The sequence below is a fragment of the Onychomys torridus genome, chromosome 11, assembly GCF_903995425.1.
Source record: "Onychomys torridus chromosome 11, mOncTor1.1, whole genome shotgun sequence".
NCBI lineage: Eukaryota > Metazoa > Chordata > Mammalia > Rodentia > Cricetidae > Onychomys > Onychomys torridus.
This window is the reverse complement of record NC_050453.1, coordinates 14,443,073-14,585,936: the sequence shown is the minus strand read 5'-3', so window position 1 is coordinate 14,585,936 and position 142,864 is coordinate 14,443,073. Positions and strand designations below refer to the sequence as shown.

Here is a 142,864-nt window from a genome sequence, read left to right as displayed (position 1 = left end):
GTTTCAACCACAGCACTGACAAGATGTCAGGTACACCACTGTGGGGGCCTAGTGGGGCCTGCTGGGGGTTCAAGTTTATCACCCTGCACACATTTGGGGGTAGATTTCTTAATTTTCACCTCTCACCCTTGGCTCCAGCCTTCTGTGCTGCTCACCAGGGCCCAAGCCGTCTTCATTCTAATTGAGGGGCAGTCTCTAATGAACATATTCAACTTATGCCCACTTCCGTGGAACCCTGGATAGTATGCTGTCAATCTTCTACCCAAATATGGAATTTCCTGGTGCTTCAGCTCAACAATCTCCCTCACACAACATACCCTCTCGCACACCTGCGGTCCTCCTCCGAAGGGTGCAGTCCAGGAAAGTTCCCTAGCCTCCTTCTAAATTGCTCCCATGGGAGCTCTGTCTCCTGCCGTTCACCAAAGCAGGCAAATCTATTATTCCTAACACAGTGAGGATGGAAACATTCTAACTCACTGGGCAGTAGTGGAACACAGCTTTAATCCCAGCACTCAGGAGGCAGGGGGCCAGCCTGGTCTACAGAGTGAGATCCAGGACAGCCAGGGCTACATACAGAGAGACCCTGTCTCGAAAAACCAAAAAGTGAAAGATTCCAGCAGAAGTTGCAGGTGATGGATGTCCCACTTGTCTTAGGGTTCCTATTACTATGATACAACACCATGACCAAAGGCAGCTGCAGAGAAAGGGCTGATTTCAGCTCGCAACTCTTTGGTCACACTCCATTGCCGAAGGCTGTCATGGCAAGAACTCAAGGCAAGAACCTGGAGGCAGGAACTGAAACAGAGGCCACTGTTGATGGCGTGCTCAGCCTGCTTTCTTAAGGACCCTGTGCCCAGAGGCAGCGTCACTCCTGGTGGGCTGGGCCCTCCCACCTCAGTAACTCATTAATAAAATGTTCCACAGGCTTGCCTACAGGCCAATCTTTATGGAGGCATTTTCTCAACTGTGGCTCCCTCCTCCAAGGTAACTCTAGCTTGTGTCAATTTGACAAAGCAAAGCAAAACAAAACCCAACCAGGACATCACTGAACCCGCAGTGTTGGATAGGCTTGGGGCTGGGTGTAGCTCTGCAGTAGAACACTTGGCAAGCAGAAGGGCCTAGATCAGATCCTCAGCATGGTCAAAATGAATGAATGAATGAAGACAGAGAGTATGTGTTATGATATGTGGACTACGTCTGAATAAAGCTACTGTTGAAAACAAGTAAGACCTTGACTCCCCCCTTGTCTGTTACATGTCTGTCATGAGCTCTAACATGATGCAAGAGTTTCAAAGTTTAGTTTACGTGAAGGCGATCAATAAACACGTGAGACAGAGTTCATCAGAGCAAGGAGAAATTCAGTCAGATTTTTCTGTGCTTTCATTCAAAAACCATCACAAAGTTCAGTGAGTGAAAGAATTGATACAGTGTCTTAGCTACAATTATTATATTATATTAAAAAGGGAAGGAAGGAAGGAAGGAAGAAAGGAAGGAAGGAAGGAAGGAAGAAAGAAAGAAAAGAAAGGAAGAAAGAAAGAAAAAGGCTGTTTCTTGGCATGTGCTTTAGAGTACCCAGGTCCCTCAGCCTTGATCTTCAACACCCTCCCTTTCATGTGGTGGATGGAGGCTTGGTTGCTGTGCAGGTGGTGTTGGGAGGCATGAAGCCTGGGTAAGAGGTGGGGCCTAGTGAGAGGTTGGCAGGTCATGCCTCTGAAGGGAATCATGGGACCCCAAACTCCTTCCACTCCCAGCACCCCAATTCCCTGGCTATGAGTTGAGCATTCTTTTCTCCAGTGTGTGCTCCTGACGTGATGTGTTGCCATAGGCCCCATGCAGGGCCAACAAATCTGAGACTTCTAAAATTCCAAGTCAGAACAAACCTGGTTTCCTTATAAGCTGATTATTTCAAGACCTTGTGAGTGGAAGGGAGAGCTGACTCACCCACAGTCAGGTCCAGAAGAAACTTGGGACAGAGGGCTGTCTCTGGTGTCCATTAGCAGTCTGAAGTGCATGCTGGCCTCAGGGCTCCCTCAGTATCACAAGTACCTGTTACAGAGTCCATGCAGACACCCTGGCTCTTCTCAGTTCCTCTCACCCAACCCCTACCCTAAACTTCTCCAGGTCATGGGCTTCCCTCCTCCAGCCACTCATTCCCTTATAACTCTATTTTGGTTGTGTGCCTTCCTGATCCTCTTTCTCCTGGTCCTCTCTCTCTCCTGGTCCTCTCTCTCCTGGTCCTCTCTCTCTCTCTCTCCTGGTCCTCTCTCTCTCCTGGTCCTCTCTTTCCTGGTCCTCTCTCTCTCCTGGTCCTCTCTCTCTCTCTCCTGGTCCTCTCTCTCTCCTGGTCCTCTCTCTCTCTCCTGGTCCTCTCTCTCTCTCCTGGTCCTCTCTCTCTCTCTCCTGGTCCTCTCTCTCTCCTGGTCCTCCCTCTCTCCTGGTCCTGGTCCTCTCCTCTCTCCTGGTCTCTCCTCTCTCCTGGTCCTTCTCTGCTCCCTCTCTCCTGGTCCTCTCTCTTTACCTGGTCCTCTCTCTCTCTCCTGGTCCCCTTCCTGGTCCTCTCTCTCTCCTGGTCCCTCTCCTGGTCCTCTCCTCCCTGGTCCTCTCTCTCTCCTGGTCCCTCCTGCTTTCCTGGATCCTCCTCTCTCTCCTGGTCATCTCTCTCTCTCTCCTGGTCCCTCTCTCTCTCTCTCCTTGTTTCTCTCTCTCTCTCTCTCTCTCTCTCTCTCTCTCTCTCTCTCTCTCTCTCTCTCTCCTGGTCCCCTCTCTCTTGTTAGGTTCTTCCTTGCCTCCCTCTCTTCTCAAGGCCAAGTCCAGTCTGCTGGCCATGTTTGGTTTACCGCTTTCTCTCTTTATTCTGGACTCTTACAGATGCCTCTGGTTGTACTGTCCCCCATATCTACAACAAAAACCTTCTGCTTAACCATGCCATGCCTTGGAGTAGCCATGTTGTCAGTTCATACATGTGGTGCCGAAACACAGAGATTTGAAAAATGTGTGAGTGACAATTTGGATAAAAATTGCAGAACCTCTCCTGATTCTTCCCACCCCCAAAAGAAAACCAAGCCTAGTATGGCTCAGAGGTGTTGGCTAGAATTCCAGATGCTTCGGAAGTTAAGGCAGGGAGATCACAAGTTCAAGGCTGGCCTGAGTAAAATAAGATCCCATCGAGAGAGAAAGAGAGAGAGAGAGAGAGAGAGAGAGAGAGAGAGAGAGAGGATTTGTATGTCAAAATGTGCAATCACATTCTGGAGCTAGGCATGTGGCATGTCCTGCAATCCCAGCATGTGGGAGGCTCAGGTCTCAGGGGACAGTGAGCTTGGGACCAGCATGGGCTGTTTAGCTACACCCTGTCTCAAAACGCAAAGCCAAGCACACAGATTGAAAATTTTCATTTAAAAATTTGTGTCCGTGTTTCACCTGCATGCTTCCCAGTGCACGATGTGCGAACGGTGACCACAGGGGCCAGGAGAGGGGTTGGGTCTTCCAGAACCGGAGTTACAGATGTTTATGAATCACCCCGCTGGTAGTGGGAACCGAAGACTGGTCCTCTGTAACAGCAGCCAGTGCCCTTCCCTGCAGAGCCATCTCTTTGAACAAACACATTCTGAAAACCACATCCAAGCTGCTGTGCTGTTTCCATGTTTCCAGTAACTGATGGAAGAGTCTATCACCCATAAAGCCAAAGAAGTATAAAATGCACTTCATACATGAAACAGCCATGAAAGGATTTCCCAATTGCATAGTGGACAAAACAAGACTTTACTCCATATTCTGCCCATGGTAGTGTTTCATGACCGATTAGAAACACTGATAAGTACAGAATGCATCGTTCTCCCCTTAAGCCAGACACTAAAAGACCGACAAGACTGTGAATTAATGCCACCCTCTCCCTATAAGTTAATATAATAATCTTCATCATATGCTAATCAGAAAAGTGCTTTAGGCAGTGTATGGAATCCCTACAATGGAATCCCAGCACTTGGGAGGCAGAGGCAGGTGGATTTCTGTGAGTTCAAGGCCAGCCTGTTCTACACAGTGAGTTCCAGGACAGCCAGAGCTACAAAGAAAGATCCTGTCTCAAAAATACAAAAAGAAAAGGAAAATATTGTCTTAGTGGTCTTAATTAGTTTTAAATATGTAAAGGGACCCAGACTAGAACCTCTCTATGGAGTGTGGTATGCTAACTAAACATTAGACAAATGAAGCAGAGCAAAACCTTTCCTGTTGTGTTTCCTTGTATCTATTTCTTTCTTTTCCTTTCTCTTTTAAAGAGAGTCTTAAGATCAGGTTGGCCTCTGAGTTGCAACACTCTTGACTTAGTCTCCTGAGTACTGGGATCCCAGGCAGGTGGCATCATGCATGGCTTTCTGTACGTTTCTATCAATGTGTGTTAATTTTGCATTACAATGAGTTCACTGTGACATTTTCAATCATATATAAAAAGGACTTTGATTATAATTATCCCATAAATAATGGCTCCCCTTCCATTGGTCCCCTTCTTGGCCCCTAACAGTAACAATAACCCTTCCTTCCAGTCTCTTTCTCTCTCAGCCCACATATGAGAGCACACACGCCATACTTGTTCATCTTAACTTGTTTAACATGATGATCTCCGTTTCTTCTTCTTTTTTTTTTTTTTTCCTGCAAATGACACAGTTTCATTCTTCATGGCTACACAATTCTTCCCATATCAGCTGAAAGGGAACTACCTTCAGCTAAAGGATCAAACCATCAGACCACACCAGGTGAGAGAGAGCCACCTCCATCTGGGGACCAGACCCTGCATTCATTTTGGAGGTGAACCTGAAGTAGAAGTAGTCAAGAGAGACCGTATTTCCTGTGTGGCTAAGGATGGAGATTGCTTGCCCACCCTGGCCCTTTAAATAGCCAGGAGTGGCCAATGGGAAGGCAAAGGCCATGATGCTGGTGCAGAAAGCTGTTAGAATCAAAGAACCAGATCCAGCAGCAGGGGAGAATGTGGTCTTTCTCTTCCTTTGGCCTGGCTGGGTTAAGCAGCCTGAGCCATTCCCACCATGATGGTCGAGATGCACATCAGCACCCAAGGATGAGAAGGCTGGGTGGCTCACTGAGAACAACTGCGGGTTGTACAGAGAGGGTAGTGACTCACATCCGTGCTGTGCACACAGCATTCCTATCTTGAGAAGACAGCAGTTAAAGCGGTAAACTGGAATTGACTTGGAACAGATGATGGCGGACCTTCCCACCCTCTGGAAAAGGGTTTCATGGCAGAATGCTGAAACTCAAGTGTCTTGTAGACTTATGAAAGCACCTGGAAGAGTGGTAAAAATAATAGTTAAGGAGTTTAAATGAAGACACCCCGAGTAAGTGGGAAAAGGTGCTGCCAGGAGCTGTAAGGCTGGTGAATGAAAATCCAAGGGCCCAAACAACCTTCTCAAGAGTTACTGGCCAGGGGAGGATCATGAAACCCCCAAACACAAAGGCTTCTGCCCTGCAGTTGATTGCCCAAAGCAGAGTTAAGAACTTTGCTGAAGACACCTCACACTTTCGCTGCAGAACAAGGAGAAATTCTAAAACTGACCTGGAAGCCTCCTCCCTCCCGGCAAGCACTGTGCAGGCTCCTGGAAAGACTTGTCACTGATGGTCCTGCTCCATTTGGACCCTGGGTGCCGCAGTATCCATATTCCAGGCAAAGTGTGTCTAAGGAGTAGAACAAGAGCTCTGACACTGTTACAGCTGCAAGGGCTACCTTCTGAGTGGATTAAGGTCCACTCCACAGGAAGGAATTTACATCTGATGCTGCAAGTCCCGGCAAAGGCCTTGTTGGGAAGGTCATAGGCCCGGATACGGAGGCCACTATTACTGCTTTGCTAAATAAGTAGATGTGATGTGGCTGTTTAATTCCCTTTTAGGCATTTGCATTCAATCAGCAATGGAGAGAAACTTCTTTTTATTTTATTTTTTGTAGTGGGAAGTATATTATAGACACCCATATCCAGTCAAGCTCTTAAGAACAAATTTGGCACAGTAGCTGAATATTTAGCCATGGATGGAAGAAAATAATCAGACATCTATATCATTCCTTCTAGCTCAGGAAACCTTATGGAAGGAGGCATGGTAAGTGTGTAAGAGACAGAGGGAGGGAAGGTTGTGAAGCTATTTCCTCTGAAAGATTCCACCACGCAGGGAGGCTCATTAAAACTCAGAAGTCAACAGAGCTCATCAAGCTTGGGAAATAACTCAAGTCTCAGGAAGTTCCTAAAACCTACAGCATTTACAAAGCTCCACTACAAGTTTGGATAAGCAATAGCAACTGCTCTGGAGAGAGACTTTCTGATGTGCTAAGCTGTCTGTAAATTGTGCAGGGAGGTACAAGGATTCAGTTTTCACAGGACATGCTGGGGTAGGTTTTCTGTGAGGCAACTGCTGTTGATTCACCCACACTCCTGCTAGTAACCCCAACACAGCTGCTGGCTCAGGGAGCTAAGCTTGGGTGGAATTGTTTTCTTGTTCCATTATTAGTGCTCTTTCTTGTTGCACAGAGATATTTGTTCATGTCTCCCGGGGAAAAGTCATACAACATTTGCATTTCTTGAGTAAGTCCCCTATCATTAAGCCTAATAGGTTCTTGAGATACCAGCATATGGATGTTTGTTATTGTATTAATATTCAATCATATGGAGAAACTATGTAAGAATCTGTTAATCCTGTCACTTACTGATCTATATTATAAGATTTAGGTGTGGATGAATAAATCTGCCACCCAGTCATGAGCAAATCTTTACCTGATTATGCATTCATTTTTTCTGGGGAAAGTACTTGGGAGAAGGATTCACTTAAATAGCAAACATCAAACTGTTTCCCATGGTTATAACAGTTTACGCTCTCATCAAGAATGTCTGAGCCAGGACTGGAGAGACGGCTCAGCAGTTAAGAGCACTGGTTGCTTTTCTAGAAGACTCAGGTTTGATTCCCAGCACTGACATGGTGGCTCACCATTGTAACTCCAGGTCCAGGAAACCCAATGCCCTGGATGTCTCTGTGGGTGCCATGCTCACAAGTGGTGCACATACATACTTGCAGGCTGAACACCCAGCACATTTAAAAAGTGTCTGAGCAGTTCCCTGGTATTCTCAACTAACACTATGGTGAAGCTTTGTCTCCCTCTAGAAGGAGCTCTAGAAACTCAGCATGTTTGGTTGAGGTGTTTGGATTCTTGATGCCTCCAGTAGTCACCTTCTGGTTAAATCTCTGCCTCCCTGGGGTGTTGGTTTGTGGCCCATTTTCAGCTAGCTGCCCCAGGGCTTGGAGAACCTGTCATACTTTAGTCTCCCAGCATCGGCAGCTGAGACTCAACCCGTAGACAGCCTGGGAGGTAGGCGTGCAGAAGCGGCTCGTAGACAGAACCCATGTTCACGCTCTTGATGCTGGGCCGGCCAGCCATGTTGGCCACAGGCCGCCTTCAGCTTTGCTGGTATGGTTGTTGCTGGAGCTGGAACCTAGGGTCTCCCAAGAACATGTTGCTATTACTGGGCTACCCTTGGAGCTCTTGGGGGTAGGTTCTGAGGCAGTCGTAGAAGTTATTTCTGACCCCCAAGAATCTCTCCGTGCTGCGGCTTCCCTTGGTTGTCTCTGGTAACCCGACAGCGCATGGTTTGGCCTGTTGCTTTCAAGGAGCTACCAGCCTCCTTGTAGCTGCTAACCACAGGCGCTCGGAGCGGTGAACTACCCTACAATCTGTTCTACAGAGAGTCCATTCTTCTGGGAGTTCTGGGACTTTCTATCTGCCTTTCTCCATTAGAAAAATTCCAAGCCACTGTCCATCTCCAAGAAGTTTGCTTCCCTTTTAAGAACACCTGTGCTTCCCATGCTGGGTATGAGACAGGCTTGGATGCTCTGGTCTGCTCATTTCTCCTTTCCATTGTAGAACAAACATTCTACAATCAAAGAGGGTGAAATCGGCAGCCTACCCAACCGCTACAGAGCCTTCGCCAAGTCCGGCATGGGAAGGTGAACCGGAGCCCTTGGCTGCTTGCCTCCGCTCTCCTGGAATCTGGCCACTTCAATATGGAGCAGGTGAAAGGGGATGAGAGAAACCGGTGACCTGTCCCTCCAGGGAGATGCTGTAGCCCTAGGCTGGGAACTGGGACATAGAAAGCCGTGTGCTCTGGCACATCTGCGTGATGATGTATCCGTGGTCCTGAGCTGGGCCTGAAGGAAGAGCGGGCCGTGGCTCAGGTGCCAGAGGCGTCGCTGCCTTTGTGTGGTTCATGTTTTCCTGGGTAAAGTATCTGTGTACTTTGTGTCCCTACCTCTGGAAATACTAGACAGTTGTCACATTTTGTAAGATTTGTAGTAGTCCTTATTGCTTCATTGGAGTCGGACCTGCCACGACTCATACCTCCACTCTGGAAGCCAGTTTCTGAAAGTGCATCTTCTTGTGCCTTGTTTCACAAGTACAAAAGGGGAACTTTTTTTCCACGCCATCCAGGCCGTTTATACCAGCCCATGCCTGGTGGTCCTCAGAACCATTCCTCTGGGTTTTCTGTGCTACAGAACTGTGGGCCCTGCCCCTCCCCCGCCAGCTGGAATCTGAGTTTGGATAGTGGAGACATGACAGGGGCCTGGGAAAGCCGGCCTCTTCTCCCCTTTTTTCTCCACCTCAGGCCTGCTGCAGTTTGGGCCCCAGGTCCTGCCGGACAGGCCCTGTATGGCACCGTTGTCACTGGGTGATGAGGTCCTACTGTCTCCTGCTGGAGGAGGGGGCCTCCCAACCGAGGGACAGTGTCCTCCCTGTCCCCTACCTGTCTCTCACCTCCTGTGGTCTGATGTATTTGTCTCAGTGGTTCTTGATATTTTTACTTCCCCACATATATTTAAGAATCACCTTGTCAGATTACACAAACCCTATTGGAAGTTTGGTAAGAATGCACTCAGTACACAGGTCAGCTGTGTGAGCAGGGACAACTGACTGGCATTTCAGTCAATGAACACTGTCTATTAAATGATTTTTCGAGTCTCTCGTGTCATTAATAAAATATTCATGTGGGTGCTGGAGAGATGGCTCAGCTGTGAGGAGCACTGGCTGTTCTTCCAGAGGACCACATGGTAGCCTACCACTGTCTGCAACTCCAGTTCCAGGTGACGACACCCTCTTCTGGCCTTCCCAGGCACCAGACACACAGATGTTGCGCTTCTTCTTCTTCTTCTTCTTCTTCTTCTTCTTCTTCTTCTTCTTCTTCTTCTTCTTCTCCTCCTCCTCCTCCTCCTCCTCCTCCTCCTCCTCCTCTTCCTCCTCCTTCTTCTGCTTCTTCTTTTCTTTTTCCCTTACTTCTATTAAAATGTATCACTGGGGGCTGGAGTTAAGAGCACTGGTTGCTCTTCTACAGGACCTAGGTTCATTTTCCAGAGCCCATGAGGCAGCTCACTGTACATAACTCCAGTCCCAGGGACCTGATGCCCTCTTGGACACTGTATATGTGTGGTGCACTGACATACATTCAAGCAAACACTCATACACATAAGATAAAAATAAATAAATCCCCAAATTTAAAAATCATCATTGCCAGGCTGGAGAGATGGCTCAGAGGTTAAAAGCACCAACTGTTCTTCCGGAGGTCCTGAGTTCAATTCCCAGCAACCACATGGGGCTCACAACCATCTGTAATGAGATCTGGTGCCCTCTTCTGAATACATAATAAATAAATAAATCTTAAAAAAATAATCATTGTCTTAGAAAATTAACATATGTGAATTGCCCATACATATATACAGGAAAACCCCTTATATACGTAAGAGATAGTGATGTGTTGTATCATGTATAATCCCCTTCAGATAAATTGTTGATATTTGATATTGAAGATCTTACACTTCTTTGTTAGATAAATATTAATGTTTTTCTAAATGTTATTTTTCTATTTATATATTTCTATTTTCTATCTTTCATATTTGTTGTTGAGAGTATATAAAAATACCAAAAAGCTTTGTGCAATAGTTTTCAACACAGCAATCCTGCAAAAATATTTCATTTTTGTCATGATTCTGAAAAATCAGTTCTGTTGGTATCTGTAAACAGATGCTTCCAAGGTAATGGGTCTTATCACACACACACACACACACACACACACACACACACACACACACACACACTGTCCCCACACACCCTGTTTCTTTTGAGGCTATCGTGTGCTTTTCTCTTTTAGTCTGCTTTTTTTTTTTTTTTTTTTTTTTTTAATACTGAATTCCAGAAGGCTCGATTCGTTAGTTCCTTGGCTTTCTTGGGATAATCACGGAGCCCAGTTCTTGCACAGAGACCCTTGATTGCAGCAAGCCGCTAGCACAGTAGATTTGCAATGGATATGGAAGGTGTGGAAAGCCCTTGACATGCGGGCAAATCAGTCTTTCATAACGCTCTTTGCAGTAAGCAGCTCAGCTCCAAACCAGAGAGGCCCAGCATCTGGGGAAGGCTGTGCACTAGAGAAGACAGGGCAGGAGGGGGTAGTCTGGTGTACAGACTCTGGGAATAGAGAACATGTGGAATTAAAGATGCCAGCAAAGCTGGGTGGTGGTGGTGGCGGCGGTGGCACAGGCCTTGAATCCCAGTACTCGGGAGGCAGAGCCAGGCGGATCTCTGTGAGTTCGCGGCCAGCATGGGCTACAGAGTGAGTTCCAGGACAGGCGCAAAGCTACACAGAGAAACCTTGTCTCGAAAAACCATAATAATAATAATAATAATAATAATAATAATAATAATAATAATAATAAAAAAGATGCCAGCAGTAAATGACACATGATCCCTCCAGGACTGGGCAGGAGCAGCTATATTGAGGGATGCTAGAAGAGCAAGGGCCACAGACAAGGTGGGGTTTCCAGAACACTCCTGAGCCTTCTTCAGCTGCAGTAAATTTTGGAAGTGTCTGAAAATTCATATATGCTAATTTTCTGAGGCAGTGCTAAACTATAAAAAATGGAGATTTCATTTATTTTTATTTTATGTGTATGAGTGTTTGCCTGAATGTATGTCTGTGTACCATGTGCATGCAGTGACCAAAGAGACATCAGATCTCCTGGGACTAGAGTTATGGATAGTTAGCCACCAGATGGGTGCCGGGAAATAAAGCCAGGTCCTCTGGAAGAGCAGCCAGTGCTCTTAACTGCTCAGCCATCTCTCCAGTCCCCAGTGATCCAGTCTAAAAGAAGTAAGAGAAGCTGTTTATTGGGAAATAATTATTGAATGGATGGTATACCCAGAAATATAGAACAAAAATTATTGTGGTTAGTTAGCAAATAAGGAATGTTTATAGGAATTTCTTCCCTACAAGCACATTTTTTTTAGAATTATTTATTATGTATACAGTGTTCTGCATGCATGTACACCTACACGCCAGAAGAGGGAGCCAGCTCTCATTACAGATGGCTGTGAGCCACCCTGTGGTTGCTGGGAATTGAACTCAGGACCCCTGGAAGAGCAGTCGGTGCTCTTAACCGCTGAGCCATCTCTCTACAAGTAAATTTCAACAAAGCTTCCTATAGGCCAGTCCTTCTCAATACCAGTATTAGTTTCAGTTGAATCATTTGTAAATGATCATTGAAAAAAAGAAAGATTGATGATCTGTTGTGTGACTTTTCCTGGAGATCACCCCAGATAGGGCATCAATGGCAGAACAAAGGAACAACTCCACATATCCAGCTTAGTGGACCAGTGTGTGTATTGGGAGTCCTTACAGGAAAAGGGGTACGGGTTATTTACAAGAACATGAACGACTACATCACTTCGGCCTGCCCCAGCATGGGGGATGACACATAGAAGTTGCATGTCCTGGGCTCTCTGCAGAGCTTGGAGGCAGCGCAGCATGTGAGAGAGTTCTACCCTGGTCCACACAACCTTGACTCTGAGATTCAAGGAATGATCTGAGCTGTCTGTCTGGGAGGGCAGAGGCCAGGTGGAGTGCTGGGCACACAGCCATGGTGCAGGCTCCAGGTCCTGTGGCTCAGGTATGTCAAAGAACTGTGGGCGGCTGCCCCAGACAGCAGTGTATAGCAAGAGCCCTGAGTTCAGGTGCCCGGGCAGCCGAGTCATGTACCAGTGGATGCTGTGCCAGTGAGGCAGGGTGTTTGGGGTGTGATGAATTCTCTGATGAATTCTCACACAGCAAATGAAGGAAATGGAGTTTTGTTGAGAGAGTATGAAGAAGAGTTTTTGGTGAGGGCTCCAGAAGAAGCCAAAGAAAAAAATACTTCTGGAAAGTGCTTGAGAACTGCTAGAGTGACGGGGAGTACTGTGAACTACCAGAGTGACGGGGAGTACTGTGAACTACCAGAGTGACTGACAGGGAGTACTGTGAACTACCAGAGTGACTGACAGGGAGTACTGTGAACTACTAGAGTGACTGACAGGGAGTACTGTGAACTACTAGAGTGACTGACAGGGAGTACTGTGAACTACCAGAGTGACGGGGAGTACTGTGAACTACCAGAGTGACTGACAGGGAGTACTGTGAACTGCCAGAGTGACGGGGAGTACTGTGAACTACCAGAGTGACTGACAGGGAGTACTGTGAACTACCAGAGTGACTGACAGGGAGTACTGTGAACTACCAGAGTGACGGGGAGTACTGTGAACTACCAGAGTGACTGACAGGGAGTACTGTGAACTACCAGAGTGACTGACAGGGAGTACTGTGAACTACTAGAGTGACTGACAGGGAGTACTGTGAACTACTAGAGTGACTGACAGGGAGTACTGTGAACTACTAGAGTGACGGGGAGTACTGTGAACTACCAGAGTGACTGACAGGGAGTACTGTGAACTGCTAGAATGACAGGGAGTACTGTGAACTACCAGAGTGACGGGGAGTACTGTGAACTACCAGAGTGACTGACAGGGAGTACTGTGAACTACCAGAGTGACTGACAGGGAGTACTGTGAACTACCAGAGTGACTGACAGGGAGTACTGTGAACTACCAGAGTGACTGACAGGGAGTACTGTGAACTACCAGAGTAACTGACAGGGAGTACTGTGAAGTACCAGAGTGACTGATGGGAGTACTGTGAACTACCAGAGTAACTGACAGGGAGTACTGTGAACTACCAGAGTGACTGACAGGGAGTACTGTGAACTGCTAGAGTGACTGACAGGGAGTACTGTGAACTACCAGAGTGTCTGACAGGGAGTACTGTGAACTACCAGAGTGACTGACAGGGAGTACTGTGAACTACCAGAGTGACTGACAGGGAGTACTGTGAACTACCAGAGTGACTGACAGGGAGTACTGTGAACTACCAGAGTGACTGACAGGGAGTACTGTGAACTACCAGAGTGACTGACAGGGAGTACTGGTGCAGTCCTGTAATCCTGGTACTTGGGATGCAGAAGCAGAATGCTGCCTCCTTCATAATACACACACACACACACACACACACACACACACATTGATTCAGTGGGAAAAATTCACTTTCAACTCTCACCTGCTTGCTTACTCTGCCACAATGTACCTCTGTCAAAGGTGTTTTACAATGCCAGTTTGATAACAAGGGAACACATGCATTTAGAATTAGCATGCACTTAGTTCATATTAATACTTCCAAAACTGTGTTTTTAGCAGATTCATAGCATAAAGATATGTTAACTGGATGTCCCGTAATTTTATTATGTTAGTTTAGGGTGATTTTTTTTATTGTTAACATGGTACTTATCTCTAAAAGATAAGAACTCATAAATCTATTACACTATTATCACACTTAATATTTTAACAATAACTTTCTTCTGTGTATCCAGTTGATCTTGGAATTAACTTTTGCCATGTTGATTTTTTTTTTAAAAAACCATGAATCAGAGTCTTTAAAAAGTCAACACACTGAAGTTGTTTGGTGTATGTCCTTCAAACACAGTTAGTTCACGGGTGACAGCTTTCTTTGGGTTTCTCGCAGTTTCTGTGTTAAGGCCCCAGGTCATTGTATAATGGAGTTCCCAAGGCTGCCTTGGCTTGAACGTCTGTTCTTCCTAATTCCAAACAGTGGGAGTCTGAGCCAGGACCTGACTGGCTGTGGTGACCGGTGTATGTGACTGGATGTGCTTCTCTGCATGTATGCATGTGGTGAGGTGTGTGAAGTGTATGGTCCTTTCATTAGCTGGTGTCCCACACCTGGATGTCTCTCTGTCATCTTAGATTTTCTTTTTGGATGCAGAAATGGTCATTCATGTCAAAACAACACTCCCTTTCTTTGAGAAGTGCTGCTTGATGGCTTCTGTGACTGATGAGAAGTTGGACAACTGTCAGGCATGGGACGACAAATTCCGTGTCGTGTTCTGTTTTCACAAGGACATTTTGTTCTTACAGTAGATTTTAGGTAGCACACAGTCTTCACTTTCCCCTGGCCTATCAGTTTTAGAAGGCAGCCCCAAATGGCTCAGTGACTAACTTGCCACATGCCAAGTCTCCCAACAGCAGACTTGCAGCCACCTCCCGCCTCTACTCCACTTGGCGACCTTCCCATCCTCTTCTACTTTTTCCGGGGGCGTTGGCACAGGCATGGCACACCTAAAGACAGTCAGGACCCACAAGTGTCCTCAGAACCCAGTGGCCCCCTCTGTGAGTCACACCAACCACCCTCTCTAAGGGAGAACTTGGACGGAGACAGGTGGGACTTCAGAGCTCTGCCTTCCAGACTTTTTCCCAGCAGCCCAGGCACCTGCAGCCCAGACCTTGGAGCGGCTGCCAACACCATCTCCTTCAAGGCCTTGGACCCAGACCGAGGGACCAGAGCCATGGGGAGTGGCATGTCCCAGGGAGATTTTGAGTGGGTCCACACGGATGGGCGGCAGGGGAGCAGGAGTTCTTGGGCGATGTCCTATGCTATGGTGCCAGCAGTCCTGGATGTGGCTGCTTCCGGCAGAGGCTGAGGGGTAGGGCGTGGCACACTTTCCCTGAGCCACATTATGGGCTTGAGAAGGAGCACACACCTGTCCCTGGACATGGGCATTCCCGGCAGGACCTGCTGCTAGTTAGGGACAAGGGTACCCAGGGTTGGACCTCCCTCTACCATATCCTCCAGCTAGAAGAGTCTATGGGATTACCCAGCACTGGAGTGTGTTGTCATACCCACCCTTGACGCAGTTGACTCCAAAATACTGCTATTTATTTTTCTGTCCAATAGTTTAAAAAATCAAGGAAGCAAGAAGGTGCTAATTGATACTTATCCCAACACCGAGCTTTCTCCACAGACTTACCATCACAGAACCCCCTCACTTCAGCTAGAAGGAGCTCATGTTTCTTTATGGAAGCACGACGCTTTCCAAGCAGCTGTCAAGGCTGCTGTGTCTTTGGGGGCTGGCGATGGACTGACCTTAGGGACGATAAGAATCTGGAGATGCATTGACATTATCTTTACATCTCCAGGCTTCTTGGAGGAAAGACATGATAGATGAGTTTAAAGGCCACCACCTATATAATTTATTATATTATGTAAATTATTACATTATTATATATCAAATCACAAGTTCATTTAAGGCTTTATCCACAGTCCTATTCCTGAGTGTCTCTGGACAAAGGGAGAGAGAGGAACTTCCTCCAGTTTCAGCCAGCCATCGTGCCGCTCCTGTGTGCTGCACACTTCTGCTGAGGGCGTCCATCTGTACGAGGGGAAGCTGAGACACAGAAGCCACTCTGCTCCTGAGTGTGTACTGCCATGGAAGCCAAAGAGCAACACCATGCCCAGCCGACTGTGTCTCACCAGCACCTCCCTATTCCACACCTCGTCTGCTGACTCGCTGTCGAGAGTGGGTGCTGGGTCCCAGAGGAGTTGCTGTCCTTCGCATCACTGCCTCTTGAGGAAGCATCTGGGTGTACACCTGCAGCTGAACAGTAGATAAATATTTTAGTTCTCCTACCACGGGGGCAACCAGTGCCACAGGCTCTGGATACTACATCCACAGTACTCACGGAACCCCTGACCTGTCCCATCGGGGCCTCCCATCATATTGCAGAATTAGTTACATAGTGAGAAACGCTCCCTGTCCCCCTCCTCCACTGCTCCAGTCTTCCTACTCTTTCTTGGCCCCTAGAGAGTGGGTCTCTCTGACTCCACCATCATATGCATTGTGACCAAAGTCATCCATCTCAGCCAAAAAAGTTGTACCATGTTCTTTAGCTAAATAAAGACAGTGTTGAATAACAATGCACACTTCAGCTCACCTTTAAGATAATGCTGCTTACCAAGAAGGCTACTTTGCAAAGATGGTACAAGGGACTCAATTTAGGAGCATCAGAAAACTGAAAACCAAGTAACATGATGGCTTCAAAAGAATAAGTTGTCTTTCTATAATATAACCCATGGACACTGATATGGGTGTAATGCCTGATAAAGAGCTTAGGAGAATTGGCCAGCGGATACAGCTCAGTGGCAGAGCCACATGTAAGGCCTTCTGTTTAGTTTCAGTAACACACACACACCAAACACACACACACATACACACTACACAAATACCACACACACACACATACACAGTACACACATACCACACACACACACACACACACCACACATACACACCACACACACACTACAAACTCACCACATACACACCACACACACCAAATACACACACATACACCAAATATACACACACACACACACACACACCATTCACACAAACACACATAAACCGCACACACACACACCACATACACAGACAGACAGAGACAAAGAGATATACTGATAGAGAGACTTTTACAGATTTATTAAGTTTTTAAATTTGTACATATGGGCATTTTTGCCTGCATGTATGTCTGTGTACCATGTGAGTGCCTGAGGGGCTAGAAGGTGTTGGATTCCTTGGAACTGGAGTTTCAGATGGTTGTGAGTCATCATGTGGTACTGGGAATTGAACTGGGTCCTCTGGAGGAATCAGTGCTCTTAACCATCTCTCCAGCCCCAAGCCAGATTTTTCAAAAATGATTATGAAAAGCTCAGTGAGTTCTGAGAGAGTGAGCAAGATCATGATAGCGGGAAGAAAATACCCAATGTAAATGAGAAAAAGAAAGACAGGAAACCTTGGGGTGAGAAGAGCTCAGTAAGAGGCTGGGCAGATGACGGCTCTGTGGTTCAGTAAGGGGCTGGGAGCCGGCTCTGTGGTTCAGTAAGGGGCTGGGAGCCGGCTCTGTGGTTCAGTAAGGGGCTGGGAGCCGGCTCTGTGGTTCCGTAAGGGGATGGGAGCCGGCTCTGTGGTTCCGTAAGGGGCTGGGCAGACGGCTCTGTGGTTGTATAAGGGGCTGGGAGCCGGCTCTGTGGTTCTATAAGGGGCTGGGAGCCGGCTCTGTGGTTCCATAAGGGGCTGGGCAGACGGCTCTGTGGTTCCGTAAGGGGATGGGAGCCGGCTCTGTGGTTCCAAAGTTGTAAATCATGCACACAGTGGGGTACATGAACCTGCGTAAAGAAGAACAGAATTCTGAAATACGTAGATAAATGGATGGAACTGGAGCGAACTGTGTTAGGTGAAGTAAGATAGGTAAGTGCTGTGTGCTCTCTGATATGTAGATGCTAATAGTTAACCTGAAAGCTGAAGCTAGAGAACGGGATTGGGATGGGACAAGGGTTAGAAAATGGGAATCTGGATTTGAAATGGGCAGGCTATGTGCATGGTGGAAACATTATGGTGAACCCCATTCATATGTACAACTAACACTGTTTATAACATGGAGGATAATTTTTTTATCATTGTCTTTTCTTAAATTTGAATTTTTATTTGATGAGTATGAGGGTTTTGGCTGTACTTACGTCTGTACATGAAAAGAGGGCGTTGGGTCCCCTGGAACTCGAGTTGCAGATGATTGTGAGCTGTCATGTGGGTGCTGGGAATTGTCCAGGTCCTCTGAGGGAGCAGCCAGTGTTCTTAACCACTGAGCCATCTCTTTAGCTCTTTCCATAGTATTTTTCAGTGAATTATTGACATTACCTTTCAAAGTCTATCAAAGTGCTATTCTCAGAATCTTGCTCTAATTTGAGAACACATGACTAATCTTTAGGTTCTGAAAATTTTTAGACATACTTTGCAATGCTTTGGCCTTTGGTTTCCTTCAATATATTTCTCAATCTATACTTAAGGTAATAATTATTTTTATGTTAAAATTTACATTCTATCATCTAGAATGTGGGCAATTATTCCTTTGTATTTTTCTACAGTTGTTGCATCCAATTTCATCTATGTTCTGTCTTTTGTCTAAGAACAAGATCAGGCAATAAAAATATTTAGAAAATGAATAAGTTAATGATGCATCTTTACTATGATTTAGAGAAGGAAAATATAATTAATGTGTTAATTCAATTGTAATTTCTTAATATACTTACTCATAATCACAATTATAGTTTTCTTTATTTCTGATTTCTGTCCCCCCCCCCCCCATAGCAAAGTAGCCAGAGGTAAAATCCTCGATGAAACCTGACCCGCACCTAATCTGGAGCACAGTTGGGATGGTTCCTCAGTTTTGTAACAGCAATTTGATAATTGATAATAAAGAGGAGAGAAGCATCAGATCGAGGCTGAATGACAGGTTCAGTCAGTCCTCAAATGCTGTGCCTCAGGTTGCTGTCCCAGCTGTATAGTCTCTCCCATCTTCTGTGTGCATGGCTGCATTTTCACTCAGAGTACACACCCCTCCTGGCTCAGATGCCCCAGGCCATTTACATGTCTTTGGCTGGCATATGGCAGTTTGCAAAGCTTTGCTTCCACTGGGAGTGCGGCACTGGCTGGAAGAAGGAAACCCCAGAATCTCAGGCCTTGGTGTGTGAGCTGGTTCTTAGCTCACTGTCCTGGAGTCCTGATGCTCTGACTGCCAGTGCTGGGGGTGGGGGCTACATGAGGGCTGCCATGTCTAAGCACTTAGCTACTTAGCTCCTCGGGTTGATCGTGTGGATACCGTACCTACACACTCCATTTCCTGCATGGCTTTCTTCCAGAGAACTGTGTGGTTATTGATCATGAGTTAGGAAAACTCCAGTCCCACTTGAGTATCACATCATCTCCCTGAAATGCACACAATGTGTGTAATGTTTGATACTTTCTTAGTCTTCTTAGTCTTCATTTAGTTTTCCATCTATTCTGACACAATTCCTTCTATCCTGTGACCTCAGCGGTGTTAGAAAATCAGACACTGGTCCAAGTACTGGCAGCTGAAGGGATCTATGGCAGCACACAGGTTACCCACATGACAGGAGCTGGGAGCCAAATAGGAGACAGGGAGAAAACTGTCCCTCAATTACCTTAGCACCAGCATTGCCCAGTGGAAGCAGAGCCACAGAGGGCCTGGTTGCCTGGAGCTGACACTCATACTTCAGCAGGTAAGGCTTGAGACAGAGAAAGGAAGGGAGTAATCCCTGGCTTCTCCCTTCCCTCTAACTTCTTGGGTCCCCTGTTAGCCAAACTTAGCTGGAATCCAGGTGATACAGAAGCCTGGGGGACAGCCTGCAGGGCCTGCCTCTTTGCCATTTGGAACAGGAAAGCTCTAGTAGGGAGTGGTCAGAGGGCAAACTGGCATGGTGTGGTGCATATGCTCCAGGGTGATCTGAAAAAAAAATTTTCCCCATTCTACTTATTAGGGACATGTAAAACAAAGCCACAATAAAATAGAGTTTCAGGCACTTTACTTCCAGAATGGAGGTGTGCTAGCTCTGTGCATCCATAACCGAAAAAATTTTACAAAACTATTAAAATAGCCACTTACAGCCTCTAGAGCAGTACTTCTCAACTTTCCTAATGCTACAACCCTTTAATATATTCCCCCATGTTTTGGTGACCCCCAAACATAAAATTATTTTTGTTGCTACTTCATAACATAATTTTTGCTACTTTAATAAGTTGTAATATGAACGTCTGATTTGCAACCCCTAGGTTAAGAATCAGTCCTCTAGAGATTGTCCCAGGGACATACAGTGCATAAAAAATATTTACTCAAGAGAATCTGAATTTTGGTAAGGACAGCAAGCACCCATAGACCATTCTTTCTTTCTTCTAGCTCAGCATGACAGCCACTGCATCCAAGGCAGGTAAACCCAGTAAGAGGCTCCCACCCCCAGTTCTCAGTCTAGGGCTCTGGTATTACCTTGCAGAGGCAGATTGCCAGCATTTCTTACCCCCTTCCACCTCCTCTGAACTGCAAAGGCTAAATTACTAGAGGGTGAAGCCAGGCACTCAAAGAGTTGCTCATCGTCCTGTCTCTGGCAAAGCAGAGGCTTTTTAGTTATGCTGCTTGTGGGAGGCTGAGAATGACCAGACCCAGCTCTTTCACTCCTTGCCCTTGGGATGTTTCACAATGGGGAAGGCAACTGAGGAGGCCAGATTAGGGAGCTGATTTCAGAACACTGTTCACGAACAGGTTCCTTCAAAGGAAAGCAAGCCACTGTGCTTGCCCTTAACTGGAGAATAGTGTACTAGAATCTTTTCTCATGGGAAAAGGAAGTCACAAGAGAATATCTCCAAAGCCCTTCCCTTAGAATGGACTCTCTGAAACACATTGCAGAGAAACCTCAATACAAAGAGTCCACAAAGAACAATAGACATTGGGCTCATTCACTCCCAGTCAGATCAGAGGATGACTTCTGCTGTCTATTCCATTTTTCCTCAATTTATATCTTAATAAATTGTTATCCATTTAATAGACCCAATGTGGGGCACAAACCCACAACCCTGAGATTGAGTTTCATGCTCTAGCAGCTCTTTGAAAGCAGAAAGCTAAATGGCATACCACTAGGCTACCAGAGAGAGTCAAGGAAAGTGACAGCAAAGAAGAGCCACCCAGAGTCAGAGGAAATCAACATGATAGACCTCAAGACCTACCCCAGAATTTATGGGTGTACCCAGTGACAGTGGCATGCTTATGGGAAGCCCTGGGTTCTGCCCCCAGCAACAATAACAACATAGCATCCAGGAAACAGCAGGCCAGCTTGGAAAGGTACAAGAGCTGCTTCTGCATATGAGCTCTTTCCATAGTTCAACACTTTTATGTTCTGGGCAATTTTGAAGTTGGCTCCATAGCCAAAATCCAAGGACAGTAGACTGATTGCATGATTCCAAGGCACATCCTCTGTGGTAGAAATATTTGGCTTGATAGGTCCTCCAGGCCCTGGAGATGGTGAAACCATTGTAAAAGGACCAAGATGGGGCCACAGACCAACAGATTTAAGCACTGTGGTATGGATAGAATCTCCATAAAGATGAGCGGCCAACAAGCTTTAGAACAAATGATGCTGAATTCATAAACAAAACCTGACCATATTAATTAAATGTTGGTGAGGAAATGGGAGAACCAAGCTGTATACATTCTTGATAATGTTACAATGTTACAATCAGTTGTTTGTTATAAAGTTAAAACTTGTGACTGCCTGGCCATTCCCCTTCTAGGTACTTCTAGAGAAATGAAAATATACTCAAGCAAAGACCTGCCCATGACTATTTGTGTTAGAGGCAGACATAGTATAGATATTTATCAGGAGATGGGAGGGTCAACAAGGCTTCACAGAATGGAATCTTACCACAGCAACAAGTGCATACCTGTGGCAGTCTCAAAAATTAGGTTAAAGTAAATGAGCCTTGCTCAACAGAACATAGGCCATCTGGCCCTGTTCACATGAAAGTGTTCAAAGGCAAGTTGACCATGGCACTAGAAAGTGGGTCATCAGTTGTCTTGGTCCCAGCTGTGTCTGGGACTAAGTGAACATTTTGAGTGATGAAAACACTCTTTATCCTGACTGTGGGGAAGATGTGGTATATAGACTAGTCACAAATGAAGAACTGCACACTAAATATATACATTTCATTTCTAATATAGTCTTCAATTATATTAGGAAGATGTTGAAAACATACTCATCAATTTCCTGAAAGTCCATATTTTTCTCTCTGACTCATATTCATCATTGTTGAAATCCAAGGTTCAGCTATTGCAAGTGCATACTGTTTTGTATAATTTATAAGTTTTTTTCTTTTGTTAATGTCTTAACTCATTTGAATAACTCTAAAAAATATTATATAAATTCATCTCCCTCAGTTTTGGTCCAAGGCCCAGGTGGCTGCAGACTCAGTGTCTGGTGAGGACTGGATCCTGCTACAGATGTGCCTGCTCAGTACAGTTTTTCAGCCTAACATGCAAATGATCCCCCTCTGACCTGGTGAAAATACAGACTTTGTAGATTTTTGGCTCCAAATGTGGCCTGGTGGGGAGGCAGACTTCTGAGTTCCCTTCTTTCATCAAACTCTTCAAGTGTCCCATTTCAGGGACTAAGTCCTATGAGGTTTAGTAGATACAAATAGTCAGACTCCAGTGTTAGGGTTCTGGAGAAGTCCCACAGAAGACCACCATCCATGTATGCAATCAGGAGTCTACAGTGTTAGAGTCCTGGAGAAGTCCCACAAAAGACCACCATCCACATATGCAATCAACAAGAGCATTTATTATCTCGAGAATAAAGGTACTAGCACGCTGGGGCCACACATCCTATGCAAAGGCAAAATGGTGGCCTTGACAGAGGCTGGCAGGCTCCTTTTATGCACAGTTAAGGGAAGTTTTAGGGACAGTTAGGTCATCTCAGATATGACTGGCTTACACTAGTGGCAATCATATTTGCACATTCCTGATTGGCTAGGCCTGGTGGGTGCTGAGGCTATAGCTTTTCCATTTTGGGGCAGGCCTGGACAAGTCCTAGGCTTTGTCCTTATTTGGTTATTACCTTGAGCTGCTGCGGAGACTGACTACGTGCAGTTCTCCCTGTTCTTATTGTCCATGACACCAGTGATTGTCCTTTGTTCCCGGTTCCTTCAGAAACTGCCTGTTCAGTTTCAAGAAGCAGGAATTGAAGCCTCATCCTTAACTGAGTTATTTGGAGTCTGTCATGATATTTGTCTGGCCTCCTCATACAGTAGTTCAATATTTGAATAGATAAAAATTTTCATCACTCAAAAATAGAAAATAATGAAGGGGGTAGGAGTGTAGCTTAGTTAGACAGGGTTGGCTAGCACATAGGCAGCACGGCACTCAACCTATAGCACTGGGGCCTATATGTACTTGTGCAGCTGCTTCTCCCCTTGCTACTTTTCCTAGAGAAATGAAAACACATTCCTGCCAAGGTTGTGTGTGACTGCTCATGTTATATTTATTTGCAATCCTGCTAAAACCTAGAAATGCAACAAATATCTGTCAATAGCTAACAAGATAAACAGCCTGCAGTGTATTACCTCATGACAGACTACTACTTGGTGACTGTATGCACACTGCTATTATGTGTAGGGGTGTGTGTTTCCTATAATCAAATCTTGCCACATTGGATGAGCATAATGACAACAAAGAGAAAATAAAGGACTTTATAGGAATGGATGGCTAAGTAGTTACAATCTTTTAAAGACAATGTTGATGTGTACCTGTGATGGCTTTTCTTGTCAGCCTGACTCTACCTGGAATTAACTGAATCCCGAGCTGCAGGTACACTTGTGAGGGATTTTTCTTTTCTTTTTTCGGGTGGTGGGGGAGGGGAGTTGTTTGTTTGTTTGTTTTGAGATAAGCTCTCACTATGTAGCTCTGGCTGTTCTGGAACTTACTACATAGACCAGGCTGTACTTGGACTCACAGAGATCTGCCTGACTCTGCCTTCCCAGGGCTGGGACTAGAAGGTTGGGGTTTTTTTTTTTTTTTCTTAATTAAATCATTTGAAGTGGGAAGGCCGACTTTTGATATGGATCTTTTGAGGTGGGAAGATTCACCTCTAATATGGGCCACACCTTCTGCTGGCAGCCTATATAAAAGACATGGAAGAAGGAAGCTCTTGCTCTTTGTCTGCTGGCCCTTGCCCTTGATAGCAAGTCCATTCCTTCACTGGCATTAGAGCTTACTTCTTTGGGATTCTGGTGTATAATGAAGACCAGATGAGACATCTAGTCTCATGGACTGAACAACTACTGGATTCTTGAACCTTCTGTTGGTAGACAGCCATTGTTGGATTAGCTGTACCACAGCCTGTAAGCCATTCCAATAGAATCTCTTTCTATACTATATGTACACACCCTCTCTCTCCCTCTCTCATTATATAGGTTTTGTTTCTCTAGAGAACTCTGAATATTATAGTTCCCATTTTCAGTGTACAGAATTTGTTTGTATATTTATTTTGGTCTTGAGTATTGGCCCTGACACTAGTGTACCCCAGCCATGTTCCTGCCCTACTTTACTTATGTCTGACCACATTAGCACTGTCACCCCCACAACCAAGGTTAAAGATACAAGAACATATCCCTCTGTGGAGGTGTGAAGGAAAATGGCCCGCACAGGCTCACAGGGAGTGGCAGTTTTAGGAGGTGTGACTTGTTGGAGGAAGTGTGTCACTGGGGGCAGGTTTTAAGATCTCAGATGCTCAAGGTAGGCCAGTGTAGCATTTTCTTCCTACTGCCTGCTAATCCAGACATAAAACTCTCAGCTCCTTCTCCAGCACCATGTCTGCTTGCATGCGGCCATGCTACCAGCCATGATGAAAATGGACTCAACCTCTGAGCTGTAAGCAAGCCCCAGTTAAATGTTTTCCTTTATAAGAGTTGCCATGGTCACAGTGTCTCTTCACAGCAATAGGACCCTGACTAAGACATGTAATAAAATGGGGGAGGGGCTTCAAGGATAGAGAGGGGTGAGGAGCTATGCTGGAACAGTTTGTTTCTGAGTCTCTGAGAATTGGAAACCAATTTCATGCTTGGAAGTGGGGAGGATCTGTTGAGCTTGTGGACTCTTGTTGTTCCTATAGTTTGTGTGGTGGCTGAGTCTGTCTGGTAATCCAAACAGGAACAAGAACAACACACCTTGCAAGTTAATGGGAGACCAAATGGGAAAAATATACCTTGCAGGTTAAGAGTTCTGTTTGTGATTAAGACAGTTAAGGTAAGTTCCTGTTTGTCCTATGTTTGACCCATCTGCACTGGATGTGCTTGATCACATGTGAACAGGAAGTATGTGTGGTGATGTATTATGTCCCCCAATAAAATTTACCTGAGGATCAGAGGAAAAAGCCAGCCACTATATTAACATAGAAGTCAGGCAATGGTAGCACATTCCTTTAATCCTATCACTTTGGGAAGCAGAAATCTGTCTGGATCTCTATGTGTTCAAGGCCACACTGGGAACAGAGCCAGGCATGGTGGCACATGCCTTTAATCCCAGAACTAACCATAGAGATCTGGAGGTCTGTACAGAGACAAACAGGAAGAGGAAGTGATGTAGCTGGGCTGAGAGAGCAAATGAGAGAACAGAACAGAAAGGCATATAGGTGTGGATATACAGGAAGTAGCTCACTTTGGAAGCTGCAGAGTTGGTGAGGTGAGGTTAGCTGTGGCTTTTCCTACTCCTCTGATCTCTCTCAGGCCTTAACCCCAGTTTCTGGCTCCAAATTTTTTTTATTAATAAGACCATTTAGCAATTTGTCTACAGGTATGTGGGCAGAGAATACATCAGGATGTACACTTGCCCCTGATTGGATGTAGTTGGGAGGTAAGCAGGCAGGAAGCACATCAGGATATTTGCTTGCCTTTGATCAGACCTAATGGGAAAGACAGTGGCCCTATGGTTTTTGCATTTTTAAGCCTCTGCAAAATGTGACTCATGGCCATTTCTGGGAACCCTGGAATGGCCCTGGCCAGAGCCCATCCTTCTAGCTAGTATTTAAATAAAGTTTGCTTCAAATTTGGCTCAAAATTGTGATAGTGGTTTTAATTCTTGACCAATGGGATTAACAGTAATTTTCCTTCTTTGCACACCAGGAGCTCTGCTGGCCACACTTAGCTTTGTCATCTGTGATCCAGCTGAGTTCTCTCACTCATCTGTGACTCCTCAAATCAAACTTCCTGGGTGCCTAATATTTCTGCTTCCCTTCCCTTAGCTGAGAACTATACAGCTGAGGCTCTCTGAATTACACATCTTTCTCTGTTTTGTTGGCCAGGTATCCATTCTCATCCTGTCTGGGTTCTGTAGATCTTCCTTCTCCCTGGGCATAGTTTCCTGTTTCTCTTCTGACTCTCCCCTATACTGGTTCACGCAGAGGTAACCTGTAGCATGGCATCTACTAAATGAAGAAACTACTTTACTTCTAAAAATAATAAACCACCAGTTAACTTTTTTTTTTGTAAACTTGGGAAAGACAATATTTCTTAGGACAGAAACCCACTATAAGAGATTAAAAAATAAATTGTACTTGATTTAAATGAAGACCTCCTGTTCTTTAAAGGGTGCTTGAAAAGCACTGAAGACAAACATGGATTAAGAGGAAGTATACTTTCTGTGTGTAGCTTCAAAGACTTCAACACAGAATAAACCCAGGCTTTGGATTCCAATTCAATAGGAGGGTGAGAAGGACTCATCATTTTCATGAGTAAATGATGAGGAATCAGAATAAAATAATTCAGTTTCCCAATAAGTGTAGGAAAACCAAAACAGAGGCCAGAGAGATTCTCAGGGGTTAAGAACACTTGCACTTGCAGAGGATCTGTGTTAAGTTCTCAGAACCCACACGTTGGCTCACAACTATCCAGAATTCCACTGGGATCAAATTCCCTTTTCTGAACTCTTTGGACACCAGCCATACCTGTGGCCCATAACATACATGCAGGAGAAACACAAATAAACATAAGATTAAATTAATTAATTAAAAAATTCTTAATGTCAGGGGTTGGGGATTTAGCTCAGTGGCAGAGCGCTTGCCTAGCAAGTGCAAGGCCCTGAGTTCGGTCCTCAGCTCTGAAAAAAAAAAAATTCTTAATGTCAAAATTCATTACTCTGATGTAGAACTGATACCTGTTTAACAAGATTTTCTTAAAAAGTTGTACAATAACTCTTTGTCCATTCATTCATGCATGAGTGTCTAAGGCAAAGGGTCTCAACCCATGGATTGTGACCATCAGAAAATACAGCAGAAAACACTGAGACACCACTCCATAAAAATTACAGTTATGAAGGAGCAACAACAATAATTTCATGGTTGGAGGTCGTCACAACATGAGGAACTGTAGTAAAGGGTCGCAGTGTTGGGAAGGTGGAGAGCCACTGATCTAATGGGAGTTTCATGGTTTGGTTGCTGCAAATGTGTTGCAAATTTGGTTGTTTCCTTATTTGACCCAGGAATGCTTTTGCAGCATTTATAAATAAGTGACGAATAGAAAATCTGGATTCTGATGCTTATGTCACATTTTTGTTCAACCCTGACATGTAACTATTAACTCTTGTTTTGCATAATAGGGATTGAATCTAGAGCCTGCTGATGCTTAGACAAAAGCCTAATCACTGAGCCAATTTCTGCCATTGGTTTATTGATAAGGGTTTATTGACTATTATAGTGTAAGATAGCCTTGAGTCTGTGACCTTTCTGCTTCTGCCTTCCAAATATGGGAATTGAGGCATGGCTACCATGCTTAGCTCAGGCCTTAACATGTTTTTGAGAAGCACTTTGACCCATGTTGCATAACAGTTTCCTGTTTTGTGACAGTTTCCTGTTTTGTGACAGTTTCCTCATGACAGTTTCCTGTTTTGTGATAATTTCCTCATGACAGTTTCCTGTTTCAGGACAGTTTCCTCATGACAGTTTCCTGTTTCAGGACAGTTTCCTCATGACAGTTTCCTGTTTCAGGACAGTTTCCTCATGACAGTATTCCTTTCTGGAGGAAGGGGAACGCTCATGAGCCTCAGGAGGTGAATGAAAGGTCACATGTCTGGGAGAGCTGACCTCAGAAGATTCTCATGGCTGGTCCTCAGCGGTATAAATGGAGTAAACAGTGTTAGGGGAGCAGACTCTGACCTAGACATGGCAGGAAGCATCGTAGGGGAGGGGATTTGAAGGGAAGAGGGATAGAATGCTGAGGATGCAGGAGGACCTCCTGGATTGCTGTGTGGACACCATATCCATGCAGTGGCTCTGAGCACTGGCTGCTGTTCCAGAGGACCCAGGTTCCATTCCCTACATTCACATGGCCGCTCACAACTGTTTGCGTCTCCAGTTCCAGGGGATCCGATGCCCTCTTCTGGTTTCCACAGGCACTACATCACCTGGTACACCTACACACCATCAACATATCCATACACACAAAATAATAAGGGAATTTTATAAAGAAGAGAATGTAATCAAGTCACATCACTAGTTCATACATGTAGAACCCCAAGGGGTGTTCCTGAGTCCTACCAATTGACACACAGATTCCATGGGCTGCTATCCAAATTCCCAACAGGCCCTCCTGGGGAAAGTGATGAGCCGCTGGCAAATGTTTTGCAGAACTACAAAGGGACTAAAAGACCAAGAATATATGACCAGTTCATCTTCATAAGCGAGCATGCTAGTCCACTGAGAAGAGAAATGTCACGTCTGTTTACATTTTCATCCTTTATTTATGGTTTATGGTGTGTGCTTGAGTGGGGTGTGTGCATGCCACAGTGCTCAGGTGAAGAGGGTCAGAGGGCAACTCTGATGTTGTTTCTCTCTTTTCACCTTCTCATACGTCCAAGGATTGAACTCAGGTGAGTAAGTTTGTGTGGTGAGTACTTTTACCCACTTGAGCCATCTCACCAAGAGGAGAAGTCCTGCCTTTTCAACAACCAAGACTACAGTAGACAGTCACGTGGAAAAACAGCAATTGCAACCCTACCTCACATCAAATACAAAAACTTCCACTACTTCCTCTTCCTCAGAGTCCTCTTCCTCAGATCAAACTGAAGACCAAACAACTGAAGATGAAACATTATTTGAGAGACAACTGATTGCATCTGTACTGGACATGCGCAGACTTTCCCTGTGTAAGATACATCATCTGTATCAGTTGCAGAATGACAAGTGTTATGTAGCAGTATGAACTATTCACACTCATGTGTGCGCTGTGGGAGGGAATGGGTATCGTCTAGCACTTACTTCAGAGAAAGAAAGGGTAGGTATACATTGTATGAAAATAATGCTGCATTTTACCGATGGGATTTGAGTAGTCATAGACCATTGAACCTGCAGTGGGACTAAAGCTAACCCCAACCCGAGATGGTCTTTTGACTGTTAGTATAAATGGAAAATTTATCTAAAATAAAAAGTCTGCCATATTTCTAAAGAAGAAAAAAATAGAAAATTTTGCAAACTTGAGAAGTGCAAGATTTCTTATGATAAATACACCATGAGAGATTAAATGAAATAGATATTTTTTAATTGAAAAACTAGTTATTGCCTAGAGAATATTAAATTATGTAATAAAACAGATTGAAGGCTGCGCAGTGGTGGTGCATGCCTTTAATCCCAGCACATGGGTGGAGGGCAGTTGGATCTTTGAGTTCAAGGACAGCCTGGTCTACTAGCCAGGTCAGGACAGCCAAGGCTATACAGAAAAACACTGTATTGAAAAACCAAAACCAAACAAACAAACAAAGACAAAACAAAGACAAAACTCCAATTTTGAAAAGTGTGTATGTATAGATTTTAGTGTGTTCAGTTTATAAAGACTTCTGTCCAGGACAAGCAAGACTTCTACTTCAACTCATTAATAACATGTTACCAACTCAGCTTTATTTAAGGAGCAAACAATGTAGGAAAATAGTAAGATCTCTAATGTCCCAATAAGCACATGAGTAAATGTGCCACCCTTTAGTTATCAGGGAACAGAAATTTTAAGTCAACATTTTAGGTTACATATCTTTAAACATTTCTGTTTAAAGAATGGTGTTATGGCTAGAGCTAGAGGAAGATGAGGCTGTGGATAGTGTGAGCAGTTCTAAGAGACTCCCCATCTCCAGATGATGAGGAACAGATGGGCAGCAGGGAAGGCTGCCTGTGGGTCCTTCTCCTGAATAGGAATGTAGATTGGGGGCCATGCTGAGAGCAGCACGCACCCAGATGCTAAGAAAAGCAGCAATGAAGTAAAAAGAACTGCAAAATCCCTCTTGTGTTTAACACGCAGATGCCGAGAACTGATGACAGTCTGAACCCCAAGCTCCTGGACACCAGACAAGGCAACCCTGCAAGGTATAACAGCACAGCTAAGACAAAGACATGGCTGATAGGAGCAGCCCTGTGTCTTCCCCACACACAACCCAGGCCCTGCTGGACTCTGCTGGGCCTCACAAAGCTCTTTTAGGACCACGAAGCCAGACTCTCACTCACTATCTGGCAACAGCTCAGAACCAGGCCATGTTCAGCCCTCCCTACAGCGACAAAAACCAAAGGACTTTTAGTCCTTTCTGACACCAGGTCACAGAGACTCCTCCTCCCCGTCCTGGGGGTGCTCCCATCACCGCAGAGGAACAGGCCCATCTTGCTTGACTACTTGTGGACTCCCTGTGCTAGGAAAGCGAAGAACACACTACATGCTGCTCTACTGAAAACTGTGGAGACAGAAATTATGGTTTATTTGATGTCTGCCCGAGGGAATCAGAGGGGACTTTGGTGTCTCAGTTTCCATGTTCACACCATAGCTCAAGTATGTGAGAAACTTTTACCAGACAGGAAGGGGTTATGGTGTGGTTGTGGGCAGGAAATACTGATGCTGGTAGAACTTTCCCCAGGGCTCCAACCCTCCCTCTTTCCAGGACCTCCCTGGCTTCTGAGCACCACCTCCTGGGCAGCACTGGTATTTTCTTTCTAGGCAAACCATTCTGCAAATCCTTTAGCCTCAACTCACTGGAAGCAGGGGCATTGCAGAGATCTCTATTTACAAGAATTATCCAGCCGAGATGATGGTGGAGCATGCCTCTCATCCCAGCACTTGGGAGGCAGAGGCGGGTAACGTTCCAAGTTTGAGACCAGCCTCGTCTACAGAGCGAGTTCCAGGACAGCCAAGGCTGTTAGACAGTGAAATCCTATCTTGAAAAATAGAAACAATAAAAAAGCACCAAAAAAGGAGCTTTCTATAAGTATTTGCTTATCTGGTCTTTACCAAGTACTTTTGTGCATAACATCTCATTCACCCCTGTGTGTTAGTTAAGATTTTTTTTCCCCCGAGACAGGGTTTTTCTGTGTAGCTTTGCGCCTTTTCCTGGAACTCACTTGGCAGCCCAGGCTGGCCTTGAACTCATAGAGATCCACCTGGCTCTGCCTCCCGAGTGCTGGGATTAAAGGCATGCACCGCCACTGCCTGGCTAGTTAAGATTTCTAAGTTAACAAGTACAAGAGGGCTTAGCTGAGACATTTGGAGTGCTTACAGCTTTGATCCACAGAACAACTCTAACAGTCTGTTGATTTTTATAATTCTGGAGGGTGCCAGAGAGGAGAAACCATAGTTTAGCTAGCTCTGCAGGTATGCTAGCTGTTATGAAAATGAATGCCACCATTTGCTGCAACTTACATGGCTTTGTGACTGACTGCCCGGGTGACACAGAATGACGAAATGACACACACATGTGCAGAGAAGCTGGGTTGGGAAGCTTGAGTGTCTAGACAGAGATGCACCAGCAGCCTGGAGACTCAGTGTGCTCACTTAGCTGAACAAGAAGGCAAGCTGCCTAATCTTAATAGGTATCTCTGTAGAGGAGCTGTCTCAGCAGCAGTCACCCAGGAGGAGGGAGCTGGGCTGACACTGTCAGCACACACTGTCAGCATCTTAACTGGGTCAGCGGAAGGCCTTGCATATCCTTGAGTCTTAGGCACTGGGGTCCTTGATATGGCTCCCTCCCCACAACCATTAAATGAAAGTTTATGAAGTGTGTGACTCCCAGTCTCTGTCTTGTCAGAGAAAGAGAAAACAGAACGGCTTACCCAGAACAGCCAATGTCCTCTGTAGACTTTCATTTTTCACTGTTCTTTTCTTCGTTCAGAGACAAAGTCTTGTTATGCATCCCTGTCTGTCCTGGAATGTTCTGTTACTGACATTGGCCTTAACCTTGAGGTCTTCTTGCCACAGCCTCCAGGCTGCTGAGATTACAGGCGTGCATCAACACTGCCCACCAGTGTAAACCTGCAAATTTTGAAATTGTGAAATGATCTTTCTGTTCTGTCTGAGGAGTGGCCTGAGGTGATGGCACAGCTGGTGAAGTTCTTGCTGTACAGGCGTGAGGACCCGAGTTCCATCCCCAGAATCCACTTTTTAAAAATTTTTTTATTTGCCAGAGCTGAGGACCGAACTCATGGCCTTGTGCTTGCTAGGCAAGCGCTCTACCACTGAGCTAAATCCCCAACCCCACAGAACCCACATTTAAAGAATAAAAAGTGGAAACTATCTCAGTGATGGGCACCTGTAATCCCAACCTGGGAGGCAGAGACAGGGGGATCCCTGGAGCCATTGCCTGATCAGTCTAGTCTAATCAGTGAGCTCAGGGTGCAGGGTAAGGCCCTGTCTCAAAAAATAAGGTGGGCAACAACTGAAGAAGACATGCATGCACACATCTCTCTCTCTCTCTCTCTCTCTCTCTCTCTCTCTCTCTCTCTCTCTCACACACACACACACACACACACACACACACACACACAGGAAGAGATTGTCTGCATTCTCTACTTCTCTAAATGAATATTTACAAATGGATGTGTCTAGTTAGCATCCGTGCAATTATCAGTATGAGTATGTATCATTCCTGTAAAACACAGATAAAAGTTTATATTTAATTTTACCTAATTAAATAATACACAGTGGGAGTCTTACTCTTCTTTTGAGATGACTGTGAAGAGTTCACACTCAAGAAAGAGTGTTCAACGTGTGTTTGCTATGTTGTCAGAGATATTGTAATGGGGATGGCCATCACACATTAGATGATTCCTGAGACACACAGACATGGGGAAGGAGAAACCAATTCCTGCAAGTTGTCTTCTTGATGTCTGCATGCACACCATGGAACACACACACACACACACACACACACACACACACACAGTAAAGAAAATGTAACCAGTTTTTAAAGAGATATTGTAATGAACAAGATAGAATTTGTCTGCCAAGCCTCACAATTTGTGGGAGATAGAATAGGAAGGCCAAGATGGTTTTGTTGTTTTTAGTGTTTGTATTGAGAACTGTTTTCTGAAGACTTAAGCTTTCCCATTTCACCCAACTGAATACCAGCCATAAATATAAATAATCTCTGCTCCAAGTAATGCTTCCCTTTGTAACACAGAAGCCAATGTATTGGGGCTAGAGGTATAGTTCAGTGGTGGAGTGTGTACTTGGCATGCATAAGGCCCTGTGACACACAGAGAGGGGAGAGGTCATCAACATTTGCTGTCTCTATAGGAATGAAAAAATTTCTATTCAACACAGCACATAAACAGTCCAGTGTGGACTGACCTGGAGATGCAGCTTAGTGGCAGAACACATGCTCAATATGGACAAGGTCCTGGATTAGCCCCAGCATGAAAACACAGAAAATGCCCAGGGTTTATTATTCACTTAAGTGAAGATGAATTCAGATAAGATAAAGAAGCCCTGGGGATGGACACACAGGTCATTAGGCTCCATGATGTATCCTGACAAAAGGATTCTATAAAGGGCTTGGAAGTTATTAGTAGTACCAATAACTTTGAAATGTCCTATCTTTGGGTTATTACCATAGACCACTCTTATTGGTGATATTTTACATGTACCATCTCTATGCTCAGTTTTCTAGAACCTCTACTTTGGCAGGAAATCTTACTTCCTATACTTTGGTGTAAACATACATGGTTTTGCATTAAAAAATGTTTTTCTTGACACATTCTGCAAATTTTGGGTAGCGGAAATAGTATGAGGCAAACATACACACAGTTTACCCTCCATAGTATGAAAGAGGGATCAGATGGCAATATACTGAAAACAGTATGGCTTTTTCCAAAACAGAGGTCGAAATTAAGCAAACACATGAAGTGCTGAATTCTTTTTGCTCATTTCAGTTTTACCAAGCTTGTTGTAAGTGTACTTAAAGCCTGGAGCCATGTGCTTAGGTGGATCTTAACCAGGGACTTGAAAGCTAGCTTCATTTGCCATATTGTACCTTCATGCTGGATGCCATGATGCAACTTCAGAGCCAGATGTGATGAAAATGGAATGATTTTTCTTGATTGAAGTTTTACTGCACCTGGAGACAATTCCATTCAGTCTTCTTAGTTAGTAAAGCTTAGATTCAGATGTACATTTTGTCCAAGTTTAGTTTTAACACAGCTAAAACAATTTGTATAAAACAAATATTAAATATAGATTACTTCTCAATGAAATGCAGGAAAATAAAAATAATTAAATTTAACTAAAAGAAGAAATGTTAAAAGTGCCTGAGATTGAAAGTAGTGTTAATGTGCCTCACATCAGTACTCAGTGCAGCCCTTCCTAAACATCTTGTCTCAATGTTTAGATGACAGATATTTGGTGTGTGTCTAATCAAGCCAAGGGCCACCCACAGAGTCCTCTATTCACTCTCCTGGCTCCAAGTCCTCTTAGACCCACTGTCCTTTCCTTTCAAAGAAGCACAGTGGCCGCCGCCATTCCAGACTTTTAGACACTTCCTTCTCTAGGAACTACAAGTTCTGACAACAGCCTTCTTAATTGTACACATTGCTTCAAAATACAGGATCAAGTTGTGTTTTAAAATTTTACATTAATTTTATAGCTAAGATATGTCACCAAGGTGCCCATGCTTCATTGTAAAAGAAGAAAACTGAGTCAAATGTTCCACATCACTCATTTGTCTCAAATACACACCAGTGCGTAGGAAACAGGAACAATACTGTGACACAAGCAGACTTGTGCATTTGCTGGTTTGTCTGTTTCTTGGAGTCTAGGTCAATGCGTTCATTTTAGCATTAATGAAGAAGATGGTAATTTCACAGTTATTGGTTCCTGTACAGGCCTTACTCTTTTTCTACATTTTTTTTTTTTTTTTTTTTTTAGCATCCAGTGTGCCAATATCTGGTAAGCGCAAATACACACTATTTCTCATTTTAGTATGGTGCAGAGAAAAACCAAATTGTGTTCTGTCCTATGGTACCCTACTCTAGATTCTGTTTCTCCTGCCACATAGTATCAGGTGCTTGAGATGTCTATATTTGAGTGTCACAAATATGGCATGAACAGTCATAAATAAACCTTGGTGAAAACACTTTTTTTTTTTTTTTATAACTCTAGAGCAGGGGTTCTCAACCTTCCTAATGCTGCGACCCTTTAATACAGTTCATGTCTGGAGACCCCCACCCATAAAATTATTTTCTTTGCTACTTCATAACTGTAATTTTGCTACTGTTATGAGCTATAAAGTAAGTATCTGTTGTAAGGATATCTGATCTGAGACCCTCAGAGGAGTCACACCCCACAGGCTGAGAACCAATGCCCTAGGGACAGCAGCAGGACAGGACAGGTTGGATCATATCATTATTGGACATTCCCTTCTCCTCACATATCTTTGGGATTCTTCTTTCTGCTCTGTAAATGGAGACCAGGGCACCTACATCCTAGGTAACACTCTATAAATGAGCTACACTTGCTACTACCTATACCAAATATGGTTTTGAATCATGGGATTGTTTCCTATTTTTTAAAAAAATGAGCTAATGTACCGTAAACTGGATGTCTGTTTCCTCAAACAGTCCTCAAACTCAGATACCAGGAAGTGGAACTTCTGCGGGGTGATAGATATCCATGCCATTACAGAGGAGAACTCACAAAGCCCTCTCCCTGCATCTGGAAACCATGGTGAGAGGACAGTAGCCTTTGAGTCAGGAAGCAGCCTTCACCAGATGCCAAGCCTACCATTGTCTGGACCTTGGGCTTACCAGCTGCCAGAACTGAAAAATCTGTTACTTAAAAGTCACCCGTCCTGTAGTAATGTGTTAGCATAATCCAAACTGACTAGGTCACTCAGGGAAAAAATCCCACAAAAATGCTGGCGTACAAGAAACAGCAGGGCTTTCCTTCCCCTCTCCCATTCTCTGAGCAGCTTCTGAGATTCACAGCTTGACTACACTGAAATACTTTTTGTTTAAACTCTAAAAATATTGTCATTGAGCTTTTCTGTGTGCATACTTAAATTCCTTCATTAATGAAGCTTAGAACCCCAATGGGGGACTCTGATTTCCCCAGTATCATTTTGATATTCTAATGTATGGAGTTTGGGACCCCTGGGAGAAGACCAGAGACTCAATCCATTCATAATTAAAGGATTTATTGATTAGCTGCTAGCAGGACGACAGTCTTAAAGCCCAGTCTCAGGCATGTCGTGAAGGAGGGGTGTGAGCAAAAGACACAAGAAGAACTTCACTGTCTATGCTAGCAGGCAATAGATTGTTCTGCCAAGTTAGATGACCCAAAACAATCTTTGGGTATTTACGTAAGCAAGTTACAGAAGCCAAAAAAGGAGTTAGTCATTTCATAACAAGTAGATGGACATGGCTTAATGCTTTTGTGTGGGGCTCACTGAGTCCGGGTTACTGGGAACTTACCTTCCAGGGACTAGAGTCAGAGACAAATGGCTGGTGGGCACCAAGATGAATGTATGGCATCAAATGGAGTTTCTTTACCTATCACACCAAAAAACATATTGCTGTAGATATATTACACACACACACACACACACACACACACACACACACACATATATATATATATATATATATATATATTGCTGTAGATATAATATAGTTATATTATACCAGAATTTGTTTAGACTGTCAGCTATGGATGACCAAATCATTTTTAGCTTTGGGTGTGCATAAAAGTTGCAGAATGACATACTAATCCTTATTTGAGCAAGTATTAATTGCTCTAGGGAAAAGAGCAAAGAATATAATGGCTGTCAGTCTTATGGCAAATGTATGGTTAACTTAATAACAAATGCAAAACTGTTTTCCATAATGATAATAACATTTTACAGACTACTAAGAATATGTGGGCAATTAATTTTTCTTCCATCCTCATCAATATTTAATATTGTTATTTTTACATCCTTGGCTGCTTGAGGATTGCAAATACCATGAACGATGCAGTAATTATTCTGAGCAGGAAGTTCATGACCAATCTACTTCAGAGGAAACAAATAATAGCTGACGCTCTTTACCTGTTCTGGCTGGTTTTGTGTGTCAACTTCACACAAGCTAGAGTCATCAGAGAAGGAGCCTAAGCTGGGAAAATCCCTCCTTGAGCTCCAGCTATAAGGCATTTTCAAAATCAGTGCTCAATGGCAGAGGGCGCAAACCATGGTTTCTGGTGCCATCCCTGGGCTGGTGGTCCTGGGTTCTGTAAGAAAGCAGGATGGGCAAACCATGGGAAGTAAGCCAGTAAGCAGCACCTCTCCATGGTCACTGCATCAGCTCCTGCCTCCAGGTTCCTACCCTGTTTGAATTCCTGTGCTGACTTCCTTTGGTGATGAACAGCAACATGGAAGTGTAAGCCAAACAAACCCTTTTCTTCCCAACTTCCTTTTGGGTCATTGTGTTCACCACAGCAATAAAAACCCTGACTAAGACACTTTGGGAAGAAAACAGTACCCAAGAGGAAAATTCTGGGAAAATTAGGCAAAATGTACAAAACTACAGCAGATGTCATTTTTATAACTGGATCCTGAACCCATTTTGGTGGTGGCAAGACAACTGGCTTTGGCATGATTTATGATTGGATTATACAAAGAAAAATGAGCCTGCACTTACATGCCTAAAAGACATGGCCTGCATGAGGGGGAAATGACCTTAGAAGACAAAGGAAGCAACCTGCGAATAAAGAATACTCTGGGGACTGCAAGGGCCAACAGAGAATGGATGACAGCAGAAGGAATAAAGGTCCTACAGAGAGCCCATCTGCCAATGGACTCTAAGACAATAAGTGGCTGGTCAACTGTAAAACACATTTAATGTTGTCGTGGTTTTCCCCAGTGAGACAATTTATAAACCCATTAGTATCTGTTCTAACACTTGCTAGCCACCTATCTGTCCCATGGCTGTGTCTAGAATAGGTCACAGTGGCCCTGAGTTCTTGTTTCTTTTCCGCTACACTTAGCCCTCCAGGGTAGGAGGACCAGACAGGTCCCAATCTTCCCATGTCATCTGACCATTGGGTATGACACAATCTCTTTGTCCTTGAATCTTGGTTGTGGAGCCAACTTTAGACAACCAGAAAGTAAGGGGGACTGACTGTGGAAGCAGCTCACAGAGGGAGCCATCTCTAGTGCCTTTTGCTGGCACCCCCAAACATGTCCACCCACAGGAGACTTTTAACATCTGGGGTTTTTCTGTTGCTGTTAAGGACAGAAACCAGGGCTTCCCATGTGCTGACTGTTATCAACAGTGGGATGTATGGGAGGACAGTGAATCCAGTTGTTAAGACGTGTTCTGACCCCTGAATGCTTCCTCCCTGTCTCGTTCACTGGTTTCTGGTAACCTAATGGAACATGATTTAAGCTTGCTGGTCTTAAGCGTCCTCTTAGCTGCCCATTACCAAATGTCTTGTTTTTGTGTGTACTCTAAGCCTTGAATTTCCTCACATTCTGTCCTAACCAACTTCCATTCCTTGGAGAAAGCTTTGGAGCTCTGTTCTTATGACCTGTTTCTCTTTCCAACAGTCCGGAGTCACTTTCCCTAAAGGTGAGGGCAGCACCTTGCATCCATCTGCACACAGGTCTCTTTGTCAGAGACTCCATTGAGTCAAGGGTGGCAGTGTGAGTGTAGCCCTTGGCTTCAACATCACTCTCCTGTCTTTGCAACATGGAGAAGTGAAAGGGAATGAGAAATTCTGGCCTCCTGCCCTTCATGGAGGCCCTGTAATCCCAGGCTGGGAAGTGAGGCCAGAGACTGTCTGGGATGCCTCTGTTATGCTGAGCTGGGAAGGAGAAAAACAGCCTGTCATGCATGGTTCAGACACCAGGACACACCCCTTAGAGATACTCATATTTTCTTGTGTGAATGTTGATGAGACAGTTTCTAGAGATGTTAAATTGTTATTATGATCTCATAGAGTGTTTTATGATTGATTCACTATAGAGTAGATACACAGATCTGCGCATACCTTCACTCTGGCAGTCAGTGTTTCTGAAACTGTATCCTACTGTGTCTTCTATCCACATGCCTCTGATAATGGGGTGCGGGGGACATTTTTCACATCAACCTGGGCAGTTTACATAAGCTCATACTCCCAGACTCATTCCTTTGGGTATTTCTACCCTGCTCTGAAGAACAGAAGGCCCTGCAGGCTGTTTCTAAAGCTCCACATCAGCTGGATTCTGGCTGTTTGCCTAGTGAGAGACAGGAGGAAAGGCAGAAGGATAAGTCAAGGACCTGTCCCTTCTTTTCTATGATTCAGATCCCACTTGCTGCAGTTTGGGCTCCAGGTCCTCCCAGACAGGTCCTGGGTGGCTCCGCTGTCACTGGGTGATGTGGTGATGAGGTCCTACTGTCTCCTGCCTGAGGAGGAGGCCTTCCAACTGAGGGACAGTGTCTTCCTTGTCCACATGACTCTGAACTTTGCACTATCTGTGTAAACAGTGCATCACAATAGAACCCTTTTGTTACCAAGACGTGAAAGTGTGTGTTCCTCCTCATTAGACCCTGACTGAGAAGCCACAGTGCTTCTTGTGCTGAGAAGTCCTTTGTTTCTTGTTTCCCCTCCCTCCCACTGGGTGTCCTCGTATTGTACATCAGAATCCTTTCTTGATCATTTGCACTGCAGTCCCTTTCTCTTGACTTGACTTTCCATTCTTGTCTTGTGATAAACAGATCTTAACTGTTACCTTTTCCACTCTTGGTTTGTGGCTCCAGAGCTGGGTCTCAGGACTCATCAAACTAAACATGCCCCTGACCACTGAGCTATACTTTTAGTGACCAATGTGTTTCCATGATGGTTCATGCTTTTTGTCTTTAATAAATCCTCCCTAAATGTAATAAAAACTACATGTCTCCTAAGTTTAAAAATAACTTAGTTTCAGCCTGTACATTTTAGCCATAATCCACCTGAACCGTGTTAGTGTACAGTGGCGTGGGTTCATCTCACTTAAAACTCTTTCTTCCTCACTCATCTTAGGAACTCGTACTCATAGTATCTCTTTCGGGAACCTCTATTCTGCTCCATTGTTATGACCTTTCTTCATATGTTCATAATATATATTCTGTCTCCTACAGAGTAGGTGTTTACTCTAAAATTCATCGGTTACAAATCAGTGTTATGGTATTTCTACGGAGGGCCCTGGAAAAGTGAGAGTAGAGATCTCATACACAGGGCTAAAGCCCTTATAAAAGAGACACATGGCAGCTTCCTTCTACTTCTACCATGAGGACCCTGTGAAAAGATGTTCTCTATGATTTAGGAAAAGGGAGCTCACCAGACAGTGAAGTTGCCTGTGCCAAGGTTGTACACTTGTCTGCCTGTGAGTTATAGGGATATGTTTATTTTTTTGTAACCCACCAAGTCTTTGGTAATTTGTTACAGCATCCAGAGTTAGCCATGATACTCTATAAGTTACCTATTAGAGCAGTATAAGAATTTGCAATCTCTGACAAAGTCACTTTTTTTCTTCTTTTGCAGTTATCTTGGTGTGTCTTCATTGTTACTCCTCCATGTAAGCTTAAAGAGCATCTGGTTGATTATTGCCAACAAAATTATACTTGCAAGTTTGGTTACAATCGGTTTGAATCTGTAGATCAATTAGCTGAATGGGAGAACTTATGTTTTATGGAATTTAGCTCCCAGTCTATAGTATGGTCTATTGCATGGTGTGTTCAAGTCCTTAGTGTCTTTCCATAAAGAGCTTATGTTACTGGATGGAGTTTGGTGCTGGGCAGTGGTGTGTGCTTGTCACCCGCAAGCCCTGGTTCACTCCCCCATATACCTCCCACCACATGTTGACATTGGATCCTAAAGACCTTGAAATCTTTGGTTAGGAGTGTTTCTAGATGCATTTTTATGTTCTCATAATTGTTTTTTGCTCAATGTAATTGCACCTTTGAAACAGTTGCTGCTGCTCTAAAAAGCACAGAGTGAAGTGATTTTGCTCACTAATTTCCATTTATTTATCGTTTATTCTGACAAGTAGGTTCCACTGGATTGTCTGCAAAACTGTTGCTAACTTGGTCTTATTACACTTTTTCCTCTTTCTGTTGAAGTCATGATATAAGTTCCCTCACAGTTCACTTTTGTTCTTGAGCTGAGTTGAGAAGGAAAAAGAAAGCATGAGGAACCATCTGGCTTTCATGGGATAACCAGACAGCCCAGCATCTCAAAGTGGCCCTGCTTGCGACATGTCACTTAAGCAGTAGATTGGCAACTGGGAACTGAGGTATCCAAACCAGAGATGTGAGGACAAACCCACAGAATCCCACAGAACCCCATAGAAATGAGTAAGCAACTCGGCTGACGGAGGTCATCCCTATGAAAGAGGGGGGCCCAGAGCTCTGGGAAGCCAGTGTACCGCAAGAAAAGGGACACCAGGGGAGGCAGCTCCGGGGTGCAGACTCTGAGACTGCAGAACCCGTGGGACTAAAGATGCCAGCTCTAAATGGCACAAAGACCTCTAATTCTGGGCAGTAACAGCAAATCCAAGGGAGGCCTGAAGGGCAGAGGACAGAGGGTGGGGTGGAGTGCTAGCCTCATGTCAGTCCTGCTCTAGTTACAGCCACATGTGGGACAGTTTTTACTGCAAATGCTTGTGGTCATTACTAATCCAAAAGCACAACAGTAACAACAACAAAGTAATCAGATATTTACAGGCAAAAACTGACTGACAGGGTGTAGTGCTCACTTGCTATCCAGAAGTAGATGTTATGATCAAAGTTTATTTAGAACTTACTATAATTTTTCTTTTGTGAATTAACATTGACATAGCATCTCACAGGCCCAAGCCTTTTCAGGTCATTCTAAGAGTTCAGCTGAATGATTATTCAAATGCCTGTTCAAAAATTAAATGGTGGCTGGATATGTTTGCATGTACCTGCAATCCCAGGCTGAGAAAGAGGATGAGATGGGAGAGCAGCATGAACTACAGAGGACACCTGTCTCAAATACAGAAACCAGAACAAATGAACTAATTAGAGAATGGGAAGGGGGAAGTTCGTGTGGAGGAACACACTTATCTCTCCTGATACCCAGCACCATCAGGGGTTATGCAGACACTTCCAAGTCTTTGACAGAACACTGGATGGATCATCTCATCGAAAATCTCTTGCCAAGAATAATATAAGATATGAAAGCTAGATAAGAGATTCAGGCCATTTCAAAGCCCAAAGCATCTGGTCTGTGCTTCTCTTGGTTGGCTTCTCTGTTCTTACAGCACAGTGAGAGGTTCTGAAACTGCAGACGTGGAGGTAGCTAAAACAAGGCTCCCTCTCATAGTCATTCTAGAGCTCAAGTACTTTTCTTAGAATTTGCCAAACACTGCTTTTAAAAAAGCTCCATTATGATCTGAATCATTTTTCCCGTTCCCTTCCCTAGAGTCTACATCTACAAAATCTAAATGTGACAGAAGGGGGTCGGGTCTGAAAAGCTCTCCAGCAGTCAGGAAAGGCCAGCTTAGGATGTACACTTGAACTTGATATCGAGAGGGAATGATAAAAATGGCCTAAGCATGCACCAGTTTATGTTACCAGCAGGCTCCAGGCTTGGTCTGAATCAGGGGCGCTGACAGCAAATGAAAAGTTCCACCCTACACAGCCAAGGGTGGGGAGCATTGTTGTGCAGAGATCCACAGTGGGCTGAACCTTCCCCCAGCCTGTGAAGAAATCATAGCTTTGAGGAGGGGACTTGGAAGAAACTGAAGAAGTGCTTTTGCAGGTTTTAAGAAAACAAATAGTAAATATTCCTGGGAAATTGCTCTACAGTTACTGGTGCCTTGGCGATGTGGGACACACTGAAATCACAGCACCCTGGGGGAAGACAGGAGGGTGACCGCTGGGCATGGTGTAAAAGTATTCATCCTCTCTCCTACTTACTCTGGCACAATGCAGTCACTTCTTGGAAGTCTTGCATAATTTTTGCATATGCAAGGAAGCAAGTACATTTATTATGTATACTCACTGTTCTCTTCATACCTACTGCTTTACATTTAACATATGCCTTGGGGACCATTTCATATCAATACACCAAGAACTGTAGCATATATCAGTAGTAAGTACAGCATAACTTTGTACTTTTCCCTGGCATTAATCTGGTACTTACTTCTAAAGGATAAGAACTCTTTTGAGAAACTATAACCATAATACTATATCCCCTTTAAACTACTTCTTATCCTTCTCCTTCCTCCTCCTCCTTCTCTTCCTCCTTTTCTCTTCCTCCTCCTCCTCCTTCCTTCCTTCCTTCCTTCATTTCTTTTTCTTTTTCTTTTTGGTTTTGGTTTTTCAAGACAAGGTTTCTTTGTGTAGCCTTCAATGTCCTAGAACTAGCTCTGTAACCCAGGCTGGCCTTGAACTCACTGAGATCTACCTGCCTCTGCCTCCCAGGTGCTGGGATTAAAGACATACACCACCACTGCCTGGTTCTCCAGTGAACTTTCTAGCAGTCACTTCCCAATACCTCCACCTATCTAAATTAAGTGCCAAATCAGTTTTTATGCACTTTTTCATCTGAATGTTAATAAGACAAGCATATTGAAGTTAGTTATACATCATTTAGATAGCCTTTAATGCACAGGCTACCCATTCTTTATGCTCCTTGAATCATAATTACCGAAGATCCCAGGCCACTGTGGGGAATGCTCCCTATGGATGTCTCAGGCTGACAGCATCTCTGTGTTCTCTGGGTATGTGGTGTGGCGTTTGTAGTTTGGTGTGTCCTTTTACCAGGAAGCACGCTGTCTGTCCTTCAGTAATCCTAGGCCTAGTTAATTGTTTGGACACAGAAGTGGTAGTTATTTTAGAAACAAAATGTCCCCTCCTGAAGATCTCCATGACCTTTGTGAGAGGTGCTAGTTACAGAAATGCATGCATTGGAATGACAGATTCCATTTCATCTTTCCCTCTAACAAATATCATGTTTCCATTTTGTTCAGCACCACACAGCCTGTGTTTTCCTTCTGGGCAGGAGAAGCTTTACATTTAGAAGCCGACACACACGGTCTGCTGATCATTTACTTTGGAACTCAATACACAATTTGGGCGGCTGCCATGTATTAAGGCGGGTATCCTCTTGACTTGGTGAAATTGTCACAACCCTTCAGGATCCTCCAGTTCCAGGAGGTTCTGAGCAGCAGCCTTGTCTACTCAGAGACATTTCCTTCCTTTTTTCATCTTGTCCGAGAATGAGGGGCTGACCCTGGACACCTGCAGGACAGCAGGAGCTGAATCCCACAGGTGCTCACAAGCCACAGAACCTCACAGCTAACCACCTCTTCCTAGTCTGGCCCCAGAGCTAGGCCAGAGGGCAGTGACTGGGGAGAGTGGGCGGGGCAAGCTAGGCTCTGCCCCTCTGTTACTTTACTCAGCCTAGCAAGGCACCTGCACACCAGAGCCTGCAGCATCCTCTAACTCCTTTGCTTTCAAGAGGTTGGACGTGGTGCAGAACACAGAGAAGTCCGTGCCCAGCCATGGGGAGCCGCGTTTCTCGGGAAGATTTTGAGTGGGTCGACACGGATGAACCGCATGCGCAGAGGAGGCGAGAGATCCTGGGTGAGGTCTTGAGCATATGCTCCAGAGTGTGTGGCTACTGCTCGTGCCCCGAACAGAAGGAGAGGCCTGGGCTAGGCTCAGGGTGCTCACAGCTTGGGGATGCATGGGACTTCACAGATCCCCAAAATGAACTGCCTGCTTGGTGAAGAGGCAGAGGCCAGTCTCTGAGCTTGAGCACCCTCAGCCCAACCTGCTGATTCAGGCTAAGGAGCTCCAGACTGAGAGATCCCAGGCCTTATCCACTAGGTAGGAGACTCTTGGGACGTCCAGTGGGTTTCCTGAATAACCTGCCACTGGAGTCTGAGGCTCAGGAAGAGGTCCTGGGAGATCCTGGGGTCCCTGGAGCCGAGTACACACGATCCAATGCAGATAGGTCCCAGTGAGGGGCAGTACCACCCTGGGTCCCAGGGCTTGTTGGAGAGGACAGGCCCTGGTGTGCTCACATCTCCTGTCTTTGTGAATCTACCACAAACCTGGGACACCTAGGGAAGTTTATAGACAATTCTCATCCTTTTTAGTTGTCAGGGTGAAGAAACTGAAACACAGATGACCAGGCAAATACAAAAACACCTGGCTTGTCCTGACAGTTGTTTAGGGCTTTAAGCCAGACTAGCCAGGTCTCATAGCTCTAGAGTATACAGGGCCCTTCCATGTTCCCAGGGAATTCTCTCCTCTCTCCCAGGCTGCCCTTCATGGCCCACCAGCCTTTTGAGTTGGGTTCTTTCCGACATTGCCTAACTTTTCCTCATTCCAGTGTTCTGCCTTTTCTGCCTTTTAGAAGATGCTGTGAGAATGAGGGAGGTCAGTGCCAGGAGGAGGATTGTAACCGGGTCAGACTGCCTGCAAAGAACAGCTTCTAACCTGTTCTCTGTTTAAACCCATGACACTGATGAGATGGGCAAGTGTGAGGAGCCACCCCCTCCAGTGCTGGGGACCAAACCCAGGGTCTCACACAGCAGCTCTACACTGTGGCACACCCCCAACCCCCGGAGGTCTCTGCTGTACAAAATAGTTCCCATCCATTTGTCCAATAAAAAGACCAGACCCCAATCTTTATGAGTATCTAAAGTTAGAAATTTCTTATTTCATGAATGAGTTAACACTAGTGGGTATGAGAACCTTTGAGTTTCATGTTAAGGCAGCATTTAAAAGACTTCTGTCTAGCTCTTGGGTTTCTTCTCTCTCTCAAACAACATTGCAGCTTACTTGTACATATTTTTATAAGGTATCATGTAGTACCTATTATCTATACTTTACCTACATATTGCCTCAGAATCATGTGATGTCCACCTTTACAAAAACTGACTCTTAAACTTAGCTTTCTCTTCAATAGTCAGAAAATCAAGGAAGCAAGAGAGTGTTAATTGATGCTTTCTCAACCCTGAGCCTTTCCCTAGAAACTTATCACCAATGAACCATATCACTTACATTTCTTGATGAAAAATACCATTTTACCCCTCAGTGTTCCATTTCTGGAGACAGAAAAGAAATAACTTTAAGGAAGAAGAGTTTGGGGGTTCATTTAAATTACATCATCAAAATGACAATGTACTTCTGAAATATATGTCTTTACTTTGGGGGAAGAAACAAATCCATACACTTTAAATCTATAGTTAGAGTTAGTGTTAAAAGTTCATTTCATGCTTTATGAACAGTCCCCCAGTGGTTATTCATGGACAAAGGGGATCAAAAGAAACTCCACGCTGCTCCATTCAGATGGCTTCTACTCCTAAAATGCACTTTAGCTGAAAGAGTGTATCTGGGGTGCAAGTGCTAATGAGGGGGTGCTGTACTTCCCACTGCTGCCTCTTTGAGCCCACACCTCTGAGAGGTCAGAGGACAAGGGCTTCAGCCCTTCACCACTGCTGGGGCCAACAGTGTCCTAGGCCCTTGCTACTGTAGAACTAGCCTCAACAGTGCTCACTTCCCTACACCAACCACCAGTTGCACTGTCGGAGAAGCCACACTGAGGCCCTCACACCCTCTGCTGCCCACAACACACCGCTTGGACCATTAGCATGTCCTTGCTGTCATAACACTCCAGAGGACAGTGGCTCTTGCTGACTCTGCAAAGTATACATTGTGCCAAAGTCATCACTCACAGCCACAGATGGTATAGGGAGACTCTAGTGGGAATAAAGTCAACATTGCATATCAAACTGACACTTCAAGGTACATCTTCAAGGGAAAGCCACTCACTTCCTAAGAATTTCATAAAATTGGCAGAAATATATGATCTACCAGATACACCCAAAAATCTCAAATGTACAAAATTTATGTAAAACTGGGTAATTCAATGTCAGAAAAAAAATACTGCTTAGCAATAGAAGCTATGGAAACTATTGTGAATGAAATACTTAGGAATAGAAACTATGGGAACTATTGTGAATGAAATACTTGGCAAAGGATTTAGGAGAATAGGGCTGGTTGGGTGTTTGTACAGCTATGTGAGGTCCAGGCAACATACTTAATGGGCAAAGAACTAAAAAATATTTCTGTGCATTCAGGAAGAAGGAAAGGATTCCAGTCACTGTTCAGTTTGGTATAATACTAAGAAGTTTTAAAAAGAGCAAATAGGCAAAAGAGAGACAGGAAATAAAAATAAGAAAGTGGAAGGTCATCTGTTATGTTTGCCCATGTGACTATACATGTAGGAAAGTAAACTCCACACAAGGATATTGGAACTGACAAATTCAGTAACATAGCAGAACACAAAGTCAACATACAAGAATTAGCTTATTTGCTGGTCATGGTGGTGCACACCTGTGTTCTAGCTACTTTCGAGACCAAGACAGAAGGTTTGCATGAATCCCCAAGTTTGAGAACAATCTAGCCAACATAGCAAGAATACATCTTTAAAAACTCTTTACCTCTGGGGCTGGAGGTATGGCCCAGCAGTTAATAGGCTCTACTGCTCTGCAGAAGATCCAGGTTTTGTTTCCAGCACTGACATGACTGCAGATGGACACTTTTCTGGGTCCTGTCCTGGTCCCACAGTCCTGCAGCCACTTTTAAAATTATCACACAGAGGCTTAATATTAACTACAAGCTGTTTGGTCAATAGCTCAGGCTCCTTGCTAGCCAGCTCTCTCATCTTAAATTAACCCATTTCTATTGATCTATGTACTTGCATGTAGCCATGGCATTACCGGTCTACTGGCACATTGCTCCTTGGGCAGTGGGCTGGCATCTCTCTGACTCTACCTTTCTTCTCCTCTATCTTTGCTTAGATTTCCCATCGAACTATAACCTGTCTTGCTATAGGCCAGAGCAGCTTCTTTGTTAACCAGTGGTAGCAACCCATATTCATAGCATACAGAAAGACCATCCCACTCAAAACATCTGTTACTCTAGTGCCAGGGTATCTGACACCTTCCTCTGGCCTCTGAGGGTACAAGGTTTACATATGGAAATACATACATTCAGGCAAAACACTCATATGGATGACAGGGTTTCTCTGTGCATCCCTGGCTCTCTAGGAACTTGCTTTGTATAGACTAGGCTGGCTCTGAAATCACAGAGATCTGCCAGTCTCTGTCTCCTGAGTGCTGGGATTAAAGTTGTGCTCCACCATGCCCAGCTGGAATAAAATATTTTTTAATTTAATTAAAAATCCTTAGTTTCTCTGTATCCCCCCCCCAAAAAAAAAAAAAAAAACTTGGTGAGAAGGAGACACTAAGTCAGTCACCCTCATAGTTGTAAATAGTTAAACAGCTCAAAGTAAAACTTATTAATGAAATAATTTTCAACAATGAAATTACATAATATTGATGAAAAATTGAAGTAGACACACAAAATAATGGAAGTATCCACATATATGATACTGAAATTTTACTCTTATCAACATATTAAAAAACTGACTCAAACTGGGCTTGGTGGCACACACCTTTAATCCAGGCCAGCCAAGTTATGTGGAGGGACCCTGTCTCAAATCAAAATGAAACAAAATAAGCCTCAAAATGAATCAAATACCTAAGTGTAAGACCAGAAATAACTGAAAGAAATCATAGGGAACACAAGTGAAGATATTGGTAAAGACAGGATTTTCCAGATTGGAGTTCAAAGGCAAACACACAGAAAAAATTGAGAAACAGTGTTTTACTAAACCAAGTAGCTTCTGCAGAGCAGAGAGAGTAATCAACAGAGTGAGATGGACAGATGGACAGAAGATGTTCAGAATGGAAGATAGCTGCCAACTAGTCATGTGACAGGGATAATAGCTAGAATACATGAGGGTTATTTAAAAACAACAACAAAGCACCCAAGTAATCCAAGTGTAAAGGGAGTAAATGAGGGCTGCAGAGATGGCTCAGTGGTTAAGAGCACTGGCTGCTCTTCCAGAGGACTTGAGTTCAATTCCTAGCAACCATATGGTGGCTCATAACCATATGTAATGAGATCTGGTGCCCTCTTCTGGCCTGCAAGAACACATGCAGGCAGAACATTGTGTACATAATAAATAAATAAACCTAAAAAAAAAAAAAAAGGAGTAAATGATCTGGAGACACGCCTCAAAACAACAACCAAGTCCTCCCCCGAAAAACAATAACAAATGGCCAAGAAATAGATGAAAAAATTAAATTCTCAGTATCCTTAGACATCAGAGAAATGTAGACAAACCTACAATAATATCCCACCCCAACTAAAATAACTGTCATTATTTTAATAATGATAAGGATGCAGAGGAAAGGAACTCTTAAACGCTGCTATTGGGGGTATAAACTATACAGTTATTATGGAGAACAGTATGGATTTTTCTTTTAAAAATTCTGAAAAATACTATTATTTCCCCAAAACACCACAAATAAAATTTTCCATCTAATCCTCTCCCGTACTTCCTGCTGCACCTGTAAAGTGGATAAAATCAGCATACAAAAGAGATGCCCGCACATTCATATGTGTTGTGGCAGTCACAATAGCTAAGTTATGGAATTAGCTGAGGGACTCACCAACAAGCAGCAAGGATAAAAAGTGTGATGTGCACACACGACAACAATCCGTTACACCATGACAAATAAGACTAAAGTGAGCCAGAGGGACATCTCAGAAGTCAACGAAGTCCTTGTCATGCAGGCTGGTGGACCTGGTTCAGATCTTCAGCACCCACATTAAAGCCAGGCACAGCTCCAAGTCACTCTGGAACAGGGGGCACAGGGACAGGAGGATCTCTGGGGCATCTTGGCTAGTCAATCGAGTCAAATCAGAGAGCACCAAGTTCATATCACCAAGTGATAGGCCCTGTCTCAAAATATAAGGTGGAGAGCTGGAGAGATGGTTTTGCAGTTAAGAGTCCTCGATCTTGCAGGGCAACCAAGCATGGACATGATGGCTCACAACCATTTGTAACTCTAGTTCCAGGTCTGATGCCCTCTTCTGACCTCCATGTACACTATGCACACACATGGTGCACACACATACATGCAAGCAAAACACTCACACACATAAAATAAAAAATATTTTAAAAAAAGTAAATTATAAGGTGGAGAGTGACTGAGGAGCATCTCCCAACACTGACCTTTACACACAGAACCATACACATGCTATAATTTGTAGCTAATGTAGGGAACTAGAGCTTAGTGTGTTAAAGGTAACATCAGAAGTAGAAGGGTAAGTACCACATCTCCTTCACATGTAGAAGCCAAAACAAGTTGACTTGGAAATGGAAACACTGTTGCTAGAGGTGAGGAAGTGTGTGGAGGAGAGGTGGGAAAGGGGAAGTTAGATTTGATCTGCACAAGGATGTGTGTGCCAGGAATAGAACCTGGCACATGCAAGGTACGTGAGCACACACACACACACCCATAGGTGATATCTATATTAAATAAGCATAAAAGCAAGTTTTATATTTAATTCCCATAGAACTTTTGGATGAAATAACAAAACTACCTGTTAAAGTTTTAGCTCAAGGGATTTTTTTTTTAATTTTGAGTATTCCAAATTAGTTTCTATGTCCTGAGAATATTTTTTTGAGACATCATCTGTACATAGTCTTGGCTGTTGAGGAACTCACTATGTAGCCCAGGCTGGCCTCCAACTCACAGAGATCTGCCTGCCTCTGCCTACTGAGTGCTGGGATTAAAGGTGTGCTCCAGCACTGTCCAGATCAACCAGAGTTTTGTTAAAACCTACATTATACCTTTTAGAATGTGGCTAATTTTTCCTAATTGCTACATATATTAATATTTCATCTATATCATATCTTTTGCTCAAGGATAAAGACACTTAAATTCAAGAATATCTAGGAAATGAGTAACTACGCACCTTTATTATAGTACACCGTGTTTCTCATATTATTTGTTAAGTGCTCAAAGTACTAAATGGTAAATGATAATTATTTCTTCAAGGGACTAATACTTTACTCAATTTTGATTTGTCATTATTTCCTTACAGGAAGTATAATATTGAGCTAGGAGGCTTTCCTTAACATGTATATGTGTGCATCAGGTGTGTGCTGTCTGGACAGTGAGCCCCAAGGATTCACCTGTCTCTGCCTCCCTAGTAGGGGGATTAAAAGATCATGCTAGTGCTGGGCGGTGGTGGCGCATGCCTTTAATCCTAACACTTGAGAGGCAGAGGCAGGAGGATCTCTGTGAGTTCGAGGCCAGCCAAGGTTGCTACACAGAGAAACCCTGTCTCGAAAAACCAAAGAGAGAACAGGAAAAAGGAAAGGTCATGCAAGCAAACTTGGCTCTCTCATTTGGGTTCTGGAGACCAAACTCAGGCCCTCCTGCTGGCTAGCAAACTCTTTCCACCTGAGCTCTCTCTCCAAGGCCTCATAATTTCTTAGGTGTGTTCATTGTAATTTTTTTATAACTTTAATTGTAGTTTTTCACTTATGATTCTTGTTGTATTTTTTTTTCTTGCAGCAAAGTATCCAGAGATAAAATCCTTGATGAAACCTGACCCCAACCTGATCTGGATCATAACTCTGATGGTTCTCATCCAGCTGGCTGCATTTTACTTAGTGAGAGACCTGGACTGGAAGTGGGTCATATTTTGGGCCTTTGTCTTTGGTAGCTCCATTGACCACTCAATGACTCTGGGGATCCATGAGATTTCCCACAATTTCCCATTTGGCCACCACAAGGCGCTGTGGAACCGCTGGTTTGGAATATTTGCTAACCTCCCTTTGGGACTTCCATACTCGATTTCTTATAAAATGTACCATATAGATCATCATCGATACCTTGGAGCTGATGGCATTGATGTGGATGCTCCTTCTCATTTTGAAGGCTGGTTCTTCTGCACCACTTTCAGGAAGCTTATATGGGTTGTTTTTCAGCCTTTGTTTATTTTTCTTCGGCCTTATTTTGTCAACCCCAAACCAGTTACTTATCTGGAAACTATCAATAATGTGACCCAGATAACTTTTAACTTTATAATTTACTATGTTTTTGGAATTAAATCTTTAGTCTACATGTTGGCAGCCTCCCTGCTTGGCCTGGGTTTGAACCCAATTTCTGGGCATTTTATAGCTGACCATTACATGTTCTTAAAGGGGCAAGACACCAATTCATATTATGGGCCTCTGAACTTTCTCATGTTCAATGGGGGCTACCATAATGAACATCATGACTTCCCTAGTATTCCTGGAAGCCGCCTTCCACAGGTAAGTGAAGTTTTGATTTATTGTTTTAGTTTCTGATCATTATATTATCCAAATTAGTGTCCACTTGCTCATTTTTAAAGAAAACTGGTATATAGTATCAAACAAAAATTCACTTAAAAAATAAAGCATAATGTATATGCAGTGTCTGACAGCCTAATTTTTACTAAAGTTCACTCTCTTACATTTGGCCATTAAAATTAGGATTCAGAAGTGTTACAATATGTGCAAAATTCATTACTTGGTAAAATAACGCAATGGGTATAAAGAGAAGACGTGCAATTGGAAGGAGAATTTGGCAGGGCCAGGCCTGCTGAGACTAGGGGATTGACATTATCAAATATGCCGTATACATGTATAAAATTCTCAAAGAATGAGATAAAAACATCCATCTTAACAAAGCCCATGGGATCAGTATGATGGACGGATGTTCATTCTACAAAGGAATTTGATTTTAATTGAGTTATTTTACCAAGTAATAAATTTTGTACATCTTCTAACACTTCTGAATCCTAATTGTGCATGTGATCTGTAGACTGTCCTTATTCATGAAGAACTGCAGGCAGTCTGAAGGACCATGAGCAAAAGTATTGCCCTTTGGCTGGTTCGGTATTTTGTCCCTCTGTCTCTCAGACACTCACTCACCTGTCATCTTGAGGCCTCAGTAACACTCACAGTTCACCTTGCTGTGTTTTTTCACTTTCAGGTGAAGAAAATAGCAGCTGAGTACTACGATAAACTCCCCCATCACAACTCCTGGGGGAAAGTACTGTATGATTTTGTGATGGATGACACACTGAGTCCCTACTCCAGGGTGAAGAGGCTTCCAAAAGGGAACGAGGTTCTGGAGTAAATATCCCCAGAGCCAAAGAAAACCCTCTCCAAAGCTTTATTATTATAAGTAATATGTGGAAATATCTCCCCACCCTGGCTCTCTCCGGTAATTTGACTTAGGGCATCATACATGTGCAGCAAGAGCTCTGCCAATGAGCTCTGTTCCCAGCCTGATTTTTTGCCTGGTTAAACTTGGGATCAGTGATGGTTAGAAGCTTTCTTGCTATAATTCAAACTCAGGTTTCTATGATATCAAGAATTCACTCTGGTTTTCAGTCAGCCTGACTGTTACAGTGCTCACCTCTGCTTACAGGGAACTTGCTTATTGAATTATATCATTCCTGGTGGTATCTTCATCTATGTCTATCACTTTGTAAGCACATCATGAATTGCCTACCTTACAAGATTTTTACCATTAAATTTTACTTTAATAAAAAAAGCTAACCAATTGCTCTGTCAATCAAAATGCATTTACTGTTGGTTTTCTGTTTGTTTGTTTTTTGGTATTTCACTGTCTTTTCTCTATATTATATGGCGACATTAGTACTTGGGGAAACTTGACTATAAATTTCCTTCCCACAAGAAGGAAAGAAAGTCTCAGAGACCATGGTGGTACATACCCATAGTTTTCATTTGAATAGGGAGATCCACTTTTTTTTTTCTTTTCCCCGAGACAGGGTTTCTCTGTGTAGTTTTGTGCCTTTCCTGGAACTCACTTTGTAGCCCAGGCTGGACTCGAACTCACAGAGATCCACCTGCCTCTGCCTCCCAGTGCTGGGATTAAAGGCATGCGCCACAACCGCCCGGCTTACCCATAGTCCTAAGTATGGTCCCAGGAAAGCTGGGAAGGAGAATCACTTGGCACCCTCTACTGCACCTAGCTCTATGTAGTTTACGGGGCTTTGAACTTGGATCACATTCTTGTTCCTCAAGCATTTCGCCCACCGAGCCATTTCCCCAGCCCCATTACCTGTTTTCAAAGGCTCAGAGAGCTGTGCATGCATACCTTGGGAAAATGACCATCCTGCTTCCATTTAACATCATCATCTCCTTTCAGTATGCACACTGGAAAGGAAACGGTCTGCTCCTCATCAAAAGGAAAAGGAAAACCAAGATCCAAAATATGAAGTAAATTCTTTCAAGTTGGCCAGCTTCCTCTTACAGTGGTGGGGAACCAGAACCACATCTAGTTACCCTCATTCTAAGTTTAAGGCTTGTCTACCGTCTATAATGACACCCTTTGGTTACATATCCACAAAGAGCCCCCTTGCTTGCATATGAAAGAAGGGGCTGGGAAGTGGTGTCTTTAGCTGGAAACTGGGTGTCTAATGCTAAGACAGAATTTCAGTAATTTGGAAGAAAATCATTCACAGTGATGGCTGGTTCCTTCATTCTCCTGTCATCTCACATTCCAGGGGACGCAGCAAGCTGTTTCTGCCTCCAGCTTGGGCTTACAGAAATAAGGAAAGCTGAGAAGGAAATGGAAGCCAGGCATGGCACATGCAGACACATCGCACACATCCCCATATTTGTGATGGGCAACCTTGCAGTATCTGGCTCGTGCCTCTCTCTTACACACTGTGTCCTACCTCCCTCCTCATTGCTGTGTGCCAGCTCCAGCACATTCCTTTGTTCCATGCTCAAGACTGTCACAAATTAGGGCCTCCTCCACTCCCCTGTACTGCTTCCAATACAGCCAGCTCCTTCCCTATGCAATTGCTTAATCTTTTCAGGTTTATTAAAACCAACCCTGAGACAAAGATCAGGGTAAAGTGGCTTCTCTGGAGTGTTACCTTCGGGGAAGAGTGAGGGAGTGGGAAGTAGGTCAGAAAAGTAAGAGAAGCACTCGCAAAGGAAGCAGTAGGGACCACAGAGCAACCAGGCTGGAGCAGCCAGGAGAAGTAGGCCAGTGGGCAAGGGAAGCTGGTCCCCTCTCTGACTCCTGGGACAGTTCATGGACAGCCTCACCGATGGCAGTCCTTCAGCTCTTCACGGAATTGTACATTCACTGTGTTCTCTCCTCTCTCTGCACATTACAGGAGTTTTAAAAGTCTCTCTGAGTAGGAAGGAAGCAGAGCTGCACACTGACCTGCTTCAGCCCCTCTTCATTAAGGGTTGGTCTTGGACACTTGAGTCTCTGTAATGTGGAAAGGGCAGAGGAGGTTCTTAGGCAAGGAAACTCATGCCAAAGGCCTTTACACTCAGGGTCACTGTCACAGGAGAGGAGGTACCTGACCAGAAACTGTGCTGCCCACTGGTGTCACACCACCTCTTCCACATCACTCTCTACCCCAAGTCTTAGGGGACTAATTAGGGCCTTGCTGGCTCAGTGTGGAAGAGGACCCTGCTATGCCTGGAAAGGAGAGACATTCAGAGTTCAAGGAACATGCCCACAGTCAGCTAGCACTAAGGCTTGCCTCCATCGCCCCCACTCCCAGCCTTTAAGGAAACAACACTATCAAAAATATCAAAAGGTAGCCAGGCATGCTGGTGCACACCTTTAATCCCAGCACTCTGGAGGCAGAGGCAGGCAGATCTCTGAGTTTGAGTCACCCTGGTCTGCAAAGTGAGTTCCAGGACAGCCAGGGTTTATGTAGAGAAACCCTGTCTGAAAACAATATGAAAACAAAAGTTAAAGAGTGTAAAATTTGGGGCTGAAGAGATGACTAGGTTGTTGAGAACACTGACTGGTTTTCCAGAGGTCCCGGGTTCAATTCCCAGCCCCCACGTGGTGGCTAACAATCATCTGTAACTCCTGTTCCAGGGGTTCAACAACCTCTTCTAGCCTCTGCAAGCACTGCATACATGTGGTGCATAGACATTCATGCAGGCAAAACACTCATACACATTCATCTCAAAGAAAAAAGAGTGTTACTTTAAAAGGGGGGCAAGACATTATCACAAGCTATGAACACAGAGAGGGACCTTCTGTGCTCTTAACATTGCTATTTCCTGGCTTGAGTTAGCTCCAGAAAGCAGGGAGTGTGAGGAGCCAGGCACAGACTAGCCCACACAGGTTCTGAAAAGCCATTTGTCAGAACTCTTTACTTCACCCTTCTGTTGCTAAAGTGAGTCACAGAAAGGCAGCAAAGTCAACTATGAGCACACTGACGAAAGGCCAGCCGAACACTGCAGCGTTTGCTGCTGCTCTTTCCTCTGGTCGGATGGGCTGAGGTGATTACTTTCTATCAGTAGATGTGAAAGCTTCCTGTTCCATTTCTCCTCGTCACTTGCTTCATACGCACAACCCCATCCCAGGAAGTGTAAGGGCAGAAACCCCTGTGCAGCCATCCCTGCTGTGACTTGCTTCAGCTGTGCCACGGTCCCTCAGCTCTCTTACAGCTGCTGTGACAGAACCACCTGAAAACCAGGGGCGCCTGCCAGCCTCATTCTAGGCTGCACCCCGTGACAGCCCTGCTCGAGCCCCATTGCAGGACAGCTTGGTGGTCTTACAGTCACTGTTCTGTCTCTGCCTCCCCATCTCCTCTCTGTGGCAGGTGACTCCAGTAGAGCACCATGTTCTTGGGAAGACTGATGACAGGGAAGAATAGTGATCACTCCGTTTGGCAGCTGGCTTTGTAGTTCTCTGACTGGGCAAGTCTGGACCCTCCCTCTGCCTTCATTGTGTCCAGTCGATTGTTTTATCACCAATTCTAGTAGTCACACTGTGAAGCAGGAACTCCTGCCACCTCTGCCATAGTCAACACCCCTGGCTGGGGAGCAGCAGATGACAATGTCTGACTTTGTTTCCAGGGACCTTCAAGGTAGCTCAAGCTGTTTGAAGCCACCCACTCCTCAGGGAGGTGCCTAGCAAAGCTCCCCAGAGGTGCGTCTCCCTTCACTTCTCTTTCTTCCAGTTCTTCCCCCAGTCCAGACTATCTACTTTTCTTCTGTACCTTTTTCTTTTTTTCTTTTGCTTTTTCTTTTTTTTTTCTTCAGACAGGGTCTCACTACCTAGCCCAGGCTGGCCTGGAGTTGGTGACCTTCCAGCCTCAGACTCACCAGGAATGGGATATCAGGTACCACCCTGTGCTACCATACTTCTTTGTAACATACATGTCCCTAACTCTAGTCCTAGGGGGCTAACTTGTGACTTTGAGGCTCTCACCTCCTTACATATTCGCCTATGTAACTCTTTTCCAAAACCCATGTTCAAAGTGCAACATTCCTCATAGTGGGCAACAGGGCCTCACCCAGTGATGGAATTATAACAAACATGACTGTAATAATACCTGAGGAGAACCAACTTGAAAAGAGGACGTGCTGGATCTGGAGCAGAGCTCTAGAGGTTTTCAGCCCATGAGTGGTTTTCTGTTGCTTTCTGCTACTGGAGGCTCATTGGCTTTGGCACCACAGCAGCAGGCACCGCTTCACTTAGCAGGAGCAAAGCGGAAGAGGAGAGTAACGAGTCTCCAGTGACCTAGCCCCCATTCCTATAGACCCCACCCCTGCAATGAACACCTGTAAGCTGGTCTTCATGGGTCAAGTCTATTATATAAATTACTCAGTGTCGGAGACAGGATGATCTCAGGTTCAAGATTTCCTGTGCTGCAGAGGGAACTCAAGGGCATTCTGGACAAAAAATGGGGTTCCTGAGGCTAGGAATATTGCTCAATGGTAGAGCACTTGTCAAACACCCTTAAGGCCCTAGTTTTAATACCAGTATCATAAATAAATGAATAAACAAATATTTGTGGTCCATTGACAGAGTCTTTTGGGTATATTCCCAGGAGTGGTATTTTGCTCTAGGTTTAAACATGAATGTATTATATAATTTTAGATTGCTAAATGTATAGCTGGAAACTGTGGGAGTTCTACTTTTAGTTATCTTTTTTTTTTTTTTTTTAACACACACTAATCTTCATAGTTGCTTCACTAATTACAACACACACAAGTGTGTGGGTGCCTATGGAGGCCAGAAGAGTGGCTTAGATCCCCTGGAGCTGGAGTTACAGGGGGTTGTGACCCAGCCAATGTGGGTGTTGGGAACTGAATCACTGTCCTCTGTAAGAGCAACACGTGCTCTTAATCACTGAGCCATCTCTCCAGCCCTTGGTTTTTTTAATGATATTCTGACTGGGGTGAGACTGAACCTCAATATAGCCTTGATTTACAATTTCCTGATGTCTAAGCATGTTGAGCCTTTATTCATGATTTTCAGCCATTTGTATGTATTTCATCTTTTAAGAAATGTCTATTCATTTCATTAGTCCATTAATCAACTGGATTCTTTGTGGGAATATTTTGATATTTAAAAATAAGTACTCTACATATTAATCCCCTATCAGATATACAGTTGATAATTTCCCTCCCATTCTCTAGGCCGACTCTTCACTCAGCTGTTTCCTTTGGTGTGAGGCTTTTAAAGTTTGTGCAATCCCATTTGTCAATGGATGCTTATTATTTTCTGAGCTATCAGAGCCTTTCAGAAAGAACTCACCATGCCTATATCTTGAAGTGTTTGCCTATGTTTTCCTCTAGTAATGTCAGTTTCATTTTTATTGTTTACTCTAAGACTTCTAACATTATATTAAATAAGAGTGAAGAGACACCAGGAACGTCTCATTACTATTTTCAAGAAAAATGCGTTTTTGTTTTACCTTCACTTACCATATTTTTGACTACAGATTTACCTCTCTAGAGGTACATTGCTTCTACATTCAGGGTTTTTAATCAAGAAGGGGATGATCATCTTTGTTAAAGGCCCTTTTTGCATCTATTTGGATAACCATAAAACTTTTCTGTTTTTTAATGCTGCATATTTCATTTTTAATTTGCATATGTTGAACCATCTTTGCATCCCTGGAATGAAACCAACTTGATCATGGTGAATAATTTTTTAAATGTATTGTTGGTTTCAGTTTGCAAGCATTTTTTTGAGATGTTTTGTTATTTTTTGTTTCATTTCTGTTTTGTGGTTTTTGAATAGGGTTTACTCTTTACCTCTGGATGGCCTGGAACTCTATAAATCAAGCTGGCCTCAATCAAACACACAGAGCTCTGCCTCCTACATGCTACATTTAAAGGCATGTGCCACATGTCTGGCTAATTGATAAGTTTTACACCCATAATCATCAGGATCATTGGTTTACAATCATCTTTTTACCTGTACTACCAGTTGGGGTGTCAGAGTTAGTACTAGCTTCATAAAGTGAGTTTGGTAGTTATTTCTTCCCTTAGTATACTATGGAATAATTTGAAGATTAATATTAATTCTTCAATAGTTCTCAAAAGATCTGGTAGAATTCAGCAGTGACTCCATTTAGTCCTGGGTGGTTTTATTTGGGGAGTCTTTTTTATTATTGCTTTAATTTTATTGCTCATTATAATTTGCTTCAGTTGTTTAAACACCATTGATTTATTTTTGATAGTCCATCTATTTCTGCACGTTTATCTATTTCTTCTAGACTTTCCCATACATTGAAATACACGATTTCAGGGTATTCCTTATTGATCCTCTGTGTTTAATGGGTTATATCTCTTGTAATGTAGTACTGTCCCTTTCCTTTTCTAATTTTCTTGATTTGGTTCTGTCTTTTGTTTGGGTAAGGGCTTGTCAGTCTTATTTACCTCTTCAATAAATCAACTGTTTCACTGATTATCTTATTCTTTGCATTTCCACTTCATTGTTTTTTATCTTTACGATTTCTTTCTACCTTATCGAGTTAAGTCTGTTCTTAATCCATGTCCTATACTGAAAGGTGAGAGAGAGGGCGTGAACAATATGAGGAAGGACAAAAAACGGTCTACAAAATTAGATAACAAGTACGGAAAGTCAAAAGGGGAAGGAAAGAGAAGGGGGACAACACAGAATAAAACATTATATGCGATACTCCACTTGCTCTATCTAATCTTTGATTTAGTCTCTATATGTCTTAGAGTTTCTATTGTTGCAACAAATCACCATGACCAGAAGCAAGTTCAGGAGGAAAGGGTTTATTTCCATAGCATTCATCAGTTCATCATCAAAGGAAGTCAGGACAGGAACTCAAATAGGGCAGGAACATGGAGACAGAAGTTGATGCAAAGGCCATGGAGGTGCTGCTTACTGGCTATTTTGAGTTAGTGTCTTCTGATCAGAATGGATCCTTGGGATTTTTGCTTTCTGGGTAGATTTCTGCATGTTTGTTGAAACCACACAGTATAGTTCATGGGCCAGGCAGCGCCTGTTATCACTCTGGGTGCTCTTTCTGGCTCCAGGGCCCTTAGAGGACTGCTGTCAAACATCTCACCCAAGGGCAAGCATCTTCAAGCTTCTGTGGTTGAGACAGGGCACAGCAGCTCGGACACTTCACTCCCGTGTCTTCTTTTGCTGCTGTTTCTTTTTCCTACAAGGGATCTCTGGTAGCTAGCTTCTCTATTTGGCTCCAAGATGGGGACATGAGCTCCACTCCAGCCTATGGTGCAAACAGAAATTATGGAGCTCTCCATGGTGCTCACGCACGATTTTAGGACTCTTCAGGGCTGCTTTCAGAGCACACTCACCTGGCACTTGCTCTGGGTTTCTTAAGTGAGCAGTTAGGAGGGGATCTTTCTTAGTCTGCAGAACTGCAGGCTTCAGACTCAGTAAGGACTTTTTCAAAATGCCTTTCTGCCGCACACTGGTCCATTGCTGAGATGATTTTCCCAACACAAACATATTTCTTTTGTTTGTAGATTTTGTTTAGTTTTTTGTTTGTAAACTCCCAGCCAGCACCTCTATGTTTTATAGACCCAGGGTCTCTACCCAGTTAAAAGACTGCAAACCTGCTTAGTGAGGAGCCCTGTGTTAACTGTGTTTTCTGAATCTGTTGAGATTTGGGGGAGTGGTTTGTTCGTTCTCCACCCCTCTGTGTCTCCACTACCCTTCTCTTAATTCCTGATGCAGAAAGTACTCTTATTTCCTGAGGCGTTCCCCTTGCCTGCCGAGACTTAAAGGATGAACTTCTCCTGCTGTTCTGTTCCCCAAAGCTTTTCTTCTTTGCTGCTACTTCAGTGTCCGTCACATGTTGTGGGATATTTGTGTGAAAAGATGCATGGCTGTGACTGGTGTAATAAAGAATGGTCAACAGCTAGAGAGGAGAGCATAGGCAGGACTTCCGGACAGAGGGAGAACTCTGGGAAGAAAGGCAGTCGCCAGCCAGACCCTGAAGCAGCAGGATCGAGCCATGTGGAAGAATGTAGATTAAAAAATATGGGTTAATTTAGGTTATAAGAACTAGTTAGGAATACACCAAGGCTAAGGCCAAGCATTCACGATTAGTATTCCTTTAAGATGCTTGCCCTCAGTCGGTGGGTGTCTTCAGCTTCTTAATTCAGAAAAGCTACTTTTAAAGTTGTGAAACTTCAATCAACTAAAATCACATGGAGCAATGACTAGTCCCAACTAATGGTGCTCTCTAAACCATGTCAGGCTTGTCTAAACCATGACTAATCTGCTTAGCCTACATGGACAGCAGGCTGTGTGTAAAAGAGAAGGTCATAGATTCTTAACCACAAGTTGTGTCCTGTGTGGGCAAATCATCAGAATAACAGTTTCTGGGTTTGAAGTTTAGACACTTATAGCAGAGGATCATATCACACATGCCCCAAGTTGTCTTTATTCCAGGGAATCCAGGGCTTCTTTAGCTCCCTTTGTGTAGACACTGGGATTGGTTCAGTGTAGCCAAATCCTTCCCTATGCTAAGTTCCAGGCAAGTCAGGAATATATAGAAACTGTCTCCAAACAAAAACCAAAACCCTACAACAACAAAAACTTTTGGAAATTATAAGGGAACTAGAAGACAAAACACTAGAATAGCTAAATTATATCAGATCCTTTCACTATAAAGGACATCAGAGCAGCTGAGAAAGACAGCTGGAACTTGATAATTAAATAGTAGCAATGTGTCAGTGTTTTTGATGGTTGGTTATATAGAAAAATATCCTGGTTTACATAAAACCTATATGAATGTTTATCTGGGGTGATGGGATGTAAGGCGACCACTTCTCAGAAAAACAGTTTTTTGTAACTTCTATGGATGATCGTGATAGTTAAAAATACAATTTTATTTGAATAAAGTTTTACTTTATCAGTCCTTTTTTCTTTCTTTTTCTTAAAGAGGAGGTAGGGAGTTTTCCCACAAAGCTGGCCAGATGAGAAACATCATCTTCTGCAGTTGGGCCTCAATAATTTGAAAATAAAAAGCTTACAATGAGGTCATCTGTGTCAGGCTGAAAGTAGAGCCTTCAGAGCAAGTGTGATTCTTGGTGAGCTCCATGCACTAGACACCTCCATCCCAGGTACTGCAAATTCACTGACTGAGGGACTTCTGCAGAGCTTCATACATCTTTTGATCCTGTGAGGATAGAAAATACCACATAGTGCTGATCAATTAGTTATGGGATGGGAGGTGTCACCGGCAAGCTCCTATAATTGAAGCCCTGACCCCCAGGGCCTCTGAGTGTGGCTGTCCCTGGAGACAGGGTTTCTACAGAGGTGTTAGGTTAAAATAAAGCAGTGATGGTGGGCCTCAGTCCCAAAGGACTGGGGTTGCTGTACAAGAGGAAGTTTGGACACAGAATGCACAAACGGAAGGACATGTGAAGACAGGACCAAGAGGACACCTGTGGGGACAGGAACCTCAGAACTCTGACAAGATGACATCTTGATCTTAGATGTCTGGTCCAGAACAGTGAGAAAACACCGTTTCTATTGTTTAAGATGCCCGTCTATGGCCCTTGGTTACAGCAGCCCTAGCTGCTGGACCCAGACATTCTTCTGCCTTGCTCCTGCATCTAGATCTGTACATGCTCCTTTCTAGGATACGCCACAGTTTCCATCATTGTCCAGGGAAGTTTGCAAACCGGGTCAAGAGATATTTGCACCTGTAAACTACCCTGAATCCGGATGGAAACAGGAACCAAAAGTAAAGGCTTCTAAAGTGTCTTAACATTGCAAGAAACTGCCAGAATGGCTCCCAACATGACTGCTCCAGTTTCCAGTACAATATGTGAGACTTCCAGCATCTCATCCTTACCTCACTTGCTGCGGCTAATCTTTCAAAATGCTGTCAGTCCAGCAAGTATGTAGTGGAAGCTCACTGTTGCCACACTGACCTTTCCAGTGTTAGATGGCAATGCTGCTCCTGCCTGTTTATCCCGAAGGAAAACTTAAAATGTGTTCTGCTTTATTTCCAGCTATTTAGAATCCATCCTAGGGCCAGCAAGATGGTTCCAAAGAAGAAAGCACTTACTGCCAGATCCAACAATCTGAGTTCAATCCTTAGATTCCACTGAGAGGAAACAAGAACTCTCAAGTCATCCTCTGATTTTTGCTTGCATGCTGTGGTACAGGTATGCTACCCGCCCCCCAAAATAAATGTAAAAAACAAAAGAAAAATGGACTTCAAAAGCCAATTGTGCTAAGTGTAATGATGGCTCATGCCTACAATCTCAACACTCAGGAGTCTCAAGCAGAGGCTCATCATGAACTCAAGGAAGGCTGGGCTAGAGTGAAACCCTGTCTCCAAAACCAGAGAGATTGAGAATGTACCTTGTTTGGCAGACTGGTTGCCTGGTGGTATACACAAAGCCCTGGCTTCAACCTCTAGCACCACATAAAGCCAAGTGTGGTGGTATATGTCTATAATCTTATCACTGGGAGGTAGAGACAGGAGGATCAGAAATTCAAAGCTATCCTCAGCTAGACAAGAAGTTCGAGAACAGCCTGGACTGTCTCAAATACCAAAACAAACAAAAAAAATTAAAACAACACACCCCCCCAAACATAAACAACATCAAAAACCCTGAGTAAAAAAACAAAGCCAATTGTATTACATTTTTCTTCTGGATAGGTAAAGTGGTCAGAAGTATTAAAAATATATAATATGCTGGGCAGTGGTGGGGCATTCCTCCAGCACTCGGGAGGCAGAACCAGGCAGATCTCTGTGAGTTCGAGGCCAGCCTAGGCTACAGAGTGAGTTCCAGGAAAGGCACCAAACTACAGAGAAACCCTGTCTCGAAAAAAACTATATATATATATATATGTATGTATTTATTGCTTAGGCGGGGAAGATGGTTCAGTGGATGAAGGCAGCTGCTGCCAAGCCTGGTGACCTGAGTAGAATCGCAGGCCCCACGTGGTAGGAGAGCACTGACTCTAGCAGGTTGTCCAACAACACAAAATAAGTGTGAAAAACAAACTATGTAAAACTTTGAGGGTAAAAGAATCTCTCTCCCATACTGTACCCTCTCCTTCAGATAATGTTTCCATATACATGTTCCTTCTGGAAACACAGTACAACTACAATTCACTGTTTCACCCTTTGACAAAATAGCGTATAGAGACACACTTCTTATTTCAGAATAAGTTTGGGAGATGTTTTGTGGTCTTTCACGTAGCTATACCATTTCTTCATACGAACATTAAGGTTTTGGTCTCCTATTACATGTGCCAGAGGAGTCTTGTGGCACATGTCTATAATCCTGCTGAAGCAGGAGGCTCATGAGTTTGAGGCTAGCTTAGGATACACAAAGAGACTATCTCTCAATAAAAAAAATAAAATAAAATAATAAAATTTCTAAGTTCCTATCCCCTGGTGTAATTTCCCCATCTCTTTTCTAGACACTGAAGAATGTTTCTCACCTTTACTGATATAGATGGTTTTACTTTCCTGAAAGCTTCTTCAAAATGCTTATGGCTGACCTTGAGCTCACCTGTGGAGGAAATGCATCAATAGACACCTCAAAATAGTCCATTAACTTGAAAGACAGACAGGCGGTCAGATGGAGCCTATTCAAGTTTACTATCCCCTCTCCAGCCCTGCCTCCCTGAGAATCCCTCCGTTGGTTTGAGGAAACGGGACTGCTTCTGGGAGCCACTGTCTCTCAGAAATGCTGGGATGGAAGAAAAATAGTTCAAGTCAAGCTGTGCATGCTGCTCACACTGTCAAGAAATGACCAGTGTGGTCTCAGGCAGAATTAATAAAGGATTATAAGAAGAGATGGCCAACGGAACTAGAAATAACCAGGAACCTGTATTATTACCCAAGGGTATGTTCTCGAATACAAAGTCACACTAAGGAGTAACAAAGGCTAAACATTCTCAAAGACAAAAATACTAAGAGTACATATGTATATGTATACTCACAAAACTGGATTAGACAGGGTTGTAATTTTTATAAGGTTAGGTGATAAAATAGCTAAATGTTAAAATATAACTTAGTTTACAATGTTAACATGATAACTGATGACAATTTATATTCAAAACAGTAAACAGATATTAGGATAATAGATTTACCGAAAATAAGGTAATACATGTTGCTGAGCATGTCACTGAGACGTTAGACAGCAAAGTTAGCTATGGTTTGGGTAAGGTATTAAAGTCTCTAAAGGCCAGAGAGTTAAAACTAAAAGCCACAGCAAAGCAGAGATTTTGTTATATATGCACACAAACAACAGCCAGACAAATGAGTGGCAACTCCAATACATGAGAAAAGGCCTGTTAATTTTTAGTCACCAAACATACCCAAAGAAAGTGATCAGATCCAGCTTACAAAGTAGCATACATGATTTTGGATTTGGTAGCATGGAGGATGGGAGCAAGGAAGATATGACAAGAGTCTCATCATTGAAGACCCTTCTGGATTGGTTTCTTAAGTATGAAGATTACAGGCACACAACCAAATGCGGCTCTGATCTTTGTTTATAAAATGTTCTAAGCTTGCCTACTATCATTAACTTCCAAAAGGAAGAGAGTACAGTTTACAAAAAAAGAAGTTTCGACAAATGAATCTAAACATTATCTATCAAACAAAACAAAAATAAAAAACACCCCCCAAACTACCTTTTCTAATAAATATATGCATATGTGCCAATAAATCTATGCTAAGCATATGTTGCCATAACAATATTTAGCTTTAAGATCTGTGGAGGTGGGCAGGAGAGATGACTCAGTGTTAAGAGTGGATACCGCTCTTGCAGAGGACCTGAATTCAGTTCCCAGTACCCATGTCAGGGGGCTCACAACCACCTGCAACTCCAGCCCCAAGGGATCTTAATGCCCGTGTGGTCTCTGAGGGAACCTGTATTCATGTGCACATTTCTCCCTCACCCAACCCCCCATAGACACACATATACACACAATTAAAAGGAGACCAGTACACATTTGAAGTTCTAATGAGTGTATATCTGTACAGTGCAAAGCACCTCAGAGACACTTAGGCAAAGTAAAGGCTACTTCTTTCTGTACTGTGCATGGCTGGAATACAGGTCACAAATTAATCTTTTCTGGCCACACATACCCAAATAGCAACATCAAAAATAGTACTGAAATGTGAAGTAGACAACAAACATGTTGAAAAGGCACGGCATCATCCATTTAAAGGAATACATGGATTTTGTCTTTGGGCTATCTGGCTTTTGTGATGCTGGGGAAAGAATCCTGAGCCTTGCACATGCTAAGAAAATTCTCCATCACTGAGAGATAAAAGTTGCCATCTGATTTTATATTTCAAAGGAAAATCTTGGTATATGGAAAATTAGGTATTTCTTAATCTTTCCAATTTAGGTTGAATTTTAATAGGCAAGTGGATTTTACCTTAGCAAAAGAATTACGATTTTCCAAAGTGTTAAGTAGCAAACTGGTGATAATGGCAGTGAGCTAACACATTTGCCTCTATCTAACCACTGTGTATACTGACAAGATACAATGCTGCTTATTAGAGAAACACTAAATAACGACTACTGTGTCAACAAGAGTTTACATAAATCCCACAACACTTCTAAAGGTCTCATCAAGACAGTCATCATTATTACATACTGTTTTAAAAAATGCTAGAAAAGCATCATTTTAAAGGGCAGCAGGAAGGGGGCTGGAGAGATGGCTCAGTGGTTAAGAGCACCAACTGCTCTCCCAGAGGTCCTGAGTTCAATTCCCAGCAACCACATGGTGGCTGGCTCATAACCACTTGTAATGAGATCTGGTGCCCTCTTCTGTCCTGTAGAGACACATGCAGGCAGAATACTGTGTACATAATAAATAAATAAATCTTAAAAAAAAAAAAAAAAAGGGCAGCAGGGCTTTAAAATATCCAGATTGATAAACTAGACTGGAAAGAGATCCTAGAGAGCCTCATACCTGTTCCAACTGCACTCTTCTGTCCTGTTATTTCTTGTCTCAGGGCACAGAGGGAAGCTTCTCGGACCAAAGCAGAGAGGTCTGCACCCCTGAAATAAAAGAAGTGTTCTGTGTACTCTTAGGTACCCTAAGAGACGTTCAATGATAATGTACTTAGCAATGAGGAAAAAGGACAATGAGTGATGGTGGGCAAACTGACTAGGGCCAGGAGGAAGGAGCTTTGCACTTAGAGAATTTGTAGTCTTTACAAGAAAGGGATTTGTGGAAGGTGTGATACGACGAAAAATAAAACTGTCCTTCCTCTTAGCCACAGATACTAATGTTAATATAAAACATCCATCCAGAGGCTAGAATACAATGACCTCAGTTCAACTCTTGGAAACCACATTAAAAAGGAGGAGGAGGAGGAGGAGGAGGAGGAGGAGGAGGAGGAGGAGGAGGAGGAGGGAGGGAGGAGGGAAGAGGAGGAGGAGGAGGGAAGAGGAGGAGGAGGAGGAAAGAGGAGGAAGGGGAAGAGGAGGAGGAGGAAGAGGAGGAGGAGAGGAGGAGGAGGAGAGAGGAGGGAAGAGGGAGGAGGAGGAGAAGAGGAGGAAGAGGGGAGGAGGAGGAAGAGGAGGAAGAGGAGGAGGAGGAGGAGGAAGAGGAGGAGGAGGAGGGAAGGGGAGAGGAGGGGGAAGGAGGAGGAGGGAGGAAGAGGAGGAGGAGGAGGAAGAGGAGGAGGAAGAGGAGGAGGAGGAGGAGGAGGAGGAGAAAAGGAAAAAGAAGTCCAGTCAAAGACACAGGCAGGTCCCTGGAGTTCACTGATGAGTCAGCCCAGGCTAATAGGCATGGGCTCCACGATTTAAAACAGCAACAAAACCCTCCCTGTCTCAAAACACATGGTGGCTTCTGAGGAACAACACCTAAGTATCTAAGTAGTTTGTCCTCTGATCCCCATAGGCACCTGCACATACCTGGATGAACGTTTACACACACCCCCCCACACACACACACGCCCACACACACACACCACCCATTTAGTAGAAACTTTACACATACAGAGCTGAGTGGACAGACACAGACACCAAGGTTTAATTTGTGTAATTATTCCAAATAATAAACATTCCAAGTAATAATCACAGGCTGGGCCAGCATAGTCCTAAGAGGTTAATGAAACATCAGTGTTGACTGGAGCTTTCCTATACTCAGCTTTAACATGATCCATAAAGATTCTTAAGAGTGTGAATTTTGGAACTAAAACCTTCAGGTATCAAATATTCAAGTGTCTATGTTACCATTCAAGATTAGGTCTTGGAAGTAAGTTTACACTGTTGAGCAACAGCCCTGAAGCCCTCAACGATAAAAATACTGACTTATGTAGCTTACTTTTTTGTGGGAAGTCCAGTATTATTTAGCCTTGCTCTAGAGGCAAATACCAAGTAGTAAAGGTGTTAGAGACAAACAACAGAGCTTTAAAATTAGAGCGGCTGGAGGGTCTCAGCTAAACCACAACAAGAATAAACAAAAGCCGAAGGCAGAAGTATCAGGAGTCATGCTGCTGTTGCAGGTTCAATGTGCACATGCATGCAGAGCACACAGCCTTACAGATTAACCTCTGTTGTATAGATGTACCTAAGGACTATGGTATCCAGTGAGAAACACATGCTTTACATATTCTCAAAGTAGAACTAACAGTGAAGGGCACAGTGTGGTCAGGGAAGTGTGAAACAGAAACAGTCTATGTCAGGATTTCAGAATCCAAATGGACAGGCAAGCTGTCCTCTGAGAAGGAAGCAGCAAGAAGCAGCCAGGCACTACATAAGAGGCTACACAGGAAACCTCATTAGCTTCCACAATTTCCAACAACCGGAGAAATGGGCATCTTCTTTTTTTTCTTTTTGGCTGATGAAGAAACAAACTACACTCCAGAGAGTTAAACAGACCAGAGACTTAAATACTCACGTATAGCAATTACAACGAAGGTCATTGCCAATTGCTTCCAAATTTACATCTTCATCCAGTGGAGGTTTGGTGCCATTCTGAATAAGAGAGAGATGTGAGTTTTGTTTGGGGCGTTAAAGACTCATATACCTCCATGCCACTGGTTCTTAATGAAGAAGAAAAGCCAACGACTAGAACCAACTCCAAAATCAATGTCAAGTGCTACGGAGTTCAACCTGGAGAACACAGAGCAATGCTGAAGTGTAAGCCTAATAAATCCTTTCCTCCCCAACTTGCTTGTTGGTCATGGTATTTCGACACAGCAATGGAAACCCAGGGAGTGAAATGTGGTGGTTTGGGAAAAAGAAAGAAAAAAAAAAAGGCCCCCAAAGGGAGTGGCACTCTTAGGAGGTGTGGCCTTGTGTGGAGGAAGTGTGTCACTGTACGGGTAGGCTTTGGGGTCTCTTTTCTCAAGACAGGGTTTCTCTGTGTGTCCCTGGATGTCCCAGAACTCACTCTGTAGACTGGGTTGGACTCAAACTCAGAGGGATCTGCCTGACTCTTCCTCCACAGTGACTCTCACTGTTTTTAAAATGCTTTGAAAAAACAAATTAGTATCTCATCTACAGAAGAGTCCTATAATTCTGTGATATAATTGGGAGGAGAGAGGACAAAGTTGTTTATGTAGTGCTAGTGATTATACCATAGTGATTTATAATGTAGAAGGACTGGAACATTCCAAGTGTCACCAAAGTGGGACAATCATCCTTGTCAACACCACCATGGTAAACATCTTCAACCATTACTGGAAGAGATTCAGTTGGGGGCTGGGAGCCACTCCAGTAGGTAGGAGCTGCTATGAGAGGCTTTAATATTCAAAAGAATCTTCCAACCTAACCTTGACTGTCACACAGCACATAGAACCTTGCATATATATTTCTATGTCATTAGAGGCTTTTACCTGAAACCTAGCACTCTGGAAGCAGAGGGAAGAAGATTGCTGAGTTTGAGGCCAGTCTGGTCTACAGAGTGAGTTCCAGGATAGCCAGGGCTAAAAAAAGAGAGTTAATTATGAAGGCCAGGCATGGCAGTGCATGTCTTTAATCCTAGCATTCAGGAGGAAGGCAGGCAAATCTCAGTGAGTTCAAGGCCAGCCTGATCTATGTTACAAATTCCAGGCCAGTCCAGGCTATATAGTGAGAACTTGTCTCAACAACAACAAAACTAACTATGCTAACTCGGAAAACAGACGTCATTCTGAAGACTTCAAATTTCAATGTGTCTCTGAATGTTCCTGATGGACCTGTATTTACTTGCTTTACTGCCTCCAAAACTTTCTACTCCATTCAGACAAGATCTAATGGTCAAAGATTTAAAGACACAGGGAATATGATTACAGTGATATCTGATAATACTGGTTAACACTAATTCCAATCCTTCATTTAGTTTACCTTCATTTTGAGTAGGAAAAATGAGAATGGACAGTATGTTCAGTGATCAAAACTAGACTACTTTGGGAGATGGAGGCCTGAAAAACAGTTAAGCCATAGAAAGAGAGTAATCAGCTAACCTAATTACTAGCTGGTGTAACTTTAAAATCAATATGGGCAGGGCTGGAGAGATGGCTCAGTGGGTTCGGTTCCTAACACCCACGTGAGGAGGTGAGGAACTGCAGTCACTCCAGTCCCGAGGATCTGATGCCTTCTGACCTTATTGGGCAACTGCTTACATGTACTGTGCATAAATTCATGCAGATACACGTATACATAAACAAAATACAAACATTTTTAACACTATAAACATAACAAAAAGTCACTTCTTTTACTCACTTTTGTGATAGTCTTCAATATGGCAACACGGTCTGCCGGGGGTGGCAAACCTACAAAGAGTGTTTTGTCTAGCCGGCCTGGCCGCAGAATGGCAGGGTCAATGATATCTAGAGAAGAGAGGAAAACAGAAACAAGCTAAAGAGAACAGTTGTTGTTGTTTTAATGTGATTAGTAAAAGACAGAGTTCTTTTTGAAAAAAAGCTAAAAACGTGCTCAATTGGGTATTATTAAAGTCAAATGTTCTGGGGCTGGGACAGTGGCTTAGTTGGTAAAGTATTTACAATGCAAGAATTAGGACCTAAGTTCAAATCCCCAGAACTCACATAAAAAGCAAAGTATGGCAGCAACTGCCTATGACATCAGCACTGGAAGGCAGAGATAAGAGGGTCCAGGTCAGCAATCTAGCCATAGTGAGTTCCTGGTTTAGTGAGAAATCCTGTCTCAAGAAACACGGGGAAGACTGAGGAAGATACCCTATGTTGTCCTCCACATACATGCACGCACACTTGCACACAGATTTCATGTACACATACCCCTCCACAAAGATCAAAAGCTACTACTTATCAAAGCACATCCAACTGTCTTATGTTCCTTTGTGTTCCTGGAGCTCTTAGTAGCTACAACGCAGTGCTGGGCTTCATACTACTACAACACTGAGGTTAACCATAAAATTTTCTGACTTCTCCACCAAGAACCCGTCTGTAAGCCAAATCTTTTTCAACAGTCTTTACAGCAAGACAATGAGCATAAGAAGCAGCAATGGTTAAAACCAGTGTTTATGTGGGCAAATCTACACACACATGCACACACACGCACACACACGCGCACACACGCGCACACACACACACACACACACACACACACACACACACGCACACGGGAAACTCTATTGCATCCACTTACTCTTTATTCTTTCTACTATTCTTTGCTGATGTTCATTTCCCCTTGCTTTCCCCTAGTACAGGGCAAGCTGAGAGCCTTGTGTGTGCTAAACAAGTGCTCCACTACTAAGTGAATCACATCCCCAGCCCTTCTTTTGCTATTCTTCTGGAGTCTTGGCTAATGGCAGATTTTCTTAGTTCTTCACCTAAGAATGTATTCTGAAATACATGTTCATTGGATACAGAGTTCTGAGATGAGTTTTTCAGCTCTTGAAAAGTATTATAACACTTCTCTCTAGCCTTTATTAACTTTTGATGTACATCTGCTATCATTTAAATTTCACAGTGTACATGCATACATGTAGGCAAAAACTCAATATACATAAGAAACACAAAAACGTGGGGGTTTAGTGGGGGAACTGTGGCGCACGCCTTTAATCCCAGCATCCAGAAGACAGAAGCACGTGGATCTCTGAGTTTGAGGCTAGCCTGGTCTATAAAGTGAATTCCAGGACAGCCAGGGCTGTTTCAGAGAAACCTTGTCTTGAAAAAACAAAAACAAACAAAAAAAGTGGTTTTTTTTTGTAGCCCAGTGATTGACAGAGTACTTGCTTGATATGCACAAGAACCTGGGTTTAACTCCTAGCACTGAAAAGAAAAAACTAGGCAGAAAATAATTGTAGACATCAAAATAGTCACATTAGACAGTGAAACAGAACGGCCAAACGGTCATGAATACAAGTGAAAAAGACCCGGACAACCTATCGTAAATATATGTAGTAACGGACACAGCAGGGTTTGTTACAGGGAAAAGAGTGGACACAAAAGAGCAGAGGGTAAACACAAATGCCTGAGAGTGCAAACACAGGGAAACCAAGATTCCTCGGTCACTCAACATGCACATCAGTAGAGAAATGCTGAACAGAATACTATGTTTTACAACTAAGAATGAAGAACTGGAGAGTAAGGGACTTCTAAGATGGCACAAGAAACCTATTAGGAAGGATAAAACGTATATAAGTACTCAGAAGATGATTTAAGAAAAATTTAATGACACTAAAGGGCCTATTATTCTCTACTGAAATTAAATAAAAAACAAAGTTGCTTATAGTACACAAATATGACTGGTATATAGCCCATTAATGATAGAATATGCTACTACAGAAGGCTGGAAGACAATCTTTTTGAAATCTGCTAGGAAAAAAAGTATATGCTCAAGAAAGGTAGTGTATGATCATATTTAAATCAAGGTTTTGTCTTGAAAGACTCTATAACCTTTGATCAATCATTATTCCTGTGATAGTTTGAATAGGTATGGCCCTCATAGGCTCATGTGCCATAGAGAGTGGCACTATTAGGAATTGTGGCCTTGTTGGAGTAGATGTGGCCTTGTTAGAGAAAGTGTGTCATTGTCGGGGCAGTCTTTGAGGTCTCATATATGCTCAAGTTACACCAAGTACAGCACACAGTTCTCCTTCTGCTATCTGTGGATCAAGATGTAGAACTCTCAGCTCCTTCTCCAGCACACACTGCCAGGCTTCCCACCATGATGATAATGGACTAAACCTCTGAAAATGTAAGCAAGACTCAATTATATGTTTTCCTTTCAACCACATGGTGGCTCACAACCATCTGTAATGAGATCTGGCTCCCTCTTCTGGCCTGAAGGGATACATGCAGGCAGAACACTGTATATATAATAAATAAATAAATCTTTTAAAAAAAGTTTTCTTGGTCATGGTATCCCTTCACAGCAATAGCAACCCTAAGACAATTCCCAATACTAGTATTGTAATTGTTCACAACCTGCTAACATTATCACCAACAATCAGATTGTAAGACAATCCTGCCAAGTAGGTACTTTCATCTGACAGTCACTAAGATGCAGTAATATATAGTATAGTATGTAGTATACCATATATGCATACACATACACACACAATACCCTGTGGTATACTACATATGTTGGAAATGTAAATGTAATCCTGGCACCTGGGAGGTTGAGGCAGGAAAATTTTGAGTTTAAGGCCAGCATGGGCCATAAAAAGATTCTGTCTCAAACAAAACAAAATAGGGCAAAACCACCAAAAAGAATACAGAGTCTCTGCTCCTGCTCCCAGCACAGAATGTTTAGACTTTTCTGAGTGACAAGAGTGTCTTTGCTGCACTAGTGAGGTGACTTATGATGAGTCCCTAGATATCATTAGGATGAAGATGAGTCACAGCACAGCCCAGGAATGGAATCAGTGTTCAAATTTTGAGCCACACCCTGAATTCTGGGGAAAAGCCCAATGAGCCTATGTCCCAGTGGTGGTTTCAGTAAGAATGGCTCCATAGGCTCATAGGTTTGAATACTTTGGGAGTTGTTGAAATGGGTGTGGCCTTAGTGAAGGAAGTATGTCACTGGGGTGGGCTCTGAGGTTTCAAAGCCTATTCCAAGCCCAGTCTCTCTCTTCTTGCTGCCTGTGGATCCAGATATAGAACTCACAGCTACACTATGTCTGCCTGCGAAGACAATGTATTAAAACTCTGAAACTGTAAGCCAGCCTTTCTTTGATAAGACTTGCTATGGTCATGGTATCATGGTGTCTCTTCAAAGCCACAGACCACTAATTAATACACTGTCCACAATGAAGTCCTAAGTGCTATTAACCGTAGAGATGGCTCAACAGTTAATAGCAGTTGGTGCTCTTCCAGAGCAGCTGAGTTCGGATCCTAACATTCATGGCAGGTGGCTCACAAGTGCCTGTAACTCCAACTCCTGAGAATTTGACAAAGTCTCCTGGCTAGCAGTGATCAGACATCACAGTAGACAATGAAGAGTCTGGATTTCAGGGAAGGCAAAGGGTTAAAAATATGAACAGAAATTAGAGCAAAAAAGAAAAGCTCACTTTAGCACTCTGGAAGCTTTTAATCTTTTTTCAAATATAACATAGAATGCTTAAGCTTAAAAACAACTTTTAAATCATAGGTATAGGTCAATAATGGGGCATGCCCCCAGCATAAAATCTTTAAAAAATTTATCTTACATTTTTGGGTATAATGAAGAGTCTGGGGCCGGGCGGTGGTGATGCACGCCTTTAATCCCAGCACTCGGGAGGCAGAGGCAGGTGGATCTCTGTGAGTTCGAGGCCAGCCTGGTCTACAGAGAGAGTTTCAGTAAAGTCTCAAAGCTACACAGAGAAACTCTGTCTCGAAAACAAACAAACAAACAAACAAACAAAAAAAAAAAAAAAAGAAAAAGAGTCTGGTCCCTGTTTCCTGTGAACTTGAGGAAAACCACAGCACACACACTCTGAGTCCACCTTTAGGGTCAAAAGTGTGCATTAGGGCAGGCATGGAGACCCACACCTGTACTCTGAGCACTCAGGAAGCTATGGTAGGAAGACAGACAGCTCAAGGCCAACCTACGGAGCAATATCCTGTCTCCAAAAATCAAATAAACAAACCAGAAACAGTGAAGAGTGTGGTATGAGGATTCGCTCATAAGAAGACCACTTTATTAGGGTTGTCCTAGTTTGTTTCTATCGCTGTGATAAACACGAAGTAAAAAATGACCTAAAGCAACTTAGGGGAAAAAAGTATTTATTTGGCTTACACTTAATGTTGCTAATGGCTTGCTTACTGGTTCATATTCAATCAGCTTTCTCTTTTTTTTCAAAGACTTATTTATTTTATATGCTTTTATTTATTTTTCCATTTTATTTATTTTGTTATTTGAGATGGGGTTTCTCTGTGTAGCTTTGGAGCCTTTCCTGGATCTCTCTCTGAGACCAGGCTGGCCTCAAACTCACGGCGATCCTCCTGCCTCTGCCTTCTGAGTACTGGGATTAAAGGCATGTGCCACCACTGCCTGGCTTTATTTTATGTTTTATAAAGGTTTTTCCCTGCATGTATATATGTGCACTGTGTATCTCTGGTGCCCAGAGACCAAGAGAGAGCATAGGATCCCCTGAATTGGGAGTTATAGATGGTTGTGAGCAGATGTAGGTGCTGGGAACTGAATCCACGTGCTCTGCAAGAGCATCAAAAGTGCCTTTAACCTCTGAGTCATCTCTCCAGCCCTAGTTTTCTTTATCTACCTGCCTAGGGAGGTGGCCTCTCATGCCAACACTCAAGATAATCTCTTACCCTAATCTTATCTGAGCAGTTAATCATTCAAGTCAAGTTCCTCTACCTTCCCTGATGACTCTAGGCTGTGTCAAGTTGACAACAAAAACAACCAGCACAAAAGTCAACAGAGAAAACAATTTCAGAAGAATCAGAAAATAACTTCTTAAATTTATTTATTTTTATGTGCATTGGTGTTTTGCCTGCATATATGTCTATGTGAAGGTGTCAGATCCCCTGGAACTGGAGTTACAGACATTTGTGAGCTGCCATGTGGGTGCTGGGAATTGAACCTGGGTCCTTTGGAAGAACAGCCATAGCTCTTAACCACCAAGCCATCTCTCCAGCTCCCAGAAAATATTTTTTAATTAAAAAAGATTTATCATTATTATTACTATTATTACTATTATTATTATTATTATTATATGTGTACAATGTTTTGTCTGCAAATATGTCTGCATTACCCAAGCTTGCAGTGGATCCCCTGGGCCCAGAGTTACACACAGTTCTGTGCTGTTTTGTGGGTGAGTGTTCTAAACTGTTGAGCCATCTCTCCAGCCCCAGTGTTTTTTACTACAGCATACACAAGTGTGGTGATATTTTGTTTGTTCTCTAACAAATAAAGCTTACCTGAAAATCAGAGTGCAGAGCTAGCAACTAAAGGCCAAGCAGTGGTGGCAGATACCTTTAATCCCAGCACTTGGGAAAAGGAAACAGGAAGTGATATAGCTGGGCAGAGAGAGGAAGTGATAAGGTGGGGTGGAATCAGTAACTCTCTGGTGGCTGGCTGCTCTGCTTCTCTGATCTTTCAGCTTTCACCCTGATATCTGACTCCAAGTTTTTATTAAGACTAATTAGAATTCGAGCTACACACAAGAGCTGTTTCAGGTTATATTTCACTTTATGAACTCATTTGTGTAATGTTCTTCTTTCTTACCTGGCCTATTAGTGGCAGCCAAAATAAAAACTTGCTGACGTGTTTCCAACCCATCCATCTCCGTAAGCAGCTGATTCACCACACGGACACTAGCACCTGCCTACAAAATAAATAAATAAAAATCTAGTTCCATCACATAAAGAAAGCAGCCTCTTTCCTCTATGTTTCCTCTGCACAGAATACATTTACTAACCCGAATGAGAACTTTCTGTTGAAGAAGGATTACAGTGACTGAGCAGTAGCATGAACCCAGAAGTCCCAGGAACTCAGAGGCTAAGGCAAGAGATCACCTAAGTTTAGGAGGATAGGGTCAGACTGGGCAACCAAGAGGCCCTTTGTAGAAATATAAAATAAAGAGAGAGAGAGAAAGGAATAAGGTATGGACCAGAGGAGGAAGTGAGGAAGGAAAGAAGAAAGGCAGGCAGGCAGATGGGCAACAAAGACTACTTCTTAAAGAGTCACAATATATAGATACTCTGCAAGACACAACTGTCAGTGGATTCCCCAGCAAAGCTGTTATTATTCAGTCAGGATGAAAAAAACTGAAGCTTAGAAGAGGTTATTTGTCTCAGGTATTAGCTCTACATAAGGAGAGAGATGAAACTTACACTGAATTGTACACTTCTGAACTATTTAGTAGTTACCAAATCAAAACTCAGCTTCTGAGCTCTAGATTTCTGCCTATGTCAAGTGTTCCACATCATTCAATGCAATACATACAGGAACATTGAGTACATTAAGATTTTTTTTTAATCTTTTTCTTGAAATGAATGGTACAAAGTATGGCTATTCAGGGCAACACCCGAGAGAATGATTTAGTAAATAAGTACAGAGTTATAGAGATATGGAAACATGGCAACAGAATACATAGACAATGAAGGAAATGAGAAAGTGGTGCTATGGATGTTTCATTATTAATTGCCTTTCTTCAACATAAATTTATGTATAGACACAGCAATATGCTTAAACACACACAGATTCTTTGAAATGGGTGCATCTGTGGAGACTTATTATTATTCTCTGGTACACAGTACTAAATAATTAAGACATTAATAGATTCATAATCTAGACTCAATAACATCAAGAATCACTAGTTTTAGCCATGTGGTAGTGTACGATTTTAACCCTAACACCTAAGAAGCAGAGGAAGATGGATCTCTGTGAGTTTGAGGTCAGCCTGATCTACACAGCTGTTGTAGAATATTCCTTTACACAGTGTCAAGATGTGTCACCGTGATTAGTTTAATAAAGAGCTGAACAGCAAATAGGTAGACAGAAAGAGGTTAGGCGGGACTTCTGGGACTCAGAGAAGAAAAAAAGGGTAGGGTCACCAGCCAGATGTGGAGGAAGCAACATGAGCAGTATGGAGAGATGAAGTAATGGGTGACAGAACGCAGATGAAAACAAATGGGTTACTTTAAGTTCTAAGAGCTAGTGGGACAAGCCTAAGCTAAGGCTGAGCTTTCATAATTAATAAGAAGTCTCCATGCTGTTATTTGGGAGCTGGCACTATAGAGAAAGACTTGATACACACAGTGGATTCCAGGACAGCCAGGGCGACACAAAGAAATCCGTATTGAACAGGACAAAAAGAATTAAAAGAACTCCCAGGTTGAAAAGGAAATTGTGAGGCGAGCTGAGTTAGGACCCGCCCCCCCATCAGAGCCGAGTGTGGCAGCATTGGGAGGGATGCAGAGTTCACAGGCCTCGCTGACCACCAGTCTAGCTCAAGTGCAGTAGGAGACCCCGTCTCAAAAGTAGGGAGTCAAAGAGTGAAGGGGCACGACACCCAACATCCTCTGCTGGCCTCTGTGAACACACATACATAGGCATGTACACCTGCACACAAGTAGCATACATCACGCACACACAACACATACATGTACACATTCATACAAAAATAAAATTTAAAAATGATCCTCCTTAACCAAGAGAAAAACTACAGAATCCATACAGGATGTAGGCCTTGTAATAATAAGCTAAAATTACAATACTCTAAAATACAATAAAGGTAAGTAATAAGACTGGAGAACTGATGTCAGCATGCACACCCAGAAAAGGGACTAATTTCCACTACATATAAGAAGCTCTAATCAAGAAGTTCCAGGAGTAAAAAGGCCAAAGTGTATCTGATATTACCAAGTAAGTTATAGATGACAAAATACAAATTTACTGAAAATAGTCAACCTTCTAAGAAATCAAGAGCATGTCCACAAAATAAGTTTTGTGAATGTAATTGACAAAAGGTGTGGGAAATGGTTAATAAACACACATGTTATTACATGCCTGACAGATATTTGAAATATCACCTTGTACTTACTATATTTCACTAAGTCTAATGCATATATGTCTTCAGCCATGATCCACACTTCCCAAATTCTATCCCACATTACTTGTATATATCCCCAAAGACAGCAGATACAAATGTTTGAGAAAGTTCTGTTTGTAAAAGAAACACCTAGAAGAAATATAAATATCTAAAACAAGACACTATCAAGTAAATTCTGCTATAGGTAGACTGTGGAATAGTATACAACAGGAAAAAAATAAAATCAAGATAACATAGCCATATTTATATAAAAACTTTGATACTTACTTCTCGGTCTGATCTTCGAGGACATAGAGCATCCACTTCATCAAAAAATATCACACAGGGTGCTGAGTTCTTGGCTCGCTGAAAAACCTGCCGCACAGCACGTTCACTCTCACCAACATACTGCACAGATCAGAAAGTAGATCAAATGAAGACAGCTCAACCTTGGGGCTGAGTACAGAATGACAGTAGCTTTATGTTATGTAAATCCTGCACATTTTTATACTTAGGGATATCAAACAGTTAAAGAAAAAGAGGTCATGAACTTGAGAGAGCAAGCAGGGGGAGAGGCACAAGGGAGTGGTTGGATAGAGGAAAGGGAAGAGGTCAGATGTTGTAATTATAGTTTAATTTAAAAAGTATTAAAAAAATTGAAGTCCTAGATGTCAGAGCTCTAAAAAGTATTATATTAAACCATATGCAATTGCTGGTATTAAATCATTTTGACATATAAAAACAGAAACCAGCATGGACAACACAGCAAAGTGAGGGGTGGGAGGTGGGTGGTGGTGGTGGTGGTGGTGGTGGTGTGTAGTGCACTCGAGAGGCAGGGGCAGGCGGATCTCTGTGAGTTCGAGGCCAGCTTGGTCTACAGAGCGAGATCCAGGACGGGCACCAAAACTACACAGAGAAACCCTGTCTCAAAAAAACAAAATAACCCCAAGAACAAAAAATAAAAAAACAAAAAAGAGACAGTCTCGGGCAGTGGTGGCGCACGCCTTTAATCCCAGTGGGGAGGCAGAGATAGATGGATCTTTGTGAGTTAAAGGCCAGTTTGGTCTACAAAGTGAGTTCCAGAACAACTAGAGCTACATACAGAAAAAATAGACAGCCAATTACATATTTAATTAAATGTTGTTTTTATTTACAAAGTCAAGACTAAGTAGAATATAAAATCTCTAGTTAAGGGGCTGAAGAGATGGTTCAGAGGTTAAGAGCACTGGCTGCTCTTCCAGAGGTCCTGAGTTCAATTCCCAGCAACCACATGATGGCTCACAACCATCTGTAATGAGATCTGGCTCCCTCTTCTGGCCTGCAGGCAAAACTTGCAGACAGAACATTGTATACATAATAAATAAATAAACCTTAAAAAAAAAGTCTCTAGTTAAAAAAAGTACCATTAATTCTATTGTAGTCTAAAACTAATTTCCTATTTCTTAGGTAGTAAAATACCCAGGAGTAATTGTTACTCATTGAACAGATTTTGAAAACACACAAACCACCTGATGCCTACTCTCATATATACACAAACAAATATTCTTGGTAAATAGGAAAAGATTATGTAGCAACAGTGGAGTCAGGGTGAATGCACTAAGCATGTCACAGATTCATAATGCCTTATTCCATGTTCAATTTGATCGAAATAAAAACATCAAGGAAATACAGCAATCCATAAGTAGCAATATATCAAGACTGAGTAATAAGAATTTATATGTAAGGAAATGGTTTTATTTTTTAGCTGGACATAAAATTTTCCTAATAGGGCTCAGAGTGTAGCTCAATAGTACAGTATTTGCCCAGCACACACAAGGCCCAGACATCATTACAAGAAAAGAAACAAAGTCTCCATAACTAACACTGAGGAAGAGCAGGTTTGGGCTAGGGAGATAAAGAGCTTGCTGTGCAAGAGTGAGCGAGGGGCTGAGGGACCACATGAAAAAACAACGTGGTGGCTAGAACTTCTAATCCTGACATAGGAGACATGGATACAGGGGGATCCTTGGGACTCTCAGTCCTATAATCAGACTGTCTCATCATGGTTTATCTTAATTAATATAAGGGCATGTGCCACACAACTTACCATATTTAATAATTCAGGGCCTTTGACAGATATAAAATTTAGTCCAGACTCATTTGCCACAGCCTACCCAGAAGAAACAAACAAACAAACAAATACAAGTAAGATAAATAGGAAAAAACCCTTTTGTATTCACTGGATTGTCAAATATTGAAATATAAGCCAGATGTGGTGGCATGTATACACCTTTAATCCCAGCAATTAGGAGGCAGAGACAGGCCACACCTTTTTGAGTTGAAGGCCAGTTTGATCTACACAATGAATTCCAGATCACTAGACTGAGAAGGTCCTATCTAAAAAAGAAAAAAGAAAAAAAGAAAAGCTATTTTAAATAGCCATTAAAAATTTAAGTTGTATGCCGGGCAGTGGTGGCACATGCCTTTAATCCCAGCACTCGGGAGGCAGAGCCAGGCGGATCTTTGTGAGTTCGAGGCCAGCCTGGGCTACCAAGTGAGTTCCAGGAAAGGCACAAAGCTACACAGAGAAACCCTGTCTCAAAAAACCAAAAAAAAAAAAAAAAAGTTGTAAGATGAACTTTAGAAAGCTACTTTGATATATTTTAAAAACATGCATTCTATTCACTGAAAAATGATTTAGGACTACATTCTAATAAAATTACCAGTGAACAACACAAGATTATACAATGTCATGAGATTTTTGAGTCATGATGTCATGTTGCCTATGTTGGCCTCGAACTCATTGTGTAGCAAAGGAAAACAAACTCCTGATCCGCCTGCCTCTAGCTCCCAAGGACTGGGATTATTGGCATGTGCAACTATATTCATATTACCATAAACTACAAAACATCTCTATGACAAAATATAACACAGGCATTAAACACCTTTTCAATTTCTTATGTCTACATATGTATGTGTGTGGTGTTCACGCTTCACAGAACTCCTGTGGAGTCAGAGGACAATCTGGAGGAGTCACTTCTTTCCTTCCACATGCGGGTCCTGGGACTGAACTCAGGCCTTCAGGCTTGATGGTAAGAGCCTTAACCCGCTAGCTGGCCATCTCTTCAGCCCAGAGTATTGAAAATATTGTATTCAGGGGCCAGATAGATGGTTCAGATGTTAAAAGCACTGGCTGCTTTCCCAGAGGACCTGGGATTCCCAGCACCCACAAGGCAGTAACCTTCTATAACTCCAGTTCCAGGGGTTCTGATGCTTTTCTTTTGATCTCTCTGGGCCCCAGGCACACATACAGTGCAGACAATATTAAAAAAAATAAAATAAAAAATCTAAAAATACTGTATTCAGGAAATAATACTAAGCAAGAAAGTTTAAAGACTGTTTATTTGAAGCCAGATATAGTAATATATATTTACAATTCTAACACTCAGGAGGCAAAGGTAGAAGGGGGATCTGTAAGAGTCTGAGGTCAGCTTGCACTACATTAATAATTCGATCTTGCTGGGGGGTGGTGGCGCACACCTTTAACCCCAGTACTTGGGAGGCAGAGGCAGGCAGCTCTCATGAGTTTCAAGAGAACCTGGTCTATAGAGAAAATTCCAGGATAGCCAAGGCTACACAGGGAAAAAAAAATTCCATCTCATTACTGAGGTAGTGGAATGCTTGAGAATATAAGTCACCAGGGGCACATTCTGGAAAGATTTATCTCATTCCCAGTCTCTTCCTGGCTCTTCCTCTCTCTGCTTCCCAGCTTCCATGAGGTAAGCTACTTTCTTTTGTTACCCTTCTTCCTCGATGTTCTCCCTCACCACAGGTATAGAAACATGGAGCCACCAGATACCAGACTAAGGTCTCAGAAATCATGAGCCAAAATATGTCCCCTCACCTTTAAGTTGTTTAGGAATTTGATTACACCAACAAAAGCTCATAAACAAATTACCTTGCACATATTATATCTTGATATGTATAAAAGAAAAATACCTGGGACCGACTACAAAAAGAAACAGTGGCAGCAGAAAGCAGTAGGATTATAAACATTTTTTCTCTTTTGGTAATTTATATTTTCTATTGCAGAAAGTTTTTTTTTTTTAAATATTGTAAAGAACATAGTGAAAATACTCAAGTTATAATAATTAAACAAAAGCAAGAAATAAGCTCAGCTACAAACTAAAGTTATATAGTAATACTGGACAGTCTGAAGATTAGAATGGCCTCTGAGCAAAAGTGACTGGTGAGTTCATGAAGTGTTCCCAAACTGTGAGACACATAGGCTTTCTGTCCTCAGGGGACAGGACCCTTTTCTTTTTCTTCTTTCCAGAAAGGGAGGTGTCACAACAAATTAAAACCATTTTGTTCTAAGGAAGAACAAACAACGTAGAAAACTTCATTAAAAAAACAAAACAACTAGTTTTGCTAAAATAGATTTGTAACAGAAAGTATACAAAGGATTTAAATTTTCATGATATACTTAACCTTGATTACCCTACTGACGGCGAGACATGCAATGCACGCAGCTTAACTTGTACCGTACCTTTGCTAGCAGAGTTTTCCCACATCCAGGAGGACCCGCTAGGAGGACGCCAGCTGGAGTCACCAAACCAAGAGTTCTGAATTGGTCTGGGTTCCGTACCGGTGCCTAGAAGAAACAATGCCAACAGGGATCCATCACCGGTGTCCGCTTCACAATGAATGTTCAAATGTTTCTCATCTTTTATACTCAACCCTGACCATGAGGCCTGAAAACGGCAATGCCTGGCTGACCCTTGTTTGAGACATCAGGTACATGGTGACAAATAGGAAAGGCTCTCTTTTTTTTTTTTGAAATAGGGTCACATTATGTACTCCTGTTTAGCCTGGATCTCGATATATAGACCAGGTTGGTCTCAAGCTCAAAGATCTGTCCATCTCTGTCTCCCAAGAACATGATTACCAGTGTGTACTACTGCATCAAACCAAAGTCACTATTCTTAAGGAATTTATACATACATGTAAATTATGAAAACATATTAGGCAAAAAATATTTCTTTTTTTTATATTATGTGTACCAATGTACATAGATCGGAGGACAAACTCTGGTGTGCGTCCTTGCCTTTCACCTTCTTTGAGTCAGGGTCTCTTGTTTTTCTGTTGTGTATACCTAGCAGGCCCATCCTGTTCTACTTCCAGTCTCCCTCTTGGAGTGTTGTGGTTACAGACACTCACTACTGTATCTGGCTTAACATGGCTTCTGGGGATATACAAACGCAGGTCCTTACCATTGCATGGCAAAGGCCTTATTACCCACTGAGCGCTTCCCCCTGGGGCCAAGATAAACTATTTCAATATATTAAAATCAAGTTTTAGAAAATCAACCAAATTTCTAAAGTCCAGGTACAGCTTTCTCCAGGAAATTCCGAGACAAGCAGACCCTGCATACGGTCAAATGGCACACATGCCTGTTCTCTGCAATCCTGGTCACTTTCACTTTTGGGAGTACACACCTCTTAAATGGATCATAATTCAATTAAAGTGGTCAGGAAGCAGAAAAGTAAACTAAACTCAATCCAAAGTTTCAAGAGTGTCAAACTGCCTTGATTCTCTTGAACAAAGAGGCAAGAAGGTGGTTTTCACACAAGCTGGTCTTACATGAAACCTGAATTGTTTTTTTTTTTTTAACTCACTATATATAGTAACCAAACATAACCAAAATAATGAATATGAAATGTCTCAAGAGAATAGCATCTCATTGGTGGAACATTTAGACTTAAAAAAGATGAGAACAGAGGCTAAATTTCCTATTATAATATTTGAATTGTATATCAGTAAAACTATATTTTAAAAGGTGTATTTGGGGGCAATAGAGATGGCTCTGTGGTTAAGAGCATTTATCGCTCTTGCAGAGAACCTGGGTTCATTTCCCAGCACCCACAAGAGGAGGTTCTCAACAATCTAGTTCCAGAGGATCTGATACTTTCTGTCCTCCATCAGTACTAGGCATGTACACGTACCCACATATACATACAGGCAAAACACTCATAAACACAAAATTAAAAAAAATTAAATTTTTTTTTTTTTTTTTGGTTTTTCGAGACAGGGTTTCTCTGTGTAGTTTTGCGCCTTTCCTGGAACTCACTTGGTAGCCCAGGCTGGCCTCGAACTCACAGAGATCCACCTGCCTCTGCCTCCCAAGTGCTGGGATTAAAGGCCTGCGCCACCACCACCTGGCAAAAAATTAACTAATTTTTTAAAATAATATAATCTGGTAGACATGCATGCAGGGTTTTTTTTTTTTTTTCCCCTAGATCTGAACTCATGACCAATGCCAATGACACTGACAGCTGATATACCTACCAATATTGCCATTATGAGCTCTTCTCTAATATCTTCCAGGGCACCAATATCGGCCCAAGTCACATTAGGGACAGTTACAAAGCCTTCCCTTTTGGCAGAAGGCTGGACTTCTGCTAGAGCAACAATGAAATCATTTAATTCAATGCATAGTCCTTGCATCTGTTCTTGTGAGAGGGGATCTTGGTCTCTTAGCAACCTCAACAGCCTTTGCAATTCATCCTTTAAGACAACAGTTAAAGGAAAAAAGTGTGAACCACAAAGTTACATATAATTTAAATAATTATTCCAAAATTCCCTAAGTTATAGTGAATTTAATGAACTTCTATGTATTGTAATAATTTCTCCTTTACATAAGATATATTAATTCATTCTAAGTAGATCCTATATTTGGTTAAATAGAGATAAATCAATTATAATCAAGATATATAAATATAATTTCTAGGTCAATATTAGTTACCCATGCCACTCAAAGTCATCCTTAGCTAATATATGTTTGGAGGCCAACACAGTCAGAGAGAGGGAGAGAGAAGAGAGATTAATTTTATATTAAATACATTTCTAAATCTTAAACTAGGGTTAGATAATGCAAACAGAGGCAGTATCCATTTCATCAATTCATTTCTATATATTCATAAACAGCTGACTTAAGAAAAGTTACTCTGGCAACAATATAAATTCATTATAAGGTTCTCTAATGCCTTACCAATCAAATACACAGTAGGCAACTTTCCTAGGCCAATGAATCTTAAACTTCAAAGGCAGATTTCTTGCTTTGTGAAGAACACTAAGGGATAGAAACAAACCCCCATCCTCATCCCCAGTTCTGAGACAGGGTTTCTCTGTGTAGCCCTGGCTGTCCTGGAACTTGACCAGGCTGTCCTGGAACTCACAGAGATCCACCTGCCTCTGCCTCCTGAGTGCTGGGATTAAACATGTATGTGCACCACCACTGCCTGGCAAATTTTCTTTAATTGATTAATTCATGTGGATAGGTGTTCTACCTACATGTAAGTGTGTGTACCATGTATTATGTCTGGTGCCCGCAGAGGCCAGAAGAGGGTGCTGGGTCTTCAGGGACTGAAGTTACGGACAATTGAGAGCTGCCATATGGGTTCTGGGATTTGAACCCAGGTCCTCCGGAAGAGCTCTTTACCAGTGAGCCATCTCTCCAGCCCCTGTTTTAGCTCTTTATTCATTCTAAAGATTTATTTATTTATCATGTATGCAGTGTTCTGTTTGCATGTATCCCTGTAAGCCAGAAGAGAGAGCCACATCTCATTACAGATGGCTGTGAGCCCCCATGTGGGTGCTGGGAACTGAACTCAGGACCTCTGGAAGAGCCCTCTCTCCAGCCCCCTTTACTCATCTATGACCACCGTCTATACATATCAGTCTACGACACTGGTATATTTACTGTTCTTTGTGCTAGGAAAGGTAATACCAGTAACTAGGATTAAAAGAACTTACGTTGACTCAGCCAGTTTATCAAGGTAGGGGAGATTATGCAGCAAACTGCTGCCATTAAAACCACCACACTGGAGCTGGAGAGATGGCTCAACACTGGCTACTGTTCCACAACCCAAGTTCAATTCCCAGCACCCACATGGCAAATCACAACTGTCTGTAACTCCAGTTCCAAGAGATCCAATGTCTTCTCAGACACCAGGCATGAACATAGTGCACAAATACACATGCAGGCAAATACTTATACACACAAATTAAAAACAAATAAACAACTCCCCCCACCTTGCAGATGTATTATATTCAATAAGTTCTGATATTTATAGTGCTCTTCCACTTCTCCCTGTAGTCTCACTTTACCAAGGTCTTTAAATGCAGAACTTGATTTTTCATTATTATATCTAGCACTCAGAAGCATTCCTAATAAATACTTATTAATAATAAAGAAGTCAAACTTAGATTAAAGTAAGCCCCAAGTTTAACCTAAATTCATATTAAAGTTAAATTGAACAAAGTAAGTTTTAAAATATAGCTCTAGGGCTGGAGAGCTGGTTCAGTGGTTAAGAATATTTACTACTCTCATGGAGGACCTGGGTTCAATTCCCAGCACCAACAAGTGGCTCACAACCATCTGAAACTCCAGTCCCAGGGATCAGAAGCCCTCTCCTGACCTCCGTGGACAATAAGCACACATGCCTGCACATATACACATGCAGGCAAAACACTCATACACATAAAACAATAAAATCTGAAATAAAAATGAGATAAAATACAGCTCTACTTAGTAGAATCATGTGGTAAAGCCCATAAAATGCATCTTGAACTGATAGAAAGTTCACAGCATTTGCTAGTCTGTGTATGAAACACAGTTATCTAACTGGAAATTGGGAAATTTAAGTATTTCTAGCATATCTGTGAATATATTTTTACAGATTAGAAAACCTTCCTTATGCTGGGCAGTAGTGGATCTTTGTGAGTTTGAGGCCAGCCTGGTCTACAGAGCGAGTTCCAGGATGGCCAGAGCTGTTACGGAGGAACCCTGTCTTGAAAAACAACAAAAACAAAAGAGAGAGAGAGCAAGAGCAGCGGAGAGCACCTGGGTTCCAGAAGTGGGCTCGGGCCGCAGGCCCTCCTCCTGGGCTCCTCCAGGGGGCAAAGCTCCCACCTCAGGACTCTCCTGCTGCTCCTGCTGCTTCATCAGGACCCTGGTGACGGCACACACGGCTGCCTCCCGGCAAAGTGCCATCAGATCAGCACCGACAAAGCCCGGAGTTAGGTGTGCTAGGTGACAAAAATTAAAAGTTTCCGGAAGTCTCAGTTTTCGGCACAAAGTTCGAAGTATTCTGTAGAAACGACAGTTTAAACCATTTAGACTCCTAGTCTGACAGTAAAAGCAAATTCCTAACTGTATTTATTTGAAAGATCATACTAATCACTATTGATGGTATCATAGTAAATGCTATATAAGACAAAACAAATCATTCACTCAATAAATGCTTAGTCACTACTACATGCCCAACTTCATCTAGAAAAGCTTATGCCAAACACCTGCTTATTGGGAACTATGCTATCTATGCATTCTAAAGAACTTATAAGCATATTTTGTTATTGTTGTTTTCTTTTAAATCAACTTTTCAGTGTTACCCAATAGTGTAGAGGAAATAGCTTATGGAGATACTTTCAGAGCAAACAAAACATGTACTTATCAGAAAAAGAAACTTCCACACTCAAATCATACTTCTATTTAGCACCAAAAGCTTGTTTTTTTCCCCTTAAAACAGGGTTTTAGTGTGTAGCTTTTGTTGCCCTGCAACTTATATATGTACAACAGGCTAACCTTAAACTCACAGACTGCCTCTGCCTCCCCTAAACTGGAATTAAAGCCACGTTTCTTCATGACAAGCTCTAAAAGCCATCTTTTGCAGGCATATATTCATTATACAAAATGAAGTTTTCACAATGATATTTATCTTAATATTTTAAACATCCAACATTGCAGGGGTTTGGATTTTGAGACAGGGTCTCATGCAAATTCAAGGTGGTCTCAAACTGTATATATAGTGGAGGATGGCCCTGAACTCTTGATCTTCCTGCCTCTACCTCCCAAGTACTAGGATTACCGATGTGTGCCACCATGATCGGCTAACATCATTTCCTGTTGTTCAGACCCTATACTGTACGTACGTGTAAAAAATTCTGTTAAGGCCAACTGACAATACGATATGTGTCAATGTCATTTATTTTAAGAGATGGGGGTTCTTCTCACGTTGTCTTGGCTAATTCTGAGTCCAGCTCAAGCGACCCTCCTGCCTTAGCTCCCTCAATAGAAGAACTTGCGGTACATGACACCACACCCAGCTTCTTCTTTTCTTTCTTTTTCCTTTTTATAATTTATACTGCAATTTATTATTTTTATTTTATGTGCTTTGGTGTTTTGTCTGCATGCATGTCTGTGTAAGGGTGTCAGATCTTGGAGTTACAGACAGTTGTGAGCTGCCATGTAGGTGCTGGGAACTGAATCTAGGTGCTCTGGAAGGGCAGACAGTGCTCTTAACTGCTGAGCCATCTCTCCAGCCCCCCACAAGCAGCTTCTAATTTTGATTTTTCAATTTTTAAAAATGACATCTAAATGGAGTTAGACTTTAATTTTTAAAAGCCCTTTAAGGTACTATCATTTCCTAAGCCTGTAGCCTTTAGGATGGATTACATGCAGAGAAGTGCTCATACTCGTATAAGATTGTAACCCTGGCTAGCCTAGAACTAGCTCAGGCTAGGCTTGAACTCACAGGTATCTGCTTGCCTCCTCTCAATATTTGTATATTCTTACCTACTTATTTATTGAAGCACTGATTTATACAGTATAGTAAGTGTATGATTGTCTGTACACCCGACACAAATTATGAAGAAAGACGATGAACAGAAAGTAGTAAACAGCCCAGTAGAGGAAACAAAAGACAAGTAACTCTTCTTCCCAAAGAGGTGTGATGGCGAGAAGCAAGGCCATTTGCTCGCTGGAACCAAAGACTTAGGATTGTAGTTGTCAAGGGTTAGGCCAGAATACAGCACCGAAATCACCTGAAAATCTGCATGAGTACAGTAAGAACAACCAGAATTCCAGGAAAGTGCAAAGTTCAAGTTTGTGGGCTACAAATGTCAGTATGTTAGGAAAACAGGCTGTCAGTGTCTACAGTGCACTCCTCAGCTTGCTCCCATCAGAGGCCACACACAGACTTAGAGCACCACAGTGCTGTCTGCAGATCCTTTTCTGAAAAAATCCAAAGAGACCCAACACATATATTTAATCTATGGAAAAAGTGAAGAGAAGGAGGGATGGAAGAGGGAAAGAGAGAAAGGAAAGAAAAGACAATAATCCTACACAGCTTGATCAGACTAACTACACACCAAGTACTGTTATTTTGCATTTACTTCCCAGTTCCTGATGTACATAAATATAACACAGACCAAAACAAACACACATATACACATGCAGAAGGAAAAAATCCTCAGAAAATAAGAAAATGTAGAAAACAAACAAGTTATATAAACACCAATTATAAACAGGGAAAGTGCTGACGGGGTAGCTGGTGGCGCACGCCTAAATCCCAGCACTCGGGAGGCAGAGCCAGGCGGATGTCTGTGAGTTCAAGGCCAGCCTGGGCTACAGAGCGAGATCCAGGACAGGCTCCAAAACTACACAGAGAAACCCTGTCTCAAAAAAGAAAAAAAAAAAAAACAAAAAAACAAAAGAAAAAAACAAAGCAAAACACATACTCCATTAAGAATACCAGACAAATAGCAATCAATAAACACAATGATTATTACTAATGAACAACCTAAAACAAATGTCCTTCCTATTGCTGAGTGAATTGTTTTGTTAAGCATTGCTTTTTTCCCCCTTCCCAAATCAGTCTTAGAGAGAGAAAAGGGGAAGAGAGTCTGGAAATACAGCTCATTGGTGGGATGCTTGCCAACACATTTGCAGCCCTTCGTTCAATCCCCAAACCAGGGAGGTGGAAGGTGGAGGACGAGAAAAAGACGGGAGGTAGGGCGCACTAAAGTGGAACAACACTACACAGTAGTCCTCACTGTTCTTCTCAAAACCTGTTGCTCAGCTAGCACAGTGGCATACAAACACCACAGTTCCGTAAGAATATACCTTTCTCTGGAAGCCTCATCAGGGATACCCAGGCATACTTCTCGGTCAAACCTTCCTGCACGTCTCAAGGCAGGATCCAACGAGTCTGGTCGGTTAGTAGCTCCAACAACCAGGACTCGAGCTGTAGCTGCCATGCTGTTCAGATCTAGTGAGAAGCAGACATGAAAGAGGAGAGACAAACCATCTGACATCTGAGGACAACAATGTTTACATAAGTCATTTCAAGGTTAGAGAGAATCTGTGTACTTTGATATATAAATACTTTTAAATATTTATTGTCTAATACAGTAGAGGCGTGACTGCCTTTCTTACCAGCAATTCACAGTCTATTGGGGAATATGAAGTGTATAATTAAGGAAACACAGTGTAAGTCAAGTTTCAGGAAGTTTAATAACAATCAGAATAAATCGAACACTGTAATAGAGCAAGGCAGGGGGATGATGGAGGCTTCATAGAAACAAACACTTCAGTAAGACCTGACAGGCAAGGAGGTTCCTATAAGCAGAGCTAAAGCTCCTGGCGTACATACTAGAGACCAGCATGAGTGAAAGCACACAGGGGCACATGCAATGCACAGACAGACCATGTGAGTGGTCCAGCAGTGGGGTGAGGAAGACAGCCATCTTGGCTCACAAGGATGAGAGAGAACCAGAGAGTGGTACAGAACATCCCACTTAGCTCTGGCTTACTTTAGAGGTAGATTTTTAGGAATGAACAGAATGCAGGGCTTAAATTTTATCTTTCCCAAGTATTCTATCAACTTTATCTTTTGTAAATATTCTGTCAGCTGAACCAGAATTAAACAGGTGAGAGTATAGATTATACTGCCTTACGGGAAATAACATGGTTTCAAATGCTAATCACATTGTAAATAATGGACCTATTATTTGATTAGCAAGAATCTATGAAAAGCTTTTCTTAGAATAGAGGCCTCAAAAACATGGCAAAAAAATTAAGATGAAAATAAAACAGCATAGGGTACTGCGGGTATAAATTAATGGATGAGAGCTTTCAGAGCACACATCAGGATCCAGGTTCAATCCCTGGAACTGTTAAAATACAAGTGATTTATAATTTGGTACCATAAGAACCATAATACATATTATGTTATATGATAGTTCAAATTAACTTCCCATTTGTACTTCTTCCTTCTGTTTTGGTTTGAGATGGGGGTCTCACTGTGGACCAAGCTGGGCCTGAAATTCACCACGTAACCCAGCCTAGCCAACAATTCATAGCAATTATCCTGCCCCAGTTTTCTATGTGCTTGGATAGTAGATTATAGGAATATGATACCAAAACATGTGCTATTTCTTTTCTTGTTTTTATTTGTTTTTGTGACATATCCCCAGCTGTACTATAATTCACTATACAGCCCAGGTAGTCCTCAAACTCTATATGGAAACATTGGTAAAAATGCTCTAATCTGCACAATAAACTTAAAGAATATTACTAACAGTTAAAAGAGATAAACATAGGGTTGGAGATGGCTCAGTAGTTAAGAGCTCATACTATTCTTCCAGAGGACCCTAGTTTGGTTTCAACTACCCAGGCCTAGGGGCTCAAAAATGACCTGTAACTGAAAGGGATCTTAAGGCCTCCACAGGCAATGTACTCACACATACAAACCACCCCACACGTACACATACTTAAAAAAAAATTTTTTTTGAAGGGTGGATAGAGACAGGGATTCACTTTGTGGCTCTGGCTATCCCGGAACTCACTCTGTAGACCGGGCTGGCCTCAAACTCACAGATCCACATACCTCTGTTCCTAAGTGCTGGGATTAAAGGCACCTGCCACCACACCAGGCCAAAAGTAAAAATATTTTTTAAGACATAAATATAAATGCAGTAAAATTTTAACATTTCTCTCCCAAAGATACTCTTAAGGAACAACAGTAGGTACTATGCAACCTGAAATTGTAGATAGCAAAAGCAAACAATATATTAGTAAATGTGCATTTAGTTACTACAGAGGTGGGGAGATGGCTCAGGTAGAAAAGTGCTTGGTTGGCAAGCACAAGGTCCTGAGTTCAATTCTTATAACCCCAGTGCTGGGGAGGTGCAAACAGGCAGAACCCTGGGGCTCACTGGCCAGCCAGTCTGGCTGATTTGGCAAGCACCAAGCCAATTAAACTAATGGTGGCTCCTAAAATAATGGTATCTGAGATTGCCCTCTGGATTCTCTTCTCACACACACATGTATACAGTCCTGGCACATACATGTGCACCCACATATATTCATACATACACATGCAGTTCAATACAATTTGAAATGACTGGAAAATCTTTTACAAAAAAGACTTGGTTTTATGAAATTTACTATTTGAATGGTTCATACATGCATGTATGACTTGCATTATTTTCAGAAGTATACTGTCTTAAAACAAATTCATTATTTTAAACTGACCATCCATGCAGGTTAGAAGCTGGGCTACAATTCTTCGTTCCATATCTTTTGAAGCAACTTCTCTTTTGGGGGTAATAGCATCAATTTCATCAATGAAAACAATACAGGGTGCGTTTGACTAGAAATAAAAACACCACAAAGATATGACTATAAGATACATTCTCTATATTGGTGCCCAATGTTTACATATTCTTCAGAAATCTAAAGTTCAAGGCCAGTCATCAGAGAACCATGAAGAAGGCAGCAGCTCACACAAACGCTTCTGATCGCTGTCTTAGAGAATAGAATGCACCACGGTTTCTGAAGTATCTTCTGCAATTCTTGTGTAAGTCAGATACATCTGTATGCTTCAGAATATAAGCAGTGCATTTAAAAGCTTAAGCTAAGCATAGTAGCACATGCTAATAATTCTGACTCTTGGAACGATCAACATTTAGGACATCCTAGGCAATATTTCTAGTTCCAAGCTGGACTGGCTAGATGAGATCCTGTTTCACAAAACCAAAATAAAACTGAGTTTCAAACTAGTAAATCCAAGTATGCTTAAATGGTATGAGTTTTTTTCTCTAACATAAAAATATCAAAATTTGGCTGGATGGTGGTGGTGCCCATCTTTAATCCCAATACTCAAAGGCAGAGGCAGGAAGATCTCTGTAAGTTGAAGCCAGCCTGGTCTACAAATCAAGTTCTAGGACAGCCAGAGCTACACACAGAAACAAAGTCCAAAATTTTCAATCAGCTCTAAGAAGGTCTTAAGAAGCACCACAAGCTTTTAAAAAACTTGTAGCTGGGCGTTGGTGGCGCACGCCTTTACTCCCAGCACTCGGGAGGCAGAGCCAGGTGGATCTCTGTGAGTTCGAGGCCAGTCTGGTCTACCAAGCGAGTTCCACGAAAGGCGCAAAGCTACACAGAGAAACTCTGTCTCGAAAAACAAAACAAAACAAACAAAAAATTTCTATAAAATTTACCATTTTAACCACTTTTAGGGATAATTCAGTGGCATTACATATGTTTACACTCTTGTATAATCATCCTCATTCACCTCCACAACTTTTCCATTTATTTTACACTGAAACTATCAGAGGCGTGTGTGTGTGTGTGTGTGTGTGTGTGTGTGTGTGTGTGTGTGTGAGAGAGAGAGAGAGAGAGAGAGAGAGAATGTGTGTGTTCTGAGATGTTAGGCATCAAACCTATGCTACACACAAGACACACCACCACTGAGCTATACCCCCAGCCCAAAGACTACACTGAATAAGGAAAGATAATAAAAAGATAATAAAGTTTGAATATTTAGTTAACACGTGATCAACTTCCTTTTGTTGTCATTGTCTCAGGCTTTTAAAATTCACGTTATTAAAAACATTTTTTAAAGTGTTTGAGTGTTTAGTCTGTATGCATGTGTATGTACCACGTGGTGCCTGGTGTAGCAGAGGCAAGAAGATGGTGTAGGATGCCCTAGAACTGGAGTTATAGATGGTTATGAACCACCATGTGGGTGCTAGGTACCAAATGCTGGTCTCTGCAAGAGCAATAAGTGCTCTTAACTAACTACTGAACTATCTCAGCACGCCTGTAATCCCAGCACTCAGGGGGCAGAGGCAGGCAGATCTCTGTGAGTTTGAGGCCAGCCTGGTCTACACGTATTCAAGGACAGCCAGAGCTGTTACACAGAGAAACCTTATTTAAAAACAACAGAAAAGAAAAATATATCAGCTACAGAATTTCAACTGGGAAGATGAAAAAGTTCTAGAGGTGGGTGGTGATGACGGTTACACAATGTAAGTATAGGGCTGTCTCAGTGGGTAAGGAAGATTGCTTGCCACCAAGGGTGACTAGAGTTTGACCCGGGGATCAAAGGAGAGAGCCGATTCTCACAAGTTGTCCTCTGACTTACACGTGCTACATGTGCCTTGGCACATGTGCGTACCATCCCACCACCATAAATAAATGTAGTAATAAAACTTTAAAATAAAAAGTGAAGTACTGGGTTGGAGATTTAGCTCAGTGGTAGAGCACTTGCACAAGGCCCTGGGTTCAATCCTCAGCTCCAAAAAAAAAAAAAAAAACAAAAACAAAAACAGAAGTGAAGTACTTAATGCCACTGAGTGGTACACTTTAAAATGGATAAAATGTGCAAAATAGTGTTTCATGCTGGTAATCCCAGCACTGACTAAGGCAGGTGGAATGCTATGAATCTGAGGGAAGCCTGGAATACAGACTGAGATTCTAACTCAACAACAGCAGCGACAACACACACACACACACACACACACACACACACACACACACACACACACACGAGTAATAAGGATAAAGTAAAAAATAAAAACCTAGGCTTACAACCTCAATTATACTTAGTCACTCCATAGTCAAAATAGAGACACGTGTTGTGCTAAAAGTCACACAATGTCAGCTCAAAATGACACCAAAGTGACAGATACTTGGCCTGTCACTACTGGCTGTCATCCCCAATCTTCCTCATGACAATGTTTGCAAAAGCACCTATGACTGCTAGATCAGTTACAAAAGTAAAAGTATAGAGCAAAGGTCTCAGAAAGTAAACCCATTATTTTTTGTCAGTGACCTGGAAACCAAATGGGAAAGAATAAATGATGATAATCAGAACTTAGCCTAAGGAAGGGATTAATTTTAGAAGAGAACTACCTTGCTTGACAAAGATTATGCTATTCACTTGGATTATGGAAGAAGTGGCAGGGAAAGAAAGTATAAGACCACGTGCTATTCACCACCAGAATCAGACTTGTACTTGCTCAGTACTAGATTACACAGACTAAGCACAGAACTAATGACCTAAATATGCTATTTATCTTTGTATCCATATTTGCCATTGTCTTTGCTATATATACAAAGTTCTCCATGGCGGTCTGAATGAGAATATGCCCCTCATACTCCCCCCACACACTTGGGCTCATGTTTGAAGGCGTGGTCCCCATCTGGTGAAGTGTTTGGGAAGGATCAGGAGGTGTGGCCTTGCTGGAAGAGGTGTGTCATGGGTGGTGAACTTTGAAGTATCAAAACCCTTGGTCATTCTCGCTTAGCTTTGTCTGCCTCATGCTTGTAGATTAGGATGTGAGCTCTCAGCTCCTGTGCCAGCACCATGCCTATCTACCTGCTGCCATGCTTCCAGCCAAAATGGTCACAGACTCTAACTCTGGAACTGTAAGCCCAAATAAACCATTTCTTCTATAAGCTGCCTTAGTCGTGGCATCTCATCCCAGCAATAGAAAAGAAATGGAGACAAACAACTATGTGTACCATTTATACACATTTTAGAAAACTGCACAACACTGTCATTTTCACCCTTTCCCTGGATCTTCCTGGTACCAGCCACACCATTTCACTGTAGTCTGCATACCAATCCCAGCAGCTCACCTCTACTTTTTCCCATCTGAAAACGTTTTTATGCTGGGCATGGTGATATAACACAGCAAGGCCAAGGCAGACTCTGTTAAGTTTCGGGCCAGCCTGATCTGCATAGTGTGTTCTAGGCTAGCTAGGGCTACACAGTGAGATTCTAAAAAATTCATTAATTATTCTTATAACTTACATTATTATTTATTATAAATGTATAATTACTTATTATTGCTGTTAAAATAATTTCTCTCCTAATTTCACATCAGCTTCAAGTAGTTACAATACTTATGTTTATGAGCCATTATATGTTTTAGATGCAAATGGTAAAATTAAACCCAGTGTGCTGGCACACAACTGTTATTTCAACACTTGGGTGGAAGCAGAAAGAGGCCAGACTGGGTTACTTAAGATCCTGTCTGAATGGGTTAGGTGGGGAAAGAAACATGACATAAGAAACTTTTTATCACTTTTTAGTTTTAGTCAGAGTGGTGATACATGTCTGCTCAAGTATGCATGCCATAATTTACAGGACTCTTGCTATATACTAGACACAATGTTAAAGGTTTTGTAAGAAATCTTTCAACTGGGCATGACAGTGTATACCTATAACCACAGCATCTGGGAGGCTGAGGTAGGAAGGTTGCTTGGTCAGGAACTCAAGGCCAGGCTAGACAACATGGGAACACATTATCTGAAAAAAAATGAATCTTCTGATTTAAACACTCAGAAACTCCATGAAAGCTGGGTATATTTACAGGTTACGATTTGGAACAGGGTAGAGTGGACAGGTCTCTTCCCCAACATGCTATGACACTGAATTGATCTTCAACTTACTTAATGAGAATACAGACATTTAAACCCTCGTACTATTCTGAAGCTATAACTTCAATAGGATCCAAATATCCTCTTCTAAATTTTAATGACAGAAATTGTAGTTAGCTATAATTCCTTTCTGGTAAGTGAATTTCCTTTTCATACCTCAAATCATATAAAAAGCACTTATCCTTGAGTTTTACAGTGCTTGTATAAGCCTATGTATGATAATTCTCATATTGTTTGCAAGTTGATTAGTCAAACAGAAGCTGGAGAAACAAAGTGAATGAGATATCATAAGGACAAGATGTTTTGAACACTTAATTCCTAGGTACAGCATGCCAAAACTTATTACCTTTATGTTTGATTTCATATGAGACAGATTACTTACCAAGAGTCTGTATCATTAAATCCACTTTAAATTTTTTTTCCACTAGACGTTTTTAAAAAAGGAAGGTCAGTGAGTGGGATAAAAAGTACTAGCATCAGAAAAGTCAACTCTAAGAAAGCATGCAGCATGTGATAAACGAGCACAGTCAACAGTTGACTCACCACAGCTTGGTCAAATAAATCTCTGAGCTTTTGCTCAGACTCTCCAGAAACTCCTGACACAATCTCTGGGGCAGCCACTTTCAGAATTGGCAAATCAAGCTCCTGAGTGCAAACACAGAAAAGAATGGCCAAAGATTAAATACAATTCCACTTTCCTACATTTTTCTTAGCCAATCTACCCTGTCAAAATTAGGCTGTTTTTAAGTTTTAAAAATATATTTATTATTTATTGTGTATCCATGCAAGTATGTGTGTGTATGTGCAGGCATATATGTGCCATTGTGCACACAAGGAGGTCAGAGGACCACTTGTAAAAGCTGGTTCTCTCATTCCACCATGTTGTTTCTGGTTTCAGCACAGGGCCATCAAGCATGGGGAAAGTACCTTAACCCTTTGAGTATCTTTCTGGCCTCTACAATTTCCTAAAGAATTTCATCTTTGTGTGTGGGCACAATGACCAACACTACTTAAAAGTTTAGAGATGGGCTCAGCAGTTAAGACCACCCACATGGCCGCTTACAACTAACTGTCTGTAACTCCAGCTCCAGGGGATCCCACAGCCCTTCTGACTTCCATGGACCCCAGACATGCACTTGGTATATAGACATACATGCAGGCAAAACACTCACAAATATAATACAATAAGTAAATCTAAAACAAACAAACAAACAAACAAACAAACAAACAAGTCATCCAGGTGGTGGTGGTGCGTGCCTTTAATTCCAGCACTCAGGAGGCAGAGGCAGGTGGATCTCTGTGAGTTCAAGGCCAGCCTTGTCTACAGAGTGAATTGGATAGCCAGGGTATACAGAGAAACCCTGTCTCGAAAAACTAAAAAGTTTATGGATTTAACCATCACTTGCAGTAGCCATTCAGCACTTAGGAGAGTAAAGGTTTGAGTTCAAGGCTGCCTGAACTAACAGTGTGAGACCCTGTCTTTAAAAGAAATCTTGGGATTTACCCAAACACATAAACGCAAACACTACGTTCCAAGGTCTGCTATACAGTGACCATGAAATAAATTTATTTTTGGAAAGACAAATCAAGTCTCCTTTAAAAAGCGAGAGCTTGCTCTATTAATGATTAGAATAATATGTTATTCTGCTAGCTGAAGTTCCTTGGATTACTTTGCATTTACCATGAAATAAGTTTCTGAAAAATCTGATAGGGCACAATCAGGATTTGTTAGCTTTTTATTCTGTAACATAAATGTCTTATGTGGGTGCAGGGGTGAATGTAGTTCATACAAGGAAGAACTTTACAACATTTAAAGCCTAGGCTAGTTTTCAACTTGCAATCCTGCCTTAGTCCTACAAATACTGAAGTTTCAGGTGCACATTACCATGCCTAAGTGAGCTTTTGAAAGTACTTTAGAAGGGCATTTTAACAATGGAAATTTTAAGTTATTTAACTCCAAGAAAAAAAAATAATACTATTTTTTCATATTTTGCTGCTTTTAAGAACTACTAGGATAAGGGAAAGAGAAGTAAGGAAAATGTAAACTAAGTGTTTAGAAAGAGTTTTTGCAGTTATGCTATTTTACTTCCCACCAAATTTTTGTCAGACAAAATAACTGTATTCATTAAAAAAAACAAAAACAAAAACAAAAACAGCATAAATAGCATCATGAAAAAGGTAAATAAAAGAAAGTTGGGGCTGGGGAGGGCTCAGCCTGTAGGTGCTTACAGCATGAGAACCTGAGTCTAGAACTATACCACTGATGTAAAAGCCAGGCAGAGGGGCTCCACATCTGTAAACCTAGCACAGGCAGAGTGAAAAATGATGCCTGGAGTGTCCTGGCCAGCCAGTCCAGGCAACTCAAGTGTGATTCAGGTTCAGTGAGAAACCTAGTCTCAAACCAACAATGGCCAGGCAGTGGTGGCTCACACTTTTAATCCCAGCACTCGGGAGGCAGATGTAGGCAGATCTCTGTGAGTTTGAAGCCAGCCAGGTCCACAGAGTAAGTTCAAGGGCAGCTAGGGCTACACAGAGAAACCCTGTCTTGAAAAACAAAGCAAGCAAGCAAGCAAACAAACAAACAACAAAAAGACAATGAGGAAAATGATGTGGGAGGAAGACAGGGAGAAGAGGAGGAAGAGAAATTTCTTACTGATCAATTTGCTTCCTATAAAGATACCAGGTCTAACTGAAACTGACCAAAGAGAAAAATAAACAGCAACAAGAAAATCAAAATCCAGCAACAATTAGCCTTACCCCAGCAATTGCATGCGCAAGTAATGTCTTCCCACAGCCTGGCGGCCCATGCAGGAGAACTCCACGAGGGGGGACTACACCAAGGTGGTGGTATACCTCTGGGTGACGCATGTGGATGAGCATCTTGCATACTTCCTGTCAAGGAATAAGCATAAAAGATGTCTTCCTCAGCCCAGGACAAAAAGAGTCAAAGTAGAATGAAATGTCCTATTTTAGGGACACCAAAATATACAAGATAGAACACAGGCTTTAGGCTTCAACTTGAGTTTGAATTCCAGCTTTGGTATACTGTGTAAATAACTTCAATGATATCTCCATGCTTCTATTCCTAAGCTGTAAAAATATCTATCTCATAAAACACCAGGAAAAGTAACTAACTAACACAGTGACTGTCACAGAGGAGACACTAAAAACTGTAGCCATTCCCATCAGCACTGTCAGAACGGTGTTAACTTAGGAAGCATGCACTTTACCTACACTGGAGCTAAAAAAGTGAAAAGACAGGAAGCTTCACTTCTCTCTTCATCCTCAAGGGTCAGGTCTGCCATCTCACCTTCCCAGTGTCTTTTCTATACTCACTTCACACTAAAAACCACAGATGGAGGGCTGGAAAGATGGTCCAGTGGTTAAGAGCACTGGCTGCTCTTGTAGAGAACCTGACTGTGTTTCCTAGAACCTACATGGTGGCTCACAACTGTCTGTAACACCAGTTCCAGGGAATCTGGTACTCCCTTGTAGCCTGAGGACACCAGGCATGCAAGTGGTGCACAAACATACATGCAAGCCAGCAGAACACCTAGATACATAAAATCATCTTTTAATTTAAATTAAAAACAGGTAACCAAGTGGTGGTGGCGCACGCCTTTAATCCCAGCACTCGGGAGGCAGAGGCAGGAGGATCTCTGTGAAATCAAGGGCAGCCTGGGCTACAGAGTGAGTTCCAGGAAAGGCATCAAAGCTACACAGCTGTCTTGAAGAAAAAAAACAAAACAACAACAACAACAACAAAAAAAACCCCAAAGTAAAAAACAGGCTTAATTTGTGTAAATGTTTAACAATCTACCCATGCAATGCCATTTCTCAATTGCCACTAACTTTTAATGTTGCATCATTGCCTCCAACATCTTCAAACTTCACACTGGAAATCTGCAAGTCTATACTCCTTGCTTTAGCTGGTAAAAAACAAAAAAAGGTGAAAAGATTAGTGATTCCATACAAACATACAAGTAAAGCTCCACTAGATAGAAAAAAGTTCTTAACTAGGTATTTCGACACAAAAACAGTTCTCAAACAAAACAACTCAAAATAGTGAGCCCCTCTCTCAAAACAGACACACCAGTGCCATCTCCTGCTATCCACAGCTCACCTTTCTTTTGCAGAATAGCTTCTATTTCTCCATCTACTTCTTGAAGATCCTCTGTCTTTCTTTTGTTTCCTTTGCTCTTTGGCCTACCTTTCCTTTTCTTATCGCTTTCCAGAAGAGAAGAATCTTTTAAATTCTGGGGAGAAAATACAAATTTAAATAGGCTGTACTTCAAATTAAAAGCTGTAGCATTGCTAACTATTGCCAATCTCTTTGCTCAAGGATGCTTGCCGCCTTCTTTCAGAAACCTAAAAACCAGCACAGCTCAAATCTTAACCTTTGATAACTTCCTTTCCAGGCTCTACTAGTTGACCAGTTAAATTTAATCTCTTCCAAAAGACTTAATGCAGATAAACACAGGTTCTTACCAACTGTAAGAGCGCTCTCCATAGCTACAGCTTACAGCAAAGATATTTGGGGACAGGTCCACTAATAACGTAATAGGAAAACCTATTCCCCCAGCACTTTGGAAGTGAAAAATAGAAGCATCAGAAGTTAAGGACATTCTTAGATACTCAGAAATTTCAAGGATGGACTAGGCTACAAGAGACCCTATTTCAAAATCCAAAATCAAATAGAGCTCAGTCAGTAAGTCCTTATCATGAAATCATGAGCTTATCAATAGACTGATCCATTTATGAGTTCACAGCTGAACAGTTATTAGGAGGTGGAACCAAACTGGAGGAAAAGGGTCACTGGAGAGTGGTGGATGTCACTGACACAAATTCTGGAACCGTGGTCCCATCACTGCTTCCTGGTTCAGAGGTGAGTAGCTCTGCTCTACCACGCTCTTTCACCATGCTGTTACACCTCACCTCAGGCCTAGAAGCAATGCTAATTCAGCCAGATAGGTCCTCCTTGCAACTGTTTCTCAGCATTTCTCATTGCAATTGAAAGTCTGACAAAAATGGCAGTGACTCAGCAATGTGAAAAGATATCTATATGTGTAAAATAGAGTAGAGTAACAAGACACAGATTACACTTGGAAACCTATTCAATAACAGTTAGTGCAATAAAGATCCTGGACTAGGATAATAATGACAGAAGCAGTAAAAAGTGATGATGTTTTCTATATATTTCATAGTATTTGTGATTTTTTTTAAGAAACAAAAATATAAGTATTTGCTTGATTAATAGAAATGGGATAATTTAAGATATAAGAACTAGATAGCAAGAAGCCTGCTACGACCATACAATTTGTAAGTCTCTGTGTGTTTACTTGAGTCTGAGCGGCTGCAGGAGCCAGGTGGACACAGGAAAACTCCAGCTATACTACACTCAATGAAAAGAGTGCAATATACTCCAACATATGGAACTAAATTATCACTGTAAAAATACCTGTACCTCAGAATCTGGCTTTTTATAGTTGCTTTGGTCATCTGACAGGTCTGAAGGAAGACTTTCTTTCTTTCCACCTGGGGTTTTGTCAATAAACCATCCTCCCTCAGATTCTCTGGCAGGAGTCTTCAATGGCATGGAGCCTGTTTTAGAAGTCAGCAATGGCGTTGAAGTGGTGGCTTCTCTCTGTTCCAACTTCAGAGTGTTTGAAACAGAATCAGGGTTTCCTTTCCGATACAAAGATAGCAGGGAACTGTTCATGTGATTTGCTGACTGGCAAAAACATGATTTCAGACTAAAGTTACTCATGAAGTTAAAGCTTCAGTACCCAAACTAAAAAGCTTTGTGAAATTTAAACTTCTCCCACAACATTTACAGTCAGAACACACAGGTTATTAGTTAACTTACAAACATGCTTTCACTATCCAAAAGTACTATAATCACTCTAAGGTAACAGAGAACCAGGCCAATTCATTAATTGGTGATTAAATAAAATCAAGAGGTATGAAAATGGACTGGTAATCAGTGAATGATCAACTCAACACTGGACCAAACATAATGGAGTACTGTAATCACTTTGTTAATAAATTCAAAGCTTTATTTACCGAGAAGAGAAAAACTAAGAAGCAACTGGTAACGTGGTGCATTTTTGCTATATCTTTTTCTTCAGGCCTGTCCTCAGCAATGCTGCCTCCCTGGCAGAAAGTATGCCATTTATGTAGCCCTGGCTGGCCTGGACTCAGAGAACTGCCCATCTACGCCTCCCAAGTGCTGAGATTAAAGGTGACACAGACCTGGTGACTTCCTTTTTTATTATTACTTCCCTTAATATTCCAATTTGCCTTTAGTTTTGACTATTGTTTTCCCTCTTCCTCCTTTATATAACTAAATTATACAAGTACAGGAAAGATGATTAAACTATTGATGGTATGTATAGGGAGCATTCACTTATGTATTGATAATGATGGACAAGGTCCTTCATTCTATTTTTGACTTTTTTCTAAGAAAGGATCACAATGAGTAAGGAAAAAAAAATTGGGGCTGGAGTGATGGCTCAGCAGTTGAGAACACTGGCTGCTCTTGCAGAAGACCCAGGTTCAGTTCCCAGGTCCCACGTAGTAGTAGCTCCTAACTCCAGTTCCAGGGTATCCAATGCCCTCTTCTCTCAGGCACCAGACATGCATATGGTGCACATACATATATGCAGGTAAAACAGTCAAATACATAAAATAAAAATAAATGAATCTTTAAAAAAAAGAGAGAGAAAGAAATCAAAGAGGGCTCACTCAATGTTTGGCTTACCTGTGGATCTGGGTAATCTTCCACGTTTGAATCATCATCAGAATAGCTTTCAGTGTACCTAAGGATGTGAGAGAGAAAGAGAGAGAGAGAGAGAGAGAGAGAGAGAGAGAGAAAGTAAAAAAGTTTTACAGCCTTTTCTCTTACTATGCCAAATAAGTCAATATATTGAGGCAAAACATGATGAGTCCAAAGGCTGACTGGACGGTATCACACATCTTTAATCCCAGCACTTGGGAGGCAGAGGCAGGTGGATCTCTGTGAGTTCGAGGCCAGCCTGGTCTACACAGTGAGTTCCAGGATAGCTAAGGTTACACAGAGAACCCCTGTCTTGAAAAACAAAAAATAAAACCAAAAACAAACAAACAAACAAACAAAAACAACAGAAAAAAAAAGAGTCCAAGTGAGAGCCTTGGAGATGGCTCAGTGGTTAAGAACACTTGCTACGCTTACAGAAGGCCAAGTCTGGTTCCTAACTCCAGCTCACAAGGGACATGATACCCTCTTCTGGCCTCCACAGGGACCCACATACATATGGTATCCACTAACACAGGCACACTCACTTAAAAAAAAAAAAAAAATTAAAACAGAACAAAACAAACCTCAGGCCAGTGTACCACACAACCGCCATCTGAGGAGCTTCTCTGTATAGAAGATGAGGATCAGTACAGAGACCACAACTGGATCATGCACAGTGTGAGAGACTCTGGAGCACTCAGATTTAAATGGAATGTCTTCACCAAACCCCTCCCTCAAGGCTCAGGGATCTACGCAGAAGAGGAGGCAGAAAGGCTGCCAGAGCCATAGGTGGTGGATGACTTCAGGTAAACACAACAGGACTGATGCACGTATGAACTCACACAACACTATGACAACATGTGCAAGACCTGCACAGGTTCCAACTGGACAAAATCCCACCACTGAAAAGGGAAGTGGGCACAAGAAGTTAATTCTAACTGAAGCTACCAGGAAAGGGAGTGTCACTGACAGATTAACCACTCTCCAAGGAAAGCCCATGTTTGCGAGGAGTTATTGGCTAACACAAAATGAACTCCAAGGTTTCTTTTGTGTTAGCATTTTGTTCCTTACTAGTTTTTGTTTGTTTTGGTTTTCATTTTTTGCTTGAGAGGGAGAGAGAAGGAACACGAAGTTGAGTGGGTAGGAAGGTGGGGAGGATCTAGGAGAAACTGGGAGAGGAACACAATCAAAATACATTATATTAAAATGTTTTAATTAAAGAACAAAACAAATAAATAATAAAAATAAATCTTAAGAAAAAGAGTATTACGGTAAAAAAAAAAAAACCCTGGGATTTAAAAATCCATTTTAGTCGTGTATGCCTTTATTCCCAGCACTTGAGAAGCAGAGAGGAAGGCTGGTCTCTGTGAGTTGAGGCTAGCCTGATCTACCTAGAGAGTTCGAGGATAGCCAGGAGTAAACAGAGAGATCCCGTCTCGAAATTAAACTGAATTAAAAATAAAAATCCACTTAACCGGTTAAAACCCTGTGCTTTATGTCGCCGAGTATCAGCTTCCTTGTCTATCAAATGACAAGGAATGTGTCACTGTTTTGTTTTCATGTGTACAGGTGTTTCGCCTGCATGTATGTACACGAGCCATGTGTGTATCCCCTGGAACTGCAGTTACAGACAGCTGTGAGCAACCACGTGAGTGTGGGGATCACACCTGGTTCCTCTGGCAGAACTGAGCCATCAATCCAGCTACAAAAATGTTTTCATTTTTAACATGACCGCTCCAGCTGTAACACATTTAAACACTGAAATTAAATGCCATCTTTTAATATACCTGGAGTTACATTAAAGCAAAGAATAACGACAATGAGACAACTGTGTTGGGATACAAAACAGTAAACAAGTCCCATGCCACACGCCATAAAGTTCACAGCGAAACTCTGTAACCAGATGTGAGGAACACTCCCAAGGGATGGAAGAAGGCCCAAGACTGACGTCTTCACAGATGTTTGAAGGCTGAGTGTGATTTGTGAAAAAGAGGTGAGTACTCAAGTTACTGAAAAACCAGTCAAAACCTCTTTTGGAGTAGAGGACAATCAATACGGCTGAGGAGAGAGCGTAAGGTAGAAAGATGCTCAGGGGAGACTGCACCGCTGCCCGAAAAGAGCCGCTGGAGGCCTCCAGGTGTGCCTGTGGGACGTGGGGACGCGCTTCGCAGTACTCACCCATCGTCTTCGTCTCTTCTGGCTCGTTTTGCCAGGTGTTCATCCTCTAACTCCTTAAGATTCTTCAGTTCTTTCTCACTGCTAATTACGTTAAATACTGAAACAAGTACACGATAAAATGTCATGAGTTAAAACTAGTCTTTCCATAAATGTTGATAATTCTGCTCCAACAGTGAAAGACTCACCTTTTTCTACCTGAATCCTAAAAGCGTTTCTTTTTCTTCGGCCATAATCTACACTGGGAAAAAAGAAATTTTTTTAGCACACAGTTTTCACAAATATTTTCTACTAAACTTGCAATGTTATACTGGTAAACTGTCATGTGCCACTTAGGGAACAAAGTGGGGCCCCTTGTCTCAAACTCAAGACAGGGTTGAAACCCTGGTTAGCCTGGAATTTGCTAAGAGATCCACCTGCTTCCTGAGTACTGGGATTAAATGATTCTCTGCCAGTCCAGTTACACTGACTTTTTTGTTTTTTTTCAAATATCCCTTATCTGATGTGGATATCACTCTGTATAAATAAAATGCTGATTGGCCAGTAGCCAGGCAGGAAGTATAGGCGGGACAAGCAGAGAAGAGAATTGTGGTAGGTAGAAGGCTGGGGGGGGGGGGCAGACACCACCAGCCGCCGCCATGGCAAGAAGGATGTAAGGTAATGGTAAGCCACGAGTCACGTGGCAAAGTATAGATTTATAGAAATGGGTTAATTTAAGATAGAAAAAGTAGATAACAAGAAGCCTGCCATACAGTTTGTAAACAATGTAAGTTTCTGTGTGCTTTCTTGGTTGGGTCTGAGCGACTATGGGACTGGGAGTAAGAGAGATTTGTCCTGACTGGGCCAGGCAGGAAAACTCTAACTACACTTATCTAACATTTCCTCATTATTATTCAAACATTTATAAGACTGTATGCTAAAGATAGTGCACAGAAGTTTGATGAACAGTGTCTGTGATTTCCAGTTACATTCTTTTGTTTTTCTGGAGATAAGGTGTTGTTATGCAGTCCTGGCTCTGTCCTAGAACTCACAGAGATCCACCTGCCTAAGAGCTGCGACACCATGCCTTTAACCAATATAAATTGTTCATGTTGTAATCCCAGAACTCAGAAGGCAGAGGAAAATGGAGCTAGGTGAGTTTAAGGACAGCCTGGTCTACATAGTAAGTTACAGGCCAGTCACAGCTACACAGTGAGACTGTCTCCAAGAAAAACAACAACAAATAAATAAATAATTTTTTTAAAAGAAGGTACTTGGAGGTGGTTAGATGGCAGAAAAAGATGCATGTTGCCAAACCTGACTGCACATTTGATCCCTAGGACCCACATGGTGAAAGGAGAATCCACTCCTGCAAAGCTGTCTCAGCTACACAGGCACACATAGCACATGTACTCCCTCTCTCTTTAATAAGGTGCATGGGCTAGGGAGATGGCTCAGTGGATAAAGTGCTTGTGTCCAAGTGTGAGGAACTGAGTCAGAATCTCCAAGACTCACACATAAAGGTAGGTACAGGGAGACAAAGTAGAGACAGAATTTCCAGAAACTGGCAGGCCAGCTAGCTTGGAGTATAAAAATAAGAGACCTTAGGGCTGGACAGATGGCTCAGCAGTTAATAGCACTGTCTGCTCTCCCACAGGACCAGAGTTCAATTCCCAGCACCCACACGGCGGCTAACAACTGCAATTCCAGTGTAAGGGGATCTGATACCACACATCTGGTGCCTGACATCACTCACATATGTGGTACAAAGTCACACACTCAAGAACACACAAGTATACACACATACACATAAGATAAATATACATAAAAGACAAAAACAAGGCCAGGTGTGGTGGTGCACGCCTTTAACCTCAGCACTCAGGAGGCAGAGGCAGGCAGATCTATCTACAAAGAGTTCTAGGACAGACAGGGAGGAAGACATGGGATGAGACATGACAAGATTTGGGGGTGGGGGGGGGTGTTGGTGACATAAGACAAACGAACAAAAAATAAGAGCCCTTGCCTCAAGCAAGGCAGAAGGCAAGGGATGGCGCCTGGACCGCCAAGATGTGTGTGCACACCAGAAGTGTTCACACGCAGGAAAATAAAACAACAAAAACCAGGTACTCAGTTCATTTAAATGGAGACCATGAAGTGTGAGACGTTTATTAAGCAAGCCTATTAAAATGGAAGAAAATGGAACACAACATTCAAGACAACAATAAAGGTAAGAGTAATCTACACCTAGCAAGAACCACCTATGTGAGGATCAACATTCAGTCACTAAAGCTTAGCTCTTTCAAAAGGGTAAGTTTATACAGCCAAGGCTGGCCTCTACTTGCTATGAACTTGAACTTCTGCCTTCACCTCCTGGGTGCTGGGACTACAGGCATTCACTATCAGCCTCGTTATTAAAGCTGTGTTGTGGTGGACAGGACCCAGGGCTTTGTTCATCCTGCACAATCACTCCCCCCACCCCCCACTGAACTACATTACCAGCCCAAGATTAATTCTTTTCTAAATGGTGCTCAGTCAAGACAGCTACACATCATTAAAAGATAAAGCCAGGTCTGACAGAACACACCTGCAATCCCTACACTCTGGAGGTCGAAGCAGGAGGACTGTGAGTTTGAAGACAGTCTGTAATACATCAAAACAAGACTTTGTCTTATAAATAAAAGATAAATTAGAAAATGACTAACTAAAAAAACACAGGCACAACTATAATAAAGTGAGAAGGCTTAGCAGGCAGAGCTCTCTGCCATATAAGCCTAACCACCTGGATATGATCTCTGGAACCCAAGAAAGGTGGAAGGAGACAACTTCACAAAGTTGTCCTCTGATCTCCACATGCATGATATGACACGGCACCTGTTCATGAGCACACGTGCATGTATACATACAGAGAGAACACACTGATAGATTTTTCGAGACGGGATTTCTCTGTGCAACTCTGGTTGTCCTGGAACTCACTCTGAAGGTCCACCTGCCTCTGCCTCCTGAGTGCTGGGATTAAAGGTGTGCCTCCACTGCCCAGCCCCACTGGTAGTGTTTTAATTAAAACTAAGGTGTTTTTGCTGGAAAGCACAGGACTCCATCCTTGGACCCACAATTACTAACTGAGAACAGGATAACAGCTGCCATCTCTGCCCACCCTTTCACCTGCACCAGGCTCCTGTATCAGGACAGTATCACTCAGGAGTGTCTACCTCATCTTTTCATCCCCACAAGGCTGAACATACAAAATGTTGCTCTAAATCTGTAATCATCTTTGATTCCAGGCATGGCAAAACCTGGCAGCACAAACCACACCCCAAATAAGAATAATCACTTCCCGCCGGGCAGTGGTGGCCCACATCTTTAATCCCAGCACTCAGGAGGCAGAGCCAGGTGATCTCTGTGAATTCAAGGCCAGCCTGGTCTGCAGAGTGAGATCCAGGACAGGTACCAAAACCACACAGAGAAACCATGCTCCAGAAAAGAAAAGAAAAAAAAGAATTACTTATGATGGTCCAGACTACACCCTGAAGAGTAATCATTTTATAGGAACCAGATAAATTCCCGCAAAGGATGACAGTGCTAATTTCAGACCCTCGTGGAATAAGAACTGGGATAATGATCCACTAGTGACACCTTGATCAGAATTGTTTAATTACTTGTATCTTCTGCTCTACTGTTCTGATTCCCCCTGTTTCAACTTGAAGCTCCATTCAGTATCCTGAAGACAAACAGGTCACTGGAACCTTTTACCTGTTCCTCTTCCCAGTGTACTAATTAAATCTCCTTTCTTTACTTCTCTCATTCCATCTTTACCTGATGGACTAGGAGAGCCCAGCCTGCTGGGGCCAGGCTTTTACCCTAAAACTCCAATTACACAACTATAAAAGTAAGATTTAAACAATGACAAATCTAACCTAATTTTTAAAAGACCTAAGACTATATAGAGCATAAAAAATATAGCATTGGGCTGGAGAGATGGCTCAGAGGTTAAGAGCACTGGCTGTTCTTCCAGATCCTGAGTTCAATTCCCAGCAACCACATGATTGGCTCACAACCACCTGTAGTGAAATCTGGTGCCCTCTTCCGGCCTGCAGGGATGCAGGCAGAACACTGTATGCATAATAAATAAATAAAATAAAAAAACAAACAAACTGTGGAATTCATTAAGGGAGTACAATAAAACAAGAAACATTTCTTATAAAAAAAATAGCAATTGGGGACTGAGAAATGGCTCCACAGTTAAGGGCACATGCTGTTCTTGCAGAGGACCCAGATTTGGTCTCCAGCACCCTCATGGCAGCTCACTGCAGCCTGTACTTCCCTTTTTAGGGTATCTGATGCTCCCTCTGCACCCACAAATGTACACTGTGCATATACATACATACAGGCAAACACTCATATACATAAAAAGTAAACAAATCTTAAAAGGGTGGAACTGGAGATGTGGCTCGGACCCAAGTTCTGTTCCAAGCAGCCACTCAGTGCCAGTCTTAATTACACAGCAAATTTGAGGCCATTCTGGGCTATATGAAAGCCTATCAACAAAACAAAGCAAAGCCAGTGCACGGGCTTCCTCAACAAACCTTCTCACCAGAGTTAATCTTGCCCACTATTAACAGCACTTTACTTTTAAAGCAGCAATAATTCAGCTGTTAAGAAGCCTGTAAGACACATTGAAAACATGAAGCTTATACTGGAAAGCAGTCGAGGGTTAGGGATATAGGGTAGCCAGAATGCTTGCCTAGTGAGTTCAACTTCAAGCAACAAATAAAATCAGATAAGGTAGTACATATCTGTAAGTCCAACACCTGAGCTGCAGGCAAGACCATTCAAAGTCACCCTGGGCTACAAGTTTGGAGGCCAACTTGGGCTGCATGAGACATGTTCTTAACAGCAACATGAAAGCCAGAGGCAGAGACAGGCAGATCACTATAAGGTCTACAAAGTGAGTCCCAGGCCAGCTAGGGCAATACATTAAGACTGTCTCAAATAAAACAAAACAGAAAAGAAGTACCACCAAACTAAAATAAGGGCATTAATAGCTATAAAAAAGGGAGGTGGTCAGGTCAGGTTAAATAAGCATGTTCTCTAAAGACATCCCTTCAGTGACTGTGGTTACCAGAGATTTGAAGAGTGGTTTTTAATGATGGTGGTAGTGGCATTCCTACTATGAACATGTGAGGGGCATTTTATATGATCACAAAAACTGAAGAGCATTAAGAGATTCAGTGAGTGAGGATACAACAATTCCATCTAAAAAAAATCTACTACTCCTTCAAGACTCTCAATTGTTCAGCCATTCCCTTCGTGATTATGAAAACCCTGAGTTTAGTTACCTAAGCTGGGACCTATCTGCTGTATATGTAAACCCATGTTGAAGTGTTTTAGAGGAATTGAACTTTTTAGGAATACAATTAGCTTACAAATTGAGAATTTCCACTTTTTTTTTTTTTTTTTTTTTTGGTTTTTCGAGACAGGGTTTCTCTGTGTAGCTTTGCGTCTTTCCTGGAACTTGCATTGTAGACCAGGCTGGCCTCGAACTCACAGAGATCCGCCTGCCTCTGTCTCCTAAGTGCTGAGATTAAAAGCGTGTGCCACCACCGCCTGGGTGTTTTTTATTCAGCCTGAATCTTCCTTCCTCAGCTTTTCAGGTGGTAGGATTATGGACATGGCCACCAGGCCTGACTCACAGTCCTTGACAGAGCCTGAAAGCTGAGGAAGAACATGTTTGATAGTTTTAATTTTTTGATGAAACAAAAATGGAAGAAATAAAGCAATATCTCTATCTCCTGGCCAATCGAAGAGATAACAAAAGAAAAAAGGAGCCATTTCCTCTGGTGAAAGGAATTAACACTGAATATAGTCGATAATTATAGATGTTTGTATAACTGATTTGGGATTCAAGTTTATGAGTCGGTAAGATAATACCAGCAGCCATTGATAGCAAGTGAAAAATTAAGCAAGATGGAATATTTAAAATGGAAAGGAGGTTTAAAAAAAAAAAAAAAAAAAAGCAAGGATTTACCTGTACATTCTTTGCAAGTCAGAAGCTAAGATTCCGGTGTCTACATATTTGCCACATCTATTACTGGCGAGGTACTAAAAGAGAAAACATGACATATATTAACTTAAGAGATTTCAATCAGCAAATTAAGAGGTTGAGTTATTCCAACACATACTTTCATGTAAATACTTCAGGAATAAAGTGTACCATAAGATACAAAAGTATATCACAAACACAATTTTTTTAAAAATTGCCACAATCTGTAATTGGATTGGATTTTCTTTTCTTCTTCTTCTCTCTCTCTTTTTTTTTTCCCCAAGACAAGGTTTCTCTGTGCAGCCCTGTCTGTCCTGAAACTCAATCTGTAGACTAAGCTAGCCTCAAACTCAGAACTCAGAGATCTACCTGCCTCTGCCTCCTGCGTGCTGAGATTAAAGGCGTCTGCCATCACCTACCAGCTTGGAAGATTTAATTAACATACTTAGCCACTACAATATCATTAAGGTAGTGAGGGCTTACTATATACCCTATGTTCAGAAATGCACACGAATACAGCAGCAAATGTTTAACACCTGTCACTCACAAAACTATCTGCTGAAGGCTGGGGCTGGAGACAGTTAAGGTGAGCAGCGGTAACAACCAGAAGTTGGATATAAAGAATTCAAGATAGTCGAGTGGTGGCGGTGCAGAGGCAGGTAGATCTCTGAGTTCGAGGCCAGCCTGGACTACAGAGCAAGTTCCAGGACAGCCAGGGCTGCGTAGAGAAACCCTGTTTCGAGGTGGGGGTAAAAAAAAAAAAAAAAAAAAGGAAAAGGAAAAGAAATACAAATGCCTTTCGGGGAGTGGTGACAGAGCCTTTAACCTGGTACTGGAGAAGCAGAGGCAGGAGGACATCTGGAGTTCAAGGTTAGCCTGGTCTATCTATCTACATAGCGAATTCCAGGCCAGGCAGGGCTACAGAGGACGACGCTGTCTCAATAAAACCGAACAAAATCTCCCGCTCCCTTTAACTCGTGCATCACTGAAGGCATCCACCATACAGGGCTCCCTAGTTAAGAAAATAAGGAAACATCGACAAAGCACCCGGGCTCCTTCTTTTTACTGCTCCCCTAAGGTAACCGCAAGCTCTGGGATTAACGTTTGAATTCTGGGCAACGAGGGCACTGGAAGAAAGCCCGTGTCCTGATTTAAGAAGAGGTCAGAATCCTGCCCTCGCTAGGGAGGCAGGCCGGTGTCGGCCTCCACCAAGGAAACACCCACAAGACCATGCCGGAACCCAGCCGCGCGAAGATGGAGACGCAGGGTCCTGAGATACACACACACCTGAATGACCCGCTGCTTCAGCCTCCCGTCTACGAACACCGCAGGCCTGGGCTTCATGCTGCCGGTGCCAGCCGTGGGGACTTGGCATTACCAGGAAAGCCTGCCGCAGCCGCCTTTCCCCGCCGGACCGGAAACACAGAGCACGCGTAGTCCCGCGGCACCGGAAGTGCCCCCCTCTCAGGCTCTTCCGCACGAAAGCTCCAAGAGCTGGGAGGACCGCACTGCTAGGAGGAAGGAGAAGACCTGGAAGTGCGCGCGAGTTTCTAATCCGGTTCTTTTTCAGGATTGTCCAACGGGGCCTAAGCGACTAGGCCGGTTTTGAAGACATTCAACTTTATTGGTTCCCAAATGAGCAAACGGACAAGAACTCCAACCTCTGCGGCTGCGCAGACTCTCACAAGCAAGTAGTAAACTTGGTGTTAAACCGGGAGGCTGAGGCGAGGAAGATTGGTGGGAGTTCAAAGGCAGCAGGGTCAAGTAGTGAGATGATGTCTCAAAAGAACAAAGTTTGGGTTTGTCAGGCTGGGAACCGCCACGTGTTCGTGTGTATGTGTGTGTGTGTGTGTGTGTGTGTTGCTTTGAGACTGGGAACCGCCACATGTTTGTGTGTGTGTGTGTGTGTGTGTGTGTGTATGTATGTGTGTGTTGCTTTGAGACCGGGAACCGCTACATGTTTGTGTGTGTGTATGTGTGTGTGTGTGTGTGTGTGTGTGTGTGTATGTGTGTGTTGCTTTGAGACTGGGAACCGCCACGTTTGTGTGTGTGTGTGTGTGTGTGTGTGTGTGTATGTGTGTGTTGCTTTGAGACTGGGAACCGCCACATGTTTGTGTGTGTGTGTGTGTGTGTGTATGTGTATGTGTGTGTTGCTTTGAGACTGGGAACCGCCACATGTTTGTGTGTGTGTGTGTGTGTGTGTGTGTGTGTGTGTGTGTTGCTTTGAGACCGGGTCTCACTGTAAAACCAGGACAGTGTGGAACTCAGTCTGCAGCCTGAGGAGTTTTCCTCTTAGAGACGGCTTTCCAAGATTCGTGACTTTGTTGCAGAAAAGAATTTCAGGAAGAACCAATAAGAATCAGAACTGGAGTTTATTAGAAGGTACTTTTATCAGTTTTAAGCACAGTGGTTAATAGAGAGATAGTCAGGGGAAGAACTAGATAAAACTCGTGTGAGTATGGGTTTTCTTGGCCTTTTCAGGGGAGACTTGTGCATAAGATTTTTGCAGTGGGTGTGTGTAGGAGCCTCCGAGTTGTTATTGATGCTTGTTTTTAAGGTAAATTGTTTGAAGAGTAGTTTACAATAAGGTTTAAGTGCTTGTTAAGAAGAGAGTTGGATTTATGAGGGAGAAGTGTTGAGAATACAGAATGGGATGTCACTTACTTTTCTGTTGTAAAACACACAACACCTTATAGAAAGATTGGTTTGGGGCTCACAGTTCCAGAGGGATAACTGTCCATGATGGCGGAGCAGGGGCTAGCAGGCAGGCAGCTGCTGGGGCAACAGCTGGTAGCACACATCTCTAGCCATAAACAGAAAGCCTTGAACTAACTCAAATTGGTAGAAGTCTTTTGAAACTTCAAAGCCTACCCCCAGCAAGGCCACATCTAGTCCTCCCAAACAACCACTAACTAGAGACAAGTATTCAACTGCCCAAGACTGTGAGGAACGTCTGTTCAAACCACCACAGTACCATGCCCAGCAGACTTCATGTTTCATTTCTGGGTACCAAGCCCAGAAACCTCACACATAGTAGGCAATCACTTCACCAACTGAGCTACCTCAAGTGAACTATATCCCTAGCTCCGAATTTCATTCTTCTTAATACCAGAATAATATTCGTTGTGTGTGTGTATGTGTGTGTATATATATATATATACACACACACACACAATGAAATATTCTGGTATTAAAAAGAATGAAATTTGAACCTATATATGTATAAAATATTTTAATATTTAACTTACTATTTTAATCCATTCATGTATTGGTGGGTGTCAGTGTCTAGGCTGGCTCCATAACTTGACTATAGGGAATCGTGTTGTAATAAAATGTGGGTGTGTAAGTATCTCTTTTATGTACCGACGGCAGTCATTCATTTGGGTATATACCTAGGAGTGGGTCAACTAGATCACGTGATAGTTCTTTTTTAGGGATCTTCCTGCTGTCTTCCGTAGTATCTGTAGCAGTTTATAGTCCCATAAATAGTACATAAGGGTTCCTTTCCTGAATCCTTGATAGCATTTCTTGTTAATTCTTTGTAATGGCCTTTCTGACTGGAGTGAGCTGGGATCTCAGAAGTTATTCACATTTCCCCTGTGTCACTGCTTTCACTAGCAGGCATATAATTTTACACTGCCACTAACATGTATAAGAATTCCAGTTATTCAGGGGGAACACCTTAGCTCGTTTAGTAATCCCAGCATTCAGGAGGCTGAGGCAACAGGATTGCTGCAAGATTGAGGCTAGCCTATGCCACTTCATGAGTTCCAGGTCATTCTTGGCTATACTGTGAGACCCTGCCTCAACAACAACAATGAATAACATGTATTTCATCTCTCTCTCTCTCTCTCTCTCTCTCTCTCTCTCTTTTTTCTTTTTAATTCCGAGACAGGAGTTCTCTGTGTAGCTTTGGGCCTTTCCTGGATCTTGCTCTATAGACCAGGCTGGCCTCGAACTCACAGAGATCCACCTGATTCTGCCTCCCAAGTGCTGGGATTAAAGGTGTGTGCCACCACCGCCTGGCTCATAGCTTTATCAACATGCATTTTCTGTTCTTTTGATAGTAGCCATTCCAATAGATGTAACGCTTCTTTGTAGATTTGATTTACATTTCCCTAGTGGTTAGTAATATTGAAAGTCTTCATGTGTTTATTGGCCATTTGTATAACTTTGGGGAAATATCCATAAGTTCTTTCTTCATTGACATTTCTTTTTTTCTTTCTTTTTTTTTTTTTCTTCCCTATTTTTGTTGTTGTTTGTTTGTTTGAGACAGGGTTTCTCTATATAACAGCCCTAGCTGTCCTAGAACTTGCTCTGTAGACCAGGCTGGCCTCAAACTCACCGAGATCCGCCTGCTTCTGCCTCCCAAGTGCTGGGACTGAAGGCGTGTGCCACCACACGAGACTTCCTTTGTCGTTTCTTAATTCAGTTTGCTGGGTAATTGCAGTGTTGCGTTTTAGGAATTTCCATATGTTTTGATATTGATCTCTGATGAGATATTGGATCCAAAAATATTTTCTCTAATTCCAGGGGCTGCCTTTTGCTTTGGTGAAGTGCCTTTGGTGTTGTTTTTTGAGACAGGCTCTCTCTCCTATGTAGCTCTGGTTGTCCTTGAACTCACAGAGATCCACATACCTCTGCCTCCTGAGTGCTGGGATTAAAAGCGTGCCCTACCACACACGAATCCTTTCTTTTCCTTCCTTTTCTGTCTTTTTCTTTTTCTCTTGTTGTTTTGAAACAACATCTTGCTGCCTGGGCCTGTTACCTCTCAGTAATCTTCCTTGCCTCAGCTTCCTGAATATTGGGATTATACGCATGTGTCACTGTGTCTGGCTTGGCAATACACACACACACACACACACACACACGCACGCGCACGCACACACGCGCACGCACGCACACACGCGCGCGCGCACACACACACACGCACGCACGCACACACACACGCGCACACACACACGCACACACGCGCACACACGCGCACACACGCGCACACACACACATTTCATGGATGTGTGTGAGAGTGTGGACACTCAGGCACTCTGGTACGCACGCGGAGGGCAGAGGATAACTAGCAGGACGAGGCTCTCTCACCATTGAGTTCCGGGACCACGTGGGGGTTCCTGTGGTAAAATGAGAGCTGTGGAAAACAAACACAACTAAGAAAACAGAAAGAAGAGAACACCAGGAGAAGGAAGAGTCTGTCTACCTTTTGTTAGTAGCCTGGGCTGTCTCAGAAGGAAGGGGCAGAGGGAGCTTTTGTCTAAATTCATTGTTGAGATTACTTTGATGCAGTTTCTGGTTTTTGGTTTTTGGTTTTTTAATTAATTTATTTATTTGTTATGCGTTCCTCCTGTGCACCAGATCTCATCACAGATGGTTGTGAGCCTCTGGAAGAGCAGCCAGTGCTCTTAACCTCTGAGCGGTCCGTCTCGTCCTCCTTGTTTCCTTTTTGGTTGAAAACTGCACATTTGATACAGTGTAGCAATTCCTTCACCTGTCTCATTGTTGCTGCTTGTCATTAGTTTAGTTACTCTCTGATCCAATTTCTGAAGCCGCCTGTGGTCTGACTGACTCAGTAAAGACCCAGCTGCTGCTTTTCTTTTTCTGCTTCTTCCTTCCTTCCTTCCTTCCTTCCTTCCTTCCTTCCTTCCTTCCTTCCTTCCTTCCTTCCTCTCTCTCCTCCTTTCCCCTCCTTTTTCCTCCTTTCCTTCCCTCCCTCCGTCCCTCCCTCCCTTCCTTCCTTCCTTCCTTCCTTCCTTTCTCTCTCTTCTCTTTCCTCCTTTCCCCTCCTTTTTCCTCCTTTCTTTCCCTCCCTCCCTCCCTCCCTCCCTTCCTTCCTTCTTTCCTTCCTTCCTTCCTTCCTTCCTTCCTCTTTCTCTCTCTCCCTCCCTCCCTCCCTCTCTTTCTTTCTTTCTCTCTTTTTTTGAGGCAAGGCTGGCTGGATTAGAATTCACAGAAATCCACCTGCCTCTAATCTCGAGTGCCAGATTAAAGGCCTTTGGGAAATGGTAATTTAATAATTGTGGTTGATTATAGTGTGAGCTTTTACATTTTCTCAGGATTAGAAAAGCATGTAAAGAATATAGGACAGGCCCAGTGTGATGACAAACGTAACCCCAGAACTCAGGAGGCAGAGGCAGGCCCTGAGTTCCAGGTCAGCCAGGACTATGCAGTTGAGACCCTGTTTCAAACAAAGAATACAGGATCTTCAGGCTTTTCTGTTCCATCTTGGGGAATGTATATGAGATGAGGCTTATGTGGGTTGTTTTTAAGTTTTAAAAAAGATTTTATTTTACTTGTTACTTGTGTAAGCGTGTGTGTGTGTGTGTGCGCGTGTGCGTGTGTGTGTGTGTGTGTGTGTGTGTGTGTGTGTGCAGGTGCTTATGGAGGCCAGCAGAGTGTGTGTTAGATACTCTGGAACTGGAATTACAGGCAGTTGTGAGCCTCCTAACGTGAGTACTGGAACCCAAACTGTGGATCTCTGCAGGAACAACGAGTGGTCTTTGCCACTGGAATATCTCTGCAACCAGCCAGTTTTAATATTAAGTACATTTATTTATTTGTGTGTGTGCACGCACTCTGCACACATGTCGTCCATGGCACACATGCAGGGGTGTTGGTTCTCTCCTTTCACCATGTGGCTTCTGAGGATTGAACTCTGATGAGTTGAAGCTTGTAGGAAAGTACTTTTACCCAGTGGGTCATCTTGCCAGCTCAGGCAGGTCTTATTTTGTTTGTTTTTATTTTTATTTTGCCTGCTGTAATCAGACTTTCCTTGGCCCTGCAGCTAACAAATGATAACACAGAGACTTATTATTCATTATCAAGACTTGGCCTGAGCTTAAGCTTTTTCCCAACTAGCTCTTATAATTTTTTTTTTTTTTTTTTTTTTTGGTTTTTCGAGACAGGGTTTCTCTGTGTAGCTTTACCCCTTTCCTGGAACTCACTTGGTAGCCCAGGCTGGCCTCAAACTCACAGAGATCCGCCTGCCTCTGCTTCCCAAGTGCTGGGAAGCTCTTATAAATTAAGTTAACCTTTTTTTATTAATCTACATTTTAATGTGTGGCTCAGTTACCATATATCTGACTTGTTCTGCCTCTTGCTGGCGTCTCTTTCACTAACCTAGATTCATCCTGAGTTCCTTTCTTTCCCCAGAAGTCCCACCTATTCTCTCCCACCTAGCTATTGGCCTTTCAGCTCTTTATTAAACCAATGAGAAGGCACCTTGGCAAAGACACATCTTCACGGTGTACACAAATATCCCGCAACATTATAGTTAACAGTTTTCTTTAGTTATGATAGGAAGTAAATTAGGTACAAAAATTTGGATTCATCAAGAGAGGATGGATAATAGAGTATTTTCTCTGAATTTTCCAAATACAAATGGACTGGACATTGTGAATATAATTCTTACCTGATAATTGTTCTTATTGTGTACAGTTTTACTATGTTAGAATTAAAACCTTTCCTTTTTAATTAGACAAAAAGAAGGAAATGTTGCAGAATATTTGTTCGCACTGTGAAGATGTGTCCTGATTGGTTTAATAAAGAGCTGAAAGGCCAATAGCCAGGTGTGAGAGAATAGGCAGGACTTCTGGGGACAGAGAAGTCTGCATTAGAACCAGGTGCTGTAAAATGGATGGATGTTTCCATGTCCCGACTGCCCAGTCCCAAGTAACTGACTCAGAGGCTGAATATGAACTTGAAATGCTTGGCCAGTAGCTCAGGCTTGTTACTAGCTAACTCTTACACTTAAATTAGCCCACATTCCCTATTTACACTCTGGCATGTGGTGGTACCTTTATTAGCATGGCATGTTCTTTTCCTGCTCCCTTTGAATCTTGCTGGCGACTCCTGACTCTGCCCTTCTCCTTCCCATCATCCTTAGTTTGGTCACCCCATCTATACTTCCTGCCTGGCTACTGGCCAATCAGTATTTTATTAAACCAATTCAAGTGACAAATCTTTACAGTGTACAAGAGGATTATCCCACAGTAAGGCACACAGGAGATGACTTTGAGATGAGGAACAAGCCACATGACAGAACATAGATTAATAGAAACAGATTCAAGTTGTAAGAAGTAGTTGGGGAAAAAAGCCTAAGCTAAGGCCAAATTTTCATAATTAATAATAGTCTCTTTGTTGTTATTTGTGAACTGGCGACCCAAAGGAAAGTCTGACGACAACCTGCATGACTGTCTGTGCACCATGCATGCATTGTTTTCAGAGGCCAGAAGAAGTCATCAGATCACCTGTAACTGGAGCTACAGACACTTGTTAGCCATCATGTAGGTGCTGGCAATCAAACCTTGGTCCTCTGCAAGAACTGCAAGTACACTGAAGCACTGAGCCATCTCTTCAACTCCTGGGTTTGTTTTTAATCAAATCTCTTCTGATAATCATTTGTAACCATCTTATTAATCACTCACTATTTACAGTGGAGGTACTAAGAATACCCAACAAAATATGCTGCCTTTTATCATAATATAGGGAATGACTGGCTAGGCATGCTTATTTGACTGCCTTTGACTTCTCAAAACTTTTTAATGTTTTTAAGTGTGTGGGTATTTTGCTTGCAAGTATGTATGGGTGCCATATGCATGCAGTGCCTGTGGAGACCAGAAGAAGGCATTGGATCTCTGGAACTGGAGTTACAGTTGTGAGCCTCCATGTGGGTGCTAGGAATGGAACCCAGGTCTTCTGCAAGAGTAGCTAATGCACTTAACCACTGAGCCATCCTTCTAGCCCCGTCCACCCTCCCCACCTATTTTTTTTTTCTTCTTCTTCTTCTTAAACACAGCAAGCTTCTACTGTCTTGGGCCTTTTCAGTCCCTTGCAAATCTTCCAACAATATTGTTTTCACTTCTGTGTGAGTTCCTCAGCCTGTTCTCTACCGGTGTTCAGGTGTTACCTCATGCCCTTCCAGGTGCTTAGAAGTGCTTTTAATCAATATGGCCTCCCTCCTGTCTCCCCCAACACTTCCCATGCAAGCTACAGTCTTGTGGGTACTTCGTATCTCTAAGGCCTAGAACAGTGCCTCACGTACAGTAGCTGACATGCACATTTCAGACAGTTGACTGAGGCATGTACAAGGTACAGTAGGAGTGTCATAATAATCTGGTACAGAAATCTTAACTGTACTTCTAACTTTAGCCTATGAACCCTCAATGAATCTACGGGTTTGCCATGTTGTCAGCCAAGTCCAGTTTCTTTGCCTTCATTCTAATTCTCTTACCTAGCTTCTCTCTTAAGTGACCTTCTTACTGATAAACTTGTTCTCCTTTCACACACATTTAACACACCAAACAGCCACAACAATATAGTTTTCAATGTAAATCTGATCAAAGTATTTCTTCTCTTAAAACTCTCTGGTGGTGTCTCAGAATGAAAGTTACATGGGCTGGGAAGATGGCTCAGAAAGTATAGGGGCTTGCTGCCAAGCCTGACTATATGAGTTCAGTCCCTAGAACCTACACAGTAGGAGAGAGCTTTTACAGGTTGTCTGTCCTCTGGCCTCCACATGTGCGCCTACCTATCTATATAAATACACTAAATAAATAAATGTAAAAAAATTAACAATGCCTGGACTGAATCTACCAGGTTGAGTTGAATCCTCAGGGGAGTCCTTGCCCTGGAGGAGATGGGAATGGGGGGTGGGCTGGGGAGAGGAGGGGGGACAAGAGGGGAAAGGACGGGAATCCGTGGCTGATATGTAAGATTAAATTAAATTATAAAATAAGAAAATTAACAAAAAGTTCATCCCCCCCAAAGTCTCCAAGGCCCTTGCCTTTGACTTCTTAAAACTCAATATCTTGGGCTTTTTCGGTCCCTTGCAAATCTACTAACACTATTGTTTTCAATTCTGTGTGAGTGCCTCAGCTTGGTCTCTGCCAGTGTTCAGGTGTTTCCTCACGCCCTTCCAGGTGCTTAGAAGTGCTTGTAATCAATATGGCCTCCCTCCTGTCTCCCCCCACACTTCCCATGCAAGGTACAGGTTTGTGGGTACTTCGTATCTCTAAGGCCTAGAACAGTGCCGCACATACAGTAGCTGTTCAGAAAATACAAGTTAAATATGTGGATGAGTGAGTGATTGACTGCTATAGTTGGCTTCTACAGGCTTGCTGAAGTTCCTTTTTTAGTGTTTAGTTGCTACCTTATTGCCTTATTACCCACCCGAGCCCTTGTTTGCTTTGTTCTGCACTTAGTGAAGTTCATGGTCTGTAGGGGTGTAGACTCTATTGGCTAAGAAAATGAATGCTGAGTAAAACATCGGGTTCTAAAAAGATCTTAAAATTCAGAGGTGAGAAAGCTTGCTGTAACCAAGAATAGGCAAGCAATGGGGAACAGGTCAGGAACTGAAGGGCAGAGCTCAATCTTGAAGCCAGGAGTGGTAAAGTTAGATTTGTATTTGAGATGAAAAGTTATAGAATGCAAATGAATAGAGAGCAGACACAAAAGCAGCCCTGTGTGGAGGCGCATGCCTGTGATCCTAACACTGAGGAGACCCAAGTTAGAGGCCAGCCTGGGCTACAGAGTGAGTTCCTAATGCACACGCACACGCCCATTCCCCCCAAACCAACAATGGTAGACGAGGAAGGTTGGAAGAAAGTTTTTTTTTAAAAAAAAAAGACAGAAATTTCATACACGGTGAGTTACTCCTTATTAGTGTCTGCGGGTTACCAGCAGTCAGTGGACACTCTATAAGGTTGAGGCCCGCCGCCTCCTACCTGCACCGGCACTAGTGGACTGCATTTCCCATCATGCATCGCGCCGGGAGGAGACTCCCGGACCACAACTCCCGGCATACCGCCTATCCAGGCGGCGCGGCCCGGAGCTGGTTTGACGGGCGGAGCGGCGGCGGAGGATGGAGGCGGTGGTGTTCCTCTTCTCGCTCCTCGACTGTTGCGCGCTCATCTTCCTCTCTGTCTACTTCGTATCCTTGCTTGAGGCGGGCCGGGGCCGCCGCTCATCCCCAGCGCTGCCGCCGGGGCAATGGGCGGAGGGTGGGCCCTGCGGGCGCCGGCAGGTGTGGGGTGAGGGGGCGGCGGCGCGGGCCCGGGTCGCGAGCGGAGGAGCCGCGCTTCGCCTCTGGCCGGCCTGACCAGCTTCCCCCGGCCGCCTCTCCTCCTGCCCTTGCCTGCCGGTGCCCCCGGGAGAGCGACGAGGTCCGGGGCGGGAGGTTTTGCCGGCTTCTCTGGTCCCCGGCAGCACCCTTGCCCCTTTGTCCTCGCGGGTGTCTGTGCTTCTGGGGACTCCCCACACCCAGGAGATGACTCACTCACTCCGAGAACCGGCGACGTGCTTCCTTCACGTGCGCTTGATCTTTAGAGCGTTTTTTAAAAAAGGAGTTACTGCTGAAGCATCCACAAAGTGTTTTTGATTGCCCCCAGCAGTGGGAGATCTGTAAATTCAGTAACTGCATGTGACTTAGTCCCCAGTTTCTAAACTTAAAAAAAAAAAAAAAAAAATCTTGTCCGTGTTAAGATTCAGTATCTTTTGTTACGGGTTTCAAACAGTGTTTTCCAGACCAGTAAATGGTGTCCAGCAGCCTAGCACTGCAGCAGGGTGGCTGCTTCCAGTTCTTGGGGGTCATAGTCTTTGTTGCAGCAGTGTTGTGATGCAGTAGTGTAATGCACAGCCCAGTTTTAAGTAATTACATGCAACTAGAAAGTGTACTCGGACTTTTGCATGTTACCCCCCTTTTCCCTAGAAATCACGTCCCCGTTTCTGATCAAATTTAACCTTTTGTTTGGCACTGTGCAACTTTAGGATGCTGCACAGAGTATATATCTTCCACTTTATTGTGAACTGACGGTTTGTTTTAATAGGAAAGGACAAAATTTGGAATTAGGAATCCTTGCTCACCACTGTATCTTACCTGCTTCAATTTTCTTTAGGATTGGAGATGATTGTTTCCTAGATACACACAATGAGAACTTGTGTTAAACACCCAGTAGTGGCTCCCCGGTTCCAGTTATTTAGCAGCAATTTTTACTTTGATGATTTCTAATGAAAAGAGCCCTGTATTTTATTACCTTTGAGGAACTGATTAAAGGGGCAACATCTCTTGCCTCAGTTCCGATGACCAATATTTATTTAGCTTGTAATGTAAGGAACCAGAGCTATTTGACAGCCTGAAATGCAATGCTTTTTATAATAATTACTATTTTTTTGTAGTTTGGAAAACTAGATTTGATCATCTAAAACAGTCTTGGTCTACACCAGATCATGTATATATGTACATGTTAATGGGAATGTTTAACATTGGTTACACATTCAGGGTGCATTTTGGAGAAAACTTACCACATTCCTGTGTTGTAGGATAGTTGCAGTAATAGCTTTACAGAGATTAGTTGGAAAATGGTCAGAACAAACTTCATGTAGACTACAGAGTGTGTGGAGTTTGAGTAGTGAAGAAACCTGCAGGGAAAAGGGGAGATGCAATCGGGCAAGAGCGAGGTGCAGGGACAGGCATGTTCATTTCTGAGTGATGACTAAGGAGCACCGGGAATGCATGGTTGCTTTAGGTTGTAGCAAGAGAGCAGGGTGGGAAGGAAGATTTAGATCAGACAGAAGAGGTGGGCAGTAGTGAGTCACTGCAAACTTTGGACATAAAGTGGCTTTAGGTCCAGGATACACAATTTCTGTTAAAAGTAAATTCCAGAGGTCTTTCGTTGATCTGTGGGTGTGGTTCAGGGGAAGAGTACCTCCACAAGGCGCTGGACCAAGAAAGGAGGGGATACACTCCTCTGGGGACTGCACTTAACAGTGTGTCCTGTTTGTGGAAAGTGCTAGACTATGAAAGTAAACGTCCTTTACTACAGTAGTGACCACGTGAGGCGATGACTGGCTAGGGTTATCATTCTGCAATGTGAATTTATGGGGAAAGCCATGAGTTAGGCAATACTTGGTTGAGGACATTTTACTTTTTACTATATTTTACCTTTTTTTTTTTCCTTTTGAGAATGTTAAATATATCTCGGCCTTGAAATTCCAATTCACTGTGTAGCCGAGGGTGGCCTTGAACTTCTAATCCACTCATCTCCTGAGTGCTGGAATTGCTTTCTGAAACATAAATAATATTGGTTGTTAAACAGGAAATATGTCTCACGACAGATGGCCCTTTAGGGTGAAGTACCTGCTGTTCAAAGACCTAGTTCTGCTCCCCAGCACAGGGAAAGTGGAAACAGAGAGGTCCCAGGGGCTTGTTGGCCAGTCAGTGTAGTCAAACAGCAAGTTTCAGGTTTAGTCAGAGAACCTGTCTCAAAAAAATAAGGTGGAGAGAAATAGAAGATTGCCAACGTCAACCTCTGGTGCATGTGCACACACATATACCTTACAAACACTAAAATTATGTATATATAATCCCTTATCTTGACCATCAGATCATTACATTGTCTGATTTAGAATGTGATTACATTAACGCTAGATCATGTTGCTCAAAATTAAACAAGGTAAGACATTTCTTTACTCATTTTTGGTTGAAGCCAATTCTTTTCATACTAAGTTTTATTATAGATAATCAACATTTGCATTTTTTTCTTTTAGGATCTTAGGTATTCATTGTAATGTTGTAGCTAGAACTGCTATGTTTTACAGTATTTTAGATCATGAAACTATGCTCTATTGTTTCTTTACTGTGCATGTCTCTGGTCGTCTTGTCTACATGAGGCTAATTGTTCTTGTTTTCTGTGCCCATACTGCCACCTCCCACTCATGGAAAAAACATTCAGTCTGCCTTTGGTTGAGTGAAAGAAGATCTTTCTTGTGTGGTTTGTGGGAAAAAAAATAGACTTGGTTAGTTAATTTGTTTTAAGGCCATTTTATATTTAGTATAATAAGAACTTCATATTGGCATAAATCCTCTTGAGTTGGAGAGTTTAATCTAGACCCAGGGAAACCACTTATCCCTGATTCATTTTATGAGATGGACAAAGAAGCTTTCTGGATAAAATTTCATGTAAAAATATATTGAGGGACATTTTTTGCTTGACTTGAAAAACAGTACTCATGTGACTTCTAAGTCTATCTTAAGTCTATAGGGAAAAGAACAAGAACAAGAACAGGAGGCTCAGAGGAGTTGGTTGTTAGTTATTCCCTACTAGAAACACCCGCTTCCTCACCTCTGTTGTTGTGGTCGCCATACCTGCCTTGTTGTATCATCTTTTTTTCTTTTCAGAGTAAGTTATATTCCCATACTTGTGTCATTATGATCTACTCTTGTAAAAAAAAAAAAAAAACAAGTCTTCATTGATGAGCCTCAGTAGATGGTGATAATATTTCCCTTGGACTTCCATCCCCAACCCCTGTAGTGGCACACACCGTTAATCCCAGTACTCAGGAGGCAGAGGCAGTCAGATCTCTGAGTTCAAGGCAGCCTGGGCTACAGAGCGTGTTCCAGGATAGCCAGGGCTACACAGAGAAACCCTGTCTTGAAAACAAACAAGAAAGAAAAAAAAAGGGGAAAGGGGCAATAATTGTCACATTTCTTTATTTCCTTATTCTTCTGTTTGCCTATTACTAAGTTTCCAGACACATCTGTAAGCCCTTCAATACTATTTTCTTTATAGTAAAATGCCAGGTATGGTAGTGAGTGTCTGTAATTCCAGTATTTAGGAGACTGAGGCCAGAATTTTGCCATGATTTTGAGGCCACCCTGGGCTTCATAGCAAGACCCTTTCAACTTGTTCTCCCCTAAATGCTAGTAAAAGATTAAAAGAATGTATCAGTTTTCCTCCCAGGGGGCCATTCCTTTTTCAGGCTCGCATGTCATGCTGTCCTCCAGTTGGCTGTTCTGAGGCTGTTTCATAGTTCTCATTTGGTTATGGGTCCCCTGATTTTTAACCTTGTGTCCTTCTTGGCTACACCTTCATTTTGGAGTAGGTTCTTGAGGTACAGCCAACATGTAGGAATTGGAGTTTGGAAATGTCTGTGTTTAAGCATATCTTACCTACCGAGTGCTGGGATTACAGGCGTGCGCTACCACTGCCTGGCTGTATCCTTGATTCTTTATCTGAGTACGGGGTTGTAGTCTGGCAGGTATTTTTTCTTTCTGATGTTAAAGACATTGCTTAGTAATCTTCTGTCATCCATTGCTATTCAAGTTAATACCCTTTTACTTTTAGTTATGTTTACGTGTATGGGCCACACATAAACATTTATTGTGGGCCATCCCCTATGGGTGCTCGGAAGCAAACTCAGGCCCTCTAAGAGCAGCCAGTGCCCTAACCATTGAACCATCTCTCCAACCTTCTATTTGAAAATTTCTCTTCTTATTTTGTTGTTGTTTTGAGGCAGAGTCTCACTAGGTTGCCCTGTTGAATTTGCAGTGATTTCCCTGCCTTCCTGGTGCTGAGATTTCAGGCACTTTTATCAATACACCTGGCCATTTATTTTAATTTTATCTTTTTGAATGGCATTTGCTTCCTCAGGATGAAGGAGATGGGGAAATTGTTTTGGAGCAGGGAGGACGGGGAGATATTTGAAGATGAACATTCTGACTGAAGAGGCATGTGTATGGATATGGCCCACACTAATTTAGATCAGGAGGCTTTGGCATAGTAGCGTAGACACTGGACTAGAAAGTAAGCAGCGCTCTGCTTCTTCCCTAGGTTCAGACTGTTTAGGAAAAAGTTTGAGACTTGGCTTAGGGTGAAGTAGAACTGAAATTTTAACGCTTCGTTTTAAGCTGTCACCTGATGGATATGCCTAGGGTGAGAAGTTGTAGCCCTGTCTGGAGCTTTTGAGTCTAAACTAAAAGCTCTCTGTACACTCATCAGTTTGGCCTAAGTGTCACGTTCAGCCAGGAAGACAGGTGACCGGAGATGTCATGCTTTGTCCTCTGCTTGCAGTGGGTCACACCAGAGTTGATTGGCCACACCACTGTCACTGTGTTAATGCTTGTCTCATTGCACTGGTTCATCTTCCTGCTCAACTTACCTGTTGCCACCTGGAATATATACAGGTAAGTATAGTATGCTTACTTGCTTACTGTTTTGTGACAGTAGTTCTTTTTTTTTTTTTTTTTGGGGGGGGGTTTTTGAGACACGGTTTCTCTGCGTAGCTTGCACCTTTCCTGGAACTCACTTTGGAGACCAGGCTGGCCTTGAACTCACAGAAATCCGCTTGCCTCTGCCTCCCGGGTGCACCACCACCGCCCGGCCAATGATAGTAGTTCTTAAAAAACATTAACAGCTGTGCCTGCTGGCACATATTTATAATCCCAGTGCTTGATAGTAATCCCAGCATTTGGGAGGTAGAATTAGAAGGACCAGAAGCTTTGAGTCTAGCTTTGGCCATTTAGTGAGTTTGAAGACATCCTAGGCTACATGAAACTCTAGATAAAAGAAAATAATTAACAGCATGTTCTACCCACAAAAAATATCCCAGTGATTGAAATAAAGAACAACAAAGTACTTACTTTATAAAATCAGAATAAATTATTGCTTACTTTGGTATATTGGACAGATAGTAGTTTGCATGACTCAGTCTTGTGAAGCACAAAAATCACATGTATAAGAGTAATATAGTCAGGCAGTTGTGGCACACCCCTTTAATCCCAGCACTCAGTGGGCAGAGGCAGGTGGATCTCTTGAGTTTGAGGCCAGCCTGGTCTTCAGAGGGAGTTACAGGACAGTCAGGGATACACAGAGAAACCCTGTCTCAGATCCTTTTCTTCTAATAGTCAAATGCTTGAGACAGTAAGGCCTTTATTTGTCTCTATAATACTGGAAATATCAAAGAAAATTGCATTTTAGTGCCTGCAAAGTAGGCATCTTGGGTTTGGGATTTTTTGTTTGTTTTGAGGTTTTTGTTTGTTTTTGCAGTGCAGATTAAATAACACTAAATTTTTTATATAAAAACTTTTGGAAGTAAGGGGATAGGGAGATGGTTCAGCAGTTATATTACATTATAAGAGTGCACACATATACAAGTAAATGACCAATTAGAAAAGACTTTTCTCATTGCTGTGACCAGAATGCCTTATAGAAATAATGTAAGGAAGAACTCTTTCAGCTTACTGTGTCAGAGCTCTCAGTTCATGGTTGCTTGGCCCCAAGCCCTTGTCCAGGAGGAGCCTCTTCACTGCATGGCAGCTGGGAGCCGAGAAAGAGGAGAATGGGAAAGGACTAGAAACAGCCCCAAGGACATATTTCTGCTAGACCACCTGCTGCCTGTCACCACTTCCCAGTAATGCCTTCAGAGTGTGGGTACATCAAGGGATTAATCCCTTGATTAGGTCACAGTTCTCATCATCTAATTGCTCCCGGAAACGTCACAGACACACTCAGAAGTGTGCTTTACTAATAATTTGGCCTTTCTTTATCTTTTATATTGACAATCAAGATTAATCTTCCTTCTATGGGCAGGTGTGGGGGTGTGGTGGCAAAAGCCTTTAATCCCAGCACTCAGGAAGGAGGCCTAGCAGGTTGATATCTGAGTTCAAGGCTAGCTTGGACTACAGAGCAAATTCTGGGTTATCCAGGGCTACTCAGAGAAAACCTGTCCTTGAAAAAGAAACAACAACAACAAAAATTAATCATCCCAGGAAATTTGTTCAGAAATAACCCAGGGGAAACACTTATTATAGTCAAGCTATTATAGTTTGTTATCTAGTGAAAAATTGTGGAATAATATTTATTTATTTGTGTGTGTGTGTGTGTGTGTGTGTGTGTGTGTGTGTGTGTGTACACCATGGAGGCTAGAAGAAGGTATGGGATCCCAGGGACCTGTAGTTATAGATGGGTTTGACCTGCCATGTGTTGTTGGGAACCAAACCTGAGTCCTGTGTAAGAGTAGCCAGCCAGTGAGTCAATACTTTTAAACACTAAGCCATTTCTCCTGCTCTGGAATTATTTTTATGTTAGTAGATTGCTTCTCTATTTTTTTAAGCTTTTATTTTGTTTATTGAGGGGCATAACCACTCATTGGCTGATTGTTAAATATAAAATACTATTAGAATGAAAATGGATCATGTGTGGTGGCATACATCTTTGATCTTGTTACTGGGGATGCAGAGGCACACAGATTTTTGTGAGTTTGAGGCCAGGTTGGTCTACATAGAGAGTTCTAGGACAGCCAGAGGGACCCAGTTAGACCACCATCTCAAATAAACAGAAAGAAAGGCAAGGAGTGCCAGTGGGAAGCTTTGTGAGTAAAGGTGCTGGCTGCCAGGCTTGACAGCCTGGGTCAGACCCCTGTAACCCAAATGATAGGACAGACTGAAGCCCTGCGAGTCGACTGTAACCTCATGTGTGCCATAACAGAAGCTTCCTCTCACACCTGCACTTGTGCTGGCACACACAGACACACACAGACGAATAATAAAGTAAAAAGGGTGTGGAAAAGACTAAAGAGTTGGGGCAGGCGTGGCAGAACACATTTGTGATGACTTGGGAAACTGAAACAGAGGATTTTGAATTTGAGGCCAACGTGGGCTACACACAAGATCCTGTCTCAAAAACCAAACCAAAGTCTCCTAGGACTGGCCTTGACCAGATTGTAAGGAATCTGTTCCCAGGATGAGGCTCAGATTAGGATGTTGGTATATATATAGGTTGTTCATGAGAAAGCAATAAGAAAAAGGAAAACAATAAATAAAAAAATTTACCCCAGGAAACATATGCTATGCTATAGAAAAGACTGACCAACTTTTCCACAGCTGAGACAGGAACTGATGGAGAAGTCATGGAGGAGTGCTGTTTACTGGCTTGTTTTCCCTGGACCACCCTCCTACATCGGTTGTTATTATTAGTCAAGAAAATGCACCACAGGCTTGCCCACAGACCATTCTGGTGGGGGCATTTCGCAACTGAGCTTCCTTCTTCCAAAACAACTCTATCTTGTATCAGTGTACCATATACTTTTACATCAACTTGACACAAGCTAAAGTCATCTAACACGAGGGAATCTCAATTGAAAAACTGCATCAAGCTAGGTGGTGGTGATGCACACCTTTAATCCCAGCATTCTGGAGGCAGAGGGAGCAGATCTCTGTGAGTTTGAGGCCAGCCTGGGCTACAGAGCTAGTTCTAGGACAGCCAGGACTACACAGAGAAACCCTGTCCAGAAGGTTAAAAAAAAAAAAAAAGTCTCTGTAAGATCAGACTTTAGGCAGAAACACCTGCAGGCCATTTTCTAAATTAGTGATTGACGGGGGAGGGCCAATTGTGGGTGGGTACATCCCTGGACTGGTGGTCCTGAGTTCTATAAGAAAGCAAGCTAAGCAAGCCAGAAAGCAGCACCCCTCCACAGCCTCTGCATCAGCTTCTCCCTCCAGGTTCCTGCCCAGCTTGAGTTCCTTCCCTGACTTCCTTCAGTGATGAACTGCGATATGGAAGTATAAGCCATATAACCCTTTCCTCCCCAAAATGCTTTTGGTTATGGTGTTTTATCACAGCACTAGCAATCCTAACTAAGACAATCACGTTGATATAAACTAGCCAGCACAGTAGGTAGGTCAGGGATGTCCTTGAATCTCTCACCTCTGCCTCCCAAGTGCTGAGATAACTTGCATGCACTAGCATGCTCACTTTATGCAGTGCTGGGGACCAAACTCAGTGCTTTGTGCATGCTAGGCAAGCATTCTACCAACTGAATTCCATCCACAGCCCTATCTACTTGACTTTACATTTACAGATTCTGGAAAGACATATAAAGATAAGTTCATGGTCTTTTCTGACTGGCCCTTAGCATGTCAAAGTTTATTTGTAGCTTGTATAAGCACTCTGTTACTTTTTTTTTTTTTTGCCATCTGGGATTAAAGGTGTGCCTAACCACAACCAGCTGAACTCAGGGTTTTGTGTATGATGGAGAAAAGCTGTTCCACTGAGTCACATCTCTACCCCACATTTTATGTTTTTAAGCAACTTTTGGAAATTGTTTTCATAAGCAGTATGTATTGAATAGAGAAGTATTCACTAGTATTGCATAGAGAAGGGCCAGGATACTGAGAGTTTAGAGAATGGAGAAGAGATTATTTTGTTGGAACAGAGTTGTATTAGTCAGAATGCAAAAGACACAGCTGATAAATGATAGTAGAACAAATGACAGGAATTCAGTGTGCTAGTTTGCAAGATGAGAGACAAGAACTAGGGTAGAAGGAAACCTTAAGGATCACCAAGGAACTTAGGTAACAAAATTCTGAACTGTAATCTTGTTGAGGCTGTTGGGAGGTGTTATTTGGATATTCAAGTAAAAATGCCCTCTATTCAGGTATGGATGGGCCAGTAGGCTTTAGGGGGAGTTTAAAACTGTGACACTCAGAGAAAAGGACAGGACATTGGGAAACTGTATGTGGCAAGAGTGAAGAGATCAAGAGACCTGGACGTGCAAGCAGGAGGAGGCTGTTTATGGTGCTGGGTTGAGACATGTATGTTACACATGTGGCTCAGTCTGGACGGCGAAGCCTAGGCATAACCATTGGTTCTCTCATTTTACATAAACACGTTTCTGAGAGCCAGGCGTGGTGGTGTATATCTGGAACCTCAGCACTCCAGAAGCTGGGTAAGGATGATCCTCAAATTCAGAGCTAGATTGGACTATGTATTGAGTTAGAGGCCAGCTTTTCAGTATTCATGCTGAGGTTTGATTTCCTTCTAATGTGTGTATCTTTTATCAGGTTCATTATGGTGCCAAGTGGTAACATGGGAGTGTTTGATCCAACAGAAATACACAATCGGGGACAGTTAAAGTCACACATGAAAGAAGCCATGATCAAGCTTGGTTTCTACCTACTCTGTTTCTTCATGTATCTCTATAGGTAAGTTTAGAGTCCTCTTTACAGCATATTGGATGCCATGCCTGCTTTTGGTTCATGAAGGATTATAGTACTGTAGGATTTTGTATTGGCATTGTAAAACTTCAGGGAATTATGTGGATTTATTATATCTGTGTAGATTTTTTTTTATGTATGTCATTAATTTAGTGTTCTAGCTAACCTATAATAAAATTTTCTAAAAAACCTAAGTTATTCCTTAGCTGTTGAGGCTATTAACGTGCTCTAAAACTGCCATTGCTAATTGTTTTCTGTCTTAGACTCTACCTGAGAGTGTTCACTGTTCCATTTCAAAATCTAAATGATTAGAAACTCTTATTCTGCCAGGCATAGTGGTATATGCTTTTAATTTCAGCACTCAGAAGGCAAAGGCAGGCAGATCTCTTAAGTTGGCCTACATAGTGAGTTCAGGCCAGCCAGGACAATATGATAAGACCCTGTCTCAAAAGGAAGAGAAGAAATAAAATAAAAAGGGAGTTGGAGAGATGGCTCAGTGGTTAAGAGCAATGGTCTTCCAGAGGACCCAGGTTTAAGTCCTAGTACCCTCATGGTGGCTCATAGCCATCTCTAGCTTCAGTTCCAGGGGATCTGATGCCCTCTTCTCGCCTCTGTGGGTACCAGGCATGGGCATGATGCACAGACGTAGATACAGACAAGAAGACTCCTAAGTAAACATTGAAAAGTACTTGTAGGTTTTTTGTTTGTAATGCTGGCTATCCTGGAACTCACTATGTAGTCCAGTCAGGCCTAGAACTTGTGGCAATTCTCTTGTTTCAGTCTCCCTAATGCTGGTATTCTAGGTGTGGACCACCACTCCTGGAAGGATAATGGTTTGGTCTGGGTTCAGTTATGATAGTTTTATGTGTGTGGTGTTTGCCTGCATTTATGCTTGAGTAGCACATTTGTGCCTGGTGCCTCTGGAGCCCAGAAGGCTTCAGATCCCCTAAAACTTGAGTTACAGTTACAAGCTGCCATACAGATGTTGGGAACTGAAACTGGATTCTCTGCAAGAGCAAGAAGAGTTCTTAAGCACTGAGCTATGTCTCCAGCCCCAAGATACTGATTTTTAAAAATCATTAATTTAGCCAAGAATAGTGTTGCACATCTGTAATCCTAGCATTTGGAGGCTAAGGCAGGAGAATCACAAATTCAAGACCATTCAGGACTACTTAGTAAGTTCCATGGTTCCCAAAGGTATAGCAAGATCCTATCTCAAAAACAAGAAAATAAGAGCTGGGCAGTGGTGGCACATGCTTTTAATCCCAGCACTCAGGAGGCAGAGGAAGATGGATCTCTATGAGTTCGAGGCCAGCCTGGTCTACACAGTGAGTACAGGACAGCCAGAGCTGTTACACAGAGAAACCCTGTATTGAAAAGAAAAGCAAACAAACAAAAAACCCAAAACAAACAAACAAAACAAGTGGGAGTAGCTTTGAAGGGGCAGGGTTTTTGGTTTTCGGTTTTTGGTTTTTTTTTTTTTTTTTTTTTGAGACAGGGTTTCTCTGTGTAGTTTTGGTGCCTGTCCTGGCTCTCGCTCTGTAGACCAGGCTGGCCTCAGATTCACAGAGATTTGCCTAGCTCTGCCTCCCAAGTGCTGGGCTTAAAGGCACGTGCCCAGCCATATTTTATTTTTAAAGAGTTTATTGTTATTTTTAGTGTATGTGAGTGCTCACGGATGTGGATATGTGCATGTGAGTGCAGGTGCCCTTGGAGGCCAGAGGCATTGGGTCCCTTGGAACTGGAGTTACAAGTAGCTGTTGTGAATGAGTGTTTTTAACTGCTGAGCCATCTCGCTAGCCCCTGCTTATTTTTTAATGACAGTACCAAATTGGTTTTAGATTTAGCTCTCCCTATCGTCTCCATTTGCTTATTGTTTTAGTGGAAACATTAGAGGCTCTTAGCTGAGTATTCCTATTAGGTTTAAGTGACTGCAGTGAATATTTCTTGATGAACCTGGGGATGCAGGTCTGAATGGACCAGATTCCAGGAGAATCCTAAGGAAATATTAGTAATTCCAGTTTCTTCTTTCCACAGTATGATTCTAGCTTTGATAAATGAATGAAGCTGGAGAAGCCGGGGTTGAAGCCAGCCTGTACTACACTGCACAAATGAGGAGCCAGACACTACTTAAACCACTCTTAAACCGTGACCATAGCAGTATATATTTTGGTCTTTGAACAAAAAAAACCTATTTTTGCTGTATTTTTACCATATAAAGTATTTACAAAAAAAAAAAAAAAAGAATTGAGTTTTTGTAGATTTCTGATTCTCACCCCCATCACGTGAAAGTGTTTTGTGTCCTCTGTGGCTGTTTGGTAGAGGTAGGAATGTGTGCCAGCTTTGCATGCCAAAGAAATAAGGACACACCCAAAAGAGCCCTTACTAGATGAGGTCTGAAAAGCCGGAGCAGAGAGCAGTACAGCTAATCTGGACAAGAGAAGAACGTTAATTACTCCTCTTGTCTATATTGTGGCAACTTCATGTTAATGTGGCTTAAGAATTTTAGGGACTTTTCAGCTAAGTCTTTCAACAGAAAATGACATTTTAAGATAGAATTATTTCTTTGCAGTATTTGAAGGCATGTGCCCAGGTTCAATGTAATTCCTGCTTGCAGAAAGGAAAAATAAATTTTAAAATCAAGATTTCTATCAAGAGCTTTCATTTTAAAGCTTGTATCTCTATAATTCCATACCCCATCCTCTCCCCACCCCTGCACACACACACAATCACTGGCTCTTGCCAGGCTTTATTTTTGCATCATAATTGTCATTTGTATTTCATCTCTTTAGTAATATGTTTTAATGGATTTGGAGAGGTGACTTGCTCGAAGCCTCTCGGAATGAGGAACTCAGTCATTGTTAGTGAAATGGCCATGAGTCCTCACTTGGTGCAGAATTAATTGCACCTCCTTTCCCTTGCACTGATGACTCCGTGGATTGGGAAACCAGTACAAGCCATTGCATGCTCTTGGCAGTAACTAAGGGCTCTAACTCTTGCTCTGGATGAAGCAGCTAACCTCCTAGTCCGTGTGCATCGGATCTTGTGGTGTGAATCTGGCAGTTCTTTCTCCGTCCTGTTCACTTTGGCATGATGGACCTTAATGGCAAAACAGTGTGTGGTTTCCCAGAGCAAATGTTTAAATGTTGCATGTGTGATTGAGAATTGGTAGAAGCAAGAGAGCCAGGAAGCTAGATTCCCTGTCAGAATAGGAGCCGAGCTTTGTCTACATAAGAAAAAAGGATTCAGGACGGCTTGCAAAGTAAACTCAGTTCACTGGGACTCTGAAATCACAGAAATTCTCTCAACAGTAATCTTGTGTTTCTGCTTGGGAACGGGCTAAGGAGCTGTAACACAGGAGTTACTTTGTTTCCAGCTTTTTCATACCTTTTCTCTCTGGGACACCTGCTTAACACCCCCTACCTTCCTTTTCCTCTCCGTGTGGCTCAAGCTTTTCAGACAGACCTGTTGAAGGAGTCATAGAGCTGAGACAAGCTATCATACTTACCGTGGCTCCAAGGGCGTGGGTTCAAATGTTTCATCTTCTCCAGGTATTCTTAGTGGAAACTGAAAGCAATGTAACCAGGCACCTTTGGGCTGTCACTGTTAGGTGTAAGCTGCTAAGGCTGGGCAAATGAGAAAGCTGCCTAGTCTTTATCAACCACACTTCGTTCTGAAACACTAACTAGTTACCAACAACCCCTTTCTTTCTCATATTGCGTGTGTATATCAAAGCCAGGAAAGCGATTGGGAAAGTCGTTCCTCTGGACTTTTTGGAGGGAGGGGGATGCTTCTGGAATGCTGAAAAGGCCAGAGCAAGCCCTGGTCCTCAGTGGCTGTGGTTGGGCTGATAGTGCTGCTGTACAGTGCTCAGAGCATTGCAGGGACCTCCGAGTTGTCTGTTCTAGCATTTTCATCTCCAAGATGAAGACAGGCCTAGGGATTGTCAGAGGTCTCCAAAGTGTGAACATCTCAAGTCCAGTTCAGTTCAGTGTCCTCCTGTGCCCTCTGTAAAGGCTCTAATGTTGAGAGCCTGGCCAGTGCAGACTGCCATTGGGTGCCCCTATGCTGGCTCATGTCCCCCTTTGCTTCTAGACTTTTAACAATAGCACATGACTGTTACCTCTCCAGAGCTGAGGAAGTAAGACCCAAGATGCAGCCCCACTCATCACACCTAGCAGGTCCCTTTTCATGCCTGCTACACAAGAGGAGGATGTAGCAAGAACCCAGAGGCTTCCCCTACGTGGTCTAACTTTAAACCTCTGAACTGTCTCCAGTGGGAAGTGCTGTCTCTTGTATGCACTTGGTCCCTCTTTCTAGACTGTGCGCTCCTGGAGAGCAGAGTCCACTCTGCTCATGTTTGTGTTGTCTACCTTTCTCTCCTGGCGCCTAATACAGCGCCTTGCACACAGAAACAATAAATGGCTGTTGAATAACAAGCTAATCTGATTGTGGTGTTCTATTGCTCTTTCATGAAGTCTGACTGATGTCCTTTAATTCAGAGAAGCAACAGAATCAAAGTCCACCACTATCTCTTTCTTCAAGGCAGTTAACTTTAGAAGTATTTTTTACATGACATTTTTATTTTAAATGTATTGTTTTGCTTGTATGTATGTCTGTGTGAAGGTGTCAGATCCCCTGGAACTGGAGTTACATTTGTGAGCTGCCATATGGGTGCTGGGAATTGAACCTGGGTTCTCTCGAAGAGCAGCCAGTGCTCTTAACCACTGAGTCATGTCACCAGCTCAATAATGTAGTGCACACTAGAAGTATTGTAAGATCTTCTGAGCTTATAAGGGGAACTTGTATTGGGTTTCCTTTAGACTGCTGAAATTAATTTTGCTTACAAGTAATATTTTATCAGAACTTGAGGATTATCACATACTAGGTGTAATTGTCCCTCTCTAATATCTAGATAAACTTTTTTTAATAATGCAGAAGTAGCCAGACAGTAGTGGTACACGCCTTTAATCTCAGTGCTCTGGAGGCAGAGGCAGGTGATCTCTGAGTTTGAGACCAGCCTGGTCTTCAGAGTGAGTTCCAGGATAGACAGGGCTGCACACAGAGAGAGAGACCTGGCCTTTGGTGATGGTGACGGTGATGGTACAGAAAAAGGCAGAGGGTATGGTTCTGTGTTAGTGTAACTTTCTGGTATGAGCAAGGCTGTAGGTTGCATCTCCAGCACCACAGAAGGGGAGAATTTGAAATTGTGCGTTTGCCATCTAGGTTCAGCATTAAGTTTTTTTATATGTATAGGTGTTTGGCCTGCTTGCATATCTGTGGACCACAAGTGTGCAGTGCCCCTATAAGCCAGAAGAGGGCATCAGATCCCCTGGAACTGGAGTGACAGATGGTTGTGAGCTACCAAGCGAGTACTGAAAATTGAACCCCTGTTCTCTCTAAGAGCTAGTGCTCTTAGCTGCAGAGACATCTCCCTAGCCTGCTTATTTATTTTTAGAGATAAGATCTGTGTCCTGAGCTGGTCTAGAACTTAGAATCAACCAAGCTACATCCTAAGTTTTGTCCTTTAAACCAAACATGTCATGTACTATAATTGAGTGAAATATTTTTGATGTAAAATTAGTTAGCAAGGCTGTTCAAAAAATGGCTCTCCTTGAGGATTTTCTGCCAGGAGCCATCCCCGGCAGTGTAAGGAGTCAGCGGGAGAAGGAAGTGAGCCAGGCCATGGTGGTTGGGAGAATCTTGCAGCCTGGCTGACTAGCAGCCAGAGTGTTTATTTATACAGAATTTAGTTATCAGGGATACATTTATGATGTTCCAAAACATAGATCATATCATTTTTGGTTTTGGACATGTGTTTCACTTTCTTTTGTTCATCTTTTTGTCATCATTAATAAACCATGATAGAATAGAGTTATCATTTCCAGTCATTTCCCCTCATTTTGACATCATTAATAAACAGAGTTATTCTTACTCATTAACCCCATAACCCAATTTTTGAGAATCTATGACAGCCTGTGCTCAGGCTGGTTGCTTTGGTTGCTTCAAGGACACTAGACCGAAATAAAATCTTCAACCACCCTGGACATTATGCCATGTCCCAAGCAGTGTATTATTAACTCTTAGTGGTCAGAGTGCCCAGGAAAAATACTCAGGCTAGAGCTGCTGCAGTCATTATTCAAATTCTGGCATAATACAATCAATATTCACATTTATATCTTTATAGAATTCGTCTATATGTCTAATCCTGGCATTCTGTTGTTCCTTGGTCATATGACATAGTGGCTCTCCATGAGCTAACTTCTAAGAGAGGGAGGTCCTGACACCTCATACTTTTATCATCCATTCTATACTTTGCTCATCAGTATGTCTCTGTGTAGGGCAGAGTTGTATGCCACGTAATTGTCTGAGTGTACAGCAGAAAGAGGCTTGTAATCTGAACTGTGGCCAATTCCTCTAGCCCACCGAATCTTGTTGACCTTTTTAATTTTACTTTGCTTTAAATACCTTGTTCCTGCCTAAGTACAGGGACAGATGTTTCAAGAATGTCTTATAGCCTCATAAAGAGACCTCTGGCTTCTTTATGTGTCACAACCTCCAAGGCATAAGGAAGACCTTCAAGTAGATAAGGATATCTCCCTCAAAGTGGGGGGAATAGTATGTTCAGGACTGTGGGGGTGGGGGGAGAGCTTAGCAGCAGCATTCCTGGGAGAAGGCATAAATGATTCATAAGGAATTTTCCATCAACCCAACATCCCCAAATTGTACAAATATCAAAAGTGCCCCAAGTATGTAACAGGTGGAGATGAAAACCAAAGGTGGCATGGCAGCCATCATGTGGCTCCGCTCTGCTGGATCTTTGTCAAGCAGCTGTACTATGACTTCTGCCATTCCATTCAGATATGGCTGTGCCAATTTTCAGTGAAGCCTTTGGATTTAGGCCACTTTTCTTAAATGTCGTAAAAGGCAAAAGGCTAGTTTTTGCTAATGACTCGGATGTTCAAAGCCTCAGCTGGGGGCTAGAGAGATAGCTCAGTGGTTAAGAGCACTGACTGCTCTTCCAGAGGACCTGGGTTCAATTACCAGCACCCACCTGGCAGCTCAGAACTGTCTGTAACTCCAGTTCCAAGGGATCTGACACCTTCACAACAATGTACATAAAATAAGTAAAGTTAAATAAATTAAAAAAAAAAAAAAAAAAGGCCTCAACTGCAGTTACCACAGTAAGCCACAGCACTACCTTGGTATTCCTCTCATGTTGCTCTTTAGAAAGACAGCTTTTCAGCTGCTCCCCATATGGCTGGGTGGGGAAGAGGGTATGATAGGTGAGGAAACACGACTTGCTGAAGCTCGGAGGCTTGACTGTGGCTTCCTCTGTTGTCAGTCTGCTCTGCTACATCCATTAAAGTGCCATTTTTGTATCTTGGGTCCCATGTACATATCAGTTTCCACTACACATTAGAACCTGGTCAAAATGTGTGCTGGTTTAAAAGCCAGTGGTGGAGGTGGACACCTGTAACCTCAGCACTCTAGAGGCCTGCTTGAGCCATATCTCAAATACCCCAAACTGAAAACATAAAAGCCTCAAATATGCTAAGTTCCTGTTTTCTAAAAGAACCTCTCTGTCAGGTTGGAAGGTCATGGTTCAGTTTTGGTTTTTGCAGTGGTAGGAAATGAACTCAGGGCCTTGCACATGTTAGGTAAGTATTTTACCACAGCTATACACCCCAGCCCTGATGTAAGATTGAGACACTATTCCATGGCTCTCCTGACATCTCTTCCTCACAGCTCACTCCCCAGGATCCATGATGTCAACTTACAGCCGCTACCCCCAAACTATTTACTCTTGGCTGGCACTTGAGCAAAGGTGTTGTGTCCATTCCCAAAGCTTGCTTCAAACCGATCATTCTCAAACGGAGAGAATATGATCCAACTGTGGGGAGAGTCCTTGTAGACATTGACATCTCTGGAACTGATCTACCAGGGCTGAACAGACTTAACAGAATTGAAGCTTATTTAACTGAAGACAACATGTTTGCTGCTATGATCGCTGACAACAGAGATCCGTGGGACAAGGCAAGTCCTCTGTAGCAAATCTGTATAGGTTTTCTAAATTAATTTTTTTTCTGGGGCAAGGAGATATAGATCTCAGTGGACAACTTTGTGGAGTCATGCCTCACCTTCCATCCTGTTGAGGTGGAGTGTCTCATTTCTGCCACTGCTGTGTACTCCAGGATAGCTAGCCTGCTACCTTCCAGGTCACTGTCTCTGCTTCCCAATCTTGCTAAGATTACTGATCTACATCACCCTATCTGGCTTCTTATGGGAGTTCTGGGGATTGAACTCAGGCTTATAAGAAAGTGCTCTTATCTGCTGAGCCATTGCCCCTGTAAGTCTTTTCCAGTGCTGGGAACTGAGCTTCACAAATGCTAGGCAAACGCTTACGGCACCCAGCCCCATCTCCAGCCTCTATCGATAACCCCATGTTCTTAGTTGGTATTTTCTACCAGTTGTAATAGTCAACACAGTGTACTGATAACCTACCTCCTTCCCTGCCTACCACGCTTTGAAGCAAGTTCAACATCACGTATGTTTAGGTTTAGAATCTTTTTTTTTGAGCTGAGGATCGAACCCAGGACCTTGCCCTTGCTAGGCAAGCTCTCTACCAGAGCTAAATCCCCAACCCAGGTTTAGAATCTTAAAGCATATACGAATATAATGCCAACGCTCTATAAACTATAACTATTTTGGGGGAGTGTCTTGCTATGTAGCTCAGGCAGGTTCAAATCCACAAACCTCCTACTTCTCTCTCCTGAGTAGTAACTAGTTAAGACTACTTACCATTTCTTTGTATTACATAACCCATGAGGGCTCAAATCTCCCCAGGACTCAAAAGTTCTGCAGTTGGTTTGTTAACATAGCAATCTAAACAAGCTCTACACATTTGGACAATAAAGCTTTTATTTCACTGCAGAAGTCAGAAAAGGGATTGGATCTAGAGATGGTTGTGAGCTGCCATGTGGGTGCTGAGAATTGAACCTGTGTCCTCTGGAAGTGCAGCTAGTGTTCTCTTAACCAGAGTCATCTCTCCAGCCTGGAACTTGGTATGAAGACTAGGATGGCCTTGAAGTCTGCTTTATCCCCTCTGTTAATTTTTAAACTGTTCTTCAAAAACATTTTAATTATCTTTCAGTTCAATGTCCAGTAGGATACTTTCACAGATGAGTGGCCTGGCTTTCACATACTAAGTAACTTGCCTGAAGACTCTAGAAAACTTAAATGTTTAATTAAATGGATACCTCCTGAAATCTCAAGTGTCATTAAAATTCAATGACACTTAACAAATTTTAATTTTTCCAAAGTGGCCACCTACAGACAAAGGGAAGACTATGGTATGATTGCAAACATTAGCTTCGAGGTCTGGTTTGACTCTCAGCTTCATACCCGCTCTCCCTCATCTATAGGCTGGGGAATTACCATCTGCCATATTAACCTATTGTACTTCTCTTCAAGTGGCTTATCCTAGGGGCTGAATACACAAAGCACTGAGTGTATTAGCAGTGTATCAGTACTACTCAGTAACCAAGTAGATAAACAGAAGCAGG

General features: G+C 42.7%; 3 protein-coding genes across 7 annotated transcripts; 2 read left to right on the top strand and 1 right to left on the bottom strand.

Moving 5' to 3' along the window:
* The first annotated feature begins 44,392 nt into the window (after window positions 1–44,392).
* On the top strand, window positions 44,393–52,933 carry LOC118593503 (sphingolipid delta(4)-desaturase DES1-like). The gene is made up of 3 exons (XM_036203015.1): window positions 44,393–44,474; window positions 51,341–52,083; window positions 52,787–52,933. Exons 1-3 carry the CDS (start codon window positions 44,393–44,395, stop codon window positions 52,931–52,933), a joined length of 972 nt encoding a protein of 323 aa, XP_036058908.1.
* Window positions 52,934–59,918: 6,985 nt separating this feature from the next.
* Nvl (nuclear VCP like) lies at window positions 59,919–113,923 on the bottom strand. Of its 4 annotated transcripts, none has more exons than XR_004946208.1 (24): window positions 113,807–113,923; window positions 112,505–112,578; window positions 106,689–106,741; window positions 106,504–106,600; window positions 104,311–104,368; window positions 103,015–103,281; window positions 101,674–101,806; window positions 101,403–101,479; window positions 100,308–100,442; window positions 98,094–98,195; window positions 93,354–93,471; window positions 90,942–91,086; window positions 87,882–88,128; window positions 85,325–85,543; window positions 83,526–83,630; window positions 81,084–81,146; window positions 79,286–79,405; window positions 76,690–76,789; window positions 70,762–70,868; window positions 68,954–69,030; window positions 67,013–67,101; window positions 64,520–64,590; window positions 60,400–62,231; window positions 59,919–60,311 (listed from the first exon to the last, which is right to left on the bottom strand). XR_004946208.1 is itself a non-coding variant. In XM_036202584.1 (23 exons), the coding sequence occupies exons 1-23, from the start codon at window positions 113,861–113,863 to the stop codon at window positions 62,187–62,189; spliced, it is 2,559 nt and encodes an 852-aa protein (XP_036058477.1). In that variant the 5' UTR covers window positions 113,864–113,923; the 3' UTR covers window positions 59,919–62,186. The 4 variants fall into 4 exon arrangements, 2 of the variants coding, with proteins under 2 accessions (XP_036058477.1, XP_036058478.1); XR_004946209.1 differs by having other exon boundaries at window positions 62,086–62,231; XM_036202584.1 differs by having other exon boundaries at window positions 59,919–62,231.
* An 8,324-nt stretch (window positions 113,924–122,247) lies between these two features.
* Cnih4 (cornichon family AMPA receptor auxiliary protein 4) lies at window positions 122,248–137,737 on the top strand. Of its 2 annotated transcripts, XM_036202659.1 has the most exons (5): window positions 122,258–123,458; window positions 125,911–125,979; window positions 128,377–128,489; window positions 133,146–133,286; window positions 135,336–137,737. In XM_036202659.1, the coding sequence occupies exons 1-5, from the start codon at window positions 123,390–123,392 to the stop codon at window positions 135,361–135,363; spliced, it is 420 nt and encodes a 139-aa protein (XP_036058552.1). In that variant the 5' UTR covers window positions 122,258–123,389; the 3' UTR covers window positions 135,364–137,737. The 2 variants fall into 2 exon arrangements, with proteins under 2 accessions (XP_036058553.1, XP_036058552.1); XM_036202660.1 differs by lacking the exon at window positions 135,336–137,737 and having other exon boundaries at window positions 122,248–123,458; window positions 133,193–133,286.
* The last annotated feature ends 5,127 nt before the right edge of the window (window positions 137,738–142,864 follow it).

Excerpts from the sequence above, each read along its gene's own strand:
- LOC118593503 (XM_036203015.1), top strand. The coding sequence starts at position 44,393 with ATGGGGAGCCGCGTTTCTCGGGAAGATTTTGAGTGGGTCGACACGGAT. Across the intron at positions 44,475-51,340 it reads GAGGAGGCGAGAGATCCTGG|CAAAGTATCCAGAGATAAAA; the intron begins GTGAGGTCTTGA and ends TTTTTCTTGCAG. Across the intron at positions 52,084-52,786 it reads CTGGAAGCCGCCTTCCACAG|GTGAAGAAAATAGCAGCTGA; the intron begins GTAAGTGAAGTT and ends TTTCACTTTCAG.
- Nvl (XM_036202584.1), bottom strand. The coding sequence starts at position 113,863 with ATGAAGCCCAGGCCTGCGGTGTTCGTAGACGGGAGGCTGAAGCAGCGG. Across the intron at positions 100,443-101,402 it reads GCAATGATGCAACATTAAAA|GAAGTATGCAAGATGCTCAT; the intron begins GTTAGTGGCAAT and ends ATTCCTTGACAG. Across the intron at positions 64,591-67,012 it reads GAAGAGTGCAGTTGGAACAG|GTGAGCTCAAGGTCAGCCAT; the intron begins GTATGAGGCTCT and ends TTTCCTCCACAG.
- Cnih4 (XM_036202659.1), top strand. The coding sequence starts at position 123,390 with ATGGAGGCGGTGGTGTTCCTCTTCTCGCTCCTCGACTGTTGCGCGCTC. Across the intron at positions 123,459-125,910 it reads TCTTCCTCTCTGTCTACTTC|ATCATTACATTGTCTGATTT; the intron begins GTATCCTTGCTT and ends CTTGACCATCAG. Across the intron at positions 128,490-133,145 it reads GCCACCTGGAATATATACAG|GTTCATTATGGTGCCAAGTG; the intron begins GTAAGTATAGTA and ends ATCTTTTATCAG.